At 31.3% G+C, this 144,179-nt stretch overlaps 5 protein-coding genes, 3 non-coding genes and 1 pseudogene across 19 annotated transcripts; 5 read left to right on the top strand and 4 right to left on the bottom strand.

Moving 5' to 3' along the window:
- The first annotated feature begins 6,444 nt into the window (after nucleotides 1–6,444).
- On the top strand, nucleotides 6,445–8,523 carry LOC114170151 (annotated as a pseudogene).
- A 2,232-nt stretch (nucleotides 8,524–10,755) lies between these two features.
- Nucleotides 10,756–11,768, top strand: LOC114170152 (probable E3 ubiquitin-protein ligase ZFP1). Its single transcript, XM_028055636.1, has 4 exons — nucleotides 10,756–10,800; nucleotides 11,061–11,141; nucleotides 11,316–11,480; nucleotides 11,634–11,768. Exons 1-4 carry the CDS (start codon nucleotides 10,756–10,758, stop codon nucleotides 11,766–11,768), a joined length of 426 nt encoding a protein of 141 aa, XP_027911437.1.
- Nucleotides 11,769–29,009: 17,241 nt separating this feature from the next.
- LOC114170556 (beta-glucosidase BoGH3B-like) lies at nucleotides 29,010–31,638 on the top strand. Its single transcript, XM_028056059.1, has 9 exons — nucleotides 29,010–29,241; nucleotides 29,312–29,516; nucleotides 29,625–29,715; nucleotides 29,828–29,973; nucleotides 30,061–30,304; nucleotides 30,393–30,497; nucleotides 30,585–30,767; nucleotides 30,860–31,064; nucleotides 31,151–31,638. The coding sequence occupies exons 1-9, from the start codon at nucleotides 29,022–29,024 to the stop codon at nucleotides 31,636–31,638; spliced, it is 1,887 nt and encodes a 628-aa protein (XP_027911860.1). The 5' UTR covers nucleotides 29,010–29,021.
- Nucleotides 31,639–53,684: 22,046 nt separating this feature from the next.
- Nucleotides 53,685–63,109, bottom strand: LOC114168542 (NADH dehydrogenase (ubiquinone) complex I, assembly factor 6-like). 6 transcript variants are annotated; one of them, XR_003600693.1, is made up of 4 exons: nucleotides 55,615–56,204; nucleotides 54,546–55,491; nucleotides 54,226–54,278; nucleotides 53,685–54,086 (listed from the first exon to the last, which is right to left on the bottom strand). XR_003600693.1 is itself a non-coding variant. In XM_028053410.1 (3 exons), exon 3 carries the CDS (start codon nucleotides 55,470–55,472, stop codon nucleotides 54,561–54,563), a length of 912 nt encoding a protein of 303 aa, XP_027909211.1. In that variant the 5' UTR covers nucleotides 55,473–55,491; nucleotides 62,072–62,377; nucleotides 62,857–63,109; the 3' UTR covers nucleotides 54,319–54,560. The 6 variants fall into 6 exon arrangements, 5 of the variants coding, with proteins under 5 accessions (XP_027909211.1, XP_027909210.1, XP_027909209.1 ...); XM_028053410.1 differs by lacking the exons at nucleotides 53,685–54,086; nucleotides 54,226–54,278; nucleotides 55,615–56,204 and adding exons at nucleotides 62,072–62,377; nucleotides 62,857–63,109 and having other exon boundaries at nucleotides 54,319–55,491; XM_028053409.1 differs by lacking the exons at nucleotides 53,685–54,086; nucleotides 54,226–54,278; nucleotides 55,615–56,204 and adding an exon at nucleotides 62,857–63,109 and having other exon boundaries at nucleotides 54,319–55,491.
- A 9,028-nt stretch (nucleotides 63,110–72,137) lies between these two features.
- TRNAS-AGA lies at nucleotides 72,138–72,219 on the bottom strand. Its single transcript has one exon. It is a non-coding gene; the product is annotated as a tRNA-Ser (tRNA).
- A 4,048-nt stretch (nucleotides 72,220–76,267) lies between these two features.
- TRNAS-AGA lies at nucleotides 76,268–76,349 on the bottom strand. The gene has a single exon. It is a non-coding gene; the product is annotated as a tRNA-Ser (tRNA).
- A 4,148-nt stretch (nucleotides 76,350–80,497) lies between these two features.
- On the bottom strand, nucleotides 80,498–80,579 carry TRNAS-AGA. Its single transcript has one exon. It is a non-coding gene; the product is annotated as a tRNA-Ser (tRNA).
- Nucleotides 80,580–118,507: 37,928 nt separating this feature from the next.
- LOC114169990 lies at nucleotides 118,508–125,329 on the top strand. 7 transcript variants are annotated; one of them, XM_028055426.1, is made up of 5 exons: nucleotides 118,512–118,608; nucleotides 120,803–121,063; nucleotides 121,928–122,029; nucleotides 123,335–123,437; nucleotides 124,351–125,329. In XM_028055426.1, exon 5 carries the CDS (start codon nucleotides 124,353–124,355, stop codon nucleotides 125,070–125,072), a length of 720 nt encoding a protein of 239 aa, XP_027911227.1. In that variant the 5' UTR covers nucleotides 118,512–118,608; nucleotides 120,803–121,063; nucleotides 121,928–122,029; nucleotides 123,335–123,437; nucleotides 124,351–124,352; the 3' UTR covers nucleotides 125,073–125,329. The 7 variants fall into 7 exon arrangements, with proteins under 7 accessions (XP_027911224.1, XP_027911228.1, XP_027911223.1 ...); XM_028055422.1 differs by lacking the exon at nucleotides 121,928–122,029 and having other exon boundaries at nucleotides 118,509–118,608; nucleotides 120,818–121,063; XM_028055421.1 differs by lacking the exon at nucleotides 121,928–122,029.
- Nucleotides 125,330–138,683: 13,354 nt separating this feature from the next.
- Nucleotides 138,684–142,854, top strand: LOC114169097 (uncharacterized exonuclease domain-containing protein At3g15140). The gene is made up of 6 exons (XM_028054120.1): nucleotides 138,684–138,966; nucleotides 140,167–140,369; nucleotides 140,723–140,803; nucleotides 141,188–141,304; nucleotides 141,442–141,565; nucleotides 142,205–142,854. Exons 1-6 carry the CDS (start codon nucleotides 138,742–138,744, stop codon nucleotides 142,403–142,405), a joined length of 951 nt encoding a protein of 316 aa, XP_027909921.1. The 5' UTR covers nucleotides 138,684–138,741; the 3' UTR covers nucleotides 142,406–142,854.
- The last annotated feature ends 1,325 nt before the right edge of the window (nucleotides 142,855–144,179 follow it).

Here is a 144,179-nt window from a genome sequence, read left to right on the forward strand (position 1 = left end):
CGACAATTTGATTCCTATATTATATTTTATTTGGATCAATTCCTTCTTCTTATATCTTATTATAATTAAGAGACTAGGGTTTCGATAATATCTATATAAACACAAAGTTGCTCCCATACAATACGCCAAAAAAGTCTCTACACTTTCTCTCTTTCTTTTTTTTTTTTTCACAATTGGTCGGCTCTCTTCTTTGGTGATATTGCTATCATCCCACACCGCACACAAGGGGCAAGTCCCAGTCGTTTCCATCCCAATCACTAAGGACCATCGTGCTGCCTTCGTTGCGACTTCATCGGCTACTCCATTCTTGCTTCCAGGTATGTCCAATTGTTGTTTGGTACCGGTTTGGGGATTCAATAATTTGTTGATGATTGATGTTTTATCCACCCGTGAAATCGTGCACGTTTCTTTTACGAAGGTAATGTTGTATTTACATTGATTTGAAAAAGATAAAATTTTAGGCGTTTTGTTTCTATTTGGAGTATCTTATTCCGTGCTCAATCCCAGGGGTTGAATTTTTCTCTTTCTTTGGTTGCGCCTATGTGGATTCACTTAGATGCAATCGAATTTTACAACTAACTACATTAAGTGGTATATGTATGGGGCCGTTTGTTTTCACAAATAAAATTAACTTTTTTATTGACAACTCACATGTGGGCGTTTTCTAACCAAATCTATAAAAATGTACATGCTGGTGCTCATGCCAATAACTAAAGCTATCAAAATGGATTGGAATCTGCGAGTCAACCTGACTTACCATGGATTCGGGTCGGGTTGGGTTAAAATTTTTTTACAAATTTTAATATGGATTGATTTTTGACCAGCTCATCTAGAACCCGACTCATTCGTAGTGAGCCGAGTTGACTCACCAACCCACAAATAAAAGGGTGACACAATTATTTTTATTAGGTTGGGTTTTACATTTGGGTCATGTTAGGTTTTTTTTAGCCAACACATAAATAATTTGTATTTTTTTATTTTTGTTTATATTTAGATTGTATTAAAGTTTATTTAGATTTTAATTAGAATGATAATTTAGTTTTGACTGAAAAAAAAAATTGAAATTTTTTAATTAAGTGAACCCGTGAGTCAACTTGTTTAACCCGCCAACCCGTGGTGACCGGACCGGTTTCAAATTGTTTTGGCTTGCTAAAATGTGAGCCGGGTTGTGTTGGCTCACTAAATCATCAACTGATGGTGGATTAAGTCGGATCGTGACGGGTTATCCATTTTAACATCTCTACCAAGAACCATTATCTTTTTACCTTTTGCTCTTTTTGTTTTCCCTTTTTTTTTTCAAATTGAACCATATATTTTACCTTTACTCCTTTTTTTGAAATATGTGTTCTTGATACTACTATGTTTTTTTTTCTAATCTTTGTTTTTTTTCTAATTTGTCATACAACTATCATTGTTCTATATTCTCTCGTTACTTTTTTTATTTAAAAAAAATAAAAATAATAATAAAAGTTGAAAGTTTTTCTTTTAAATTGTTAAATATCATGTGAAGTCCTATGTTTGATAATTTAATTTTTTTATCATGTTGCTACCTATTTTAAAATAATAAAATTCAGCTCATGGCCATCAACAAGTCCGTCCAACATGGAAAATGACACTTTTGGCTGCCTTTTTTTTTTCATTTAAAATTGTCATGGAACGTTGTCAAGCTTTTATTGTTACTAGTTAGCTTTTTATTTTATATAAAATAAATGTTTCTCTTGCATAGTTAAAATTTCCTATAAATAATTTGAATATTAAACTATATATAGGATTTAAATTATGATCAAATATTATTTTTAAATATTAACATTTTTCAAAAAAAAATATTGATATTTAAAGATATCAAGTTAAGAATACTAGCTTAAACAAACAATTATTTAAGAATACGCTTTTTTAAACTATATATTGAGAATGTTAACTACACAAGTAAATATTTTAATTTTAAATATGATTACAAAATTCCTTTTAGTTGCTACTCAATTAGGTAATTTGAATTATACGTCTATAACAATGATTTTCTCCTTTATGTAAATATCTTATCATTTTTTCAGTTTTATCTTTAATTATTATTTTAAAAATTAATTATTTTATAAATAATTTATCTTTATAACCGTTATCTTAAAATTTTTTTTTATTTTTAATAATTATTTTAAAAATATTTTTTTCTATATATTTTATTTTCCAATTTTTTTTATTATTTTAAAAATTGATTATTTTATAAATAATTTATTTTTAATTCTTATTCTAAAAACTTTTTTAACCGTTATTTTATTTACCAATTATTTTAAAAATTAACTATATATTCTAAAAGTAAATATTATTAATCTTAAAAATTATGTGTTTTCTATAGTCTAAATAAAATAAATCACGTTTCATAAAGAAATTAGTTATTACCCAAAAAAATGGATATTTTCTTTACATCCTCCGCTAGTTCTCTTTCTATCCACTCCTTTTCCAAACATTAGCCTTCTATTCTTAAACTCATATTTTACTTATAAAACAATATATATTTGTATATCCCATAAAATGCTAAAAGATGTTTTCAACAATCTTGAAATGAAACTCTTTTTGAATTTGATTGAAATCTTGCACATAAATGTTATACATATGTCAAGTTTGGTTGAAGTTAAACATAGTAGAGAGCCAATCATACCATGATAGATAATTTTATCTACTTTCTTACCTTTATCGTCTTTGTCTAAGAAGATGTATGCATTGGAATCTTGATTGGATTTGAGTCTCCTATATTAAACTTCTTGAGCATCTCTTTAATATATTTTTGATTATGTATAATGTCACTCTTCTCTTGTTTGATATGCGGTCATAAGAAGAACCTCATTTCAAACTGTCACTCTTCTCTTGTTTGATATGCGGTCATAAGAAGAACCTCATTTCAAACTCCGGTATATTAACTCAAAAAAGTCCTTGAAAAGACTTTCTTTATAAAAATATAAATATAAAATAAGTTTCATTTAATTTGATTAAACTTAAAAAATATAAAAATAATATCTGTAATTTAAAATAAATTTTTTATTGTACAATAATTAGTCCATGATAATAATAATATATGCTAATAAATCTTTTGTATGATGCAATCAAATTGTTTTTGAACATATATGTCATGAATATAAATATAAAAATGGTCTCGAGTGCCATTTATTTTAGCAATAGAATTTTTCAAGAAAATGCAAGCATTGTAATGGTACGGTTTACACCACGTAGGAGTAGGTTTAATCACTATCGGACCCAAAAAGATTTTTTGCCATCCCATTGTGACTTAAGTTGTTGTTGGATTTAACGTTTACCACTAGATTAAAAACTATAGTTATTAGTTATGGTGCAATTCACTAGAAATCCTTCTCTTGGATTGTGCATAACTCGACCCACTTACATCCACCAAAAGACAATTGTGCAATCCACAACAATCTCCTTCTTAATAATTGTCCACAAGAATCAAACTCGTGACCTTGACTATGATACCAATTATTGGATCAAGCGCTTAGCACTAGACCAAAAGCTATAGCTATTAGTCATGGCACTTTTCACTTAAGAGCGTAATATCCCAATCCACTTGGCCTTTGCCACAAAAACAATTGATGTTACCTATAATAGTTGCTTCAAGCCTATCTAGAGGAACTCCTTAAAGAAGACAACAAGGATAATCATTATTTCCATGTGTTAAAACTTTGTTGCAATTTCTGTGTCTTAAAGCTTTTGAAGAAAATTGTTTGTATTCATTTTAACAAACTAATAGAGTTTAAACCTTGTATACATTGAAAGATGCTACTCTTTGTAGTGAGTGTGAAATTGTGATTTGTTGGTCACAAAGACATTGTATTGTCTTAAGTTAAGAATGGTTTGTTATTTTAAAAGTATTCATGTTAAGTCAAAAGTGACTTGTTGAAAGAATACTTGGGTTAAGTTAGGAACAACTCGTTAAAGACTATTGAGATAGGGTCAACCAAAAATAGTTGAGTTGAAAGAATACTTGTACAAGATTAATAAGGAGTGAATGTGTGTATGACAAAAAATACTTCTTCGTACTTCATAGTAATAATATGCGTAATGAAACTTGACTCATTGGTTAAGAAATAAACCTAGTTTGCACTATCAAACAAACTAGTATAAAATTTAAAGTATATAATTGGTCAATGATGAAAGAAGTGACCGATTTAGTAACTAACTCATACTGGTCACCATTTCATTGGTCACTAATACACGGTGAATAATTAGTAACCGAAATTAGTGGTCAGTTTAGTCACCAAAATTAGTGACCAATTTAGTGTTCGAATAAGTTATCGATTTAGTGGTCGCATGAGTTACCAATTTAGTTATCGAAATCAATAACCAATTTAGTGATTAAAATTAGTAACTGATGTAGTGAAATTTGTTGACCAAAATCCACAACCAATTAAGTCACCAACTTCCCCACAACTTAATGACAACTTTTGAAACACTAATAATATTCTTTAATTTTAATTGCTTTTGGAAAAATAATATACTTAATAAAAGTATATATTCATTAATACAATTTAAAATTTATAAAAATTTATATAACACTTACAAAGGAATCAACTAAAATCAGTTACGGATCTTGACCAAGAGTTTTGGAGGGGCCAGAATAATATAATTTTTTGATCATTTGATTGGGCCATTAGTATACTTTAAAAAATGACTCTTCTATAAAACAATTGAATCGTTAGATTGGATTATTAGTATAATGCTTTAAATACTTTAAAAGATGTGAAGAAGTATAATTTAACTTATTTTCATCTTCACGTGTAGCTTCCCTTTTACTATTTCTACAAAATAAATCCATTATTCTATTCTTCATCGATATGCTTTTTTTTAAAATATATTAAAAAATAATTTATCATAATCTAATAAAATATTGAGAGACATAAGTATTAGAAGAAAAATATATTATAATCAAGTCACAATTAAAAATCGGTTATAAAAAACATATAATATATTATTTTTTTCTTTTATAATCATAAAAAATAAGTAGAGATGTCAAGATGGGTTTCAACTCGTGAGCCAATCTGGCTCACCACGGGTTCGAATTGGGTTGGGTTGAGAAAAATTCAATTTTTTAAAAGTAGGTTGAACTCAACTTGACTCACTTAACCCACTAACATTTTTTTACAATGTTTTTTTAATTTTTTGTTAATAATTATTTACTTTTTCTAATTATATAGGTTCACAATTTCATATTTTTAAATGTTAGAATGTTGCTCAATAATATTTGAATAGTTTGAATGTTTTATTGAATCACATGAAAGAAAATGTGTAATATTAGCCATGTTTTCTTGGACTGTATGGACACTTTCTTGGAAACAATTCATCATATATTGGTGGTGAACATGATGAAAATATTGGTTCTTGATTTTATTGTGATTGTCATCTCATGAATTTTTTAAAAAATTATTTAAATATTTGAATACTTAAAAATAAATACATAAATAATTTTTTTATGTGAGTTGGTGAGCCAACTCACTTAACCCACCAACCCGTGGAGGATTGAGCCGAATGCAAAATTTCTGACTCGCCATAGAGTGAGCCGGGTTGGGTTCACTCATTTTCAACCCGGCTCGTGGTGAGTCAACCCGTGTGAGCCGGGTTGGCTCACTTTAGCATGTCTAAAAATAAGTATACCAAAGGCTCATGAGATAAAAAACTAATTTTAATAACTATTAAACTAATATTTCATCATCAAGTAAGACAAGAGAGGGTTACAATTTTTTTCTTCAAAAAATAAAGGAATCAGATGAGAAATGAGAACAAACATAATGAGTATGTATTTAACTTCATTTTTCTTCAAAAAAAAATATGATAGTAAGAGATAAGTACAATTTTATCAAAAATTAAAAAGACAATGACAGAAAAAAATAAAAATATTTTAAATATTTAGGGCATAGCCCTCTATGCTCGTACGATGCTCCTCCGCCTCTGACTAAAATGTTTTATTGATCGACCAACATAATATATTCGATAATTATACCAAATTACCGAAGTATTCAAATGTCTAAAAAAAATATACTATTAAAATTTGTTAAATAATAAAACAGTCTACATGTATTATCGTTATCCTAATCAACCTAATATATTTTGTTTCTATCACTTAAATCTTTTTACATCAGTTGGGAGATGGCATGCCAGAATATCCAGTGTCTGCAATAAATAAAAAATTAAATAATTATTCATCCTAAATATAAGTCGATGAAAGTCAACAAAAAGTGTCCTTTAACTTCCTTTACTCATTGATATAATAATTATTTAATTTAATGGGTTATAATAGCAGAAGTTCATGAATCCATAAAACATATATACTGAACAATTGAATGTTATTTTTTGTCATTACTAGTATGCATATAGGTACATGTAAACCATTATTTTTGCACCATTTTAAAGAAATGAATTTGTTTACTAATTCAATATATGATAATGACTACCGTATTTAATCACTAATTTGAGTCAATCTTTATCATTTTTTTCTAATGATGACATAGATATCTTTCATCTCTATTTTGTATTTTTATGATTTGTTAGGATTTGATTGAAATGTAACGATTAAATAAATTAATAATCCAAATTAAATGAATATCAAAAGTAATAATTAATGGTACCAAAATCATATACGAACGAAAAATTTAGAATTATATTTTAAAAATTGAATTATCTTTACTGATAAAGATTTTCCTGCGGCTCTTCCTTGTCATTATAAAAGTAATTTACTTTTCCAATAAATTTAAAAATAATAATTAATGTCAGTTATACACACTGTAAAATAGTTGCACTGAATAGTGTATGATATAAAGACGAGTGAAATGAATATTCAGAATTAAATTTTACAAATTAAATTATCTTCAACGGTCGGAATTTCCCAAAATTTCCGTAATCTTATCCTTAAATACTTATATTACCGTCTTTACAAGATCCAGTTAAAGATAATCCGACTAATTAATATTTAGAATTAGATTTTTAAAATTCAATTATCTTTATCCGTAAACATCTCTCTTAACCTTTTTATTAAACACTTATATCCATTCTAAATTATATTTACAAATAATAATTAATGGCATCAAGATTATATCAACTGGATATTTAATATTTGAAATTAGATTTTCAATCTTCAATTATCTTTAACGCACAATAAATATTTCCTCTTTCCTTCATTTAATTATGATCTTTATAAATAGTCCATGTGACATTAGATTTACAAACAACACATAAAGGGAATCAATGAAAACAACACGGTGATAAGTAGACATTGATTGCTTAGCATTCACATGCCGGCCTATTATAACGCAATCGCCAAGGGTGTTTCGACTATCATGGTCTCTTATTCAAGCTGGAATGGAGAAAAGATGCATGCCAATCGTAATCTAATCACCGACTTTCTAAAGAATTCATTACGCTTTAGGGTAATACTCAACTTCTGAGGGCTTCATTTAATTCAAAATAACAAATTGACATAGTAAACGAGTCTTGAATTTTGTCTGTTTTTTGTAGGGTTTTGTCATATCAGATTGGAAGGGAATTGATAAGATCACTATCCCTACACATGCTAACTACACATATTCCATTTACGCAGCAATCACTGCTGGAGTTTACATGGTAAACTAGGAGTTTAATGCACAAACTTGAATGATTTTTCCATTTACCTTTCAACATCTTCTAATACTTTCTCTGGTAATGTTGTAGGTAATGGTTCCCCTCAACTACACAGAATTCATAGATGGCCTAACCTTATTGGTGTAAAGTAATGCCATACCAATGAGCCGAATTGATGATGCAGTAAGGAGAATTTTAAGAGTAAAGTTTGTTATGGGCCTTTTTGAGAACCCATTGGCTGATCATAACCTAGTTCACCATATTGGGAAGAAGGTTTGTTTGTAGTGAAACATGTGTATATTTTTTATCTACAACTAACTTTTTTGCGTGTTGATTAAATCGTTTTAACAATGTACCTTGACAGAAACATAGAGATTTGGCTCGCGAAGCTGTGAGGAAATCTTTGGTTCTATTGAAGAATGGTGAAAATCCTAACCAACCACTTCTTCCTCTTCCTAAAAGAGCTTCAAAGACATTGGTTGCTGGAAGCCATGCTGATAATCTAGGATATCAGTGTGGTGGATGGACCATCGAATGGCAAGGAGTTACAGGAAACAATGTCACCAAAGGTATATTATATATTCCTTCACAACATCTTTCCCTTTTGTATAGTTCGGTAAAAGCACAATATTGACAAGGCATATGTGATTTACAGGTACAACAATTCTCAGTGCTATCAAAAACACATATGTTGACAAAATTGAAGCTCTCGTTGCAGCTTGGCTTCCTGGTACTGAGGGAGAAGGTGTGACAGACGTTTTGTTTGGTGATTATAGTTTCATGGACAAGCTTCCAAGGACATGGTTCAAAAATGTTGATCAGTTGCCGATGAATATTGGAGATAGTTATTATGACCCTCTTTTCCCCTTTGGATTTGGCCTTAAAACAAAACCCCACAAAACCAATTAGGAATTCAAAATTATGTGTCCTGTCATTTTAGTCCATTTACCACTTTATACATAAAGTTCCTTGTTTCGTTTTTTTATTATATAATTTAACATATATAATATATTGATATTGTCCTATTTATCTTGAAAGTTGGCAAATTATATGGCTGGATGTTTACATAACTTATTTTAGCTATAGTTGTTAAATACTTTGATTAACTAAATGTGATATTACCTTTTAGCTATAGTAGTTAATAAAAGTATCAAAGAAAACTCTCATGGAACAACAAAATAAAAAATAAAACAAAAGAAAGGACATCATTCTAATAAATCAACAAAAGAAGATTACGTCACGTTAGGAAAGATGGTTATTTAATATAAGGAAGATAATTATTTAATTACATTATTAAATATGAATAGTTTTAATAAACCGATAACATCATCATAAACTTTCATTGGTTATTGTCAATAATAATAACTAATTATAATATTGTTATAATAAATTTATCTTTATAAGTATTTATAGGTAGGGTATTACAGTATTATTTTTTAAATTTTAGCTTTCACTTATCAATTATATTAGACGCTGATAGTTTCTATAGATCGACAATATCATAATACACTTTCATTGATTATTGTATATAATATATATTATCTATCGTTATAGAATGTTATTTTCATAAAGAAGGTATTACAGATTTATTATTACTTTTCTATTATTGTAATTGTAATTGTAACATCCATTTAAATAGAATAAATTTATTAAAATAAAACATCACATAAATATAATATAAAATCAAACATAGGACCGAGGGTATAAAGGATCTATTGATACAGTCATATATAAGTATATTAAAAAGAAGGTTAAGACACACCATAATGTCATAAACAGAATATAGAAGTACAATTATTTTATAATGGGATGTTCATAGAGCGAGGAATTTAAACTAAACTAAGAGTTCTTCGAAAGGGGTTCACCCGTGAGCCACAACCCAGACCACAGGGACCACCCTACACAACAGCATCTTCATCATCCTGAGAACTACCTTAGTTTACCACATCTGCTCACACCAATAAATTAGTGGTCATTGCAAGAAGGAAAAGTCAAACAGAGAAACATACACCAAACAGAAAGGGTAAACTAGAGTAAAAAATATTTTTGATCATGTTATTGACCAAATAAAAGTTAAATTAGGTCACAATCATATAAAGCAGTAGGCATCCAATTCATGTGATATTTTTAGACGAGAACAAATACTAAAAGACTATTTAAACCTACATATTTTTTTATTTTTTTATTATATTGAATTTTATGTTTTATTATTTGTTAACATTAAATGTTGTATTTTGTAAAAGAAATAAAGAGACACAATTTAATTATCATCAATTTTTAAAATATACTATTTATAAGTTTAAAATTTTCAAAATTTTTAAAAATTCAAAAAATGGATGTATTATTTTGAAAAAAATAAAAAATATTTGGGGGAGCTAAAATTCGTCTCTGACTAAAATGTTTTATTGATTGATCAACATAATATATTCGATAATTATACAAAATTACCTAAGTATTCAAATGTCTAAAAAAAAAATATACTATTAAAATTTGTTAAATAATAAAACAGTCTACATGTATTATCGATATCCTAATCAACCTAATATATTTTGTCATTACTAGTATGCATGTAGGTACATGTAAACCATTATTTTTGCACCATTTTAAAGAAATGAATTTGTTTATTAATTCAATATCTGATAATGACTACCGTATTTAGTCACTAATTTGAGTCAATCTTTATCATTTTTTCTAACGATGACATAGATATCTTTCATCTCTATTTTGTATTTTTATGATTTGTTAGGATTTGATTGAAATGTAACGATTAAATAAAGTAATAATCCAAATAAGGTAAACATCTCTCTTAACCTTTTTATTAAACAACTTATATTACCATATTTATTAATCCATTCTAAATTATATTTACAAATAATAATTAATGGCATCAAGATTATATCAACTGGATATTTAATATTTGAAATTAGATTTTCAATCTTCAATTATCTTTAACGTACAATAAATATTTCCTCTTTCCTTCATTTAATCATGATCTTTATAAATAGTCCATGTGACATTAAATTTACAAACAAAATAATTCTTACAAACAACACAATCCCGGCATTCAACATTGTTTGTCATTCTTTATAATCTTCTTGATCGCATCTTCTGTTTGGTTTTGAAGATCTCCAAGGATTTAGTATGAATACACCAGTAGTGAGAAGAGGCTCAAGGAGATCTATGATGGTGCGTCACTCTAACCATCTCATTCAACGAAACTATTTGCATCTCAAAAGATATCATAGAAGAGATGGAAGGAGAAGGCACCACATCAACTTTCGTTCTCAAGTAACAACAAATCAATCAAGACGATCTTCAATGTCCATACAAAATAATCTTCATCCTCCGGCCTTGCGTGTAATATATCAATCATTTTTACTTTTGGTGATTTCTAGTGCTTAAAACCCTACTTTCTTTCTCACCTATTATTCTCTTTTCTTATGCAGGAATTTCCTCCATTGTGTGGCCCTCACAGTGATATGATTGTGGACACCGAAGACATGTCATATGAGACATTCTCTTCTCCTGTGCAAGAATTTCCTTCATCGGTTGATCCTCACAGTGGTATGCGCTTGGACATTGACGACATGTCATATGAGGCAAGTATTGCATGTATAATTTGATGTATTTTCCAAAGAATACTATAAAACCTTAATGATTGAAAAACTTTAAATTGTTAACGTTTCAAAATTGGACAACAGGAGCTTCTTGAGTTAGGTGAATGGATTGGAAATGACAACTTGGAAAGGGGTTTGCCCAAAGAAAGTATTGCAAGACAGTTGCAAACAAAAACTTATCTATTACCTAATGACTTGGAGGGGTCAACTTCTGAGGAACGACAAATTGATATTTGCATAATATGTCAGGTATCAAATATAGCAACATGTATATTTTATAAAATATTAGTTTATTTGTCTTTTTTATATACTAGATTAGGGTTATTTATTTAAGTTTGATGTATTAGAAATATGATTTACTCTTTCTCCTATTAATTGAAATGTTTATGCATAATTTTACAGGATGAATATAAAAATAAAGAGGAGATAGGAATTCTTCAATGTGGACATGAATACCACACAGACTGTATAAGGAGATGGTTAGATGAGAAAAATGTTTGTCCCATCTGCAAATCGAAAGCATTGTCTATTACATAGAAGCCGAAACTAAAATCACACAATTCATTATTTGAATGAATTCATATTTCTTTTGAATGAAGCCGTAGATATTGATAACGTACATTGTTGTAATAGTTAAAAACTAAACCGTAGTTATATTCCCCAATTGGGCAACAGAAGATGTATATCGTGTTATTTGTTTAAATGTTAATTACATTCTTGATATTTTCTTTTCTTATTTTTTTCGTTGATTTCTATTATAAGTAAATGGTAAAACGGATTGTTTATATTGTTGACAATTTTTTATTGTCTTAATTAATTAATGTGATAACGTTTTATTAATAAAATTATAATCAAATCAGTTTATATGAAACAAGTGGACATTATTTATCATTTTTATCAAGAAGTTTCTTTCTTTAATTCTTGATCTAATTTTTTAAAAATGATTGGAATTAGAATTCTACAGTATTTTTTGAAATTGCAAATTTTAACGTTTGACTTGCACGTTATTTTTAGAGATGAATATGAGACGACATTTTCATTTTTCTTTTTTCATTCAGAATCTCGTGGGAAGTTGTTGAAGCTTTTATTGTTACTTAGTTAGCTTTTATAGTAAATATTTATTTTGTAAAGTTAAATATACTGTATATTGGATTTAAATTATGAATTATTATCATTTTTCAAACAGTATTAAACTAACTGTACATCCATTACATTCAGAATAAAAATTTAGCTATATTTTATAATGTGATACCCCGTTTTTCCACTACTCTTTTATCAGTTAAGAACACCAGCCACTCCTTCCATTTTTATTTTCCTCACTTCCTTTTATCCTTCTCCACTGCCCAAATTCTCTCCTAACCAATCTACTCTGTGCTACCATCTCACAGTCTCAGTTTTTCCATGCTCAGATTCTGGAGAAGTGTTCACTGTCAATCCCCCTGCTGCCTCCACTCACAGCTTCTCTTCTCTTAGGTAAGTCTCCCTTGTGACTCAATGTTCAAATCCGAAATTCAACTCGAATTTCCTGCTTCCATTCAGATTCTAACCATGTGTTCGTCCTCTCCTTGTGACTGGATCATGAATTCTTCTCTTAGGTTCAGCTGAGGAATTCTGCCCCTCTCCTAGGTTGCCTCCACTCAAACTTTAAACTCAAGAATAGGTAAGGGAAGCTAATCCTGTAACTCATTTTGATGTAGATTGTATTCGTGAGTGTTTTAGTTGCATGATTGTTTGTGTAATTGATGATTGAAATTGTTGGTGTGTGAAATTGAGTGGTAGATGTCTTTGAGCGAGCTTGCATGTGCAGAACAGGGAGGATTTCTGGTAGTTTCGCCTAGGCGAGCTAATCTCGCCTGAGCGAAAATACCAGAAGCTCACCCCTGTCAATTGTGCGAAATCTCGCCTAGGCGAGCTGGGGTCGCCTGAGCGAGATGACATCTCGTCCAGGCGAGCCAGTCTAGCCTGAGCGAGAGTTCGCCCAGGATTTGTAATTTGCCACTGTATGATGTCTCGCCCAGGCGAGATCAACTCGCCTAAGCGAGATTGACTCTCTAGCCTAGGCGAGACCATCTAGCCTAAGCGAGATTTCCTGCAGAATATGGGTTTCCCACTGTTTTGATTTCTTGATGCTTGATTGGTTGCCTTAAGATAATGTTGGTTGATAATGCATGGGACCCTTATGCATGTTAGACTGTATGAATGAATTGAGCATGAACTTGATGTGAATGGAAGTATGTTAGAGTTAGGATTTCAAGGGAAAATCCTAAGGAAGGTGGTTTAGTAAATGTAAGGGCATGAGGACTCAGATTGGTGATATCCTGACGCTTCCAGTAACCATTAAGACTCAAGTAGAGCATGATGGATTACGTCGGGGGAAGTAGCAGGAGGTCCTGGTCTATGAAACCGATCCATCATAGAGGTGATGGGATTTACCTTGAGAGTGGTTGGGTGAAGACCCCTTGTGCCTAAAACTCTGCAGAGTTTAGGAGCCATCTCAGGTGCAAGTCACCAAGAGCTCCAATGCCACTTACATAATCCGGATATCGAGTCTAGAATGATGTGTGGTGTTATGGTCAGAATTAATTGGATGATTTAGTGGATTGTGGAATGGAAGTCTGTTTTCTGTCTTAGTATAAAATTGTATGATTTGCTCTTTGCTCAAGCTAGCTTACCCTTCTAGTTCTTTTGTGTTCTGTGTGTCTTCTACCCTTGCAATGATCGTCCTATACTGAATGGCGTGAGCAGGTAAAAGTGCAGGCGAAGATATACTCTTCCCAGACAGGCATTGATTTTGGGTTTCCAGGATGTTTTCCAGTAGTGCTAGTCACGTGTTCCTCCAGTAGATGCTTAGGGTGTTTTGTAAACTTGTGTTTAGTATAAACTGTATGTATGGTTATTTTGAGGATGACTGTATCATATTTCATACTGGCCTATGTTATTATCTGCTTCTGAACTATTAAAATTTGAATGTTTTGTTACATAGTTTAAAACTATGAAAACGGGATGTTACATATAACATTCTATTACAAGATAATAAAAAGAACTCAAATACTAATTCAAGATGTTTTTGAATTGGAACAAGAAATAGACTTAGAGTCCATTATATAGTTACTAACATCCATTCCATAAATTATCTTAAACGATATAAGACTTTTTAAGATGTCTTATTTCTATGAGTCCAACAGTTTGATGAAATAAATTAGTTATTAAAAAATAAATAAATATTTTTTATTATCATAAAAAACTTTAAATTATTGAAAATTATAATTTTTATGTATGATGTATTCAGCGGAAAGAATACATTACAAATTTTGCAAATTTAAAAGAACTTTTCAAATTTTAAGATCTGAATGTGTAGTGATATAAGTAATGAAAACTTTTTTTTTATTGGTTGGGATAAATTACGTCTAATCCATTTTTTTATTTTTATGATTATATCGAAAGATATAATCATTATTTATTATTACACATTATTCTGAAAAACTAAATAAATTTTGAACTTAATCTTTTACAAGTATTAGAATATATATATATATATAGACAAGAAAAACTAAAGATTTTTCAATCTTCAAATTAATCTATATTTAATTACTTTCTTATAGTACCAGTAACATTTGATTAGAATGATATTATACGGTAACATTTGAAAAAATACGTTGCACTTAGGTTTAATTATATTTTGAATCCTTGAAAACTCTCAATTTAGTCTTTAAAAAATTTGTGTGATTTATTGAATCTTTAAAATTTTAAAAAATTTTAATTAAGTCTCTATCATTAAGGGTGAAGGTTAAATCTCTTAGGTGTTATCTGACAATGTCACTTTCTATAAATGTCATCTCATAATATTTTATTGTAAAATAGTCTGATGATGAGATCTTTCCAAATATTTACAGTATTTAATAAAAATTATTTATAAATTTAATTAAAATTATAATATTAAAAAATTAAAAAAGTACAAAATTACAAAAAAATATCAAAACATGTAATTGTACAATTATGAATACAAAACTATAATTTAAAAATTAAAAAATATAAAATTTCAAAAATTAACAAATTAACAAATTACAAAATTATAAAATTATAAAAATATATAATTTTATAATTACAAAATTATAAAATATACAAATATATTGGTAGGAGTACCGACTCAATTGCCTCTAGTTAAATTTCATAAGAAAGAATAGTGCATGCTTACAATAAATGTATGTCAAGCTTGAACTGCATAGGTTAATTATTCAATTTTGGAATATGTGCAAATAAGTTATACAAAACATATTAATAGATTAGTCATTTAACTAATGGATGATTGAAGTGCACTGCACTACGGTCACTACATTCAAAATTCAGTCACGATATCTCACACTTAATTGTAGAGATTCATGTTGAAAGTTGTACGATTTTAAGAACTTAATAGACCCAAAAAATTCATTAAAAAATTAATTAAAAATTTTCAAATTTGTCAAAGACTCAAAACATAATTAAATCTTACTATTAAGGTTATTTATAGTAACGTTTGTAAGAAAATATTAGTATAGAGTAAAAATAATAACAGTTTTAATAAATATCACCAACCAAAATAAAGAAATGTTACTAAACCTACTAAATCCTACGAAGAAGAGCTATTAATGGTACAAAAATCATATCAACAGAGAATTTGGAATTATATTTTAAAATTAAATTATCTTTACCAGTAATTTATATTACAATAAATTAAAACTGATAATTAATGACATCAAATAAACTGAATATTTTGAATTAAGTTTCAAAATTAAATTATCTTTAATCATAAATTTTTTTCTCATTACTTAAATTTTTGTTAGGAGTAATTCAGGCAGTAATATATTTCCAAATAATAATTCATGGTATCGAGACAAGCGAATTAAATATTTAGAATTAAATTTTCAAAATTAAATTATCATTAACCGTACAAATTTTCTAAAATTATTCATAACTTTATCATTCAATACTTACATTACCATTTTTATAAGGAATTCATTGTAAAGTATTAGACTATCATCCTCGTCTTTAAGGTACACAACTCTATCCTGGACATAGAGTACTCGTCCTCAAATCTAACACAGTACCCGTCTTCACCTTGGACACTTAGTGCCCATCCTCGTCCTAGATATGATATACTTGTCCTCATCCTAACGCGTGGTGCATTCGTTCTCTCCTAAGGCATTGAGATCCCAAGAGAATGGCTAGCGGTCATCCACCCAATGCACGACCTTGGCCAAATGCCTGTCAGCCAATAAGGTGACATATCCAAACTAGTTTGTTAACGTATTCATAAAACCTACTATAAAAAGACACATTTTGTGAAGTATATTTTTAAGTTACTATTCTAAAACTAGAGTCTAATATCTCAAACTCACTTAAGCTTTAAAATATCTTTTGTAGGTACTTTTTTTTTTTCTTGTGCCTAAGTGTCTTGAACGAGGTACCCTTGAAGAAAAGATTTAAAGACCCACGAGATCACTTTAGAGGCTTCGAAGGATATATATTTGTCTATGTAAGAACAACTATATTTATAAATAACAAATAATCACATGAAAATCAGATAAACTGAATATTTGATATTTCGAATTAGATTTTTAAAATTAAATTATCTTTAAACGTAAGCATTTCCCTCAACCTCTTTATTAAACACTATATTACCATATTTACTAATCCATTTTAAAGTATATTTACAAATAATAATTAATGGCATTTAGATAAACTGAATATTTAATATTTTGAATTGGATTTTCTATAGTAAATTATCTTTGGCATATAATAAAGATATAATCTTTCCTTATGAAATTATCATCTTTATAAATAGTCAATATTGCATTAGATTTAAAAATAACACAATCGGCTTAATGTTTTAAGTTCAAGATAAATTTAAAAATTTTCAATGAAATTCCTATTAAATTTTTGTAGTTTATATTTAGTCCTGAAATTTTTAAAACTTTTGAATGGAGTATCTACACATAGATTTTACTATAATTGTATGACATGATAGTTACCTTACCTTGTAATTATGCTTAAATGTTTCTACATAATACTTTATTACAAGAAAATTAGACTCTGTTCTTTTGAGAGGAAAGATGAGAGGGAGAAGAAGAGGAAAAGGAAGAGATCGAAAGAATTAGAGGGTGAAGTTAGTATTGTTTCTTTGAAGAGAATCAGAAGTGATTTTATAGTAGATTAGAGAGTGAAGTTTGTGAAAGTTTGTGACTGAATTAATTTGTGACATATTAAAAAAAACTTTTAATAAAAAAAAGTTAGATTACCAAAATATTCTTATTGTTATATTAATATAAAATTATAAATAAATGATTTAAAATTATTTTTATAAATTTTATTGAATGATTGAAAGTATAAATAAATATTTTTAAGAAAATGAATAATACAATATATTTTGTATGAAATTATAACATTAGATAATGAAAAAATGAAAAAATTATGAAATTATATCTTTTATTTAATATTTAATAATTTTATTATTATATAATAATATAATTTGATATACTTTCTATCTTTTAATTTTATATTTTTTAATTTGCTTTAAGAATATTTTTTGTTAAATGTAGTAAATTCTTAAGATAGATCCCATTATTAAAGTCTCTTGTAATTTAATATTATGTTACAATAATTTAGTGTAAGGTAACGGTAACATTGTATACTAACACAGGTGTATTGCGTCAACACAGGCGCTATTGCGTCTATATATATGTATTTTTTTAAATATGAGTATATTATATTAGTAGGTGATAATTTTGTAATGTTATTAAGTAAATATATAAACTAAAATTATATTTATTAAAAATAAAGTAAAATATATCAGAACAGATATTGCGTCAACACAGGCGCTATTGCGTCTATATATATGTATTTTTTAAATATGAGTATATTATATTAGTAGGTGATAATTTTGTAATGTTATTAAGTAAATATATAAACGAAAATTATATTTATTAAAAATAAAGTAAAATATATCAGAACAAATGAAATAATAACCATTAATAAATAAAGAATAAGAGAATAAGCATAAATAGCCGAAGTTATAAAAAACTTGTGAAAGTAACGGTCAATTTTTAAAAATTTAATAAATTATTATATTTAAAGGGTAAAATTGATATTTTGAAACGTGGACACAAAAAGATAAATCCCTTTTATATATTGTTATAGATTTACAAATAATAATTAATGACATTTAGATAAACCGAATACTTAATTAGATTTTTAATAGTAAATCGTCTTTGGCATATAATAAAGATTTCCTCTTTTCTTATGAAATTATCATCTTTTATAAATGGTCCTAGTTACATTAGATTTACAAATAAGACAATCGATTTAATTATGTTTTAAGTTTACTATAAATTTGAGAATTTTTAGTTCAATTCTTATTAAATCTTTGTAGTTTAGATTCAGTCATCATAGTTTTAAAATTTTTCAATTATTGCTCAACTGATAAAGTTTACAGTTAATTATATGACTTGACACTTACCTTATTCTATCGTTATATTTAAATATCGCCACATCCTTATAAGACTTTAACAGCGATGATATCCTTCAATAATTTGCTGTATTTATTGAAAATTATTCTTAAAGCAAATTAGAATTATAAAATTAAAAGTAAAATAATATATATAACATAAAAATAGATAATTAAATTATTCAACATTTTATTAATTATCTAATTTTACAACTTGTATTTTTATATTCTATAATTTTGTAATTTTATAAAGTCATAATATTCGTAATCTCAAATATAAAATACAAAGTTATAAAATTAGATAATTTCCTAATAATAAAATTATTAAATATAAAATAAAAAATAAAAAATTTGATTTTATAACTTTAATTTTATAATTTTATAATTATCTAATTTTACAATTCATATTTTTATATTCTATAATTTAGTAATTTTGTAATATCATAATATTATAATTTCAAAATTTTAAATTTTATTATTTTTATAATTTTATAATTATTTAATTTTACAATTTTATATTTTAATATTTTACAACGGCTTAATTACAAATATAAAAATATAAACGGTAAAATTAGATAATTAAAAATTTATGAAATTATATTTTATTTTATATTTAATAATTTAATAATTATATAATTATATGATTTCATATTTTATAATTTTAATTTACTTTAAGAATATTTTTTGTTAAATATAGTAAATCCTTAATGGAAATCATCATCATTCAAGTCTATTGTTGTAATTAAGTACTATGTGACGACATTTTATCCACGTTATAAAGTTAGGTAAGATCTAACTACAGGCAGTTAATTGAAGAATTTTAAAATCTGTAGAATTGACTGGCCGACTTAAGGATAGAACAAGGAAAATACTCACTTTAAGGAAAATTTATGAAATTATATTTTATTTTATATTTAATAATTTAATAATTTAATAATTATATGATTTCATATTTTATAATTTTAATTTACTTTAAGAATATTTTTTGTTAAATATAGTAAATCCTTAATGGAAATCATCATCATTCAAGTCTATTGTAATTAAGTATTATGTGACGATATTTTATCCACGTTATAGAGTTAAGTAAGATCTAACTACAGGCAGTCAATTGAAGAATTTTAAAATCTGTAGAATTGATTGGGCCGACTTAAGGATAGAACAAGGAAAATACTCACTTTAGGCCTGCAGCAAAATAAGGCCTCATTTTTTTTTGCTACTAATATTTCTATATTAAATTAATTATAAAATTATGTTTAAGAAAAAAAGGCCTCAAAAACAATTTTTTAGTTCTAATATACCTCTATTAAATTAATTTTTTAGTTCTAATATACCTCTATTAAATTAATTATAAAATTATGTTTAAAAAGGCCTCAAATTAATTTTTTTTTATTTGTGTTGTTGTTATTTTTATTTTTGTTTTAGATTTGTATTAAAATTAGAAATGCATTTCTTCTGCCCCTATTTGTTTTTCCGTACTTTTCGATTTACGAGTTTCAAGAGGTTTTTTTTCATATATCTTGCCAACTTACTATTAAAGAACAATATTCTTTTTTTGAATTATTTTTATTAATGATTAATCTTAAAATAAAATCTGCATGTTTTTGAAAAAGTTGAGGTTTGAGAAGGAGAAATAGGTTTGAGACTTCAAGATACTACAAGTCTACTATCAAGTTTACTTCCTTGACAACCAAAATCATGTTTTATTGTTTTAATTCATTCATTTTATATACTTATCTTTAGTAATATTTTATATATTATAATTTTTTATTTCATATAAAATTATATAGATATATCAACTAGAAACTTGAGAAAAAAGAAAGAATTGAGGCATTAATTGCATAAAAAAGAAGCTATGAATAAATTATAAAAATACATTTTACAAGATAATATAAAAACAAAGATGAGATTGAAATTCTTCAAGACACGAATACCAAGCATATTGTATAAGGAGATGGTTACATGAGAAACTTTTTTGTCCCATCAAAACCATCAACTATTGGATAAAAGCGAAAACTAAAATCAAAAAATTCATTATTTGAATGAATTCATATTGCTTGTGTATGAAGCAATACATTGCATTTTCATAAACATTGTTGTAATAGTTAAAAACTCAACCGTAGTTACATTACCTAATTGGGCAATGTAACACCCCATTTAATTAAGTACGTGAAATTAAAGGAATGTCACGAGAAAGATACATGAAAGCACGGTCTAGGAGTTTTAAACTCACTCCATACAACCCATGGCACACCACGATGCCCAAAAGAAACTAGAGGAAAAGTTAACCAGATTGCATAAATCCAAGGACGAACAGATACATGGGTCGCAACCCTAATTAAACTCATACAGAAATATAAACTAGTCCACGCGGACTATGCAGCGGAATCTCCATTTCCTTGCTGACCTTTGGAACCTCGCCCATCTGCTCCCATCAATCAAATTGATGATCATCGCAAGAAATAAGAATCACATACAAGACAATCATACAATAAACCGGGTAAGCTAGTGCCAACAACATATATCATACAGTCAAAATATAGTTATCACCATTCAATATCCATACATCATCCAAGCATGTTATGACTCTTAATCAATACACTACGACTCGACTCGACTCATCCGGATACGTATAACTGGGTCGGATTCAACAGATGCCCGCACTTGTGGTGGATACCTCTGCTCACCCCCGAGCTATGTGTTACAAGTGTTACGATGGATCAATTTTCCCTCACCACAAGGTTAGCCCTTAGTGAATTCCAGGCCTTCTGCTACTCTCACCACATGAGTCAGTTCGCTCTAGGTGAGACTAACTGACCCCTTAGAGTGTCAGGACGCAACCTTACCTTGAATCCTTACCTAGTTATACCGATGAGACACTACCATGAACACCTACTACCAGGGGTCATGGGATTACGTCCCGACCATGAAGTGCAACCCCGGAGGTCTCACCTAGAGACCCCAAGGAATTTACACGCTGACACAGACCAACAATCATAAATCAGCAAGAAAATAATCACATACACCATGCATTGAAGATTCATACCAACATCCATAAACAACCCCCATATATCACATGTCAATCAGTACCAGCTCGTATTACCAACCTTGAGGAACATCTCCTCTCATGTCAATGTCATGCCATAAAATTACCAACCACCAAGGTTCATCGTTGTTCATACTCGATTTGTGATCACATACGTATCTAACCCCTCATGTAATGTTCACGTAAGATCATGCCACTCTCACCCGCCATCCTATATGAGCCCTCCATCATCATATATATATATATATATATATATATATATATATATATATATATATACACACATTCAACCCATCATACCATCATGCAATAATCTTATTAATTACATGCCAACCATTCAAAACAGAAAGGAACACCAAATTAGACAACACCCTCGCTCAAGCAGAGAAGTCTCGCTTAGGCGAGAGCTCGAAATCTTGGAACAGTGGCCTCTGCACTATCTCGCTTAGGCGAGACCCCCCTTGCCTGGGCAAGATGCTCACTTAAAACAATGGAGCTGGTCGCCTGGGCGACCCCTCGCACGAGAATTACTGGGCGAGCCTCAGCTCACCTCGCCTGGGTGAGATTATCAGTCCTCGCCCACTGCTCATGCGCGTAACAGACCAGAAACACAGTCAAACAGTTCAATAGCACATCCCACACACTCAAGACAGTGTACAGATCATCAAATCACACATACATTTCAAAAGAAAAACATGAACATCAATTATTTCGCAAAACCCTAACTTCCCGTACTTGGAAAGGGGTTACGCGAGGCTTTGACTCTGGGCCGCGGAGCACTGCAGCTCGAGAGATGGACTGAACAATGGAGCAGAACAGTAGCATAATAGCATTATTACGGGACCTTAAGTGAAGGAATACAGAAAAGAGCTCTCACATGGAACAGGCATGGGATTGGGGATCACTTACATGGAGCAGAAGACCAGAAACTGAGCTTGAGCGGACTTGTTCGAGATGAGGAGGCGAACCCTAGCAGAGCTCTTTTGGCAGCGGAGGGAGACAACTACGTTTCTGTGAAGGAGTGAAAGTGAGTGGGTTAGGACAAATTAGGGTTGGGTTTTATCACTTGGGCCACCCTAGGCCCATGTACAAGGGTAGCCCCTTTACTTTAGGGCAGAACGTATTAAGCCAATTTTAATGGGCCTTACAGGCAATAGAACATTTATCGTGTTATATTATTTAAATGTTATTTGCATTCTTGATATTTTCTTTTGTTATTTTTTCGTTGAATTTCTATTCTAAGTACAAGATAAAAAGGATTGTTTATATTGTTGACAATTTTTTTTATAGTCTTAGTTTAATGCGATAACAATTATGATCAAATCGGTTTATATGAAACAAATGGACATTATTAACATTTTCATGAAGAAATTTCTTCCTTAATTCTTGATGTACATTTCTTAAACAGTTGGAATTAGAATTATACAGTATTTTTTAAAATGAAAATTTTTAGCTTTCAATTTGGATTGTATATAAAGATGATTCTCTCTTTTGTGTCCACATTTCACAATTTCAATTTTACCCTTTACAATATAATTATTTGTTAACTTATTAAAACTTAACAATTATTTTTACATGTTTTATGTAAAATTGTGTATCTTCTATCTTTTTTTTTCTATTCATCAACCATTATTTTTTTTTTCTTTTCTCCGTTCTTTCACTCTATTTTTAATAAATAAATTTATTTTGTACATTAACAAAATAACATTAGAATATCATCACTTACTAATATAATATTATGTATATTTAAAAAATTGTGTACATACAGACACGATAATGCTTGTGTTTACGATAGTCCATAACTATATATAAAGAGGGTTACCTTTTTTTGTGTCCTCAATTGTTTTCCTACTTTACCCTTTACAACAAATTATTTTTTTCATTTTTTAAAAAATAACACTTATTTTTACATGTTTTCTACAAAATTGTCTTAATAGTTATTTTCTTCTTCTTCTTTTTTTTTTTCTCGGTTCATCAGTACTTATTTTCTCTACTCTTCTCCATTCATTCCACTTTGTTCTTAATAAATATAAATTTATATTCTATATTAACTTAATGACGTTAGTTTATATAAAGAAGGTTCTCTCTTTTGTGTCCACACACTACAAGAAAATCCAAAACTAGAAACCAATTTTAGAAACAATAAATAGTTAGTCACTATAGTGACCAATTTAGATACCAATTTATAAAATTTAAAAGTATTAGTTACTAAAATAGTCACTATTATAAATAAAAAATTTAAACCATAAAATAAAACTCCTATTTTGCCCCTCTTCGGCACTATGCCTCACCAACTCCACCTGCAACATCATTTGCTTCCGTGTAACGAATTACACGATCATCGCCAAACACAAGCAAATAGGGTGAGCTAAAAGAATAAATTGTTAATAACATAATAAAGTAAACACACTCTCATCAAAGAACCTTAATTCTCTGATTCTAGAAAACATGGCCACCACCATGTTCATACACATTCTACATCTTCAGATGATGACCTTAAGATATCCTTTGTGCCCATAAGCCATAAGTCATGGTTCCACCATCTATAAGCCACAACTCATAGATATAAGTGCGAGATTATCCTGTTTTGAACCACCATCCATAACGTCAGGTTGAGTTCCCAATCTGAACCACAATTCGTACTCTTGACACATGATTAGCAACATCATTGGCCACAACCCGTGATTGCCCAATCAAGTGGAAACCATACGTATGAGCCACAACTCGCACACTCACACCGGTTACCAATATCACTAGGCCACAACCCGGGATCACCACGTGTTTACCCTCCATTTCGAGCCACAACTCAAGGAATGCTTCAACAAGTCTCCACCCTAAAGCCATCATCTAAAGCATTTAAAATTAACTCGACCCCTTCTGAAGGCCTCCACCCTCATGCATTAGAAAATCACAGTCACCACCATGCGCATCGTGATTTTACACACTCTAATGATATCCTTAAGATGACTCTTGTTGTGACAAGCTACAACTCATGGTCCTTCCATCTATCGGCCACCACGTATAGATCACACGCGGGAATTATCTAGTTACAAACTACAATCTACAACATCGAGTGGAGCTCCCCAATACGGACCACAATCTGTATTTATCACGAGACTATCAGCCTCATCGGCCATGACCGTGAAAAGCAATCAAGTGAACCATATGTACTAGCCACAACTAGCACCCTCACACTGAAATATCAATACCCTCAAGGCTCCAACCTAGAATGGTCACGTGTTTAACACCTCATTACAAGCTACAACTTATAAATGGACCCCCAACAAGTCATCCTCTCAAGGTCTTCATCCAAAGAGGTGTAAAATTCTCCAACACAACCCACTCTGCACACATAATCGCTTGGCACAACACCAGCGTCGCCAGGTGAAACATCATTTCAGACCGCCTGGTGGAACACTTGATGCCACCAGGCACCAGCCCACTAGATTTTAGTCAAAACCCAATTTTACTAAAACCCCCTGGCGGGACCCATTACGTCACCAAGCGCCAACACTCGAGTTTTGCCCTAGAGTTCCCTTCGTGGCCTATCGCTTGGCAGGTCAATTTTCACCGTCAGGCGCCATACTAGTAGTGTGAAAACTACAGGTTTTTCTCCACCAAGTTAGGTTGTAATGAACCGAATTCCCAAACCACACAATTCAAAATATCACCACACATACACTTATACTTGTATTGATACAATTGCTCAATTACACAAGTCATACAACAACATAAGACACAATCAATTATATATACTTATTCATACTTGAACAATGCAACCAATGTAATTTCATTGAGGTTTACTTATACTCTTAGTAAACTTAAAACATAAAAAAAAATAGGGAAATGCTCAATAAATCATGTTAGTCATCCTCTGTATAGATCCCCTTACACCACCCCTCAACCCACAATCATCTTAACTTCACAATATATACTTATTCCTCATGCCCCTGCAAACCCATTACATGTAAAGGATGATCATCATGTTCCTCATACATACAAATTCATTGAACCCAATTTATATTGCCATCCCATAATTAAACCCAACAAACCACCTAGGGAACCCCTACCCGCTACCAACACACTGTAACCCAGAGGGCACCTCTGTATCAATTTAGAGACTAATTATAATATTTTGAAACTATTTTAGTTGTCAATAATTTTTAGTTTTTAAATTGATACTTAAATTGGTCACTATATAGTGACTAATTATTTTTGTTACTAAAATTTATCATTATTCATAGATTTTCTTGTACCATACTACGACTTTGTAAATTAGATACTTATAATAAATATATCGGATACGGATATGTGACTCAAGTTAAAGTATCCATGCATCATAAATAAAAATTATTTATAATAAAATTATAAAATTATTTACATATAATTTTATGAATATAAGAATAATAATGATAATCATTTTATTATTTTTCAATATCGTAAAAAAAAGTTGACTATTATATGTTTTCACTATTATATATTTTAACTATTATATGATAATGATTTTGAAACAATAACTTCTATATGGTTGAAATAGAAGCACATACACAAATAATTTTATGTTATATATTGTTATCATTGTGTAATCTCTTTTATATAAGAAAAAAAAGTGAATTTATCTTGTGTATATATACACATGTTTTATCCTTATCTATATTATTCTCTTGGTTTGTTAGGATTTGATTTATATATATATAGACATGTTTTATCTTTATCTATATTATTCTCTTGGTTTGTTAGGATTTGATTCATATGTAATAATAATCAAATAAAATAATAACACTAATTATATCAAAGGTAATGTTTTCGTTAAATATTCTCTTTATCAGTAAAGAATAAAAATAAATAAAAAATTACTTAAAGGCCGCTATAACTCATATCACAACTTATATACATTTATATATTTATATTTAAAAAATTATTATATATTTTATTTAATTTTTATAATAATTTACATGTATAACAATTTTGAAGTATTGGTTTCTAAACATACATCGAAATGTTTTCTAATTTAATTTAATATATATATATATATATATATATATATATATATAAATATTTTAACAAATTTATTATTATTATATTATGTTTTTAATTTAAACAATCTGCTTTATTAAGTTCCAACGATGTTTATCTCATCTACATAAACAACAATTATGAAAAATTCATTTTCTAATACTTTCATATAAATACAAGGACAAATATGATTATTTATATACCATTCTTTTAATAAGTACTTCACAACACAGTTATATCATGTATGTCCTTATTGCTTTAATCAAATAAAGAGACTTGTTCAATTTTATTGAATAATTATCTTTAGAATTTGTCTTCTTTAGTTAATTAAATTCTTCAGGAATTTTCCTATAAATATAATTCTCAAGAGAATAAAAAATAAATAAGATGCAACATCATCCATTAAATGTAAATGCAGATCTTCTAGTGCAACTGGGATAATCAAATATCAAAATGTTATTGCATCCAATACTAGTGAACATGTCTCTTCACATATAGTATCACTATAAAAAAAATCCTTGATTAATGACCAATTTTAGTGACAAAAAATAATTAGTCATTATAGTGACCAATTTAGATACCAATTTATAAACTAAAATTTATTAGTAACTAAAATAGTTTCAAAAAATTATAATTGGTCTCTAAATTGGCAATTAAAACAATTTCTATGATGAATTGGTCTCTAAATTGGTCACTATCATTAGCTACCTAGATCTCGCCTACCAAAAGAATTGGTCTCTAAATTAGTCTGTAATTATGAAATTAGTTTCTAAATTGATCTCTAAACATAATTTTTATCATAAAATTTTTCATTATTTGATAGTTTTTTTGTAATGTATATGATTATTTAATAAAAGAAACTCATATATATATATATATATATATATATATATATATATATATAAATTAACCGCGTACATTTTATTTAAGATTTATAAGAATTTACATATATTATGGATAATAATTACGAAGGTGAGATATTTAAAAATAAATTGAAATATTCTATACTTTAATATTTTTGAGAAAGTATATTCAAAAATCTCAAATAACATTGAAACATTAATATATAGAAAAATTGAAGGTACACATGATTATTGATATTACGTCGACCTTTTTTTATTAGCAGAATTTCGTAATTATCAACGACATAAGTAAATTCAACTTTTGTTACGGCAGAAATAAAATTAATATTACCTAAATAAAAATTATTATATAGTAAAAATAATTATATATATATATATATTTATATTTAAACAATTATTATATATTTTATTTAATTTTTATAATAATTTACATGTATAACAATTTTGAAGTTGTGGTTTCTAAATATACATTGAAATACTTTCTAATTTAATTTATATATATAATATCAGACTTCGTTTAATTTTTTTAACAAATTTATTATTATTATTATTATATTACGTTTTTAATTTAAAAAATCTGCTTTATTAATTTCTTATGGATTTTTTGTTTTTTTATAATAAGAAATTAAATATTTTATTATATTCAGCTTGTTTTAAAAGGGAAAAAAATCATTATTGTAATTATTATAATATAATTTTAATACAATTATACTTATATTTTTATATTAGTAAAATTATAGTTTTATATATTATTATATAAACCGAATTTTAGTGAAAAATATATACTTTCATTATACAAATATGGTTAATTTTAAAAAGAAAAAGTAGTTATTTCGTATATATATGGTTTTAAAGAAGTAATTAGAATTCCTAAAATTTTTATTTTTTTCAATATCATAATCTTCTATGAAATTATATAAAGATGTGTTTGGGTTTAGGTATTATAGAGTTATCTATTCTATAATATGGTAAAATTACTCTAATTTAATAAAAGATAAAATTGTCCGGTTGGAAAACTACCTTCAACTAAAAAAAAGTTTTATCCACTTCATAAAGTTATAGGTGAAAACAATTAACGAATGAAAACTGAAATTTAAGAAAAAAAAATACTACTATCTTATTTATAGATAAAAAATACAGTAATGTCTTATTTATAAAGCAAAAGTAAGATGTTATATCTTATTATATCTCTATCTTGTTTTGTTTTCTAATAATAGATGAAGAAGTTGCATATCAGTAACAATATTATCTTAGTTTTTCTCTATATATTCATACAATTTTGCACACTAAGGACTACCTTTCTCCCTCTTTCTCTTCTCTGTTACATAGGTGATCGAGCGAGTAATTTCTTTCTATTTCTCTTTTCACAGTCTGTTGAGAAGAAGAAAATGGTGAAAGTGAGTATCTTTGTGGTGTGGCTTATGCTCTTGCATTGTTGGATAGCCACGAGTGAGGCAAAGTACTTGAAATATAAAGACCCAAAACAGCCTCTGAATGTTCGAATCAAGGATCTCATGGACAGAATGACTTTAGAGGAGAAAATTGGTCAGATGACACAAATTGAACGTAAAGTTGCTTCTGCAGAAATCATGAAGAACTATTATATTGGTAAGCTCAATTTTTTCAATTAAAATAAATTCATTTAGTTGTTTTGTTATATGGTTTGTGCTTTTGGTAGGGAGTGTGCTGAGTGGGGGTGGTAGTGTTCCAAAGCCACAAGCTTCTGCAGAGGATTGGATGAACATGGTGAATGATTTACAAAAGGGTTCTTTATCAACTAGATTGGGGATTCCTATGATATACGGGATCGATGCTGTTCATGGCAATAATAATGTATATAATGCAACAATTTTTCCTCACAATGTTGGCCTAGGTGCTACCAGGTATATTCTTCTTTTTTTAATTGCTTTGTATGTTTTTAGCTTATCAAATAAAATTATTTTTAAAATTATATTTGTGTATCATGATGAAATTTATCTCTCATCAAACAGAGATCCTAAACTCGTGAGGAGAATTGGAGCAGCAACTGCTCTAGAAATTAGAGCTACTGGAGTTCAATATGCCTTTGCACCTTGCATAGCGGTAACTAATACCTTTTTATTGAATAATTCTATTATCAACATCTAATGATAATTATGTCATATCTATTTTCCCTTATATATAGATTTATCTTATAATATGATATGTGGTATAGGTTTGTAGAGATCCAAGGTGGGGAAGATGTTATGAAAGTTATAGCGAAGACCATAGAGTAGTTCAAGCTATGACTGAGATCATTCCAGGTCTGCAAGGTGAAATCCCAGCAAACTCGCCAAAGGGTGTTCCATTTGTTGCTGGAAAGTAAGAACTTCATTATTCCCTTTGTTTCTATCTTTTGTTACTTGCAAGAATTTATCATATAAAATATTAATCCATTTGTTTGCATAGGCGAAAAGTTATAGCATCCGCAAAACACTATGTTGGGGATGGAGGAACCATAAAGGGAATCAATGAAAACAACACGGTGATAAGTAGACATGGATTGCTTAGCATTCACATGCCAGCCTATTATAACGCAATCGCCAAGGGTGTTTCGACTATCATGGTCTCTTATTCAAGCTGGAATGGAGAAAAGATGCATGCCAATCGTAATCTAATCACCGACTTTCTAAAGAATTCATTACGCTTTAGGGTAATATTCAACTTCTGAGGGCTTCATTTAATTCAAAATAGCAAATTGACATAGTAAACGAGTCCTGAATTTTGTCTGCTTTTCGTAGGGTTTTGTCATATCAGACTGGAAGGGAATTGATAAGATCACTACCCCTACGCATGCAAACTACACATATTCCATTTACGCAGCAATCACTGCTGGAGTTGACATGGTAAACTAGGAGTTTAATGCACAAACTTGAATGATTTTTCCATTTACCTTTCAACATCTTCTAATACTTGCTTTGGTAATGTTGTAGGTAATGGTTCCCCTCAACTACACAGAATTCATAGATGGCCTAACCTTATTGGTGGAAAGTAATGCCATACCAATGAGCCGAATTGATGATGCAGTAAGGAGAATTTTGAGAGTAAAGTTTGTTATGGGCCTTTTTGAGAACCCATTGGCTGATCATAGCCTAGTTCACCATCTTGGGAAGAAGGTTTGTTTGTAGTTAAACATGTGTATATTTTTCATCTACCAACTAATTTTTTTGTGTGTTGATTAAATCGTTTTAACAATGTACCTTGACAGAAACATAGAGATTTAGCTCGCGAAGCTGTGAGGAAATCTTTGGTTCTATTGAAGAATGGTGAAAATCCTAACCAACCACTTCTCCCTCTTCCTAAAAGAGCTTCAAAGATATTGGTTGCGGGAAGCCATGCTGATAATCTAGGATATCAGTGTGGTGGATGGACCATCGAATGGCAAGGAGTTACAGGAAACAATGTCACCAAAGGTATATTATATATTCCTTCACAACATCTTTCCCTTTTGTATAGTTCGGTAAAAGCACAATATTAACAAGGCATATGTGATTTACAGGTACAACAATTCTCAGTGCTATCAAAAACACAGTTCATAAAGATACTGAGGTAGTGTACAAGGAGAATCCTGATTTGGACTATGTCAAGTCTAATAATTTTTCATATGCCATTGTGGTAGTTGGAGAGAAACCATATGCTGAAACAAATGGTGATAGTTTGAATTTGACAATCTCTACACCTGGGCCAGAAACCATAAATAATGTGTGTGGAGGAGTCAAATGTGTTACTGTGATAATCTCTGGTCGTCCTGTGGTTATACAACCATATGTTGACAAAATTGAAGCTCTCGTTGCAGCTTGGCTTCCTGGTACTGAGGGAGAAGGTGTGATAGACGTTTTGTTTGGTGATTATGGTTTCATGGGCAAGCTTCCAAGGACATGGTTCAAAAATGTTGATCAGTTGCCGATGAATATTGGAGATAGTCATTATGACCCTCTTTTCCCTTTTGGATTTGGCCTTAAAACCAAACCCCACAAAGCCAATTAGGAATTCAAAATTATGTGTCCTGTAATTTTAGTCCATTTACCACTTTATACATAAAGTTCCTTGTTTCGTTTTTTATTTATATAGTTTAACATGTATAATATATTGATGTTGTCCTATTTATCTTGAAATTTGGCAAATTATGTGGCTGGATGTTTGCATATCTTATTTTAACTATAGTTGTTAAATACTTTGGTTAACTAAATATGATATTACTTTTGCTTTATTTCTTTGGTAGAATTTAATAACTACATAACTTAATATTGGAACCTTTTAATATTAGTCGGTTTTAATGTATGTGATAGTTTCCGTTTTTGAACACTAAATTTTGATTAAATAAATAGAAAATATTTAGTGATGTGATCATGATTGATATAGTAATTAATAAAACTATCAAAGAAAACTCTCATGAAACAACAAATTAAAACATAAAACAAAAGAAAGGACATCATTCTAATAAATCAACAAAAGAATATTACATCACGTTAGGAAAAAGATCCTTATTTAATATAAGAAAGATAATTATTTAATTACATTTATAAATATGCATAGTTTTAATAAACCGATAACATCATCATAAACTTTCATTGGTTATTGTCAATAATAATAACTAATTATAATATTATTATAATGAATTTATCTTTATAAGTATTTATAAGTAGGGTACTACAGTATTCTTTTTCAAATTTTAGTTTTCACTTATCAATTACATTAGACGTCGATAGTTTTTATAGATTGACAACATCATAATACACTCTTATTGATTATTGTATATAATATATATTATCTATTATATTGTTATAGAATGTTAGAGGATTTTCTCTTTTATGTCCACATTTCATAATATCAATTATATCCTTTATAATATAATTAGTTATTAAAATTTTTAAAATTAACGGTTATTTTTACCTATTTTCTATAAAACTTTTTATTTTTTCTTTTCATCAACAATTAATTTCTCTATTAATTTCACTTTATTTTTAATAAATATAAATTTATTTTATCTATTAACTTAATAACATTATACTGTTATCACTTATTAACATACATTCATGTTTAAAAAATTCATGCATACAGACGCGATAACGCTTGTGTGTATGCTAGTTTTTATAAAAATTGTATTACATTATTATTATTATTATTATTATTATTATTATTATTATTATTATTATTATTATTATTATTATTACTGTAATTGTAATATTATTATTATCAATTGTAATATTATTCTTATTATTACTGTAATTGTAATTTTGTAGTTTCGTAACTTTATAATTTTATAATTTTATAATTTTATAATTTTATAATTTTATAATTTTATAATTTTATAATTTTATAATTTTATAATTTTATAATTTTATAATTTTATAATTTTATAATTTTATAATTTTATAATTTATAATTTTATAATTTTATAATTTTATAATTTTATAATTTTATAATTTTATAATTTTATAATTTTATAATTTTATAATTTTATAATTTTATAATTTTATAATTTATAATTTTATAATTTTATAATTTTATAATTTTATAATTTTATAATTTTATAATTTTATAATTTTATAATTTTATAATTTATAATTTTATAATTTTATAATTTTATAATTTTATAATTTTATAATTTTATAATTTTATAATTTTATAATTTTATAATTTTATAATTTTATAATTTTATAATTTTATAATTTTATAATTTTATAATTTTATAATTTTATAATTTTATAATTTTATAATTTTATAATTTTATAATTTTATAATTTTATAATTTTATAATTTTATAATTTTATAATTTTGTAATTTTATAGTTTTGTAATTTTATAGTTTTATAATTTTATAATTTTATAATTTTATAATTTTATAATTTTATAATTTTATAATTTTATAATTTTATATTTTGGTATAACTTAATTATAAAAACAAAAATATTAACTTTAAAATTAGATAATTAAAAAATAAAAAATAATGAATTATAATTTTTTATTTTAAATTTAATGATTTAATACTTTTATTTTATATAATTATATAATTTTATATATTTTGATCTTTTAATTTTATATTTTTTAAAATTTTTAAATTTAATTTGCTTTAAGAGTAATTTTTGTTGAATGTGGTCGATTCTCAGATCCTTATTATTAAAATATCTTTTAATTAAGTATTTTGTGACAATATTTTAATGTAAGGTAAGTATCACATTAATTATACATTTAAATTTAACTATAGGAGTCGATTGAAAAATTGTAAAATTTGTAAGACTCAATAGACAACAAAAATTTTACAGGGACTCAATTGAAAATTGCAAAATTTTTGAACTTAAAGCTTAATTAAGTCGTCACCAAAAAAATTTATGTCAACGTTGTTCGTCTTTCTCTAATATTTTCTTGATCACATATTCTATTTGGTTTTGAAGATATCTTATATGAACACACTACGAGGTCATATTTCAATCACTTGCTCTTTGCATTTGTTTTGTTATTCATTTTATCTCTATATCTTAGTTTTTCTTAAATTGAAAAAAAAAAGTTACTAAAAATGGTAGAAATAAAACTGACAAATAATTTTTTATTAGGGTGAAAAGGCCCTAAAGCTGTTAGGGTTCCCCTTTCAGCCTCACTTTGCAAGTTGAACCTAAACACTGCCGCCTTTCCATTTCAGAGCTCTGCTAGGGTTAGCCGTCAACCCCTCCAAGTGAACTCCAACCAGACCTCCACTTCACGTAAGTCGATTCTAACCTGTACTTCAGTTCCTTCTTCGTGGTTACAACTAGACTCAGTCAGGGAGCCCGTTTTAATCTGGTTCCATTGTTTTGCCAGCTCGCTAATCCCCTCTAGGAGCTGTTACGTCCACTGTTGGTACCCAGGGATCCAGTTGCTAGCTTGTTTTTCAGGTAAGGGAAGCTAGAACCCTCCTGTTTGTTTGGTGCGAGTCTGTTATTCTATGTTGTTTGTGATTGTTTGAGTTGGTCTGTTGTTATGAATCTTTGGCATGGTGGGATTGTTGTTCGGAGTATGTTTTCGAGTCTGCTGCAGGTGAGAACAATGGCGAGCACTGATAAACTCGCCCAAGCGAGCTAGTCTCGCCTAGGCGAGATTAACAGGGGCTCGCCTAAGTCTTTTCCACGAATGGTTGCCCAGGCGACCCAATGTATTTTTTTGAGCGAGCGACGTCTCGCTTAAGCGAGGAGCGTCTCGCCTGAGCGAGAACGCGCGCAAAGTCCCTGTGCAGAAAGTCGAGCTCTCGCCTAGGCGAGGGTCCTCCTCGCCTGGGCGAGATCTTGCTGCCTGAGCGAGAAACTGGGCGAGAAGGTGGTTGGCCTTGAAGTTTTTCGTGCTTTAAAATGTTGATTATGTGCTTGGATGGTTATTACCTTTAAGAATATGAACTGAATGATTTTTATGAATGGGATGGTATGAGAGTTATGATTTATGCGTTTTAGCATGATGTGAGTATGATATATGTATGAGATGGTTCATGAAATTGAGATGATGAGTTTGACATGAGTTCGGCATGAGACATAAAAGAGGTTGGTATTGATATGGCATGGTAATGATATGAGACAGAGTTCCATACTCTGGGTTCGAAAATAATGAGTTGGCATGGTTTGGTTGGGAGTACGAAAGAGGTGAATTATGAGAAATTGTATGAGATGTATATATACATATAATGTGTGTATGCATGCCGAATCTGTTTGATTGACTGTGAATGTTTGGTCCGTGTCAGTACGTAAGTCCTTGGGATCTCTAGGTGGGATTCCCGGGGTCGTGCTTCAGTGGTCGGGACGTAATCCCATGGCCCCTGTTAGTGGGTGTCCATGGTGGTGCCCCATTTGTATAACTAGGTAAGGATTCAAGGTAAGGTTGCATCTTAACACTCTAAGGAGTCAGTTAGTCTCACCTAGAGCGGACTGACTCCTGTGGTGAGAGTAGTAGGAGGCCCGAAATTCATTAAGGGCTAACCTTGTGGTGAGGGAAAATTGATTCATTATAACACTTGTAACACATAGCTCGGGGGTGAGCAGAGGTATCCACCACAAGTGCAAGCATCCGCTGAATCCGACCAGGTTATATGTATCCGAATGAGTCGAGTCGAGTTGTAGTGTATTGCTTGGGGAATCGTGACATGCTTGTGTGTTGTATGTATGATGAACTGTGAATATGAATCTGATTTAATTGATGAGATGATTTTTGGCTCTAGCTTACCCTTTGCTCGTTTGATTGTTTTGTGTGTGGTTCTTCTCTTTTGCGATGATCATCAAATTATTGATGTGAGCAGAAGCGAGAGGTTCTCGCGGTCAACAGGGGAACAATGACTCCGCTTCATAGCCCATCTGGGCTGAAGCTGATGTTTTATTTCTTTTGTTAGGCTTCTTTTAGGGTCACGACCCATGTATTCTGTTTGACTTGTTATCTCTTCGATTCCTTTTAACTTTTATATCTGGTTTATCCTGTGGCACCGTGGTGTGCCTTACGTTGTAAGGAGTGGGTTTAAACTCCAGGACTGCGCTATAATATTATTCCAGTGTGATGCTTCTTTAATTACGTTATTAATTAAATGGGGTGCTACAAATGGTAGTATTATTATTATAGTTAGACACACATTTTAATTTTATTTACTACGAGATCATATTTCAAATAGTTATCCTTCTTAATTATTTTTGTTGCTGATGTATATATCTTTATATACAATTATAGATTATAAGTATGTCAACATTAGCCTTGGTATTTGCATTGACATTAATATTTATAGCATAAACATTATTATTATTATCATTTAGTATCATTATTATTTTTATTATTATTGTTATTACTATTCATAGTGATGTTATTACTATAAGTATTTTTTTTAATTATAAAAAACGTTATTATACTAAATACTTTTGCTAAATAGATTTTTAATCTTTTAAAAATATTATAATTTATAATTTATATTAATAATATTATTATTATTTTTAATGGTTAAATAAATATAATAACAATTATATTATTATTCTAAATATATTTGAAATAAATAAAAAAAACGTACATACATGCACGAGTCATATACTATTATAATTATTTTATAAAATCAATTAACTACACTATATTTTGATATTAATTTTATTTATTATATTTAAAACTGAATTTACAACTTAATTTCATTAATAATAACATTTACAACGATATAACCTAATTTTCATGATATTTATTATTTTATTTTTATATTATTGTTATTATTATTATCAATTATAACTCTAATTATTATTATTATTATTATTATTATTATTATTATTATTATTATTATTATTATTATTATTATTATTATTATTATTATTATTATTATTATTATTATTATTATTATTATTATCAGCTCTAATTATAATTCTTATTATTAACTATAATTGTTGTTATTAACTATAATTATTATGATGAGTATTACTACCAAATGTAAGTATTATTATTATCATTATTAACTACAATTATTTCTATTATTATATTATTATTATTATAATTATTATTATTACTACTACTATTATTAATTCGAACTATAATTATTATAATAGTTATTATTATTGTTGTTATTATTATTATTATTATTATTGTTGTTGTTGTTGTTGTTGTTGTTGTTGTTGTTGTTGTTGTTGTTATTGTTGTTGTTGTTTTTATTATTATGGTTACATACACATTTTACTATCTATGAATCATGTTTCAATTACTTGATCTTTTTATCTGTTTTGTTGTTTATTTATCTTTACATTTGACTAATTATTTTAAGGGTTAAATATGTTTTTAGTCCCTTAACTTCTAATGAATTTTGGAATTAGTCCATTTCGAAACTTTGGACCAATTTAGTCTTTTATCTTTCGAAATACGTGAATTTAGTCCTTTTAATCAAATTTTGCTAAGTTTATTTGACATTTCAAGCGCGTTTCATAATAGTATTTCACTAAACATTAAAGAAAATATGTGTTAAATAGTATAAACAACTCAAATACAATCCTAAAATGTGTACGAAACATCAAATAAACCTAAAAGAATTTGATTAAAAGGACTAAACCCACGTATTTCAAAAGATGAAAGACTAAATTGGTCCAAAGTTTCAAAATGGACTAATTCCAAAATTCACTGAAAGTTAAGGAACCAAAAACGTATTTAACCCTTATTTCAATTCAAAAAATAGTTACTAAAATTAGTAAAATAATAAAACTGAAAAATATTTTTTTATTTTAAATAATTATTTAAGTTTAAAATATAACAATTAAGAGGATAAAATTAAAAAAGCAAAAAAGGACACCAAAGATGTTTATCTCTTTATATATGTAGTTGTATTATTATTATTATTTTTTTATCACTACGCGATATTATTTAAGTGTTATTATTATTATTATATATTATTATTACTGTTATTATTATTATTATTATTATTATTATTATTATAGTTAAACACATATTTTACATTTATTTACTACGGGATTATATTTCAATTACTTGCACTTTTTATTTGTTTTGTTGTTCATTTTATTTTTTTATATCTGTGTAATTATTTGAATTAAAAAAATAGTTACTAAAATTATTAAAATGATAAAATGGAAAAATAATTTTTATTACTTATTTTAATTTAACAAATAATAATTAAGAAATTAAATTGTATAAACAAAAGAGGACACAACAAATGTATATCTCTTTATATATATATATATATATATATATATATATATATATATATATATATAGTTATTGTATTATTATTATTGGTATCATTATTATTTTTATTATTATTATTACTATTCATAATGGTGTTATTATTATAAGTGTGCTCTTTTTTTAATTATAGAAAACCTTGTTATACTAAATACTTTTTTCTAAATAGAGTTTTAATCTTTTAAAATTTTTATAATTTGTAATTTATATTAATATTATTATTAGTATTTTTAATGGTTAAATAAATATAATAACAATTATATTATTATTCTAAAAAAATTAAAAAAAAAACAAATATGCCCGTACGGATCATAGGCCATTATAATCATTTCATAAAATCAATTAACTGTATTATATTGTGATATCAATTCTATTTATTATATTTAAAATTGAAATTATTATTGCATCATTTAGAGTTACTATTTTATTACTTTAATAACAACATTTACAACAATATAACGTAATTTTCATAATATTTCATTACATAATACTTTCACTATTTTATCATTTTAATATACAAAATAAAACAAATACGCCCCGTGCGTACGCACGGTCAGTATACTAGTTTCATTTAACATTTTTTCCTCAATAGATAATAGAACTAATTTGTTTAATCTTTCTTGAGACATTGTTGATCTTAAATAGGTCTTTATTATCTTTAGCTTTAATAAACTCCTTTCGGTTGAAAAAACTGACACTAAATTGTTAACATTATTCTATAAGTTATATATGCATTTGGAAAATAATTTATTCTTTTTATATGATTAAGAATGTCAATTGGTTTATCATTTTTTAAACCTATAATTTCCCTTAAGATATTTTATTCTGAAATTAAATAAAATCCATCAATATCTAACGAATTATCATGTTTTAAAGATTTGTTAAGGTTTAAGCATTTTTCTTTCAAAAATGAAATATCTACACACTGTACGTAATACACAAGACATTTGCTCTTTTTTGTTCGTAGTTCCTTTTTGTTATCCAATTAAAGTCTCAATTCTTCTTTTCTTTTGAAATAGCCTGATTCAAAATTTCTAGTTGACATATCTATATATTTTTATATGAAATAAAAATATATATATAAAACAATACTAAAGATAAATATATAAAACAAATGAATTAAAATAATAAAGCTTGGTTCTGGTTGTCAAGAAAATAAACTCAATAGTAGACTTGTAGTATCTTGAAGTCTCAAGTCTCTTTTTCGTTCTTAAGTCTCAACTTCTTCACAAACTTGCAAAGTTGTTTAGTTTGAGATTAATCAGTAATAAAAATAATTAAAAAATGTTACTCTTCTAAACTCGATAGTAAATCTTTTTTCCTTAAACTTGAATTATCTTTGTACATAAAAGTTAACTTTGAATTATGCTCCAATTAATCTATTATTCACCAAAAGACTAAACCATAATCTAATTAATAATGTTGTAAAAAAAATACAGTTTATCCTCAAGATATATGCAAAAAAAAAAAACACTCTCAAAACCCATAAATCTAAAAGTACAAAAAAAAAACCTTGACAAAAGAAACATATTTCTAATTCTAATACAAAACCAAACAGAATAAAAATAACACCACAAAAAGAAAAAAATACTAACCAGAAATGAGATGAAAAAATTGGTACAAACGGGCAACATAAGATTCAAGAGATTTAAGGAATATAATCTGCCAAAATCTTAGAAAAAGGACGATCAGAACAAAATAAAGTAAAGAGAGGTAAGAGAAGTCATAAAAAAAATAAAAAATGAAAATATGATCCAGATTGATTATAATAGAATAAAGATAGCTAAGCATTCTCTTTCTCGTAAACAAAATTATAATTTACTAAAAAAATATTTTAACTCATTAATTATCATTTTTACCACCATTAAAAATTAACATACATTAATAATAATTTAATTAAATTTTATGCAAACATAAACTTATAATTAATTTAATAGAGCTATATTAGTAATAAAATATATTTTTGAGGCCTTTTTTATCTTAAACATAATTTTATAATTAGTTTAGTAAATGTATATTAATTAGTACTAAAAAAAATTTGAAGCCTTTTTTTTCTTAAACATAATTTTTATAATTAATTTAATAGAGAAATAGTAATAATAAATTTTTTTTTGAAATCTTCTTATCTTTAAGGCTTAAAACGAATGCTTTTCTCGTTTTATCCTTGAGTCGGGCTGGTGAAAGAAATTAACATGACACAACAGAATGGAGCTCAACATCAACTTAATACAAGGCTCCCATCCCCTTGTTATAAGCTTTGGCTCTCGAATATCTAGTCACTAACCATTTCATTTGGGAAAGCTATTTTGATTTCCGAAGATATCATAATAGAGGTGGAAGGAGAATGCGCTAGAATATATGTCCTCATCGACTATTTTATAATTGTTCACGATCACACTATTAATTAGAGATCAATTTAGATATTTATTTTTTTAATAGTCAAAACTTTTGTATTTAATTTTAAAAATTAATTTATTGACAAATTTATAAATCAATTATAATTTTTCATTTATAAAAAAATTATTTTAAATATTTATAATTTATAATTTATAAATTTATATATAAATTGATCATTATATTGGATAATTATTTTTTATCTCTAATTAAGCATTTTTCTTATAATATTGTTTAACGCACCCTTGTCGAGCTAAATAGGAGACAAATTAAAAACTCTAACCTAATCAGTCAAGTTTTGACGTCCACATAGTAACTCACTTCATCACCCCTGCTCCTCTAACCTAATCAGTCAAGTTTTGACGTCCACATAGTAACTCACTTCATCACCCCTGCTCCCTAAAAGTATAACAACATAATGATGATGATGATGTTTTCTTAAAATTTATTTACTTTTAATATTTTATTATTATAATATTTACTATTATTAATTTTATCACATTCAAAATAATCCATGCTTTAGATTAAGTGATCGGGGCTTGTTCTAATTAGGGATGACAAAATTACATGTGTTTGCAGATATTCGTAGATAAAATCTGCGAAGGATAATTAGTACTCGCAGGTATTTAATATCTGCGGGTAGTGGGTAACAAATATTTTACTACCAGCTTATAAACAGATCGGGTGCGGATATCATACTATCCATACCCGCGAGTACTCGTTACTCGCAAAAAATTAAAATTAAAATTTAATTTATATTTTATTAAGTTAAATTTAATTAAAATTAAAATTAACAGTATATTTTGTTATGTCAATTTTAATTTTAATTTTAATTTTAATTAAAATTTAATTTAATTTAATTTAAATTTTATTTTTATAATTTTATATTAAAAAATTTATAAAATATATATTTTTTAAATATTTTCGGGTATCGGATATACACGGGTACCCACAGGTTTTAAAAATATCTGCGAGTATTTTTGAAGCATATACCCAGCAAATAAACGAGTAGATTGTTTTTTGACAGGTCAGATTGCGGATAAGCACTATCCGTAGAGGTGTCGATTTGGCCCAGCCCATAGGGTTTGGCCCTGGCCCATGTGGGCTAGGGCCAAAAAAGCCCACAGGGCCAAAAACCCTACAAAAGCCCTGTGGGCCAGGACCTACCCACGGGCTTTCATCTTCCACACGAAAAATATATTATTTTTTAAAATATATTACTATCTGTGGGACAGGCCCAACGAACCGGACAAGCACGACAACCCGAATAGGTCTAACGACTCGAACCTGCCCGACGACCTCGACAAGAACGACGACTCGAACGGGCCTGATGATCCAAACAGGCCCAACAACCCGAATGGGCTCGACGATCCAGACGGGCCCGAATACAGGACAAACCCGACAACACGGAAGGGCCCGACGACCCGGACAGGCTCGATGACCTGGACGGGCCCAATGACTCGGACAGGACCGACGAACCTGACAGGCCCTATGACCCAAACAAGCCCGACGACCCGAACGGGCTCGACGATCCGTATGGACCCGACGACCCGGACGGGTCCTACAACCCAGATGGGTCTAAAGACCCAGATGGGACCGACGACACAAACATGCCCGACAATCCAGACGGGCCCGACGAGCCAGATGGGCCCAACAAGTTGGATGGGCCTAACGACCAAGGCAGGCCATACAACCTAGACGAGCCCGACAACCCGGACAGGCCCGACAACCAGGACAGGCCCAACAACCCGGACGAGATAAACGATATGAACAGGCCCGACGACACGGATGGGCCCGACGATCCGAACGGGCCCAATGATCCAGACAGGCCCAACGACCCCAATAGGCTCGACAACCTGTATGGACCCGACGACCCAAACGGGCCCTACGACGCAAACGGGCCCGACGTCCCGAACGGGCCCGAAGACACGTACGGGTCCATAGACCCAAACAGACCCGACAACCAGGACGGGCCCGACGACCCGGATGAGCCTGACGACCCGGACGAGTCCGACACCCAGACGGGCCCAATGATCCGAACGGGCCGGACGAGCGGGACAGACCCGACGACCCGAATGCGCCCAATGACCCAGACATGCCTAATTATCCAGACATGCCCAACGACCCGAACGGGTCGTCAGGCCCATCTGAGTTGTCGAGCGAGTTCGGGTCGTTAGGCCCGTTCAGGTCGTCGGGCTCGTTCGGGTTGTTGGGCCCGTTCGGGACATCGGGCCCGTTCGGGTCGTCTGGCACGTTTGGGTTGTCGGGCCCGTCTGGGTCGTCGGGCCTGTTCGGGTCGTCGGGCCCATTCGGGTCGTTTTGCACGTTTGGGTCGTCGAGCCCGTCTGTGTCGTCGGGCCCGTCTGGGTTGTCGGGCCTGTTCGGGTCGTCGGGCCCGTTCTGGTCGTCCGGCCCGTCTGGGTCGTCGGGCCTGTTCGGGTCGTCGGGCCCGTTCGGGTAATCTGGCACCTCTGGGTCATCGGGCCCGTCTATTTCGTCGAGCCCGTTCGGGTCGTCGGGCCCGTTTGGATCGTGGGGTCCATACGAGTTGTCGGGCCCGTTCAGGTCGTTGGGCCTGTCTGGATCATTGGGCTTGTTTGAATCGTTGGGCCCGTTCGGGTCGTCGGCCCGTTCAGATCGCTGGGCTTGTCTGGGTCGTTGGGTCCATCTGGCTCGTCTGACCCGTCCGGGTTTTCGGGACCGTTTGGGTCATCGGGCCCGTCCGTGTTGTCTAGCATGTCTGGGTTGTCAGGCCCGTCCTGGTCGTCGGGCCCATCTTGGTCGTCTGGCCCGTCCGGGTTTTCGGGCCCGTCCGTGTTGTCTGCCATGTCCGGGTTATCTGGCCCGTCCTAGTCGTCGAGCTCATCTTGGTCGTCGGGTCTGTCCTTGTCATCGGGACCGTCCTGGTCATTGGGCTCGTCCGGGTCGTCGAGCTCGTCCGGGTCATTGGGCCCGTTCGGGTTGCTCAACTTAATCTTTGACTCTGGCTTAATGTAGTATTATTTGGGGGGCTAACCCACTTTAGCCCTAGCCCTAACCCACTAGAGAGAGGGCTTTGGGGGCTGGGGCTTTTTTTTGGCCCCCTCATTTGGGGCTCCCTAAAAGAGGGCTTTATGAAGAGTGAGTCAGGGCTAACCCATGGATTAGGGGCCAAATTGACACCTCTAACTATCCGTACCCGACCCGATCCTATACCCCGTCCCTAGTTCTAAGTGATCGTTCTCTTATTTGACTGCATCCAAACTCACGTAAAGAGAGATGCAACGGCATCGGCCCTTGTGCTTTAAAGCAACACTTTTTCTTAAACGATTATTGTCTCGCTTCAAGTCATGTGTTTTTGTTGTTGATTTGAGCATCATCCATTATTTCTCTTAATCAACGCATTTTGTGACCAACCTTCATATTGCGATAAATTCCAGTTCTTAAACTTTTTGTGACAAAATAAATAAATAAATAAGCCATATGGAAATATATTTAGTGTCACATAGGATGAAAAAGTTATATTTACGGTCACAAAAAATTTACACAAATGCATTATAGATTCTAAATAAAAACAACCAATGTAAAACATATAAAAGAATTTAAAAGTTCATCTACCTATACATACCAAACTAAAAAAATACAATTAATTAGTATGAATTTTCTTTCGCACACGTATTCGAAACCGGTTATTGAAGTCTCGTTGATTCAAACCAGCGAATACACGGGGTGTGATATATAGTGTAAGGGTGTTCGTATTTTTTAATTTTAAATAAAAAATATATAATTTATTTTTAAAATAGATTTTAAATATAAAATTTAAAAAATAAAATATTTAAATGTAAAATTTAGAAAATAAAATATGTATATAATTTTTTTTTGAACATAACGGTTAAAGATAAAAAATAATTTTAAGATAATAATTAATTTTAAAAATAATAATTAAGAGTAAAATGAAAATATTGAAACATGAATATAAAAGAGAATATTTTTTTTCTTTGTATGTATATTGTTATAGATAGAAAGTAAAACAAAAAGAAAATTACATTTCCAAAAAAAATGAAAAAAAAATTCTACGTCTTGAACCGAACCGAACTAATTAACTGAGTTTCTTCTTCACAAGTCCTTCGACGATTAGGCACCACAAAGAAGCCTATTGCAGTGTAGGCTATGGCATAACACCTACCCCACAGAATTAAAATCAGAAGAGCAGTGATGAAAAACATACTCAAAGCAATGTTTGAACCACTGCACCATCTTCTACCATCTTCATCTTTTCGCTTCACAATCCTTGTTCCATTAGCCATTGCCAAGGATCGGGTAAGGCAGGGTTCACAGGATGTGGTTGAAGTCACAGTGCCCGTTGAAATAATGCTTAAAGTGGTTGAAGTTGAAGATGATATTGAATTTGTGGTAAAGCCAAGTGAACCAAAAGAATAGGGAGAACAGTTTGATGAGTTCTTTGAACTTTCTCTTGAGAAACCACCCTTGTTTGTTTTCTTTTTGCTGCCCATCTTCTTGCCCTGGAAACAAGATTATTTGTGCTATAAATGTGTTTATAAAGCAACAAATATCAACACTTTACTCAGCATTATAATATTAGCAGAAACATAACCACAAATTCAATACGAGAATATGTGCAAAAATTGCTTTATGGATTATAATCCTAGTTAAATTTTCATACCTATTACCGATTCTACTCTATGGAGTTGTTTTTGTACAACATTTGACATTTATAGGCATGCTAAAGGTGATTATATTTGTTGTAACATTTATATGCATGCTAGAGGTGATTATATGTTGTATAATATTTATATACATGCTAAAGATGACTATACTGTATTGTGCTATACTTATATGGAATATATGATGATGATGAAGGTTTTAGATTATTTTTGTGGTTTTCACACAAATCTTGATGTACAAATTTGTGGATAAATGTTTCCAATGCTATCAGAGAATAGTCACACTTATGATTAACTTCAAAAACCTTTATATATTGCATCCGAAATTACATTTACATATCGGCTTTTAGAAACTAATGGATTATCTACGAAGAAAATAACAACAACAAAAATATTGTGTATAAAGTTAGTATAAGGTGTCGTGCACCAAAATTTTTGTTTCATTGTTTTCTTTTTTCACTACAAAGATCAAGGAAAACAACATTAAATCCAATCCAATTATGTAATTTGTGAAAGAAAAAGTTTTTTCCGTTAAAAAATGTTCTTCTAACACTTCCTTTGAATTATATTCACTTGAAAACTAGATTTTATAATAAATATGAATATTACATAAATATAAAAAATAAATATAAATAAAAGATTATAATAAAATGATTGTAACACAGGAAAGGAATGAAGAAAAAGACAAAGACTAACCAATGACGTATGATTCAAAGCCGACATAAGAGCACGACGAAAAGAGCGGTTACTATTATTGTTACTATCATCATTCTTATCTCTATCCGTCTTTTTCCGGTGACTCGCGTTTCCCTCGCCACCCTTCGCCGTCTTAAAAGCCGACGTGAGTACGGTCGGAAGCATGTGCTTCTCCGGCACGGCAATATAAGTGAGAAGCGGGTCCGGTGTTTTGCGTTCCCGCGAAACGACGCCGTTGGGGTTGAAACAACGGAGGAATCGAAACATGCGAACCTTGGGCTTCCTCTTTTGGGGCTCCATGTTCGAAGACAAGCCTTCGAGGAGAACTCTGAGACGATGTTGGCGATTAGAGAAACGGTGTCGTGTTGACGGTTAGAGAAACGGTGTCGTGTTGACGGTTAGAATTCGACGGTTGAAGGAGAAAAATAGAAAGATTGCTTGTGTCTGGATTCGGGTTGTGGTGGCCATTAAAAATTATGAACCCGATACGATACAACGTAAGGAATGAATGTGAAATGTTGTGTTGCTTGGTTTCTATGTATTACTGTGCATTCGTGTGTTGTGGTTGCGTTTATGAATCCTTCCAAAGAGTTTTCAAAATGAAAACGGGTGAGGAGGATCAGAGTTAGTATAAAGGAGGAAGATTCAGATGTCACATGTGGCATGTTAGAATCATGCGTTGTTTTCCAAATTTAATTTTACCAAAATTAGGGCAAAGAAAATCTAGATAATTAGAAATGCCCTAAAAAGAGGGATTTTGGATTTTATCCTTCTTATTGCTTTTTATTGGTAAGACATTTTGGCATCACGTAAATTGTTCTGTCTGATACTTTTAGAACCAACACTTTTTATTTCTATATTGTTTGGTAATTGGTAATAATTTGTTGGATTTTTATTATCTATAACAATATATAAAAAAAATTCTCTCTTTTGTCCATATTTTAAAATTCCAATTTTATCTTTTAAAATATAATTATTTATTAAATTTTAAAAATTAACCGTTATTTTTATAATTTTTTTATAAAATTGTCTATTTATGTTTTTTCTCTTTTTTCCTATTTATCAACCGTTATTCTTTCATTTTTTTCTGATATATTTTACTTTATTTTTAATAAATATAGTTTTATTTTATATATTAACTTAATAACATACAATATCATCATCTACTAACATAATATCACGCTAATATAATATCATGCATGTTTAAAAAATGTGTACACACAGATGTAATAATACTTGTGTTTACGCTAGTTTTAGTAATAGTTTTATGAATTATCTAATATTTTGGTGTCTGTTTTAATGTCTTTAATATTAATAATATTAGAAGAACTGTAATGTATTCTAAAATGCCAAAATTAATGTATTTGTATGTGTTTTAAATATATAAAGGAACAGTACAAGAAGTTCATTAGATAATCTAAATTCTAAATTTTTACACTTATTTTACTTTTATCATTCTGTTATTTATTTTTATAAATATAAAATTTCATTTCTATAACCATGCTATCATTAAGAGGTTAAGAGGGGATTGTGAGTTATTAATTAAGCATTTAAGGATAAAACATTTGGACCATCATATATTTAGAACCAGCAATTTTTTATTTCTATACTGTTTGGTAATAATTTTTTTAATTCTCCACTATTTTGGTAATAACTTTTTTCAATTCTCTACTATTTTGTTAATAGTTTTTTGAATTCTCTACTATTTGGTAATAATTCTCTACTATTTCACTTAAGTCCTTAAAATTTTATAATTTTAAATTTTTATGATTTTATAAGACATCAATAATAAGTATCGTTTAATTTTATCACTATCAATAATATATATTTGTACGACTTAAATTTAAAGTAAATTTTTTTCAACTAAATTTGTATCCTAAATTTTACTCTTAGACTTTGTACCTCAAATCTGATTAATGTGTTAAAGTTGAATTGCAATTCACGTAATAGTTTTAACTATTGAAATATATTTTTATACTTTTATATTTTTATCGAATTATATGTGATTCGTCAACATTATTGTACCGATCAATAAACAAACACGATTGAAATTTACAAAATATAAAATTATAAAATATATTTCGATAGTTTTAACTATGAAGTGGATTGAAATTCGACTCTAACAAGATTTAGGAGTACAAAATTTAAAGTACGAAGTTATGATATAAAATTATGATATATTTTTAATTTTGGATTAAAAAATCATAATTTAACAACTGCATTAGTTACTTAACCACCATGTGTAACGTCCCATTTTAATAGATAAATTCATTTAAATAAAACATTACATAAATTAAATATCAAAAGGACACGAGGCTTAAAGTATAAGGATCTTATGATCATCCAAACATACCAGAAAGAAAACTAAGGCACACTACGATGCATATAATAAAACAAAAAGTAAAAGTCTGACAATTGACCAAACACCTTTGTAATAGTGCCTACAGGCGGTACATGAAGGAATGAGATCCAACCACAAGTCGGGCTACACAGTGGAATTTCCATCACCCTGATGAACACTAGGGGCTTCCACATCTGCTCACATCAATAAATTAATGATCATCACAAAAGAAGAAAACCACACACAGAACACACAAGCAAGTAGAAAGGGTAAGCTAGAGTGAAAAAATGTTTTATCATACAATTGCATACAATTTAAAAGTCCAAGATACATAAATAAACCAAAAATATAATGACCGATAAGCAAAACACTAAGACTTAAAGACACGATTATCCGGATACATATAATCAGTCGGATTCACTGGATGCTTGCACTTGTGGTGGTCTTTACTTTTTTACAGAGCCATTGTCAATGGGTTTCACCCTACTTTTCTACAGAGCCATTGTCAATGGGTTTGACCCTACCACTCACAAGGTTAGCCTTCAAACATCTAAGGTCATTATCCTGCCAAAAACTTAGACACACCATCCACCTCTGACTCACAACATCAAATAAGGTGCACACAAGTTGACATGCTCCCAACCCCCTAGAACATGCCATCAAACTAACATCCCTAACTACATTCCTTACTGTTTGCACATAGCATTGTCAGAAGACAACTATATCATCCTTCTTTGAACAAATAGGAGTCTAGGATGGCATAATTGAAAAAAAGAGTAAGAAACAACACCAAATTAAGCCCTATTATATATATATATATATATATATATATATATATATATATATATATATATATATATATATAATTTTTTCAATTTCAAGCTTTTTAACAGGATCACCAATGGATTTTAAGCAAGCAGAATCGAAAATTACAGTGAGATGCACGATACCTATTTTGACATTGTGAAGTTCGGTTCTGAGTATACAAGCCCTTGTCTTTGTGAGTGTTGAATCAATTAAAGATCCCATTCCATAACTGGAACGAGTGAGAATAGCCAATAACACATCAAGATCGACACAGTGACGATCAGAATCAGGTGAACAGAAGTTGATCTTGAAATTCCCAGGCTGCGGGGTTCTCTAACTAACCCTAGATTGCCATCTTCACAGCAAACAAATAGCTCCAGGAATCGATAAGCCCACGGACCTTTACGATGCGCCGCCCTTATCTCCACACCAAGAAGAGGGAGCTCTCTCTTCTTGCACTCCAAATATGAAATGACTAAATTATTTTCATGTATTTTTAAATTTCATTTTAACAAATTTATCAGTTCTTACAACACTAGAATGGATAGTTTTGCAATCACGGACATAAAGAAAAAATAAATGTATATCAAAATAGAAATTAAATTTAAAATTAATAACTTTATCCAGAAACTACCACATGATTAACCTTATGTTTATAGATATAGAATTTTATTTCTTACTAACCATATTATCATTAAGAGTGGATTGTTAAGCTATTTGTAAAACATTAAGATTATTTCTTAAAAATATTTAACCTAGTTAAAAACTATTAGGTTTATCCAATTACTATTAACAAACGAGTTTAAATTAATCACAATAAAGTAACAAATGATTATTTAACCTAGGCAAAACTATTATTAGGATTATCAAATTAATTCAACAAATAGGAGAGTGTGATTACACGAGGACAATGACAAATACAATATTACACATTTTCTAAAGATTTATCTCACCTCAAAATCTTAGTCTTAATCCTTTATTATTATTATTATTATTATTATTATTATTATTATTATTATTATTATTATTTATACATTTATCATATTCTTTAAGGGAATTCGAATTTAAATTTAATTATTTATTATTTGTAAATTATAAATAAAACATACAAATTTAAGTTTAATAAATTCAAAATTAGAGAAATTTAAACAAAAAAGATCTGTATGAATTTGAAATTTAAATCTCTTGAATGGCAAATATTATTACCATGTAGGGATGGCAACGGGGCGGGGCGGGCACGGGTTTCGCTATCCCATACCCATCCCCGTAAAAAAAATTCATCCCCATCCCCATACCCAAACCCAACGGGTATTAAACTTTTGACCCATCCCCATCCCCACCGGGTAACGGGTATAATCTCGTACCCATACCCATACCCATTTTCTTACTACTTCAATATTAATTTTAATTAATTTTTATAAAATAATAAAATTGTTATGATAAAGGAAACATAATATTATCAAATATTCAATATTAGAATGATTTGTTTCTTCCATATCAAATACTTTAAAATAAATTATAATTGTTTACATTTTATATAATAATACCAAATAAAATTTCATGAGAACTAAAACAATTATTAAATTTGCAAATATTAATGAAACATAATTGATAAAATTTAAAAATATTTTTAAAAAAATATAAAAGAAAAACAAATATTCAAATTAAAATATATTTTAAATGTTTGTTTACTTCAATCTTTTAAATTCTAATAAATCTTTTTTTATACACTAATAAAAGTTATAATACATCATTTGATCAAAATGATACAAAGAACATAATTGATATTTTAAATGTTTGTTTACTTCAATCTTTTAAATTCTAATAAATATCTTTTTATACACTAATAAAAGTTATAATACATCATTTGATCAAAATGATACAAAGAACAAATAATAATCATAATAAAAGTTTAAAATAAATTATAATTATTTACATTTTAGATTATAATACCAAATAAAGTTTCATGAGAACCAACACATTTATTAAATTTACAAACATTAATGAAACCTAGTTGATAATATTTAAAAATATTTTTTAAAAAGTATAAGCGAAAAACAAATATTCAAATTAAAATATATTTTAAATTTTTGTTTACTTCAATCTTTTAAATTCTAATGAATATCTTTTTTATATACTAATAAAAGTTATAATACATCATTTGATCAAAATGATACAAAGAACAAATAATAATCATAATAAAAGTTTAAAATAAATTATAATTATTTACATTTTAGATTATAATACCAAATAAAATTTCATGAGAACCAACACATTTATTAAATTTGCAAACATTAATGAAACCTAGTTGATGAAATTTAAAAATACTTTTAAAAAAATATAAAAGGAAACAAATATTCAAATTAAAATATATTTTAAATGTTTGTTTACTTCAATATTTTAAATTCTAATGAATCTCTTTTTTATACACTAATAAAAGTTATAATACATACTTAATCAAAATGATACAAAGAACAAATAATAATCATAATAATAAAATTTTAACATAGATCTTGTATCTTTTGAACTTCAATTATGTTGGATGGTGATAAAAAAATATTAATGACAATTACATTAAATTTTTATATTGTAGTAAATAAAATTTATTTATATAATTATAGTGAAAAAATTACAGTATGATTGATAATGAGTTAAAAAATAAAAAATAATTAAATAAAATATATCGAAATAGTATTATACATAATGAAAATAAACAAGAAATAAAAATATTAAAAAGTTAACAAATGTTTACAAACAATTTAAGAGACTATTGAAAGAAATCGCACAAAAGAAAATAAATGTATAATTAAGGGTATGATAAGTTAAAAAATATCTTATAGATCCAAGAAAACTTTTCAAATATCAACATATATACTCAATAGTTGAGAAATAACAAAAAATGTTTTAGTGAAATAAAAAAGTTATTCAAATGAAACAAAAACTAATAATAAGAATAATAAGTAAATGATTTTTTTTATATTACCTAGTAAACGAAATGTTTGTGCTATTAAATACTTAATTGAGAGTATTAAACATTTTCATGTGAAAGAAAAATATACATTAAATAAAAATATTAAAAAATAATAGAAATATTCAAATGTGAGATATAAATTTTTTTAATTAACATACATATTTTGAACATAATTACATAAAGATTATGATAAGATGAAAAATATAATTGAAATGCAAATGAGTTTCATGACAACCCAAATAATTAGAATAAATAAAAAATAATATATATATATATATATATATATGTGGTTATTTAATTAATTAGTAATATTTTAATAATTTAAACGGGGACGGGTAATATGGCGGGGATATGTACATCCCCATACCCATCCCCATACCCAATTGAAAAAGTCGGGGATTCCCCATACCCATACCCATACCCAGTCAATGCGGGGATTCCCCGTCAAAACGGGGACGAGTTCGGGCAATACCCACGGGGACGGGTTTATTTGCCATCTCTATTACCATGTTACCACGTATACGTAACATATTCTTTGTTGGATAAAATATTAACCTATAAAATTAAATAAAATATACAAATGTAAGTTGAATAAGTTCAAAATTAAAGGAATTTAAACAAAAGAAATTATCTGTCTGAATTTGAAATTTAAATATCTTAAATGGTAAATATCTAAATATCTTATTACGATATGTATGTACATATTCTCGTTCGATAAACCTACAAAAAATAACAAACACTTTCAAGATGCGTAAAAATAACAAACACTTTCAAAATGCGTAAAAACAACAAACACTTCCAAAATGTGTAAGAGTATTCGTATTACAAACTTTATCTACTCGATTTTTATCAGAATATTGTGATTTAATTTTTCATGCAGCAAGTGGGGAAAACAATTCTTAACTGTTGGTACAAGAAAGAAAGAACTTGATTTAGTAATGTAGGGTACAATAGAACTTAGTGTCATTATCTTAATAAAAAATGGCTCAGTGTTAGTTAACGAATTGGTATACTGTAAAAATACAACTTCAAAAATTTAAAGACTTGAGAATGCAACAAAAAAATAGGGAGATTCCATAATTTTTTAAACAAAGATACCGCTATATTGAAGAGACCATCAGTTCAATTGAAAACATAATTTAACTACATTAAATATATAAAGGGATTCCTAATAATGTAATATCAACGAGAAGATATCATTTTTAAGCCAAGTATATAATTGCTACAGTTATTCATTTTCATACGTCGCGATCGTTCCTATTGTCCTCAAAAGGTGTCTGGAACTACACCCATGAATACAACAGGTCCAGAAAATATTAATTTTTATATTTTAAAAATTACATTTAAGGAAATATTCTCTACTATCTCAATTTAGTTGTTGCTTCAAAAACTTCCCATTCTCGTTTTCCAGTCAAATTTAAAGTTCAAATTAATAAATGTTTAATTTTCTCAATACTAAGAATGCTGACCGTACATCAACAATCATAACAACACGCCAATAATCTTTAAGCATAGGAGGTTTTCTTTTTGGCATTTTTAGAATATCATAGTTTTGGAGTACTCACATCCACCAAACATAGATACACTTTTTTAAGAATCTCCTCCCATATCTTTCTTTCTACTTTTGGATAAATAGTTCGAACACAAAAAAAATCAATTTTTCTTTTTCTTTCTCTACTAAAACAGTGGTCTTTTTCTCTCTCTAAAAATTCCAACTAGTATCACTAGTTATCCATTATCCCATTCTTAAGTAAACATAACATAACAACATCAAAGAAGAGTAATTAACAAACTACTGATATGAAATAAGCTGATGCATGTATTTTGTCGGAACGAGACTTTGCTTGAATCTATTTTTTAGGTTCCATGGATAGAAACTGACGAATCTTCCTCAATACAATCTACATTTTTTCAGAAACGATGAGTTAGTTACCTTTGATTAGAATTGTAAATTATTATTACTATGTCCAGAACACATTAAAGATCATTATAAAGCAGTACGATTGATAAATAAATAACCTTGTTATCAAAACATATTACCAGGAGTTCAATCTTCTTGCATGTTTAAATAGATTTGAGTTAGTCCCTAATTCCTGTTCAAAGAACAAACTGTGTTATACAAAACAAAACTGATTTTGAAGTATTTGTATCCCAAACCACTTTAAAGAAAATATACTAACAAGAAAAAGCATCTTAATTTGTGCAACTCAAATTACATTTCTAAAACTAACTGTAAAACAAAACGTATTAACCTTTCCGTAAGGAAGGGACGAGTACACAATTTTATTCTGTGCAGAATGAAAAGGCATAAACATAAACTCATCAAGAAACAGAGGAAAAAAATCTGCCTGTGTACTCACTAAAGCTTGGTCAGGTTAGTATTTCCTTCTCCATGAAGTCCACTTGAGTTTGAGATGGTACCACAAAGGTGGTATTCCCAGCACCCCTCCTGTGAGTCTTGGATCAAACACATCAAATTGGACCTTTCTTAAGGAATCCAAAAGAACCTGAGAAGGCACTGCTGGAAGGAGCACTGGAAGAGCCTCAGCAGGCACACTTGCAGCTAACTTCCGAGCCTTTTCTAAGTGTGCATTGGCCACTGATGCCATATCATAAACGGCATCACAAAGACCCTCACGAGAATCCACCCACCTCTCTTCCCCATTTTCTTGCTTAACTATTAGCCCATGCTTGGATGCTATTGCAGTTGGGATGTACGAAAAATGTCGGTTGCGAGATGCATGGTAGGGCAGTGATTTGAGGAGCAAGAGAATGCCACTGGCCTTGCCGATATGTGAGGCTGCATGATCAGCTGCAGTAGACTTTATACCACCTGCTTGAAGTGTCAGGTACAGCATGGTTGAGACAGTGTCCTCGGCGTATTTCTCCAACTCTCCAATAGTTTCTGGCATGTCAGTAACCTCTCTTCTTGCATCATTGATCCGAGCCTCAACGGATCGTTTCAACCATATCTTGCTGAGTCTGGTCTCAGCTATCACAGATGACAGCGCCTGTGCTGTTGGGTGTTCAATCAATTTATTGGCAAACATTTTGTCTATGGCTTCCTGCCACCAGACAAGACGCATAAGGCCAATCCTGGGATCTGAAGCAATATCCATAGCTCTAGCTGTTTCAACATTCAAGGCACGGAATGCAAATGCAGCTTTCCGCATGGCCGGAGGCAGCTCCAGGAGGCAAAGATAGTGATGATAATCATAACTTCGCACTTGCTGTACGCAATGGGAGAAAGCTGCCCTTAAGTTACCTGACGCTGAAGCACCGTTCATTAAATCTTCACTTGGGGGCCTACAGATGAAAGTTAGATCTATCACAATGACTATACATGGTAAAGTAAAAGTTGCAATGAAGAAATCATAGGGGCCTAGAAAAATATTATGTTAGTATGTATAAACAGATGTGTAACAATACATATGTTAAAAGTTAGTTGAGGATAGGTCTTTGACTCTTTGTCCCTTGAAATTATAACTAATACTTTAATCCTGCAGATACGTGAAGAGTGAATAGCTAGTTCTGATCTCTGAAAACCGACACCCTCCCCGCGTTCTCCCCCTATAACGAAATTGAGGACTGCAAGGCTGCCGCTCTCCCCCAAGTAACACAGTTCGTTCTTATTCTTAATTTTATTTAAATCTGAGGTTTATATATTGCTTGAATTGATATGAATCTTATAATTTCAAGCATGAGCACTAAAAAAGTGATTAAGAAAAGCTCAAGGCCTCTAACAGGAGGAATGTTACATGTGATTGACTATAAAGCTCTAACGGAATTTGCAGTGAGCTTTCAATGAACACAAATGAGATGGGGAACAAAGCAAACAAGGATACCACAATGCAGTTAACGACTGAACCATAGTCGGACTCGGACTCGAAAAACAACAAACGAGAGAAATTCAAATCCCTGAAAACAAAGAGTAACAGATACACCAAACAGTTTTCCTCATCACCAATTACAACATCCATACATCATCAAACAGTTCTCTGGTGTTTATCCATCAATATTCATACAATACCTAGAAATCAGCAACAAAAGGGGGCTGAGAAGAGAGGAGGAGGAGATCAGAGTGGCGCAGTGGAAGTATGGTGTGCGATAACCATGGCGCGACGGTAGTCTGGAGTCACATGGCTAGCCGATTGGGGGTATCGCCCGAGATTTGGAAGGAGAAGAAAATCCGCAGTGGCTCCCGTTTTGGTGTGCGTAAGCAGCAATTTAAGAAGCAACTCCAGTCACGTCAGTGTGGCTCTGACAGAGTGGATGGTGGCGTGTGCCTGGGTTGGTGTTGCTCCAATTACCCTCATGTGATGAAGATGGGGAAGGGGAAGCCCCTCGTGTGAGTGATGAAGGAAGAAAAGAGACTGTGTGGGCCTGGACCAGCTTTGATTTCCTACACCTCCCATTACTAATGCTTTGCACCTCTATATTGGTTTGGCATTTTATTTTTATTTCAGACACCTATGTTTTTCATATACACACCTCAATTAGTTTTACTCTTACTTAGAATTTTATACTTTGTGAAAATAATAAATGATAGCAATAAAATAATAAAAGAAGTAAGACAAAAATAAAAGAGTTTTGCACCACGTTATCATTTCTTCTTCTTCCGCCTACATGCACACAACCATATTTCTGATCTCTGATCACTCAAATCCAACTCAAATACTCATGCTTTTCAGAAATTGATCTCCTATCCCCCACCAACGCGCACCTCTCGTTCTTTTTCTCTGAACTCAACCAGTGTCGTGCAATGTTGTAAAATAATTGATGATTCTGCTTCTTCCACTACTTCCTTTTTATCATTCTTTTATGGCAACCATAATTTCTTTCTCACACGGTTCCACATCTTAGAAATTGTGGACTATTTTTATATATATGCACCATAAAAACATTTTTATTTAAGTTTCACTTTTAAGATTCAATTTATTGTCTTCACATGGCAATGATTCATTAAGTTGAATTCAATTTTATCACCATTCCAACTGCAGACGAAAATGGCTCGTGTGCAAATGCAATTTCCATGTAGCCCTTTCAATTTAGTTTCATATGTTTATTAAAGATGTGTCGCAACCGGGACCGCGACTGGACGACGAACCAAAAAAGAAAACGAGTTTGAAAAGAGATTTGGAGTCGCCACCATAGTTATTCTGGAAAATTATGGAAAACCATAAAGAATAAGACAAGTCTGCGAAAAACCAGATTTTGGATACGGGAGTCGGTTTCGCGTAGGGAAGGTGTTAACACCCTACAGCGCCTGCCCAAGGGCGGTACCTTTAATTAAAAACGCAAAGTTGATGTGATTTTCAAAATATTAATATTTCCCGAAAATAATAAGGCAAAAATGCTAAAAAGAAACAAAAATATTTTTTTATTTTCTTGGGCCCGACAAGGATTGACCTTGGTCCCGACAAGGATTGACCTTGGTCCTACGTATTCTCATTAAAAATGAGAAATCAGGGTTACGTAGTTCTTTAAAAAGACTATTTGTTTGAAAATATTGATATTTTTGTATTTTTAAAATTTTATATTTTTTTTTGTTTTTTTTGGATTACTTGAAAATGTGTGTCACACGACGCGAGCGGTCGGACAGACACTAAAAGGGAAAGAACACTATTTTTGGTATTTTTAGAAAATGAGTGTCACGCGGTGCAAGCGACCGGAAAGACACAATAAAGAAAAAGAAAATTATTTTTGGTTTTTTTTTTTAGATTTTTTTTTTTGTAATTTTTAATAATTTTTAAATATTTGGTTTTCTAGGAATAAAAAAATGATAAATAAATAACGAAAATAAATAAATAATAATAATAAAAATAAATAAACAAATAAACAAATAAATAAATAAATAAAAAGAAATAATTTAATTAAGAAGGGTGAAAGTGGAAAACAAAATATGAGGGTATATGAGTGATTAAAGGGGGTGCACAAAACAAACACAATAAGAGGTCCAAAAACAAACAAGGGATATGGGTGTATGCATGGATTAATAAATGGAGGTGCAACAGGTGAAACAAAACAAACAACAACAAAAATAAAATAAAATAAAATAAAATAAAATAAAATAAAATAAAACACAAATGGGTGGTAGAGTTAGTGGACATGGGGTGCAGCAGGTAGCAAACCAGTCCAAAAAAAGAGGTGTGATGCTAGCAGATAATAGGGATGCGCAGAGAAAAGTATACAGCAGCAAAACATAAACTAAAGGCGGTGCAGAGATTAAAAAAAAAGGGTGCGTGGAGAAAACAGATCCAACAATACACAAGAGCGGGAGGGTGAGAATATTAAAAAAGTGAGTGTAAGAAAGGAGGTGGGCTGATCGGCCCAACGTGAAATGTGTATGGTGAAGCTAAACCTAAACCCTAACTGTTCCAAAACAAAGGCCGCGCCCCTCTCTATCTCTCTCGACCCTCGCACGACTCATGACCACGCCTGCCTACCAACACACCGCCCTCACCTCTGCTCCACCACGCCGCCCCGCGACTGGTTGCCGGCGACGCTAATCGACGCCGGGGGGTCGTCCTCCCTCTCGGTGGCTCAACCACCTTGCTTTCATTCACGCACCGGAACGCAACTCCGAGAGATCAACGCCGACGCAACGCCTGCAACCTCCACCGTGAACGCCGCCACCGTCGCGACCGACGCGCGTCGCCTACGGCGCCCACTCCCCCTTCTGCGCGAGGATTTCTTCCCGGTCGAAGCTCCGCGCGTTCATCCGCTGCCAGCCCGTCGCGATCGCTTCGCGTCGCACCACCTCGCCGCCACCGTCGAGGGAAACGTCGGCGCCGCTGGTGCGAACAGGGGGTGCGTCCTCTCCTCTAATCTGCGAGGTCGAGGACTAGAGCCGCTGTCGTTAAAGCCGCCGGCGATCTTCTCTCTTCTCTGTTTCGATTGGAAGTCTGTGATTGGGGAAGACTGAAACGTGGGTCTTTAGTGCTATTACAGATTCCGGTCCGGTGTGATGTTGAGTCGCAGAGATGGGGTTGTAACAAAGGTAATGGGTGGTTTATATTGATGGTGAAGAATGGGTGTGGTTCTGATTTTTGCGCAGGTGGGAGACAAAGATGATGGCGAGTGAGTAAGCGGGTGAAGACGCGTTCTACAAAGTATAACCGTTTGTGATATAACCGTTTGTGAAGTGTGTTTGGGTTCTGGTTTGGACCTCCTGTAGGTGTGTGCGAGATTCAAATAACACACTTATGGTGGACATGGTGACGGGAGATTGGAAGAAGGAAGCAACGAATTTCAAGCATAATGAACAATTTAACATATAAACAATATACACAACACCAGTACATGCCATAGACAATATACCAACCCAACATCAGTTCATACCAACCTCAGTTTACGCTAAGTGTTCAAGATGATGTTGCTTTGCTGTCGCTGATCCCCTGCTCTCTCCCTCTTTTTTTCCTTTTGTTGCTCTGAATATGTATTGATGAGTATTGATTGTTGTTGTTGAATCTTTATTGATGATGTTGATGTATATGTAGTATTGTTAATGTTCACTAGCTTACCCTGTAATGTTGGGGATATGATTTCCACATGCGATGATCGTATATTATACAGGGGTAGAGGAAAAATGCAAGTGGCATTGGGATCAATAATGAGATGGATAGCTTACTAATAGTAAGAACACATGTATATATTTATATACTTTAGTATTCCACAGTTCCTCATCGATATAAAATTTAATATTTTTTTAAATTTAACTCATCTTTTGGAGGATTATGTACATATATAAATTTACACTTATGTACTTCTCATTAATATGAAATTTTATATTTTTTTAAATTTAACCCATCTTTTGCAGGATTGTGAATACATGATATATAGATTTACACTTATGTACTGCTGATTACTAATTACGTAATTATTTAAATTAGTAGTATTATATGCTAATTTGGGTCATTACACGTAACCTCTTTCCCCACCTCCAGTTCTTCCACCTCTAACGCCAATCTTTTTCCTAAACCTCTAACGCCAATCTTTTTCCTAAATACAAATTCCGGATTATGCATTTTTTATTTTGTATTCTGGAATATAATCTTTGTATTCCGAAATATACAATCCAAAATACAACTTTTGTCTTCCGGAATAACCACTATGGTGCGTTAACATAGTGCACAAATCATAACTTGGCTAGGGGTCTAACTGTATTTTGTTCTATATTGTCTTCAACAAAAATTTTTCGAAACAGAACTGTATTAAATACACTTAATTTTTCTTATAGTATACTTCACTTCCCAAAACAATCTAGTAGCTGATGAATATGAGACCAGTTGACACAAAATAAATCTTGCAGGTGAAATCCAGTTAGTTGGTACAAAATAAATAACTACAAATGCACCCAAATGAACAAGTATATGTTGGTATGTGAGTCACTGACGAAGCAATAAATATGAAATGAGTAAACAACCTTCGGGTGATTTACATGAACATATAGCATAAAAAAGAAGAAAGTCAAGATAGTCAGCAGTATATAAAAATATTCCAACTATGTGCATCTAACACTACTCTTCCACTGCCCTTTAGTATCCTATATTAAGATATCTCATGTCAATTAGGAATAGAGTGAAAAAACACTCCTTATAAGACTTGGATAATGCTCCCACATTTTTTGGGCTTAAGCCCAATTCATTTCTAATATGATTTTAGAGTCTATCCAGCCTTAAATGTTGGGCCAATGGAAGATATATAGTCTTGGCATGACGGGAATATTTTAAGATGTCCTACAATGGCTAGAAATAAAACCAAAATACATTTTATAAAACTATGACAATCCTACCCGATACCTAGCACCGAACCATATTTTAACTATAAAGATTGGTTTACTAATGATGGAGTTGCTCCAAGGTGAGACTCTTTCAATTGGAGGAATGATGAAGATGGATGTGGAAGCTTGATGGAAGTGGAAGAGGATGAGTGTTCTTGAGAGAGGTTAGGCCAACTTTCAAGGAAGAGGATAGGAAATCCAAATTTTAAGAGACCAAGATAGGTCATCTGTCTCTATATTCATAATGTGTTGTGGCTTGATGGTTTTTCATCACGTTTCCTGGACCATCTAACATCCACAAAGCCTCTAGTAGACGAAACACATCTTGTATTGTCAGTGGTGGGTAGTCTCAATAGTACAAGAAGTGCTTTAGTGCCTACTAAGACTAGAGCATATGTTGAAGCTACCTAGTGACATTATAGCTAAGAAGAGGAAAACACCATTCAGTCCAAGACTTCCCACCCTGTCTTGATGGTATCCAATGACAGTAATCAAAGCAGACATGCTACCGCTATGCATTGCTACACTTACTCCTTGAACTGCCATCATTGTCTTAGAATCTGGCCTCTGTTCACTCTCACCACCACCTTTCTCTCCCAAGTGTGACCCATCTCCAAATCCTTCTCTGTACCACAGAATATGAAACCTACCACATAGGAAGGTTCATAGGTCGAAGCTGATATCCCCAAACCCCTATGAAATCCCTAGAACCATCACTTTTTATAATTTTTGTAGAGGCACCATTCCCACTGACATATTGGGGTGATGAATTTGACTTAGACACAATATCCACCTCTGACTCACAACATCAAATAGGGTGCACACAAGTTGACATGCTCCCAACCCCCTAGAACATGCCATCAAACTAACATCCCTAACTACATTCCTTACTGTTTGCACATAGCATTGTCAGAAGACAACTATATCATCCTTCTTTGAACAAATAGGAGTCTAGGATGCCACAATTGAAAAAAAGAGTAAGAAACAACAGCAAATTAAGCCCTATTCTATATATATAATTTTTTTCAATTTCAAGCCTTTTAACAGGATCACCAATGGATTTTAAGTAAGCAGAATTGAAAATTACATTGAGATGCACGATACCTATTTTGACATTGTGAAGTTCGGTTCTGAGTATACAAGCCCTTGTCTTTGTGAGTGTTGAATCAATTAAAGATCTCATTCCATAACTGGAACGAGTGAGAATAGCCAATAACACATCAAGATCGACACAATGACGATCAGAATCAGGTGAACAGAAGTTGATCTTGAAATTCCCAGGCTGCGGGGTTCTCTAACTAACCCTAGATTGCGATCTTCACAGCAAACAAATAGCTGCAGGAATCAATAAGTCCACGGACCTTTACGATGCGCCGCCCTTATGTCCACACCAAGAAGAGGGAGCTCTCTCTTCTTGCACTCCAAATATGAAATGACTAAATTATTTTCATGTATTTTTAAATTTCATTTTAACAAATTTATCTGTTCTTACAACACTAGAATGGATAGTTTTGCAATCACGGACATAAAGAAAAAAAGAAATGTATATCAAAATAGAAATTAAATTTAAAATTAATAGAAAACATAATATATATATATATATATATATATATATATATATATATATATATATATATAGGATAAGAATGTGAATCAAATTGACGAAACAACCTGAAGATCGAAGAAAGCCTATGCGGGAAAAAATCTTAAGACCAGCAAAGGGCACCTATTAACAATACCCGATTCACCAAATCTTACTCCGATAAGAAAATAAAACCTAAACCCCAAAATATTGGACACAATATGGAAAGCAATAAAATCAAATTAAGCGAATGAACCAAAACAACAGAAAACCCTAAAATTCGTAGGTTGGAGAATAAGATACTAACCTTTATTCACTATTCACGAACTTCACCTCTGATGTAGAGAAGGAGACGCACGATGGTGTTGACAGGGAGGCACAAAACTCAGTGGAAGTGGTGCGCTGGTTTGATAGGTAGATGGAGAAGGGGGTTGTGCCCTGAGAGGGAGACGAAGTGGGGCGGTGCAGTGGTGATTCAAGGGAGACACGGCGATGTGAACAAAATTCATAGGGTAGAGGGGAATGGAAAAGAAACGCACGAAATGTGAAAATTTGTGGAGGGAAAATAGATTTTTCACAATGTTGTCTTTAAGAAAGAGGCAACGGTTATACTCTTTAGCCCACATTATCGCCCATATTATCGCCCATGTGAATGTTTATGATTTTTTAAATATGCGTGATATTATATTAGTAAGTAATAATATTATAATATTATTAAATTAATATATATATATATATATTAAAATTATATTTATTAAAAATAAAGTGAAATATATCAGAACAGATAAAAAAATAATTATTAATAAATAAAGAAGAAGAGAAGAAGCAGAGACATCTGATTTTATAAAAAATTTGTAAAAGTAACGGTCAATTTTTAAAAATTTAATAAATTATTATATTTAAAGGGTAAAATCGGTATTTTGAAAAGTGGACACAAAAAGAGAAATCCCTATATTGTTATAAATTATATTTATTAAAATAAAGTGAAATATATTAGAACAGATAAAAGAATAACCATTGATAAATAAAGAAGAAGAAAAGAAACAGAGACGTCTGATTTTATAAGAAGTTTGTAAAAGTAAAAGTCAATTTTTAAAAATTTAATAAATTATTATATTTAAAGGGTAAAATCGGTATTTTTAAAAGTGGACACAAAAAGGGGAATCCCCTTTATATATTGTTATATATGTTTTATATATATATATATATATATATATATATATATATATATATATATATATATATATATATATATTACAAAACCATTTAAAACTAAATTTCAAAAAGTTGTTGTATTTTTTACACAACATTTTTTCTTCCGATAAAATCGCATTATTTGAAAATAAGTATATGATATCAAAACATGCATCACTATTTACAGGAGCAATACCAATCTATCAAAACATGTATTATTTATTTAAAGTACGAAAAATAATGAACTTGTAAATATAGATATATAACTAATTTAGTTGGATATCACATAGGCTACAATTGTTCGCTCAAACTCATCGATGCACGGAATTATAACTAGATAAGAATATTAAAAATTATTTTGTGATATCACAAGTACAAATTATTTTGTATTATGACATATAAAAGATAAATCATGGATGCATTAACAAAAAAAACTTTTAATATTCGATATTATTTATCTTTGACATTTGTCTAAACACTAACGTCGTATTGGATGACGTCAAAATAATGCCAGAAAGCAAAGCAGACATCAAATGACGTTGGGGTTAGGAGAGTCCGACGTTATCCAACGTTGGGACTAAAGCCAACAGACGTCAATTTTCGCGCTAGATGGTGCCAAAAAAAGCATTATTTGACGTCTGATAGTGTCTTGCCAGACGTTGAATGACGTCAGGGTTTACTTTGCCCGACATCTTTTGAAGTCTGTCAACGTACTACCAAACATCAACATCAAACAATGTTGTATTTACAACATTCCCACACTCGAAAAATTAGAAAAATCCCAAAACAATTCCATAATATTTGTAGCACATTTTTGGACTTACAGTTATATCTAATAACACTTAAGTATTCTAAACTAATACAAATAACACCAAACTAAAAGTTTCATCATGACATTTTTGTCCAACAAAGTTTTTGAAAAAAGTTCTAATTTTGGTGGTATCAACTTCATCTTTCCAATAGATATGCTGCCCATTCTTGTCTTAGTGTCTGAATAATGTCATCTAGTAAAGGTGATGAATTCTTGAACCGCTGAAAAAGTAATACAATTTCGTTATGTATGAATATCATTCTTTAAAGTTTGAAATGATTTATAATATGCAATATATATATATATATATATATATTACTACCTCTATACAACCATCTTTAATTGCAGCTCGAATGATTGTTCTTATCCAAGACATGACATAATTGCCACATTCCCATGAATCTTCTTGCTTGTTACACTAAACATTAGAAATAAAATAATCACATATCAAAGTCATAAGGTGACATGCGAAAATTAATAACTTTAAAATGAATGAGTTCCAACATTTTGATATAATACTTTAAGTTGTTGGCCTCTAGGCTTACCCAAAATTCTAATGAAATTTTGGAAACATAAAACATATGTTAGTTTTAATATAACTAAGTAGATACATAGGTTAGTTTTAATATAATAGAGTAGATGATATGGAAAAAAGTAATACTTACTCTTGTAACATGTTTTTTAAAGTAAGTGGAATCTTCTTATGACATGAACAAAACAATACAATCGTGCATTGTCTTGGAATGATGACCAATAGTTGCCAAAGGAACCTATCATCAATCACAAGTACTTAGCCGAAATAATTAATAATACTTCATAAAATATTACAAGCAAAACCACCTACCCATCAATGTATGGTGCAAAGTAGATCTCTTTATTTGACTCATTCATCCATGTTTGCAAATAAAGTTTGATGTGGTCATGTGATTTTCCCGAAGGTTGAATGGTTTGAGGTTCAACAAATCCATAGATGGAAGATCGACCTTGGTTCACAATGACTTTGTCCATGTACCAACAAGAAGACAATTAGGTATAAATTAAAAGGTACCAATTCCAAGTTTTAAATATGAAATACAATAAAAAGTCTTACATGCATCATAGTTGTATGATTGAAATATTCAACATCTTGTCTCCTGTAATGATCTCTAGTGCATAATTCAGGTTAATGTACAATGGGACATGGAAATGAAGGCCAAATACTCTTAACTCCCGCTCTAGCTCTACTGGTCCTCTTTTCAACTTGTGTAATTTCAAAAGTAGCTTTCCTAGAGGATCATCTTCTGCTTTTGCCATTTCATCATCTTCACATATAACACGTGGACGTTGGATCGACTGTTTTTCAGGATGGGTGGACTGAAATAAAGATTTAGAAAGGTTTGGCGTCAAAAGCTTTATAAATTTTAAGATTGAACTACTAAGAATATGATGTCATAATACCTTTGGTGGACTAAAGTATGGCATGATCAATGCTTTAGGCTAAGCTATAAATGTGCCTAAAGCCTCCCCAAAAAATTGGATTTCTGAAGTTGGTACAGGAACTTAAGCATGGGGATCTCGAACTTCATCAATCATCATGACATGCGCGTATTAGGGAAATAGAGGAACACCATGGATAGTCTCCCCGCCTTGAAGTTGTCGTCCTATGGCCACTATGCGTGGGGGGTCTTCATCAACCAATAACTCATATTGACTTGTGTAGTCAGTATGATCTACACTAGAGCATGAGCCTTTTGTGCTCACACACTGTCCTGTTGGAGCTTGAGTGAGTAATTCCATGTTCTACTGCTACATGGACCGAAGCTTTTCTTCAAGTGTTCTTTGTATTTGTTGTTATTGTTGAAGTTGTTCCATGAAACATTGCTCCATAATTCCTATGTGTTGGTTGAATCTTTCCTCCATTTGTTACTCTATCTTCCTCAAGGCCTCTTGACTCAAGAATTCGATACACACACACATACACATATATATGATATCTTTCAATCACATTTAATTATGTTAACATTAAACAAATTGTACCAAATTGAACATTGTGAGATAATTGGTCTATGTAAATATTTGCCAGAATATCATAACCATCAAACATTGACTGACGAGAAAATCTAACAAAAGCTTCTATTAATAGTGATTCCTAGTGCCAATACAAAAGAATTCTATGAGAATGCATAAACATATTCGTAATTCAATTATGTGCCCACATACAAAATAATCAATGCAAAAAGGTTTAAGTATTATTCCATAACGTTGCAACCAAGAATTTAATAACCTTTTTACTAGCAATAGATACATACTTTAATAGGGATGGTTAAAATGCTCTTTTCGAGTAAGAGCAAACTCCACAAGAAAGAAGGAATTTCAAATTTTTAATTCTCGTCCCATTTCCATTCACCATTTCGATACAAATAACACACTAAAGTTGTTGTCGTGGTACACGAATCACATGACACGTATAAAACTGAATTCAAAACAGAATGTAAAATAAAGGAAAACAAATTAGAGTTGATATCCTCTAAGCCATGTTGGTTTCTTTTTTCATATTTTGGCCTATCCATTTGGGTTTCCTTCTGATGATTGGGTTCACTCTCTTTACTTGTGTCCTAGCCTAATTTTGGATTTGTATCATACTTCTCTTTTATAATCTCTAAATTGTCTTTGCTTTCAGGGTCTTCTTCCTGATTTGTTTCCTAATCAAGTGTTTCAACTATATAAAAATAAGCAATGTACCACAAATTTAATAGATCATTATTGACATATATTAGAGTAAACCTGGATTTCCAAAAGTACCGATAGAAAAGTCATTGGTAATGTAGTAGGGGATACAAGTTGATTGAGCTTTGCCTCTAAACCAATTCCAAAACATGTATCAATGAATAAAATTAGGGTTCATAGTTGAATTTGAAGAGAAAATCAAGTTATGAAAAGGGGAAAAATACTTCCAAAAAGAAAATTGCATGAGAATAAAATGATTTACAAGAATTCTTCGGTAGAGAGAAAATAGCTTCCAAGAAAGAGAAGATAGCATAAGATAAGTGGCGGAAAAAAAAAAGAATCAACTCTATGAACAATTACAATGGAAGCGCGCGAATGAGTTTACCAATTACTAAAATATAACTATCAACAAAAATTATGTTAGCACACCCTGTTGGTTTTAATTCGACTACAAATATTTAATAATTTTTTAATTTTTTAAATATAACGACATTTTAGTAAAACTGCTGGTAGATAAATGACATTAAAATTTACTTTTCATGTAGTGAGTAACTTTCAATTTAAGTTTATGACTATTAATCCTTAAACATTTAATTTCATTAAAAGCCTTCAACATGAACCATTCACCTCGAATTTCTTGGTCTTCATCTTATTCGCAATGTGTGTTTGAACTTAAATGAGCTTTTTCTTTACCAAATATTAAAGATAAAATGAAGTCATTCACTTACACTATGTATTAAATTATAGAACAAAGTATGGCTTCATCATCAAGAAACCTAGGAGGTATTATATAATACAAGAAATTAGGATAGGCAAATTCAACAATGACAATAAATGTGTTTTATTTTTTTTGAATAAAAAGATATTAGGGTAATTTAAAACTACTTATACCATTTTCATTCAAATTCATATATACATCTCCAATTTTGATATTCCAGTAAGCAAATGCTTTGATATCTCTTGCACTTTCATATGTTTTGAGATTATATGTTTTTTGAAAGCCTTAGAACTGTGTTAGGGAAAAGCCCAAAATCCATGATTTTGATTAAATGGTAAGAATAAGAAAGCATAAAATATGGTCATATTTTTGTTTATAAGATGCAATTTTTGTTCAAACAACAGATCATGAAAGGTACAAGTGTTTCGTTTGTCAAACGATATAGCATTAGATAGTCTTACTTTTAGGTATAATAAGCATTGACATGCTCAAATGATATGCAGCAAACATGGTACTTCACAAATATTTATATGATTATTCTATGATGTAGGGAATATTCGTTCCTTGTGTTTGGCCAAGATGAGTCACTTTGAAGCTTATGTCACATTGATGACTTGGCCTAATGTGGGTCTTTTCAAACTTGTCCTATCATAGGCCTAACGCATTTCAAGTCAACTTGGGCCTTATCGACATGGTTCAACTTCGTCTTGGCCTAATTCAGCTTGATGTGGGTCTGCCTCAACTTTGTCTAACATAGGCTCATATTGATCATACCTTAAGTGGACTTAGGATGACTTTACCCGACTTAAGTCCAAGCATGACGTGGACTTGTTAGAAGGTGTCTCTAGTTTTTTGAAAGGAAAAATAATTGTGCAAGTATTAAAACTTGTATATAGCCTGACATTTAGCCCATTATGTACAAAATTACTAAATAAATAATATATTATTGATATCCAAACAAATTATTCAATATTGATAATTCTTAGGTATAAAAGGCCTATAAATACAACATATTTTCACAGGGAGTAGTCACTCAACTCTCATTCTCAATTCTCTCATTCAATATTACTCATACATTATACAAATAGTTTAAACTCTTATTAACTTGTGCCTCAAAGAGTCTTTTGCAGGTAGATGTTTCTTTTGTTTCTCTTTAGAGTTTGAAGTTGATCTTCACGTATGAAAACAACTCTACTCTTAAAAGCTCGCAATCCACTTATAGATGTCTTGGTGAAATTCAATTAGAACATTTGGCACTCACTATAGGGTTAAGTAAAGCTCTTTCTATGGTACTAAATTGAAGCCAAACACACAAATCAACATCCTTGGTACCAAGTATGAATTCTCATATTATCAATACCATTAACAACCATATGGGGATGATCCTAAAAAAATGAGAAAAATCTCCAACATGTGGTAGAAGGAATGCAAGAAATATAGTAAAAAAGTTATAGAGATTTGGAAACTTGTATAGAACAAATAAAGGCACAACACCACTAGGAAATTGAGGCTCTAAACTAAAAGCTTGATAACCTCCACAAAAAATATCCATCTTATGGTTGAGGATTAGATGGCACTCCCCACAGTCTGTACGAGTTGTTGAGTCTCAAACAACTCAAATTACACCACCAAAGTGGACAAAACACACAAGTTGAAGTAATGAGACCTTTGCCAAACAGAAACAACGAATAGTACTGCTTACTCCATAAGGGAAACTCCCCCAACAAAAAGATGAGAGCAGATTAGTACAAGTTATGTACCATCCTCAGTACGAAAAGATCCCAAGTCTCGTCAGAAAAATCCAGTATCTGATGAGAATCATCAAGGATCAATCAATATATGTCCACCAATTGAGAAAATTGTGATACTCAGGAAGATCGTGACTTCGAAGTACTTCAAACAACTATTAACACCGACCATTAGAAAAATTGGTAGGGGCCTACCAGAGTGGCAGGACCTTCCATAACTACTAGAGTGGTAGGAACTTCCATACCTTTCATATTTGAGAAATTTCAATGCAACAACCGAATGATGCCTTGAAAGCTTATTTAGATGATTTTCATCCCTTCACTCTAGATATAGTAGAGGTCCTTGTTACTAAATGAATCATTATTACTATTAGCAAATATGATGGAGCCACATCCAATAATCTTGTGAAATATGAAGCTTTAATTGTTGCAATGGTTTGATGTCAAAGAGTTTGATGTCAAACAATTGAAGTGCCAAAGAGATTCATAACTTATCACCAGCCAAATTTGAAATAAAAGAGCCATAGTTGCAATGGTATTATCACATGGCTATGAACCTTATCAAATAATTTGATGCATTTGACATCCTTCATGTATCACGAGAATGCAATGTCCAAGTTAATGTCCTCTCCAAGCTCGCCAGTACGAAAAACCCTGGTAGCATTAGGCCCTATATCAAGAAACCTAAATTACATAAAGTTGGGATCATAAAAGTGTTCTACATAAGCATGACTATAATTGGATGACACCTATTATTGATTACTTAACCCAATGATGTTTTGCTAGATGATTTAATTGAGACATGGAAGATACAAATACAAGCCTCTTATTAAGCTTTTCCACAATGAGTTTTTCCAATGAGGTTTTTCTTCCCCATTTCTTAAATGTTTGAATGAGGTTCAAGCTCAACATGTCCTAGCCAAACTACTCCAAGAAATGTGTGGAATGAACTCAAGTGCTTGGTGTATGGCTACCAAAATCATCAGTGCAGGATATTATTGGCCTACATTAAATATATGGATGCCCAAAAGTTCATTGAGAAGTGTTAAGAATGTCAGAAATTTTACCTTTTGCACATTCTTCCATTAGAAGAATTACATACAATTCTCAAACCATGAAAATTCACTACCTAAGGTTGAACATATTAAAATCATTTCCACTAGCTAAGGGTCAAGCAAAATTTTTAATGGCAGTCATTGATTATTTTTCTAAATGGATAGAGGCAAAGCCATTGACAATTATCACTACTCACAAGTACAATTTTTGTTTTTGAAAAATATCATATGTTAACATGTTATGCGACAATTTGTTGTTACTAATAATGGTCAACAATTTATCGATAAGGTGTTTAAGCAATTTTTGCTACAACTCGATATAAGCACTGACTTTCCTCAATAGAGCACCATCAAACCAATTGACAAATAGAAGCAGCTAATAAGGTTATATTAAACGAGCTCAAGAAGAAGCTCGATTTAGCTAAAGGACTTTGGGTTGAAGAAATTACCAATATTTTGTGGAGATGCCATTGTACTCCTCAATCATCAACCAAAGAGAAGTCATTATGCTTAACTTATGAACCCAATAACATGACTCTAGTAGAACTCGACAAGACCTCTTGGAGGAGGCAATATTTTATATACGAACCATAATGATGATAATATCCATATTAATCTTGGTCTATACATGAGATATGAAAAAATAAGTACATTTTTTCCTTAATCCCGATTGTTTCCTAAGTTGGGTTTTGTCAGGCAAGGTTTTAACAAGACACATTGTTATTTCAATAAAATTCCTCTTTTATCATAAATTTCATCGCATAAAATCGGATTGAAATATCCAAAAGCATATAAAAGTGATACATAAACTCGGATTGAAATATATCCGAAAGCGTATAAAAGTTCTATATCAACTTAGATTGAAATATATCCAAAAGCGTCTAAGAGCACTATATTAACTTAGATAGAAATATATTAAAAATAACACAACCGTTTTGAAATGCAATATCAACTCAGATTGAAATATATCTGAGTAGAACATAAAAGCGTTTTAAAGTGCTCAAATTGAGATATATCTGTGAATAAGATAAAAACACAAAAAAAAATTATACTAATTCAGAATGAAAAATACACATAAGCTCGGGTTGAAAAATTAATTCGACAATTACTTTTTATAAAAAACATAATAACACATAAACTCCAATCTTAATTTTTTTCATTAGTAAATTCTTAAACATCAATAACCCCATTGTCAATTACAACTTTGTCTAAAATAAGTCACTTGATGTACCACCTTTTAAAATCCTTCTACATATGCTTGAAGGCTTAGTGACACAAATGAGGTGTTTTTGGACACAAATCTCAGTATCTTGTAACTTCTTTTTCATCTCTTCGACTTGTGCTTAAAAAATTTTACGTAAACAGCAGGATTCGAACCTGCGCGGGCGAAGCCCACATAATTTCTAGTCATGCCCGATAACCACTCCGGCACGTCCACTTGATGACGTTGTCTTACGTATGTACTAAAAGTTCTGAATGTTTAAAACCAATACAAGTTTGCTTTTTACGAAAGTGTCTTTAAACTATTATTTAGACATTAAGAAATAGACACACAAAAAGATAAGAGAATAACCTATAATATAATAAATAATAATGTAATAAAAGTGAGATAAATTATAATTATATTTCTCATACATAAAATAACAAATTAAATGACTTTTCATTAAAATTATCTATAAGCTATTTTCTTAATTGAATCTTAATTTATGTTTTTTTAATAAATTAAAAATATTATAAAAATTTAAATTTAAAAAATTATACAAAAATTTACACTTTAATTATATATACTTTTATCGGTTTATTAATAAAAGGAGTTATTCCTAGTAAAACTCTTTCAATTAGAGGAATCATGAAGATGGATGTGGAAGCTTAATGGAAGTGAAAGAGGATGAGTATGTTTGACTAAGGTTTGGCCAATTATAGAAAAAAGAGACTAGGAATTCAGGGTTTCGAAAGGTTAGACTAAGAAATTCAAAAACAAGTTTGAGATGAAATTTCTTCATCAAATAAATATTCATTCCAAGTTGAAAATACAAATAATGGAAAGTCTTATTAATAAGAGTGGTGGCCGAATTTGGAGAGCCAAAAAGGAATGGAAATTCAAATTGAATTTTTCCATGGGATCCTTAAAATGGTGGTGGAATAAGTAGATGAAGTGTCATTTGTCCACTCATGCTTTTCACTTTTGAACATGTGTTCAATGTGAGAAGCATGTGCCTACTCCAATCCATGGTTGGCTTAGGATTCGTCATGGGCTTGAATGATTCAAATTGAAACCTAAGACAAACTTCTCTGACCCTAGTATGTCATATTCCACTGCAATGCCTAAATACCCTATCCTATTTGACCTAAATACAAGTCCAAATATCTTGACTACTTGACCCATTAACAAGCTTTTTTATACATATTCTATACATTTTAATGCACACTAGAGTTGATATCTTCAAAGGTAGTGTTGGGTCCATTTAGGTAAGTAGAGGTCAAATCTTCATGCATGCTCCTAGTATGGGCTTTAGATCTTCTTTATCTCCATTCTTTAAGTGTTATGGCTCGATGTTTTTTCATAAATTAAAATATACTCTCACATTTTCTAGATCATCTATTATCCACAAACTATCTCGTAGAAGACACACATATTGTATTAACTATGGTGGATGGTCTTAGTAGTACATATACTACTATAATGGCTATTAAGACTAGAGCTTTTGTTGAAACTACCTTGTGATGTATAAATAACAAGAGGTAAACATATTAACGTGTGTTCTTCTTTTGTCTAAGGTGCACTCCATGGAAGTTAGTTACGATTGTTATGTTGTACATATGGGAACATATATCAACATTTGTAAGTAATTGAGATTTATGAGTTCAATTGATGCATTCTCAAAGCGAGATGTGAGATGAATGAGAGTTTACTAAGAGAGAAAATTTAATTCATAATCGCAATGTAATAATTAATTTGGTATCGACGTAGATTGAATATCATTCATGCTTCAATTGAGCCATATTACATCATATGTTTATCTTCTTGCTTTACATTTACCTTCTATTGATCATTTGTGACTTTTATATCGTATGAACTTTGTTTATATGTAGTAGATGGTCTTGTACAGAATTTATTTAGTAACTTTTACGAGTTACCCACAACAACTATTTACAATAATTCAATTTTACTAAAATAAAGGAATGTCTAGACTGATAGAGAAAGCATAGAAAAAGACCTCGTGTTAATCTCCAAATTAGCACTTAATTGTCTATGTTGCCCTAATAAATAAGTTTAAATGTTATGACCTTATGTACCACTAATGTAATAGCCAAATACATTAAGCATTTCTTCGTTACAAGTCAAGATGGAGATTAAATTGTTCAACATTAAACCATGACAATGCCAAGAAGTTATGCATACAAATTGAATTGACTACAAAGTAAAATTTAATATCGACCACTTTGATATTTCTATAAAGCCAATATTAACTAAAGCAAACAAACCACTATTTCAATATATAGTTTCTTTAAAATTTGAAACCATTAATATGAAAAAGTGGGGAAGTTTGCAAATTTAGTTAGAAACCTATTACAAAATATATTTGAAAGTACCTTAGAATTTAATTTTTCTTCTGATAGAAAAAATATCATAAAATAATTGCATAAGCTCTCAACTCTTCAATAAGAGAACACAAATTAACCATTTTATCATATGGGCACATTTAGACAAAACTTAAAATGCACCCTATTACCACCATAGTTTATTCATTAGAATATCCTGAACTATTGCCATTTACCAATCTTCATTCAAAATAGAAATGATAAACATAAGATCCCTTTTTGTGGTACACCATTTTAAGAAAACATGTTTCACTTAGAAAATAAAAATTCAAAAGCCTTTGACGATTAAAAAAAGTTCAAGCTATATTTTGGTCTTTTGTGTGGAATATAATTGAAAGAAACAATTAAATAAATGACATCAGAAAACTATAGTGTATTTGTTTCGACCGCAAATACGACGTCATCATTAGGAACAATGACCACGTTCCCGAGGTATTGTATGCTTTGGAGCATAAAGCTCCATCACGGTTTTATCCTTAAAATGCACCTTAGAGGGTGGAGGGAGGAAGGAATTTTTAAATTGCGCTTGAGCTCGAATCCTAAGCAATGTGAGACTTATTGGATATACCGGAACGATATTCAACTTACATCGTTAAACTTTTACTGATGTACATACTAGATACAAAGAAGAGGCAACTCATTTGCCTATAACCCAACCCTAAAGTTGGGTTCACATATAAGAAAAAAATTACATTTCAACACTCCCCATCAATTTGATGCATATTGATCATATGGGCCAAGCTTGAAACTTATAAATTGAATCATAGGTCCTCTTAGTGATTTAATTAGGTTGTATGTGAGTTGTTCATTAAAGTTGATAAACTCAGTTATAAGATCCTTGGATAAAAACTTTTCTTTAACAAAATTACAATCAATCTTTATATGTTTTGTTCTTTCATGAAACACCAGATTGGAGGTGATGACTACCTCTTAGCAACCATTTCCCAGCAAGTGTACTAGTATGTAGTAGTATCAACAAGTGTTGTATCCACAAGGATTTAGCAAGTATATTGGTAGTTTGATTTTTGGGTTTTATGTTTGTGATAGAGAGTGCAAGTGAAAATATATAGTAGTTATTAGATATATTGTTTGGAGTAGGGGCTATGAATTGATTTCATCTCATCTTCTTCTACTACCCCACTACCATCTTGTTTACATATTATGTGAATCATTCAATGTCCTGGGAGTACTCTTTCTATCTAGATCTAGGTTCATCCCTAATATACTAGAACCTAAGGACTCCAAACCTAGTGTGATTCCTCAACTCCTGATAGAATAAGTCCTTGCTTTAATGTGCAAGACTCTCTCCTCCAGCATCCACTCTGGTATGCCATGGAGCATCCAAAATTCCACTTTTATCATAAATTTCATAGTATAAAATTGGATTGAAATATCCAAAAGCGTATAAAAGTGATATATAAACTCGAATTGAAATATATCCAAAAATGCCTAAAAGCGCTACATCAACTTGGACTGAAATATATTTGAAAGTGTCTAAAAGTGTCATATCAACTCAAATTGAAATATATATGAAAGCATCTAAAAGTGCTATATAATCTCACATTGAAATATATTTGAAAGCATCTAAAAGTGCTATTATAAGTCAGATTGAAATATATCAGAAAGCGTCTAAAAGTTCCATATAAATTCAAATCAAAATATATGCAAAAGGGTCTAAAAGTGCTATATCAACTTCAATTGTAATTAGTTGAAAACATCTAAAAGCACCATCAACTTTAAACGAAATATATCCAAAAGCGTCTAAAAGCACTATATTAACTTGGATTGAAAGCTTGACCTCTAGATTCTTGGTCTGACTATGCTTATACCTTCTTGCACTCTACGGTCTGGATAATGATTGAAAATCTTTATATCCAAAAGAACGTGAACGGCAGGATTCGAACCTGCGCGGGCAAAGCCCACATGATTTCTAGTCATGCCCGATAACCACTCTGGCACGTCCACTTGATGATGTTGTCTTACGTATGTACTAAAAGTTCTGAATGTTTAAAACCAATACAAGTTTGCTTTTTACGAAAGTGTCTTTAAACTATTATTTAGACATTAAGAAATAGACACACAAAAAGATAAGAGAATAACATATAATATAATAAATAATAATATAATAAAAGTGAGATAAATTATAATTATATTTCTTATACATAAAATAAAAAATTAAATGACTTTTCATTAAAATTATCCATAAGCTATTTTTTTAATTGAATTTTAATTTATGTTTTTTATAAATTAAAAATATTATAAAAATTTAAATTTAAAAAATATACAAAAATTTACACTTTAATTATATATACTCTTATCAGTTTATTAATGGAAGAGTTGTTCCTAGTATAACTCTTTCAATTAGAGGAATCATGAAGATGGATGTGGAAAATTAATGGAAGTGAAAGAGGATGAGTATGTTTGAGTGAGGTTTGACCAATTATAGAAAAAAGGGACTAAGAACTCGAGGTTTTGGAAGATTAGACTAAGAAATTCAAAAAAAAGTTTGAGATGAAATTTCTTCATCAAATAAATATTCATTCAAAGTTGAAAATACAAAGAATGGAAAGTCTTATTAATAAGAGTGGTGGCCGAATTTGGAGAGCCAAAAAGGAATGGAAATTCGAATTGAATTTTTCCATGGGATCCTTAAAATTGTGGTGGAATAAGTAGATCAAGTGTCATTTATCCACTCAGGCTTTTCACTTTTGAACATGTGTTCAATGTGAGAAGCATGTGCCTACTCCAATCCATGGTTGGCTTAGGATTCGTCATGGGCTTGAATGATTCAAATTGAAACCTAAGACAAACTTCTCTGACCCTAGTATGTCATATTCCACTCCAATGCCTAAATACCTTAGCCTATTTGACCTAAATACAAGTCCAAATATCTTGACTACTTAACCCATTTACAAGCTTTTTTATACATATTCTACACATTTTAATGCACACTAGAGTTGACAACTTCAAAGGTAGTGTTGGGTCCATTTAGGTAATTGGAGGTAAAATCTTCATGCATCCTCCTAGTATGGGCTTTAGATCTTCTTTATCTCCATTCTTTAAGTGTTATGGCTCGATGTTTTTTCATAAATTAAAATATACTCTCACATTTTCTAGATCATCTATTATCCACAAACTATCTCGTAGAAGACACACATATTGTGTTAACTATGGTGGATGGTCTTAGTAGTACATATACTACTATAATGGCTATTAAGACTAGAGCTTTTGTTGAAACTACCTTATGATGTATAAATAACAAGAGGTAAACATATTAACGTGTGTTCTTCTTTTGTTTAGGTGCACTCCATGGAAGTTAGTTACGGTTGTTATGTTGTACATATGAGAATATATATCAACATTTGTAAGTAATTGAGATTTATGAGTTCAATTGATGCATTCTCAAAGTGAGATGTGAGATGAGTGAGAGTTTACTAAGAGAGAAAATTTAATTCATAATCGCAATGTAATAATTAATTTTGTATCGACGTAGATTGAATATCATTCATGCTTCAATTGAGCCATATTACATCATATGTTTATCTTCTTGCTTTACATTTACCTTCTATTGATCATTTGCGACTTTTATATCGTATGAACTTTGTGTTTATGTAGTAGATGGTCTTGTACAGAATTTATTTAGTAACTTTACGAGTTACCCACAACAATTATTCACAATAATTCAATTTCACTAAAATAAAGGAATGTCTAGACTGACAGAGAAAGCATAGAAAAAGACCTCGTGTTAATCTCCAAATTAGCACTTAATTGTCTATGTTGCCCTAATAAATAAGTTTAAATGTTATGACCTTATGTACCACTAATGTAATAGCCAAATACATTAAGTATTTCTTCGTCACAAGTCAAGATGGAGATTAAATTGTTCAACATTAAACCATGACAATGCCAAGAAGTTATGCATACAAATTGAATTGACTACAAAGTAAAATTTAATATCGACCACTTTGATATTTCTATAGAGCCAATATTAACTAAAGCAAACAAAACACTATTTCAATATATAGTTTCTTTAAAATTTGAAACCATTAATATGAAAAAGTGGGGAAGTTTGCAAATTTAGTTAGAAACCTATTACAAAATATATTTGAAAGTACCTTAGAATTTAATTTTTCATCTGATAGAAAAAATATCATAAAATAATTGCTCAAGCTCTCTAACTCTTCAATAAGAGAACACAAAATAACCATTTTAGCATATGGGCACATTTAGACAAAACTTAAAATGCACCCTATTACCACCATAGTTTATTCATCAGAATATCCTGAACTATTGCCATTTACCAATCTTCATTCAAAATAGAAATGATAAACATAAGATCCTTTTTTGTGGTACACCATTTTAAGAAAACATGTTTCACTTAGAAAATAAAAATTCAAAAGCCTTTGACAATGAAAAAAAAGTTCAAGCTATATTTTGGTCTTTTGTGTGGAATATAATTGAAAGAAACAATTAAATAAATGACATCAGAAAACTATAGTGTATTTGTTTCGACTGAAAATACGACGTCATCATTAGGAACAATGACCACGTTCCCGAGGTATTGTCTGCTTTGGAGCATGAAGCTCCATCATGGTTTTATCCTTAAAATGCGCCTTAGAGGGTGGAGGGAGGAAGGAATATTTAAATTGCGCTTGAGCTCGAATCCTAAGCAATGTGAGACTTATTGGATATACCGGAACGATATTCAACTTACATCGTTAAACTTTTACTGAAGTACATACTAGATACAAAGAAGAGGCAACTCATTTGCCTATAACCCAACCCTAAAGTTGGGTTCACATATAAGAAAAAAATTACATTTCAACACTCCCCATCAATTTGATGCATATTGATCATATGGGCCAAGCTTGAAACTTATAAATTGAATCATAGGTCCTCTTAGTGATTTAATTAGGTTGTATGTGAGTTGTTCATTAAAGTTGATAAACTTAGTTATAAGATCCTTGGATAAAAACTTTTCTTTAACAAAATGACAATCAATCTTTATATGTTTTGTTCTTTCGTGAAACACCAGATTGGAGGTGATGACTACCTCTCAGCAACCATTTCCCAACAAGTGTACTAGTATGTAGTAGTATCAACAAGTGTTGTATCCACAAGGATTTAGCAAGTATATTGGTAGTTTGATTTTTGGGTTTTATGTTTGTGATAGAGAGTTGCAAGTGAAAATATATAGTAGTTATTAGATATATTGAGTGGAGTAGGGGCTATGAATTGATTTCATCTCATCTTCTTCTACTACCCCACTACCATCTTGTTTAGTTATTATGCGAATCATTCAATGTCTTGGGAGTACTCTTTCTATCTAGATCTAGGTTCATTCCTAGAACCTAAGGACTCCAAACCTAGTGTGATTCCTCAACTCCTGATAGAATAAGTCATTGCTTTAATGTGCAAGACTCTCTCCTCCAGCATCCACTCTGGTATGCCATGGAGCATCCAAAATTCCACTTTTATCATAAATTTCATAGCATAAAATCGGATTGAAAGATCCAAAAGCGTATAAAAGTGATATAGAAACTCGGATTTAAATATATCCAAAAATGCCTAAAAGCGCTACATCAACTTTGACTAAAATATGTTTGAAAGTGTCTAAAAGTGTTATATCAACTCAAATTGAAATATATCTGAAAGCATCTAAAAGTGCATATAATCTCATATTGAAATATATTTGAAAGCATCTAAAAGTGTTATTATAAGTCAGATTGAAATATATCAGAAAGCGTATAAAAGTTCCATATAAATTCAAATCAAAATATATGCGAAAGGGTCTAAAAGTGCTATATCAACTTCAATTGTAATTAGCTGAAAACATCTAAAAGCACCATCAACTTTAAACGAAATATATCCAAAAGCGTCTAAAAACGCTGTATAAACTCGAATTGAAATGTATCCGAAAGCGTATAAAAGTTCTATATCAACTTAGATAGAAATATATCGAAAAGTGTCTAAAAGCACTATATTAACTTGGATTGAAATATATTAAAAATAACACAAGTGTTTTGAAGTGCAATATCAACTCTGATTGAAATATATTCGAGTAGAACATAAAAGCATTTAAAAGTGCTCAAATTGAGATATATCCAAAAGAACGTGAACGGCAGGATTCGAACCTGTGCGGGCAAAGCCCACATGATTTCTAGTCATGCCCGATAACCACTCCGGCACGTCCACTTGATGATGTTGTCTTACGTATGTACTAAAAGTTCTGAATGTTTAAAACCAATACAAGTTTGCTTTTTACGAAAGTGTCTTTAAACTATTATTTAGACATTAAGAAATAGACACACAAAAAGATAAGAGAATAACATATAATATAATAAATAATAATATAATAAAAGTGAGATAAATTATAATTATATTTCTTATACATAAAATAACAAATTAAATGACTTTTCATTAAAATTATCCATAAGCTATTTTCTTAATTGAATCTTAATTTATGTTTTTTTAATAAATTAAAAATATTATAAAAATTTAAATTTAAAAAATTATACAAAAATTTACACTTTAATTATATATACTTTTATCGGTTTATTAATAGAAGGAGTTATTCCTAGTAAAATTCTTTCAATTAGAGGAATCATGAAGATGGATGTGGAAGCTTAATGGAAGTGAAAGAGGATGAGTATGTTTGACTAAGGTTTGGCCAATTATAGAAAAAAGAGACTAGGAATTCAGGGTTTCGGAAGGTTAGACTAAGAAATTCAAAAATAATGATGTAGATTTTTCTTAGGATATACGTTTTAGGCACTTTTTTTCATCAAATTATATTCAAAGGCCTTATTTTTTGCATCAAATAAAGCTCAAAAAATAAATTTTAAATAAAAAGCCTCATTTTTTTAAGATTTGTTTTAGATTTCTTAAACTATTGAACTTCCCCATCTTACCGAAACAATAATCGAAACTTCACATTTAATAACACCAATCTATCCAGTCGTGTTTAGTACCAAATTAGTGGGAAGACTAGACATATCGCTCTTGATTGCGGGCATAAGTACAACAACAAAAATTTAGCTTTTATAGTTGTTGAGTCTTAACTCTTTCCATCTCATATATATGATCAAAGCCAATAGAAGAATATTGATACGAATTTGAGAGATTTATTGGTAGTAAAGGCTTCTATTAAAATCAATGATATAGATTTTTCTTAAGATATATATTCTAGGCACTTTTTTCATCAAATTATATTTAAAGGCCTTAATTTTTACATCAAATAAAGCTCAAAAAATAAATTTTAAATAAATAATCTCATCTTTTAAATTTGTTTTAGATTTCTTAAATTATTGAACCGTCCCGGAGAGGCTCCTGCCAAAACAATAATCAAAACTTCACATTTAATAACATCAATCTATCTTTAGTGCCAAATTTGTGGGAAACTTAAACATATCGGTCTTGTTTGCAGACATAAGTATAACCACAAAAATTTAGCTTTTATAGTTATTGAGTCTTAACTCTTTCCATCTCATATGACAACGATTCATGCATACTTGGAACTCCATTCACGCTCAATGACCCTTTGTGGTACCCAGACAATGGGGCCACACATCATATTACAAACGACATTACCAACTTCAACAAGAAACAAACCTTAAATGGCAATGAAGTTGTGAAACTTGGTCATGAACAACCTGATTTAATCTTTCAAGCACACAATCACCAGTTATTCTTAATAAACTTTTACATGTGTATGTTATTACAAAAAATCTTATAAATGTCTCACGTTTTGGTAATGACAATAATGTTTTCTTTGAGTTTTACTCTAAAAGAAAAATTATTATGTTATTTGGATGAAAACTAAGTATGTAGGGCATCTTAAGGTATATAAATATTGTTATTTAAATAAAGTTTATGTGGTGAATTTTGGTATTATATGTAGGCTACAAAGGTTAAATATCATAAAATAATATTGTATAAGTGTAGCGAAACATGTCAAATGTAGTTTATAATAATACAATATGTAGTTTATATTATTTTATTAAGATTACAACATATATGCGATGGCTGTTTATTATGTATAGTAGATTAGATTAAGTCAGTTGTAGCTTATAGTCTCTTTTATTTTATGTAATCGTAGTGAAAATGTTAGTATAAATTTTTAGGGAAATTTAGGAGGCATATTTTCTTGGAATATTAATTTTGTAAAAGTTAACATATTTTGGTTTATGATTTGCAGTTTTAGTTTTATATATTTATAAACTACAAGAAATTTTATTAATAATTAGTTTTAATAACAAAAAATAATTAGTCATTATAGTGACCAATTTATATACTAATTTATAAATTAAAAATATTGGTAATAAATTAGTTTCTAAATTTTGTCACTATAGTAGATTGGTTTCTAAATTAGTTACTAACATTAACTATCAATCTAAAAAAAAAAATAGTCTCTAAATTTACTTCATTAGTGATCAATTTAAATACAAATTTAACTACTAATATTTTTTGTAACTAATGTTAGTGATTAATTTAGAAACCAATTGACTATCTTGAGCAATTTATAAATATTTTAGTTTCCAATAATTTTTAATTTATAAATTAGTATTTAAATTTGTATAATTACTTTTTTTCTCTAAAGTTAGTCACTAATAAAATATTTTCTTATATTAATATATCTGAAAATGTTTATAAGGTATCGATGGTTTGGATATTTTTTTTTTTAAATAATAACATTAACTCAGATGTTATGTACAAACTAAAAATATGAATGTGGTGCTTCTTTTACCCGCATAATAAATTATTTTCAAATTATTATTATTATTATTATTATTATTATTATTATTATTATTTATTTTAATATTATGGTTATTATTAGTATTACTATTATATTTATTATTATTCGTATTTAAAATCTTAAATTTCAAAAATTTATAAAAATATGATAACAAAATTTGAATTTGAAATTTAAAATAAAAAAAATTGTAAAACAATGAAGCTTTTTTAGCGGATCTAAAAGGTCTCTGAACAACATTCTTATATTTCTAACCTATAAGAAGGGTTCATATTTAAAATGGCAACAAGTTGAAAGGTGAACAATTCAAAAAAATTAATGAAAATATGTTAAAAATGAGAAATAATAATAAAGAATTACTTACATCAATATGTTAATGAATATTATAAAATTAATGAAAAATAATAAAAATTGAGGAAGTACAAATAATAAATGTTTGAAACATGATACTCTCTCATTAATTCACACAAAAATTTCAAAAATAAAAAATCCTCTCGCTTACCTAAAAAATGAAATCAACCTCACTTCGTGACAATCTACAATTTATCGACACGTAGCACAATAGCAAACATTTTCTACATCACACAAGTATATCGGTTTTATTTTTATTATTATTATTATTATTATTATTATTTATTATTATTATAATTGTTATTAGTATTAATAATATTCATATTTAAAACTAAAAATCTAAAAAAAAAATCCTAAAAGTATAGCGACAAAATTTGAATTTTCAAAATTCAAAAAAACATATTATAAGAAAATGAAGCTCTTTTAATGGATCCTGCCTCTAAACAACTTGCTTATATTTCTAACCTAAAAGAAGGGCTTGTATTTAAAATGCGAACAAAACCTGAAATATGAAAATTTTCAAAAACACATTTTCTCACATAATTAAAAAAAAAATCAATCTCACTATGTGAGAGTCTACCGTTTCGACATGTGGCACCAAAGCAAACGCTTTATACATTACACAATACATAACTTAAGTGCACCTAGGATGACTTGACCTGACCTAGGCTTGGGCATACTCAGTCCAACTTGGACTTGGCTCAACCTGGATGGACAATTCTCGAGTCAACCAAAAAGCCTCATCGACTTAGGCTAACCTAGACTTAGCCTATCTTAACCTGATGTGAATTGGCCTTAATTTGGCCTAACCGAACTTGGACCCAAGATGACTTAACTTGACTTGGGTTTGGCTCATGATCAACTTAACATGATTTTCGTCTAGTCTAACAAGATGTAGGCTCGACTTGACCAAGACTGATTTAGGTATAGCTTAGACCAACTTTGCCTAGGTTCAACTTGACTTGACTTAGGACTTACCCAACTTGAAGTTAAGCCCAACCCAATCTAGTTTGATATAGGTTTAGCTTGACCCAACGTAACCCGGGTTTGGCCTAGCCTAGGTTGACCTTGGCGTGGCCTAGTATGATTTGTCTTGGGTTCAACCCAACCCAATCTTGCATGGCTTGGGTCCAATTGGACCCAACCTTGCCTTACCTTGTCTGACTTAATCTAATATTTCATAACTTAAGCTAACCTAGACTCACCTTGGTTTTGGATTTTCAAAATTTAAATAATTATCCAATCTATATTAAATTCAAATTCCATTAAATAAATTTGACTTTGGTGTGGCCTGGTCAGATTTGTCTTAGGTTCAACCCAATCCGATCTTGCATGACTGAAGGCAACCATGCATAAATTAGGCCCGATTGAATCCAACCTTGTCATACTTGGCCTGACTTGACCTAACATTTGACAACTTGGGGTAACTCATACTCACCTTGACTTTAGATTTTAAAAATTCAAAAAATTATCCAATCTATTTCCAAATCAAATTTAATTAAATGAATTTGGTTTTGACATGACTAGGTTTAATTTGTCTTAGGTTTGACTGAACCTAATCTTGTATGGCTCGGGCTCAATTGGGCTGACCATTGATGAACTAGACTCAATTAGACCCAATCTTGTTTTACTTAACATAACCGGACATAACATTTCATAAAATAACTCAAATTCAATTTAATTTTGGTTCAAACTCCTAAAAAATATTTAATCTATATCTGATTCATGTTTAATTAAATTAATTTAACTTAAAATTTGAAAATTTAGTTTGAATTTGAGATAAATCCATCATAATAAATTTAAAGTAACATGAATTTAGATAATCATGGATAAAAAAAAAAATTCTCACCCCGAAGAACAGGACATAATGTGTATTTATATTGTATTATTTTGAGTTATTTATTCATTAGAAACTCTAGTCTAATCTTCTTTAAAAAAAAATCAGATACGCAGACAATACAACTTTTGACCAAAAAATAAAAAAGAGTAAAGAATTAATTAAAACGTAAGATATTAAACAGAATTAATTAATCATGTGTACAAGCATAAAACAAAAACCCTGAACGACAGGATTCGAATCTGCGCGGACAGAACCCACATGATTTCTAGTCATGCCCGATAACCACTCCGGCACGTCCGCTTGATGATGTTACGAGAAAAACAATATTATATGTAATATTAATTACAATATTGTTACTATCAAAGTTTCTAATCTATTCTTTAGGTTTTAGTTAGTAAGAAATAGACAGTATAAAATCATTTTTTGATCTTGCTTACGTTTATCCTTTACTAATCATTTGCGTCTTTTATCTATTATATATTAACTTCGTGTTTATGTAGCAGAGAGTCTTGTAGTAAATTTATTCAATATTTTTTTTTTCATGTTATCCATATCAATAGCATACAATATAATTCAATTTCACTAAAATAAAAGACTTTCTAGGTTGACAAAGAGAAACCTCCAAATTACCAGATAAGCCTAGATGTTATATCATGATAAACCACTAATCTAACAACCTTGTATAATAAGTAAGTCCTAGTTACAACTCCACAAGAAGCTTAAAATTTTCAACTTTAGAGATATAATTGACTGGGAAGTAAAATTTACTATGCACCAGTGTGATACTTGCACAAAGGCAACATTAGCTAAAACCAATAAAACTCCATTTCAATCTATATGAAACCATTAGTATAAAAGAGTGGGAGGAGTGTGCAACTCTAGTTAAAAACCTACAAGAAAATATATTTGAAAATACCTCAGTTGAAAGAGCTAATTTTTGTCATTTCACCCTAGTTGAAATCTATGAACATGCAAAATCTTGATTGTATCTTAGATTATCAACTATAAGGTTCCATAATAGAACTCTCGGATTATTTCTCACTCTCAACTCAACATGGTATAATGGGGTATCATCCTTTGTGACCATACTCACCACTATTTCACTGCCAAGCTCTCTAAAATTCAAAGTTCTACTTTATTTTCATTATTATCCATTCAAAAGTTCAAATTAGTCATGTCTCTTGCCATGACGTCTTTTCAACTTTGAATCCAAAGTAGAGCATTAGTCTTCTAAGTGTGACACGCTATAACATTCGAGAGTTAGTTTATGCAGCCTATTATACCGAATTTTGATCATTGGGCAATGTTCATGGTGAATTTCTTCGTCCAATGGAGTACTTGGGTCTAGTGGAAAATGGGATTCCAGAATCAACAGAAGGAATACCTCTTACCGAAGTACAGAGGAAGCATATTGATGATAAGAAATTAAAAGATTTGAAGGCAAAGCAAAAAAATTACTTATTTCAGGCAAGGATAGAACAAAGGATATATGAGATTCTTTAAAGCATAAGTGTCAATGCACTTGACAAGCCAAGCATGCCCAATTGCAACCTCTCATGAAAGAGTTTGAAGTTCTCCACATGAAGGAGGGGAATCTGTAAATGATTATTTTTTATGGGCACTTAATATAGCCAAAAAGATGAAGGATAATGGTGAAAAGAAAGGAGTTGTTGCAGTAGTTGAGAAAATTATGAGATCCATGGCTCTGAAGTTTGACTATGATGTAAGCTCCATTGAGGAGTCTAATGATACCAACGCGTGGACCATTGATGAATTGCAAAGTAGCATGTACATGAACTACACATGACTTCTCATGTTGAAGAAGAGCACCCTTGTTGAGATAAATCTGCAGAATGAGGACAAGGTCATAGAGGATTTGGACGACAAGGAAGAGGACGAGACTGGGGACACGATAGACAAGGATTTGACAAATTCACTATGAAGTGCCATAGTTGTCATCAACTCGGACATTTCAGATAGGAATGTTCAAGCAAATAAAAAAGCTATGTAGTTTCTTGACTCTGGATGTAACAATCACATGTGCGGGAAGAAGGAATAATTTATTGGTGCAGGTCGCTCTAGAAGAGAGGTTGAATAGAACCGGTGGACAATTTACAATCTTTTCTCAAGAAATACTATAACAAATATAAATAATGTAAAAAGTAAGATGAGAAAAAAATGTACACAAAAGATTTATACTAGTAAACCTCCATCTAAGGTAACATCTAGTTTCTTAAGCCAATTACTTAAGAAACTCATTAACAACTTTTATCTTGAAGCTCCCAAATTGTGGGGATCAATAACCCTAGATTGCAGTCTCATTAATTATAACTCTTCTTAGAGTTAGGTTTTGGTGAAAAATGAGGTTTGTAGGACGAGAATGACTTGGAGCATGAGTGTTCTTGAAAAAAGGGGAATAATTAATTAGATGAATTTGGAAAGAAGTAAAGGTTATTATAATTTATATCAGTTTAGCCAGACAAGTTGGTTATGAATTAGAGACTAGGATGAATCTTTCATAAAAGAATTAATGTGTCAAACTCTCAAGAGTTTACTCAACAAAAGTTAACAATGTTACAACCACTCGTTGAAGGTTTAGTTTTTTTAATTGTGTTGAATTTAGGTCATCAAGGAACCATTTATACTTGGTATTAAACAATCTTAAGATGTTTCGGCTACAATTTTTGGATGTGTAGAACTTCAATTTCCATATTTCGGTGGAACTAATTATAGGGAATGGTAGACCAAAGTAGAATAGTTTTTTTTTTTTTTAATTAGAGATACTCCTATTAGTCCAATGACACAGTTGCTTCTTCTTTTCAATGGAGGGTAAAGTCTTTGCTTGACAAAAACATTATATTCAAAGTGTGGATATTAAGACAAAGAAGTGGATACAAATTCTACAAGATGCGGTAATTGTTTTGATACCCGTGCCTTTGGTGATTTAGTGGTAATGGTTTGCCCAACTTGACCCGACATGGAACCAACCTAATGTGGCCCAACCTTTTTCAATTCAACATGAGGTCAGCTCAACTTCGCCTAACCTAGCTTAACCTAATTTGAATATGTATTGACTTGACTTGATGTGGACTAGATTCGACTTGGCCTAACTTGGGCCCTATTTGATTTAATCTCACTTGGCCTGACATGGGTTCAACTCAACCCAATGTAATGTATACTCGACCTGTCTTGGACTAACATGGACCCAACTTGACTTGGTCTACCTACCTTAGCCCAACCCATTTCACCCTACTTGGGCCCAACATAATTAGTCCTGATATGGGTTGGACCCAATTCAACTTGTCCTAGGTTTGACATTACATAAGCTTAACCAAGTTGACTCGATCAACCCAATATGGAATCACTTCAACTCAACTTGATATAAGCCTGACCCAATGTGGCCTCAACCATCTCAACCTAACAAGAGCTCAACTCGAATTGGATCAACTTGGCATATCTTGACATAGGTATGACCTTCATGGTCCAATAAAAGTGTAACTTGACATGACCTGACTCGTCTTATCTCATTCCCACATAAACTTGACTGACATGGCCCCCTTTTAATTTGACTTCACTTAAGTCCTGCTCAATATTACCCTACATGGATCTCACCTAGCTCACTCAAATGTGGGCATGACATGACTCGGCTCAACTTGGACATGGGTTGATTCATCTCAACATGTACTTGAGCTAACTCAACTTAACATGGACCTAGGTGCACACGACCCTACATTGACCTAGGTTGAATCAACTCAACCTAGGTTGCATCAATTCCAGCATAACTTAGGCTCATGCTATTTTGACTTGACTCAAGCCTTGTTGACTTGGCCCAACTTAGTTTTGACCTAATTCGACCTTATGTGGGCCCACCTCGACTTTGCTTAATATAAACCTAGTCAATTTGCTCGACTTAAACTCGAGTTGACTTAGCCTGATGTGGACCCAAGCTGACTCGGCATGACCTTGGCTTAACCTAACTTAACTGAATGTGGATCTGTGTTGACTTGGATTTATTTGGGTTTGCCTAGCTTGGTCTAATGTGGATATGGGTAGAGTAAACCTGAACTAGGTCTAGGTCTATTGGGCCTGATGTGGTCCAACTCGACCAACTTAACCTGATTTAAAAAAGAAAAGGAATAGTAAGACAAACATTTTGAATAAAAGTACAAAAATAGAAGCGTGAACGACAGGATTCGAAACTGCGCGGGCAAAGCCCACATGATGACATCATCTTGTGTATGTACTAGAAATTCAGTATGTTTAAATCCAATATAAGTTTGGTTTTTACTAAAACCAGTATTTGTTGAGTGCAATTTTAATAATTATAATATATTTATTATATTAATTTGATAATTTAATAAAATATTTTATTTTATAAAATTAAGTAATAATATTTTGATTGATCTATATAATAAAAGTACAATTAATTAATATATATATATATATATATATTTATATAAATAAAATATATTGTACATAATTATTTTAAATAATGTATTAATATTGAGTTAATTAAAATTAAGAATTTAAATGAAATATTAGTTAAACAATGTAGAAAAATGTGAAAATAATTCACTCTATGATCCATAAATTGTTCACTAGATTATGTAAAAATACAAAAATTATACGATGCAAAACATTGTAAAGAGTAAATTGATATAAAACTACAAATGATAGACTATACAGAAAAAAAAAAAGTGAAGAATAAACTATGTAAATAATACAAAGATTAGACTATAGAAAAACTATAAATAATAAATTATATAAACTATAAATGATAAACCATACAAAAATATAAATAGTGAATTTGAAAAGTACAAATGTTAGATGTCCGAAGTTGTCATGTTTTAGTACAAATTCATATTTCAAATTCTTACTACAATGTTTGAATTGAAATGATAAATTGTACATAGTATAAATAGTTATAAATACAATTACATTTAATAAATTAGAAAAAAGTAAGTTTTCTTAATATTTAATTTATTTTTAGTTTATTAATAATGTCATTATTTTATTATTTGTTACAATTTTATATCATATTTTAGTTTTATTATTATTCTTTTATTAGTATTATTATGTTATTATATTTTTATTATATTATTACATATCACAATATATTATTATATATTGGTAAGAACCATCAAATATTTTGAATTCTTCCCAATTTTATTCTCATCCTAAATGGGAACTCTTCTAAAAGGTTAGCGTTATATCACAAAGACATTAAAATAATCCATTAAAAATATTTCACTTTCTTATAGTTTTATTTAGTTTTTATTTTGAATTTTAAATTGTAACTTTGTTATCATATTTTGATAGCTTTTGCGATTTTGAAATTCAAATTCAAATTTTATTAACATTTATTTCGAATTTTAAATTTGTAAAATTAACCTTAATTTTTAAAAAAATTAAAACTGAATAATTAAATAGTTTTATATCTTTAAAAATTTTAAAAATTTATAATATTAACTTTTTAATAATAAACTTATGCTTATGTTATTGAAATTAATTTTTAAACTATTATTTAAATTTGACATAAGAGTATTGCAAATTTAAATGAAATAATTTTTTTCATATTTTATTATTTAATTTATTTGTAGTTTATTTATGATGTCATTATTTTATTATTTTATGTATTATTTTATTTTATATTTTAATTTTATTAATCTTATTTTTGTATTATTATGTTATTATATTATTATTATGTTTTATAATAAATTATTATATTTATAAGAACAGTCAAATCTTTTGAAAGTTTGCAAAATTTGTTCCTATTTTAAATGCGAACTCTTATGAAGGATTGAAAATATGTGAAAGCTATTTAGAGGTATAAAAAATATATATTAAAAGTTCTTCATTTTACAATTTTTTTTATTTTAAATTTCAAGTGCAAACTTTGTTATTACATTTTTATATTGTTTTGCGATTTTTAATTTCAAATCCAAATTTCGTTATACAAATTTTAATTTCAAATTTTCTATCTTGTTAACGATATGAATTTTAATTTTAATTTTTTTTTTATTAAAACTGAAATCATTACTTATTTTTATATTTTAAAAAGTTTAACTAATTTATAATTTACACTTTTTAATATTCTACTTATGTTTATGTTATTAAAATTAATTTTTAAATTATTATTTAAATTTGACATGAGTGTATTGTAATTTTATATAATGTATTATTTTTAATATTTTATTATTTATTTGATTTTTAGTGTATTAACAATGTTATTTTCAACTCTTTATTTATTGTTTTATATCATATTCTAAATTTATTATTATTATTATATTAGTATTATTATTGTACCGCACCTAGGCGGTCTAACAAAAACCATCTACAGTTTTCATCCTTTGCCGCTATGTTTTCACCTGCAAAGACTGGGGGACTGGTGTACCGCACCTAGGCGGCCTAAAAAAAAACCATCCACACTTTTCATCCTTTACTGCATGTCTTCACCGACAAAGGTTGGGGGACTAGTGTACCGCACCTAGGCAGTCTCATACAACTACACGGTAAAACCCGCCTACATAAATTCTCTCAAAACATGCGAACAGATATCAGATGAATCAATCAAGCAGGCATAAGCGGCCTAAGCCGCTTACATCAGAAGATAGAACGAGAACCTGTCAACTATTCTAGACTTAAGGTATTACAAGTAAGACCCCTAGGACCAACAATGATCGAACTAAAGGGCATGGCCCAGGCCCAGGCCCACCTACAACCCCAAACGATTATTGAGAGTTGTGCGGATTTATATGTAAGGTGTTACTTCGTGACCCACGGTGGGCGCTAATTGTTCCTGCGAAGAACAAATAAGAGATGTCAGACACAAATATCACATTACCTCAATCTGCAATCCCTCTAGTAGGCTTCCTCCCGGCTCACATATGCTATCTGTTGGTACTTTGGCTTACAAAAGAATAAAGCCATAACAAGTAAACAAATTTGGTTACAATGCAATACACTTTTCTAAATTCAATTATCCGAATACATGGATTGATGTTGAATCCACTAAAGATTATGCACTTGTGGTGACCTCTACTACTTTACAAAGTCATTGCCAATAGATACACCCTACCGGATATAAAAATGGTTATAAACTATTATTTAGAAATGAAGGTAGTCTAAAAAAGTAAGAGCAAAATATATAGTATAATAAAATAATATAAAAGTAAGATAAATTGTTTTTGTATTCCCTACATAGTATACCTAAAATAACAAATTAAATAATCGGAGGATATAAACTAACTTGTGTTTAACAGATTTTTCATTAATATTATATGTAAGCCTTTTAAAATTGAATTTAAATTTATATCTTTTACAAGTTAAAAAATTATGAAAATTTTATTTTAAATAATATATAAAATCATATTTTAATTATATAACTACTCTTTATATTATATTAAAATTATAATATATATATATATATATATATATATATAACAATGTTTTTAATATTTTAATTTATAATATTTGAATTTCATTGTCACAATAACTATAATTATAAATACATATAATGTAATATATTAAACAATATATTATATTATATATATATATATATATATATATATATATATATATATATATATATCAACAATTTTCTTGTTTAATATATTAATTTTAATATAATTACATTTTACTTATATAGTTATTTCTTGTAAAATTATACTTAAATTATATAAGTTTTATAAAACTAATAATTATGATCAAAATATTTAAAAAAGAATTGTGAGCATAAGTATTTAATTTTAATATTTTAATTTTTCACATAACCATAACTTAAAATTATATATAGAAAAAAGTTATCCTATTTTCTTAAACTAACTGAATTCTTAATTAAAAAATACTTTAACCTTAGCTAATGTAATAAGTGAGATGTTGACGCAAACTTATGAAATAATTATTCTATATCCTACATCTATTAAATAAGTATTAAGTTATTTCATTTTCTTAATTACAGTGTAACTTTTCTTGTATCAACATTTGTAACTTATAATATATTAATAATTTTTTCAACCATTTAGTTTATTGCTATCAATCAAAATAGTAGATTAATATAAATATTAATTTAAAATAATATAAGAGTAAAATCGTATTATTATATTAAAGAAATGACTTCAATTTAAAAATATTAAAAACTTCAATGTTACATTAAGTCAAATAGAAAAAAATAAGGTTTTTTTTATTTTATTTTAAAATAAAAAATTACAAAATAAGGTTGGTTGACTTTTTATTTACATAAAAAGGTGAAGTCGTGTAGATGAGGACGATTTTCAAAGTAAAATTGTTAGGAGTATGGTCGATTTAAGAAGGAAAAGTCGTCACACATCCTAACGATTTTTTCGTAATGTATATTGAATTGAAATCATTACGTACGTTGACGACTTTAGTGTTATTGTTTTTTTATTAATTGATTTTATTTTAATCAGTGACGGAATTTAGACAAAAAATTTAGGGGTGCCAAATTATATTTGTTATATATAATTTTTTTAGTTAGAAAAAAGTTTTTCATTTTTCTCTTCATTTCTTTTGCTTAAAACAAGCACACATAATAGTAGAATTCAAAAAAATATGACTATTATTCGCTATTATATCATGTTATTATATCATGATACCAAACCATGAGTATCATTTTAGAAAAAGATAAAATTTATATTAACAAATCACAATTATCACAATGCAAAACATAACAAAATTCATACCACTTTAATTAAATAAGCAACACGGTATAAATTCAAAACTTTAAAAAAAAATTACCATAGGTAGCGGAAAACGCAAAATCCCTAAATTTCATAATTAAGGGTTATAATAATTTGGGGAAAAGTATAATTAGGGTTCATACCAATTTCATAAAAGAATCCTTAAAATCATAATTAGGTTTATACTAATTTGGGATAAACTTAATTTGGAGAAACATCCTAAAAAGAATCATAAATCTAACATACATAAATCATAATAGGATACTAACCTTGATCTATGAGAGATCATGCGAGAATGTGTAAGGCCCTTTTTTCTTTCTACCTTATAAGTTTAGGGCTTGGCCTCTTAATGGGCTAAAGTTAGGCCACTTAGGGACTTTCAGTACCCTAACTGTCCTTTCGTTTCCCATTCTACTCTCACTTTGCAAACAACACTTCTCAAACACTCTCTTCTCTCTCCTTACAAGGCTCTGCTAGGGGTTTGGTTTCCTTTCTGTGTCAAGCTAGCAGACTCCATTCCAAATCCATGTAAGTTAGTTTTCGACTCACACCTTCCCTTCCCTAGCATGTCTTCGTGGTTCCAACTAGGGTTCCTCTGGGTAACCTTGTTTTGTGCTGGTATTACTATTTTCAGCTTGCTAAACTGTTCAAGGAGTTGAGTGATTTTCTATTCGTGTGAAAAACCTCTCACAGTAGCTTTGATAAGGTAAGGGAAGCTAGGGTTTACATTTTTATGATATTCTACTTATTTTTCTGGTATGTTTTGATGGCTTTGGTGCTTGAATCAGATTGTTGGGTGTATGAAACTGTATGGTGTGTATATGCTTGGCTGAAACAGGTGTGGCAGGTGCGAACATGTGAGAAACCTGCTAATCTTGCCCAAACGGGTGACCCTCGCCTAAGTGAGAGTAGTAGGGACTTACCCCTGGTTCCAATGCGAGTTGTGGCCTAGGCGACTAACTGTGTTTTTGAGCGAGAAGTGGTCTCGCTTAGGCAAGACGCTTTCGCCTGAGTGAAAACTCGTTGGAACCCTGCAACACACATTGTTGAGCTTTCGCCTAGGCGAGAACGGCTCGCTTGAGCAAAAGTACCCCTTTTGCCTGAGCAAGAACCTTTAGCTTGGGCGAAGGCTCAGGCAAAAGGCATTGAGATCCCGTTCAACCCAAGTGCCTTCTTGGATCGGCATGATACCGTTAAAAATTTGGACTAAGGCCTACGACGAGAGTAATAGATTCAGCCACATGACAACAAACTTGGTTGAATGTATGAACTCTATTATAAAAGGAGCTTGTTCATTACCAATTTGTGCTCTAATTAGGGCGACATTTGAAAGGACTGCAACATGGTTTGTTGAGCGAGGTGTTAAGGCAAAATTGATGTTACGAGTAGGCCACCAATATTCCGAAGACATAAATTCTATTATTAGAAAAAATCAACAACAAGCAGGAATGTGTCAAGTGCGTCGATACTCAAGACAAAATAATGAATATCAGGTTGAGGACATGTTTTCTCCACATGATCACTGCTAACCAATGTCTTTAACAATTAAATTAAATGACTGGTGGTATGATTGTGGTTATTTCCAAGCTCTTCAACTACCTTGTCATCACATAATAGTTGTCTACTTTTTCTCCCATATAGACCTGACCACATACATTCATCTAGTTTATAACCTTTACACCATTAACAAAGCATATGAACTCCAGTTTCATTCGGTTAAGAATATAGATTATTGGTCCACATACACCGGACCTAATTTCATTCCAGACCCTAACATATGTCGTAGGACACCGAAAAGACCTCCAACTACTCGTATCCACATCACAAGGGCAATTGTCCCTATCGTAGTTTTTGCTATGTCTAGTTTTTCAATGTCTTATATTATGAAATTCCTATCTTCCTTGTAATTTTCCATTATCTAATATAATGATCTTACTATTTCTAGTTTAATGAAAAGTATCCCAAATTATTAAGGGTTAAATATGTTTTTGGTCCCTTAACTTTCAGTGAATTTTGGAATTAGTCCATTTTGAAACTTTGGACCAATTTAGTCCTTCATCTCTCAGAATATGTGGATTTAGTCCTTTTAATCAAATTTTGTTAGGTTTATTTGATGTTTCGTATGCATTTTAGGATTGTATTTGAGTTGTTTATACTGTTTGACACATTTTTGCTTTAATGTTAAGTCAAATACTATTGTGAAACGCGCTTGAAATGTCAAATAAACTTAACAAAATTTGATTAAAAGGACTAAATCCACGTATTTCAAAAGATGAAGGACTAAATTGGTTCAAAGTTTCAAAATGGACTAATTCCAAAATTCACTGAAAGTTAAGGGACAAAAAACATATTTAACCCAATTATTAATTATTACCAACTTTTTCTACAATTTACAAGTTTCTACCAATTATTTATGTTAATTTATTGTACAAATCAACTAATATAAAAACATGAAAACAATATTTTATCTGTGCAAGCTATTAAAAAAATCAATTAATAAAAAAAATAGCACTAAAGTCATTCAACATACCTTATGGTTTCAGTTCAATATGCATTATGAAGAAACTATTAGGTTGCATGACTACTTTTCCTTCTTAAAAATTACACAGAAATCAGCCACACTCTTAATGACTTCACTATTGAAGTCGTCCTCCATCCAAACGAATTCACTATTGAAGTTGTCCTCCATCCACACGACTTCACCCTTTTCTATAAATAAAATGTCAACAAACCCTATTTTGTAAATTATGCCTTAAACTAACCTCTTTTTTTTAAAAACAAAAAAAAATAACAAGCTTTGATCATTATTAGGCACCAGGCACCACTAAGCAACACGAACAACATTGAGAATCTCTACTTCATATGTTCAAATAAAAGGAGAAAACCATATAAAAATCACGTAGTTGCTCAAAGTCTATTACTTAAATATCTATTTGCATGTATCATGCACTCTATATTTATCTAGGTTCAATGTATAAGTTTGCAACTATTCATAATTCTTTCTTTTGTATTTGTTTATCATCGCAGAAATATAACTTCTCTGTTTCTTTTTTCTCTCTTTGTATTTCCTTTCTCTTTTTATGGTAATCATAACTTTCTTGGATGATGATTATTTTCTCATCTAGGAACAACAAGTTGTTGCAACTATTCGTGGATTCAATTTAGTGCATGCCACAATCATTACTAGATGCATTCTTGACCTTTGCATTTTTCTAAGACATTTTTACCAATACCATCAAAATGCAGCGACTAACATTTAAGTTTACCCAACAACCTCTATGTTTTTCTTTCTTTCACTAACTCACATCTCATCTATGTACACAACATGATTTACACACTTTGTCAAACTCAGTTTAACATTTGGCAATGTATACTTGGACATGCTTCATCTTCTTTTGTTAAACGTGTATTGCAGTCTTGTAATATCTCTTGTAAAATAAATAATCTCTTCTTTGAATCTGTGTTTTAGCCAAAGCTCATCAATTTCGTTTTAAAAACTCTACATTTGTTTATACTACTCTTCTGCAACTAATGCTCATATATATTTGTGGATAATCTCCCATGCATTCTTCATGTGGTGCACGTTATTATATGTCTCTTTTTTATGGTTTTACGCGCTACACATGGCTATACCTAATCTCTAATAAATCTCAAGCTTTAACTGTACTAAAAACATTAAAAATCCTTTTCTGAAAATCAAACCAGTTGCAACCTTAAGTGTATACAAATTGACATTGCAAAGGAGTTTTTTATGTTTTTCAACGACTTTAGACACATTATTTTCAATGAACACCTTTTTTCTTATAAAATGTAGAGATTACTAATTCTATATCTCATATGTTACCCATGATAGCTTACAACCCTATTTTATCTATTGTTACACCAAATGTTGATCAACATAGTCCACACATAGACATGCATGATATTACCTCTTCTACTACCTCTCCTAGTACTAATTCTGTTCCTAGTACTGTTCTAGCTTCTATTTCAGAGTCTTCTACAAAATTACCAAAATCATCTCCAACTACCAACACTCAATCCAAACCTGAAACTCTTTCGTGTTTCAACTCACCTTAATTTGTTTGAACCAATTTCTGTTAAAAATGTTGTCTCAACCTCACTAGTTTAAAGCTATGAAAAATGAGTATGATGCCTTAGTCTCCAAAAACACTTGGCACTACAAGAAAATTCGTAAATAGCAACCAATTTTAGAGACAAAAAAATAAATTGTCACTATATTAACTAATTTATATACTAAATTATAAACTAAAAATTATTGGTCTCTAAAATAGTCACTATTATGAATAAAAAGTTATAACTAGTGACCAATTAGACTATAAATTGGTTACTAACATTAGCTACCAAGGTTTTTGCTACTAAAGGAATTAGTGTATAAATTGGTCACTAATTAACATTAACTACCAAAGTTTTGGCTACCAAGGGTGTTGGATTGGAGATACACAAAAATGGGGATTACTTACTTTTAAATGGTCTATCTTATGTGGTGCTAAAGTGAATGGTGGTTTGCAGGTTACTAATATTTAGTTGGAGAACAAAGCCTATCTACTACATTGATAGCCTCCTCCTCAAGATAGGTTGGGCCAAAGCTTGAAATGGTGACTATGGTGAATGGTGGATTCGCAGAAGCTTGGTGTTGAGAGAAAATGGCTCTCGATTTTTGGTGATTTATTGGTGGGATGAAGGTTTTTTTTGGAGATCTAAGAGAGGTTAGGCCAACTCTAGATAAATGGGTGCTAGAGGGATCTCTTGAGATGCTCTAGCAAGTGACTAAGAGAAGAAGTATAGCTCAAAGATAATTTTGGCAACATAACATTAGCATTCTTAGAGTGAGAAATACATGGGGGAGACACCTCTATATATAGAGTAAGGTGTCTCCAAAATGGTCTAAAACTCTAGAATGCTAACATGCATTAAAACCCTAAAAATGCTATCTTGGAGAAGGAGAGTTTGACATGTGGCAATCCTCACTCTCACAAAACAAACCACTCATATGTTGTCATGTGGAAAGCTACTTTATGAAAAGCCTCTCCAATAGGACAATGGCACATGGCCACTACCTATGTGAGAGAACTCTTCACTAAGAGTTTGTCATGTGGCATATGTGGGATGCCTTTCCTAAGCTAGCTTGATTAACATAATTAAACATCAAAGAGTTATTTAAGTAGCCGCATATAATGCTTTCTACTTAAGCAAAATTATTTTTAAAACCCTACACTACTGACCCTTAATACAAGGCCTAAATATTCCTAATCTACTAAAGATACTCCATTGCGGCGTAAAAAAAAATAGCTTTGCTTCACCTTGCAAAGATGACTCTATCTCTTCATGAAAGTGCTTAGCCATGCTAGGGGGTATGCCATCATACATTTAGCTTGGGAGTTTGCTTATGAAAAAATGACTTTGCTTGAACTCGTGCATATTCGATTTCTTAAGTCTAAGTATAAAAAATATATGTCATTTAAACCATCATTATTTTTTGCATGGTATTGAGGATACATATTATGTTGTTCTTGAAAATACTTTTTGGACATTAGGTAAGGGTAATTGTTGGTGTTATGACATTTTCATATCTAAATTAGCTAGAATTCCTTATTTTGATAGAGTACGATTATACTCTATTGTTAGTTCGGCCTGGACAAGTACTCATTGGAACTTTCCTTCTTTTATTGTTAGTTTATGTGATTTTTCTTATTTAATTTTTAATGAGGATGAGGATGTACCTAATTGGATTATGCATGATACTTGTGTGCTTTCTCAAAATGTTACAAAATAAGTTTTACTCTTCTAATATATGTGGATTGGGGAAACTTGATTTAGTTGGAGGAGGTGTCAACAACTAAAATTTTGGTTCTTTGGAAGTTGTTGTATGATCATTTACCTATTGATTTGGAGGTTAAAAAAAGGAGTGATTTTATGCTTTCATTGTTATATTGCTATAAGATGTGGGTATGCTTGAAGGAAGATTTTCAGGATTTGCAATTTTCTTTTTTGGATTTGGTTATTGAATTTATGAATATCATTATTATTGTTATTGTAATGTTTTACCAAAAAGAAAAAAATATCATCGTATTAAGGCCCAATAATAAAAAAATAACAATAAGAAGGGAGAAGAAAACATAATCCCTTGTGGCCCAATCCACAACTTTGTGTTGTCCTATCTATGCACCACATCAAGGAAATCACTAGATACAATCATGTGACTACATTTAATGATGTCTTTTCCTAACACCACCTGCAATTGCATGTCTTTGAACTTTTCCACTAGCTCACACTCATTGATCATCATAAAATATGTATGCATTGTCTTTCTACTTAACGCATCAACCACCACATTTTCCTTCCCCAAGTGGTATAATAGTTTGAAGTCATAATCTTTAAGAAACTCCATCCACCATCTCTACCTTATATTTAACACTTTCTAATCAAACAAAAATTTGAAACTCTTGTGGTCACTAAACACTTGAAATTGTGCACCATACAGATAGTGTTGCCAAATCTTCATAGCAAAGACCATCGCTGCTAACTCTAAATCATAAGTAGGGTAATTCTTCTCATGAATCTTTAATTGCCTTAAAGCATAAGCCACAATCTTCCGTTCCTGCATTAGCACACATCCTAATCCTTGGTGAGAAGCATCACAGTAAACCTCAAAGGATTTACTCGTATTTGGGATTATCAACATCGAAGCACTTATCAACTTCTGCTTCAACTCTTAAAAACTCTTTTCACATCAGTCTATCCAACCAAACAACTGATCTTTGCGGGTTAGTTGTGTTATTGGTGCCACTATCTTAGAGAATCATTAAATGAATCTTCTATAATAGTCAACCAAGCCAACAAAGCTTCTTAGCTCTATTACAGAATTAGAACGTTCCCACTGTAATATTGCCTCCACCTTATAAGGATCGACAACAATACCTTGAGTTGATATCACATGTCCCAAGAATTGCACTTCCTTCATCCAAAACTCACACTTAGACAATTTAGCATATTAATTTTTCTCTCTTAAAATGCTCAAGACTATCTTCAGATGATCAACATGTTCCTCATGAGTTGTGGAATAAATAAGGATGTCATCGATGAAGACCACCACAAACTTATCTAGAATGGGCTTGAGGATTCTCTTCATATAGTCCATGAATAAGGCAGGAGCATTAGTCACACCAAATGGCATTACTAAATACTAGTGCCCATATCTAGACCTAAAGGTTGTCTTCTGTACATCATTAGCCTTAACCATAATCTAATGATACCCCGATCTTAGATCTATCTTGGAGAAAACAACAACATTATCCAATTGATCCAACAAATCATCTATCCTTGGAAAGGGATACTTGTTTTTGATGGTTAACTTGTTCTGTTGCTGGTAGTCCACACACAGCTTGGAACTACCGTCCTTCTTCTTTACTAGCAACACTAGCGTTCCCCAAGGAGATACACTTGGTCTGACAAACTTTTTTCCAACAAATCTTCAATTTGTTTCTTCAACTCTATTAACTCTACTAGAGCTGTACGTTAAAGAGTTATCGATACTAGTCCCGCTCCTAGCACTAGATCAATAGAAACCTCCACTTCCCTCCTAGGAGATAACCTTGGTACATCCTTCGGAAAAACACCAGTGAACTCTCTCACAACAAGTATCACAACATTTACATCTCCTTCCTCAACAGATAATTGAGTTAGAATAAAAAAACTAGTCCCGCTCTTAGCACCAAATCAATAGAAAACTCCACTTCCCTCCTAGGAGACAACCTTGGTAAATCCATGGGAAAAACATCATCAAACTCTCTCACAACAAGTATCATAACATTTACATCTCCTTCCTCAATAGATAATTGAGTTAGAAATAATAAAACATTGATATCCTTCCTTGGCTTCTTTAACAACTTGTTGTGAAGACAACAACCGCTGATCCTTTGAGCTAGGAAACAACAACTTCTTTTCATTGCAATCAATAAGAATGTGGTGGATAGATAGTCAATCCATTCCTAAGATTACATCCAAACCCTGTAGAGGCAAACACATAAGGTTTACCTGAACTTACGCCCTTCAACAACGATAGAGCATCTAGAACACAAGGTAGATATCTTAACCAAACCAGATGCGAGAGAAGATATAACTACATCATACTTCAACTCCCAAACCGTCAAACCCAACTCTTGAATCTTAGATTCTGACACAAAGGAGTGTGTCACTCCAGAATCATACAAAACACATAAGCTCCTACCAACAATCTTACAAAAGCAAACTATAAGATTACCTAAGCAGTTGCCTCTGCACCCGTCACAGCATAAACTCCATCTGTTGCCTGGGGTCTTTCAACTCCCTTCCTTTGCCGAATTTGAGACTGAACTGTAGGTCCTGACACTACATTCCTATCGGAAGGACAGTCTTTGATAAAGTGCCCCTCCTTGCCACAACCATGGCACGTTCTCCCTCTTGCAAGATGAAGGCAAGCATCCTTCAAGTGTGGTCCTCCATACTGGAAACACTGCGGCATGAAATATTGAGACTGTAGTGGCTGGGGGTGAGAACCTTCTAAACCCCTAGGGCTGAGGCCTACAATATGGCTTCCTCCTTTCTTCTTGTTTGACTTTGGACCTAGATGGTCCTCCCACCCTTTTCTAAGATAAATGCTGAGCTTCTACTTTTGCTTTCAGCTTCTCCATCACTCTGGCCTTCTCCACTAATGTAGAGAATTCCTTAGTACAGAGAGGAGTTATCATAAGCTTGAGATCTCCCCTCAATCCATTCTCAAACTTTCTACACTACCATTTTTCATCCATTCTCAAGATGTGAAACCTGCCCAAATGTTTAAACTTCTCCACATACTCAGGTAGTCACATGTTTCCTTGTACCAACTGTAATAAATCAACTTCTTTTGCATATCTCACATTGTTAGGGAAATACTCAGCATAAAAATTCTTTTTGAATAAATCCCAAGTGATGTCTTCCCTACTATCTTCTAGCATTATCTTCATATTAGACCACTAATGTATTGCTTCCCTAGCAAGTATTTGAGTATGCTAATTTGTTCTCTGCCGGACACCTCTTGGCATTAAAGATTATCTCCATGTCTCTCATCCATTTATTTGCCACATTAGGACTAGTCTTGCCATTGAACTTGGATTGGTGATGCTGGAGAAAATCTTTTAAACTCCACTCTTGTACTCGAGGATGTGGGGCTTATGAAGAAGTAGTTGAGAAACGGGATTCTCCCAATTGTTGTAAGGCCTCCAAATGCCTCTATTGTGTGGCTTCTACTAATAGCCTTGCAGATTTCATCAAATTCGAAATCTGCCCAAAATTAAGAACATATTCATGAGCAAAGTGCATGGTAACCTTAGATTGGGATCTTTTGATGATGCAATTGAAAATGTAATGATGCAGTATGATTGTAATTGGTCTCAATTGCATTTAGAAACTAGAATCACTCGATTTGGTGCCCTACACACTTTCATAAACCCTATTTCCCAAATTTGAGCTAAAACACGATTTTGCTTGATTCGACCAACTCGTGCAATGAAAATGGAATTAAAAGTGCAGAAAGCTTTGTTATGATGCTATGAATGAAACCCCCAAACCAATTTGCACCAACAATCATTGAAATTGCGCAATTATAAGATTACGCAGAACCACGAATGGTTGAGATGCAGAAATTTGATTTTGATGATTCATGGAAGGAAATGTGAAATTGATTAATCAAATCGCACGGGGAACATCCAAGGATGATGAACGAAGCTAAGGAAAAAAATCAAAATGCTCAAATCACGCAAAACTCGAATGGAACAGTGCATCTATGTTGAATGTGAACGGGAAAATTGCAGAGAAACGTGAATTGATGAAATGGTGATCGAATTGGGTGTGTGATGGTTCGAATAGCTTGGGAATCATCCCACAAGTGTGCATGATATTACAGAAGTTAAAATAATTGAGAAATGACTGAGAATTTCTATGGAATAGTAACTAAGGTGTGTGTGAACGTGAAAATGGTGTAGAAATGGGGTTTTGGTGATTTGATGATGGAAACTTAAAATTAAGCTTGCAAACAGTTAAAGAGACTTAAAAGTGATGTGTGTGAAGTGGTGGAATGAAAAGAAACTCGAAATTGTAGCAAGAGTGCAATGAAGTGGAGAAATATGAGTGAAATGAGCTTGGCTACTACCATTGGTCTTGAATCAACCCATTCATCTTGTTTACTCTGAAGCAATGATGTATAGAGGTGTTTTAGACATACTAATTCATAGGTCTAGTTCCAGAACCTAGATTTGGTAAGGTATGGTGGAGTTCAAGCTCAAAAAGTGGTAGCCAAGATGGTGGTTGTAAGACCTGGGAAAAATTAGACTAAAGGGAAACATATGGAAAAAAAATAATGGCTTGATTAATATTGTTGATTTATTTAATTTAATTAGGTTATTAAATTATGAAATATGAAATAATTATTGTTTAAGTGATTTAAGTTATTGTTGTATTTATAATAATTATTTAAGTGATGTAAGTTATTGTTTTATTTATTTAAATTTTAATATTATATTTAATGTTGGGGATATGTGTATATAACCAAGTGGCGAATATTATGATAGGAGAAAGCATGTGGCTTGGTGGTTGATGTGGGTGTTGTTGTGCAAAGGTACAAAGGTTCAATTCTAGGTAGCTTTAAAATGATTAAATTGTGTTTCTTTTTCTTTCTCTTCTTTCTGGTGGAGCCCATGAAAAATTCTTTAGTTTTCTCTCTCCTTTGTTTCCATATGTAAACTACATGCTGCATGGTTCTATTTTCATTCCTTTTTTTTTTCTCCTTTTATTTCTCTTTCTGTTACATTGCAACAATATTCACTCTAGCTTCTGTTTTTTTATTTGCTTAGCTGCTACTTATTCTAAAGGAAACAAAAATGGCTTTTGGTTTTATTTCTAAGATTTTAACGAAAAAGATTAAGATGAATTAGTTATAGATTAAAAGGTAATGTTTAGGGGAGGAGATATAACAGTTTTAGGGTTTCTAAAATGTGAGAAAAAAGAGGAGAGGAGTATACGAGAGAGGAACCATGGAAGAGACTACGGAAGAAAGGAAACGTAGGTTGGAGGTTGCTAACAAGGTAGGGGAAGTTAACTTTGTTTTCTGCTTTGTTTGAAGCTTTACCTTGTTCTTGTTGTCTTTGTTTTGATTGCTTGATGAATGAAACTTGAAAAGCATGCATGTGTAGTGTAGGGGATGCCAACCCTTTGTATGATTATTCTTTAGCTTGTTTCTGTTTTTGCTTCTTATTTTGATCGTTTGGATAGCCATTACTGCCATGCGTTATGGGTGTTGTTATCGTTCAAATATTGCATGAAGCTTTGTGTGTTGGGTGATTTTGATGTGTACATGGTGCCATTCTTTTTCTTTGCAATTTTCTTCTCTTCTTTCAAGTATGCGGTGCAGCCACATATGGTGGCTTAGTTAAGGGTATTGGTACTTGAATAATATGGGTTGTTTAAAGTTTAAAAGCATATGGTGTGGCGCTACCCATTTTCCTACACTGCACATTTTTTGTAAAATGAAGATTCCTACTTCGTTAACCGTTAGATCGAGATGAAATTTTAATAGTTAATCCTTAACACATAGTTCTTGACTTTGACCGGTTGGATCTTGAATCAGAGCTCTGTAGTGAGAGCATTTTTTATCGCAAGGTCCTTGTAGTTTGGTGGTTGACAACATTGACCTTTGTTGCTTGTTTTGTGCATTGTTTTCTCTATATTTATTCAATTAAGTTGGTTATTGTTGCATTTGATTCTTGATTCAATCATCTTTAATTTGAATATAAATACATAATTTTTGGAATTTTATACAACCTGCAGTTTGATTTCTAAAATCCCAAAACGTTTGCATAATGTGTTGTTAAGTTGGATTGGATAAGAATTATAAGAATTAGTTATTTTCCAAGAGAGAGAGAGATGTATGACAGGATGTTGAGACATGAAGGTGTGCAAGGATGTGATTCACAATGGGAGAGTGACGTGAAGAAATGGGTTATGTGATTGGTGGTTTTCTTGGTTTTCATGGGTTGCATGGTTATGTAGTTAAGTGGTGGTTTGAGGATAATTACTTGAGTGTGATTTTATACTGTGTTTGAATAAATGTCACTCGTTAGGTTCATTGTATGAATGTATTATTTGATAAGTTGATGTGTTTATGTTATGGTTTATTTCCCATGCATGATGTGATGGTGTATATTTTGTTGGCAATATGTAATTCTCATAGGTTGTATGTTGGGAGTGTTTTCCCTTGCCTGAAAGCTCTTGGTGGAATTAAATGTTGTACCTAGGAACCCAGTGAAGACTCTTTCGCCTATGTGAAGCAATGGAAAGGGGTCCTCTTCACTTGTGTGAAGCAATGGTAGAGGATTGGTTCAAGTGTTGCATCCTCTCGCCTGTGTGAAGCAGTGAGGAGGGGAAAGATATTTCACCTTATTTCGGCTCGTTGCGAGTATAATGCTCGGTGTGCAATGCATCTAGGTTTTTACTCATAATTTCTTGAGGAATAAGGGAGATAGTTTGGCTGCGATAGTGGGACACATCGAACCATCTGTTCTAGGAAACAAGATGTTGTTGTGAGGTGAGAGGCCACGGAAAACCAAAGTTTGATTATGATCACTATGTGTGAAGATTTTATATGAATGTGATGCTATTTTTGGTTTGGTATGATTGTTTGGATGTTGGGGTGGTGTGTTTCAAACCAAAGATTGATTATGATCATAATGCTAAAGTGTTATTTGAATGAGATGTTGAGTATTGTTTGTCATGTTTTATTTACGAAATTCTTTTATATATGATTGTTTATGGTTAGCTCACCCCTATTTGTTTGTGTGTTTGTTGTATGTGTGTTGATCGTATAACGTGTGTGTTATACGGGAGCAGATGATATTGCTGATAATCTTGGCATGGAGTAGATTGACGAGAGGCTGGGGTGGACTCGGGAGTTTTTATAATATATTTAGTTGTGTTTTAAATCAGATACTAGAAATTATGTAATTTTCTTTGGGTCGCAAATGTTATTGGAAGTTTTTGACAAAGTGACGGTGTGAACTGTGTAATTTAAATTAAATTAAAAGTTTTTATTAGTACATTTTCAATGTTAATTCTTTTTCCACTAAATGCAAAAATTTTCTAACGTTCCATGACGTCCCAAAAATTGGGGTGTTACAGTGGTTTAGTAGAAAATGATGATGAACATTATGAAATCATCGGCCAAATGAAAAATACTGAAATTGTCATTCATTGAAGCTCAAATCCATATTACAATACAAAAAATGAGTACAAGGAGTTGCCCTAACCTTCCTTTCACCAAGGCTTGAGCTATCCAAGCTTCCAAAAGCAAAAATGGAGTTAAAATGAGTGGTTTTAGGGGGGATTTTGGGTCTTTTGCATTAGGTGTTGCGTTGCTGTCAAAAACTAGTCTCCATGGTCCAGGGAATGTGCAGAAACTGTTCTGGAATGTTCCTAGGTCGTGTCCCTATGCCACATCACCAAAACTATCCTAAAACCTACCCTAAACTAAGCCACCTCTCACCAAATGAGTCCAAACTTCAAAGTGCATCCCCCTCTCGGATTTTTGGCAATCCCAAGGCCCAAACCAATCACATTTAATGTCCCAAAGTGCTCCAAATGATTGGCTCTTGATTTGGGATCCAAATGGCAAAACTCAACTCTAAGGTCAAACTTTTCACTTTTGCACACTTCATGCTTTGCCACCATTTTGACCTTGCTGCTATGTGAACTTCTAGGCCTTCAAATCTTCAATTAAACCTTTACTAATGATAGAGGACCTGAAAATTGATCAAAAGCTCAAGTGGAAGGACTAGCTCTACCTAGACATTATTTGAACAACTAAGCTAAAATGACCTAAAACATGAAAACTAAGACTTTTGCTCAATTGACCCTAAACCTCAAATTTTTGTGTTTGACAACTTCTAACAAGTGTAATTAGTCATTTATAATGATTCCACAAGGACAAATCACACAATTTGGAACAATTTAAGAAAGTCAACTATGTTATGGTTTAAAGGTTAAATGACCAAAATTTGACTCTTAACACTAGGTTTGACTAACCTAAGACACTAGGACTCAAAATTGATGCAACCACAATCAAATGATGTTTAAAAACACTCTACAAACACTAATTCTATGAAAATGCGAAAATGATAAAAAGTGAAGAATCTAACCTAATATGCTCAAATTAGCTATTCTAGAATGGAAAAATGAAAACTTTGACTACTGAAAACTAACAAAATTCAAGACACGTCAGTGGGCTACACTTCTATTTGCCAACTGAATCACCACACCCATAGGTTACAGGGGTCCAAGAGAAAGAGATTTAAAAAGGGACAGGAGCATTACATTAATTGAAGCACCAAGATTAAGCATTGCATTTTCAAATTTATTGTTACCTATGATGCAAGGTACACAAAATGCACCTTGGTCCTTGAACTTCTCAGGAATCTGAGGAACAAATTTACCTATCAGCGCTGACACATTATTTCCCATGTTGATCTTCTGATTACCTTTAGCCTCCTCTTCTAAGTGCACAACTTCTTCAAGAATTTCTCATATATGGGAATCTGTTTAATTGCATCCAATAGAGGTATGTTCACCTCCACCTTCCTGAATATTTTTAAGATCTCCCTGTCAACCTCTTCCATCTTCTTGCTTGAAATGGCTTTTGATGGTAAAGGAAGAGGAATGAGAGGTGCAACAGTAGAAGTGGAAGGCATTGGAGGCACACTAGATGAGGAAGGACCAGTTGCACGAGCATCATGTAACATCCCTAAGGAATATTACTAATTTTTAATTAAATAAAAATAGGAATGAAAATAAAACCTCATTTAATATGATACCATTTCCCAAAACACGGGAAATTAAAAACTTTAATATAACATAATTCATATATTCGCAAATACATTGTTCTAAAATCCACCAAAGTTCAACATAATAAATTTTTACATCAAAAGTCTAATTATGAAAACTCTTTCAAAAGCCCAGGTAGCCCCTGCACTCCACCTCTAAGCATCTCCTGGCTCACCTGTCAAATCATCTGCTCCCGGATAACAAGTTATCCGATCATCGCCACACACACACAAAAAGGGTGAGCTATGCACAATATATAAAAATATACATGAAATAAATATGTCACCCATCCCAAAAATAACATGACTAAATATTTCATTGTTGTCAAATTACCCATCCATGATCTTATAGTCCTTCATAAGTCATATACATGAACTAGGTATTGGGACTTCACTATGCTCCCACGAAACTAACCCATTCATGGTCCAACTCTATGAGCCTATCCTGCTCATAGTCCTGCCCTACATACTCCTTGTTTGTAGTAAAACATCCAAGCCTTCTTAACTTGGACCCTGGCACGCACGCAATCACCATACTATGGACTCCTCGCCCAATAACAGTCGATGGGAACATAACAGTTCTTTGCCCATCGTGACTCGACGCATGTAATCACCATACTAAGGACTCCTCGCCACTTAGCAGCCAACGAGAACTACACAGTTCCATGCCCATCATACGTCCAACCATCAAGCACATCCCAGACCCCTATTGGACTTAGTCCTCCAAGCCCAACACCACAAACACATGCAAATAATTTCCTTAGCCTAAGAAACATCAAGCAACCAAACCAAACAGTGCACAAGAACGTGACTCCGCGCCACTCTCGCTTAAGCCATGCTTGTTTGCCCAAGCTAGAGCCCCGGTCTCGCTTAGGCTAGCCCTCCTCGCTTGAGCGAGCGTGTAACAGTGGTTGTACCTCTTTATCTCGCTTAGGCAAGCTCTTTCCTCCTGAGCGAGACCTCAAGTCGCTCAACACACCAAAGATCCTTGCTTGGTCGAGGATTCAACAAAGAAACACACCAAGTCTCATCGCGACCTCGCTTAGGCGAGCCATTCTCGCCTAAGCGAGCATACTTGTCGCTCAAAACCTCAATACCTCTCGCCTGGCCGAGATGTCGCGCTCAAAACATCTAGGTTTCCTCACGACCTCGCTTAGGCGAGTGTCTCTCGTCTGAGTGAGAGACTAAGTCGCTCAACCTCAACCTTGATCGCCTGAGCGAATTGCTCGAGGCTAAACCCTAAATCAACTCCTACAACTCTCGCCTAGGCGAGAAGGAGTTGCTTGGGCGAAACTTGCAGAGTTTCGCCACTACTCAATCACAAAAAGACCCAAAACCATACCAAAAACGCAATTCAATCATTACCAAGCACTCTTATTTCATCACGCCATCACAGTAACATGTTTTCCACAGGTTTGCATCACCAAAACTAAAGGTTTGGCCAAAGAAAACAACAACAACACCAAAACCCTCATTCTAGACACCCAAATATACAAGCTTTCACAGCAACATCAATTCGCATCAAATTCTCAATCACAGTGCCTATATTATGAACTTCATACCATACAGAATCAATTTGAGCATGAACCCAACACTGAATTACAACCAAAATTTGAGCATGAACCCAACACTGAATTACAACCAAAATTCGTATACAATTAAAGACAGCTCCCCTAACCTGAATGCTTGATTGAAATTTGGAAGAAAAGAGGGGTTTCTTGGTTCACCAATGATTTGCCTCAACCTCTCTCCTAATTCAGCCCTTGCACCCCCAAAGACTCACCTCTCACTCTCAATTTCGTGCTCCTCTTTATAGGTAAGCTAACCAAACTGCAAAAACTCTATTCTCACTAGGTTGCCCTTCTGCTAGGTTTTCTTTGCCTCTTCACATTCAAACCACAACTAACATTTAGCAAAAATAAGGCCTACTTTATGTCCATCAAGGTTTGAACTCGTGACCCTCCACTCATACTGCTAAAGAACAACCACTATGCCAATTGACATTTGGTGATACACTCCAATCAATATAAGCTTACATTACCAATTCCATGCTCATACATATATTAAAATTAATAATAAAACAACAACACGTAATTGGCATACATAGGACTCAAACCCAAGTCCTCTCACACAATTAAGTACTCTCAACCATTTGAGTTAGTACTTTTCCACGTCACATCAAACAATAATTAATGTCATAAAGGCTCTTTCTACCCGCATTTATTAATTAATTACTTATTTAATTAATTAATTTTCACGGCGCTTTCTTTGAGGTGTGGCTAGGTCAACTTCCGTTTCAGGTGTAGGGTGAGGAGTGGGAATTTCAATCTGCTTCCCAGATCTCGCATTCTAGGATTCTCAATTGTCTGTGATGAAAACTTGTCTGAAATTTGTGCATGTGCTCTATTTAGGAGTATCAAGAGAATCAAGAAAAGTTATAGAATATGTAGGATGTAGAGATGGATTCCTATGATGCTTAACTCCTATATGGAAGGTCCTATCAATTTCAGGATCCAATGTTTGTAAAATACCAGGATTCCCCCTAGTCATGCGTCAAATAATCCAATATAGCAAAAGTCAACAAAAAGTCAACAATGGGTAAAAATGACATAAAGGACCTTAGATTGACTTGAAACTGTTTGACAAAAATCCTAAAATCATGAACATGTATCTCAAAACATTTGAAGCCCAAATTCAAATCCTAACTACACGAACCAAATGCACAAAGTTTGATTGAAAATAGGAAAAAAAAACCAAGAAAAAATATGTTAATAGGAAAACGACTTTATTTGGAGATTCTAAAATGGCCTTCCAGCTTGCGTGTAGGCATTGCAAAGAAAATTAAATTTTATGCCAAATTCATATAAAATTTGCCTTGTTTCGATAATTAAAGAAAAAGTTATGGCCGTTTGAAGTTTTGTTGAAAAACTACACAATTTTCCTACTACAAACACTAATACAATAACTCTAACAGCAACACACTCAATGAAACAAAAACACTCCAATGGAATCACTAAACAGAACAATAACAACAGAAAACAATGCACATTAAACTTCAACCACACTTAACCCATATATCACGAAACAACACACCCACAGAACATAACACTCGACAAAACAACACTGAAAATAACTTTGAACAAAAACGTTGGTCCTCGGCAAGGGCGTCAAATTTGATCGAGGTCGTACCCAACCAAATTAAACAACAAATAATAGTACTTAGGAGTTAACTCAAAGTCGTCTCCCAATGACTATTGTTTTCAACCAAAGGTTTCCAGATACAATTCAACACAGAAAGGGGGGGATTGGCATATTCAAGTACTGACAAAATGCTAACAACAAATTAACTGAAATGAAACAATGATTAAAACATATTGACTCCTTGATTCAAATTTAATTATACTTATCATAGGTCACCAATTAACATCTTTTCACACTCTCAATCCACTAAAAAATAATCGACTAAGCGAAGATTCAAAAACGTAAATACCTAAAACAGAACATCAAACCCTAAGTTGGGTCATATTGAAATGTAAATTCAAGAGCAAACAAGAATTTTAAAGCTTTAATAGAAAAAAATGGTTGCTGCAACAAAAAAAAATGAAAACCCCATACATATGTGTTGTTCCAAGTTACTACAAATCAGAAAATGAAATGCCCAAGCTACCAAATATGCAAAAAGTGCGAACCCAACAATGGGTGGTGTCAATAATGCATAAAAACGTTAATAATGAGTACTAAAATGTGAAAAATGAAGAAGGCACATCCATGGGTCACCAACCAAAGCTAAGAAACATGAAAATGGAGTATATGGAAGAAGATGGTGGTTGCCACCTCCAAAGGAGACCTAAATTTCGAGGTAATATCACCGCAGATCCACATATTTACAAAAATGTCATTATGGGGTGCGGAATTACAAAAATGCCATTATGAGATGCGAAATTACAAAAATGCCACTATGGGATGAAAATGTTGTCCCAATGACGTGGACTGGGTAATTGACATGGCATAGACGTGGCAATGATGTGGAAATGACATGACAACTCTCTCTCACCTTATGATTAACCATGCTCCAAAGTTTCTTCACAAAATACCTAAAAATAATTAGAAACGAAAATTTGACTAATTAATGCCAAATTAATCCAAATTCACAATAATGGCCAAAAGAAGCCCAATTGATGAAAATGTACTAAAAATAGACAACTAAGCACCAAACATCTATCAAGATTAACACAAAGGGCAATGGAATAAAGGGAAAATAATGACTCATCAGTTACTTCCAATTAATCCCTTCGAGAGCTCCAACGAAGTTCACCTTCGGTAGAACTACGTAGAGTACCCTTCACCACCTTTCACCGAATCACCACACACAAACATGTAAGAAGATAATAAAAGAAAAATGTAAGCTCTCCTTACCTCTTACTCTTCGTTTCTTCCTTCTTCCCATAAAATTCAACATTTAAAACTTTCTCCCTTCTTCCTTGACTTGTCACTATTTCTATTAAAATTATACCCTTAAACCTTATTCTCACTTATCTAACATTAATATCTAATTATATCTAACAACATCTCAAGATATCTTTTAATTTGTAACAATATAATAATATCCAAGAATGTCAACTAATATCTAACAATATGTAATAATATTTTTTCTAATTAAATAAGTATTCACCAAATCTTATTTCTTATAATATCTTCTAAAATAAAATAAATCCTTTAAATTATAACTATTTTTTTTATCTTTATATATTTAAAATTACTTTCTTAGCCAAGAAAGGGGGTCGAATTGGCTGAGTACTCAAAACCCTAAGTTAATTGTTATAGGACCACACATTTTAGTTGAGTGAAAAACAAAAACAACAGGTTGATTTGATCAAATAGTAAACACTCAGACATACCAAAGAAATTCAACTGATTAAAATATAAAATCAATAAACTAATATTCTTGAAAATTCTCCAGAGAAACACAAATCACGAAAATCACTCAAACAACATGCATTACCATACAAGATTGGTTTCAATTGATATATCAAACTTAATTGCACCACTAGATTACATCAAACCTCACGTAAACCTTGCAAAGATTTGACTAAATGAGTTTTCTTGAATTTTAAATCAAGAACAAGATAAGGGATACAGAATCACACAATGGTTTTTGTATTGGTTCACTCAAATTTGAGCTACATTCAATTTATCAAGACAACCTAAGCATGATAATGCACTAACCAAAATTATTATACAATCCCACAAATATTACACTTTTGAATTAAACAAAAACACCAAAATTCTTGAATCCCATAAGAATCTCAAAACCACCATAACAAGATCCCACTTGCAGATTTGAAATCAAACAAGGAAACACCCAAAATCAAAGGAACAACCAAACCTTGGTGGTGGCTCTCCCTAGCCTACTAAAATGTGTCTTTCTATGCTTCATAACCAAGCAAAACTTATTCCAAGATTCAAAGATCTTCAATCATGAGTTGCACACTGTGTAATTCGGAGAGAGAGAATTTTCTAAATTGGTTTCACCATTTTCGCGGTCAAAAATCATAGATTTTCTGCCCATTCTCTGAAAAATCAGCATATATAGTCTGCACATAAGTGAATTCAACATGTTAATTTGTCTATACAATTTGTTGATATCACTTGAGTTAAGTGAAATCAATCAATTGCATATGAATGCAACAGATTGAATACATTCATATCATAAATATATGTAACAAGTCTTTTAACATGTTAAAACCCTTTTTAACAGATTGAAAGGACAAACAAAAGACAAAGGACATCTATACTATGTCATAAAGTCTATGAATTGAGTCCAATCTTCAAGCTTTGTGATTTTCATGTCAATTTCTGATTCAATACACCTTAAGCTTGATCAACAACGAATCACTTCTATTCTTCATTAAGTTTTCATCAATTTCACATGATCACATGCACTAACTTCATCAAATCCATGCACTAAGATCACTTGTGCTAACAATCTCCCTTTGATTTGAGGAAGCCAACATCCATCCACACAATATTCTTCAAATTAATTTGATGAAGCAAAATCAATTGTGAAAACTTTAAATAACTTTTGCACACACAAAATACATAAACAACCACAAGCATACAAGCAATCCTCATATACATATGCTCCCCTTATCACTATTGTGCTTTCATTTCAGATTCAGTGTTAATTTTGATTCCATTATCTCTTAGTTTTAAAAATTATTAAGTAAATTAGGTATCTCACGTTTTAATTCTCACAATTCCCATTTTTTCACTTTAATTCTCACATTTCTCCTCCTTTAGATACATCAAATAGAGTTAAGCAATTAGGTATTGGAAAATGTTCCTGAAGAGACAATATTAGATCATCACGGGACTCGAACCTTATCTTACCACAATCTTTGAGCTTCTCGAATGGATGCCACTCGGTTTTATTCGTCATGTCTTTGTCATTTGACACTTGATGAATCATTGGGAGGTTACCTACAAAAAGGACTTCGACAATCAAGTCAGCCAAAGCTCTCAAAGTCAAATATCAGATTATGCACTAATGAAATGCGTACATTTAATTGTTGGGGTCCACTCTTATTTATAAAAGACTAATCTTTATAAATGATAGAATATTATTTTAACATGAATATATAAGTTGTAATTAAGCTTAATTATTAATTTGGTCTCACATAGGAGAGGACAAAATTGAATCATTTTAAAAAATTGGGGGACTAAATTGAATCAAATTTTCAAATAGAGGGACTAAATTGAAAACAACCAATGTTAGCTTGACACGTGGCACAATCGTGACCTACCACGTGACAGTATTTTTTTTAAAATAAAAAATTCTTAAATTGACATGTGTCACAATCATAAAGTGACACGTGACAATTTATTTTTTTTAAATTTCAAAAAGATTAAAAAAAATCAAAATTCCACAAATTGATACATGGCATGTACGAAGACGATATTAACATCAACTTAACGACATGGATCAAATTGAACCTTTTTAAAGAATTAGATGACCAAATTGAACCAAAAAATAATAAGGGAACCAAAATGAACCAAACCAACAAATTAGGGGACCAAAATGAACCAAACCAACAAATTAGGGGACCAAAACATTAATTAAGCCTAAGTTTATATATATGTGTGAATGATTTTTTTTTTTTGTATATCTTTTAGTTTATTCTTTTGAAATTTTAAGATGTAATACATTTTTATTATAAAATTACTTTGTTTTGTATATTAAAATTAAAATGCATTTATAAGAAATCTCACAATAAACACTAATTTATAGCTACTAGATAAGGTTAAGGCACCATTATAATTAAATTAGATTTCCAAAGAATTATATGATAAAATGATATGATTTAAATAATTTCAAACTTTGAAAACAATAACAATAACATATATTTTATATTTCTATAAATCTCAATACCTTTCATTAAAAATAATTATTGATCCAATTTAATTTTCTATTAAACAATTAAACTTACGTACTCATTTTAAAATTATAAGAAATTATTAGAATACTTAATTGCTAAAAATTAATCTAAACAAAATAAACGACTAAAAATACAATTCTTCCTTTTTGACATTATATTTTTTCCCCTTATAATGTTATGCTAGCTATAATTTTACGGAAGTTGTCTTTTATCGGCAAAACACCAATTTGGTGTAATTTTGGTTTTTGAAAATTATTGAGATAGGATTTATTTAAAAGAAAAAAATTATTAAAATAGGTAAATCCTATCACGGAAACACGACTTTATTGTAAAAAAAGTTATACCAAGATAACGCAATTTTTGTTCAAAAATTTTTAAAGTTAAAGTCATGTTAAATTAACACAATTAAGAGTATAACATTTTAAATCGAAATTGTGTCAATTTATTATAACTTCTACTAAAATGTATTAATTTGACATAATTTCATTTTAAAATATACTTAAATAAAATTGTTTCAAGTTGATGTGATATTCATCAAAATAAAATCATATAAAATTATCACGATTTCAACTTTAAAAATAATTCGAATTAAATCGTGTTGATGCATGACTTATTTACTTTCATAATTTTTTTAAAATTTTGTTTTACTTTGATAATTTAAAAAGAAAATATTGCGGTATTTTTGTGCTTTTGTCGTCTTTTACCATTAGCTAAAGTTATGATAAATATACATATTTACTTAGTAGAGTCAGACCCGCTAGTTGCAACTGCTCCCTTTCTTAGTTGCAAAGCTATGATGTACCGATATTTCAATTTAGGTCATATATTTGTGTCTGACACGTATTTGTATCCGACATGTATCCGTGTTCAACACGTATCGTGTCCGATATTTTAAGATACTTTATCGATATTTATTAATGAAGTATCTAATTTATAAAGTCATAGTACATCACAAGAGAATATTTGAATAGTGACCAATTTTAATGACAAAAAATAATTAGTCACTATACAGTGACCAAATTGATAACTAAAATAGTTCTAAAAAATTAAATTACAATTAGTCTCTAAATTGATAATTAAAATAGTTTCAATTATGAATTGATTTCTAAATTGATCACTAACATTAGCTATCAGGTTTTAGTTACTAAAATAATTGGTTTCTAATAAGGAAATTTAGATTCACAATAACAATCATATAATTATTATATTTTTTAAGAATTATTGTACACTCTTCAATATTCATAAATCACATATGATCACGTATTATATCCTATTATTTTAAAAATGATTAAATATGTTTTTTGTCCCTTAACTTTTATTGAATTTTGGAATTAGTCCATTTCGAAACTTCAGACTAATTTAGTCCTTCATTTTTTTGAAATACGTAGATTTAGTCCTTTTAATCAAATTTTGTTAAGTTTATTTGATATTTCAAGCATATTTCATAATCGTATTTGACTTAACATTAAAGTAAAAATGTGTCAAACAGTATAAACAAGTCAAATACAATCTTGTAATGCATACGAAATATCAAATAAATCTAACCAAATCTGGTTAAAAAGACTAAATTCACGTATTTCGAAAGATGAATGACTAAATTAGTCCAAAATTTCAAAATAGACTAATTCCAAAATTTATTTGATGTTAAGGGACCAAAACATATTTAACCCTTTTAAAAATGAACATATCAAATATATGTTATATCCAATACATGTATTATATGCTGCGAAGCCATTGGTTTATGCCTTTAGTTTATTCGGGTGAGACCGGTTTGTCTTCCTTCCTCTCTCTGTATGTGTTTCTATGTTGTCAATTTATTGAATTAGATGTCCAAAGAATTATATCATAAGTGATATCCTTTAAATAATTTCAGACTTTGAAAACAATAACAATAACATTATATTTTATATTTCTTTAACCCCCAATATCTTAAAAATAATTATCGATCCAATTTACATATTTTTTAACATTAAACATACGTGACTCATTTTAAAATTATAAGAAATAATTAGATTACTTAATAGATAAAAATTAATCTAAACAAAATAAACGTCTAAAAATACAATTCTTCCTTTTTGACAGAATATAATTTTCCCTTATAACGCTAGCTATAAAACCACAGTCGCTTTTACCTCAGCTAAAGTTAAAAAGAATACACATATTTACGTAGTAGACTCAGACCCGCTGTTTGTAGCTGCTTCCTTTCTTAGTTGCGACGCCATTGGCTTTTGCGGGTGAAACTGGTTTCTCTTCCTTCCTCTCTCTCCCTCTCTCTCTCTCTGTCTATGTTTTCAATCTATGTTTTGTATCTCTGTGTTTGAAAATTTTGACTTTGAGTTTTAATTTTTATGTCTAATTTGTTGTTTCTTCGTTGTTGCCGGTGAGAAAGTAAACAGTGAATTCAAGTTCATAGCCATTGGTTATTTCTTTTTTCTTCTCATTAGAGAAAAAAAAAATGTTAGAATTGAATTTACATTTTGTTTAACTTCCCCAACCCTTTTTTTTATGGCGGTGGTTGTGTTCTTGTTTGCTTATTTCAAATGTTCAATTTTTCTTTTTATTTTCTTGCTTGATGATTTTTGGTTGTAAAATTCGGTATCGCGTGGAAATTATTAGAATAATTGCGATGCTTGAGTGGTTTCAAATTTGGAGTGGAGAGATGTTTAAGTGTTGTTGTAGCAACTATGTATGGGATTTTTTTTTCTTATAAGCAGCAACTATGTATTGGATAGTGTGAAGGATAAGGGAAAAAAAAATGGAGAAGGATGAGCGTAGGCCTTAGAGGGGCTCAGTCCCTTTTGAATTTTTGAATGGTGGGGAAATCTTCTTCTATTTTCCATCTGCTTGATTTGCCAAATTTAGTCATATAAGTACATACACAAGGCACTAAGTGACAACAACACTTCAACAAATTGTGTGTAGCTTACCCTTCGGCAGAGTTGCGTAGCGTCTTTGCATTAATATGGATGGCCTGAGATTTAATTTTGGTAGTGAAGTTCTGATATCTCTATCTGGTGATTGTTGCATCCAACCATTTCAAAAGTCCTTGCTCTGAATGGATTTGCTGAAGGGTTGATTTTTTAGGTCACTAGTGTAATTTGTTCTATGTAATGGATGCTAGGTGATTTCTAGCTTTGATAGATTTCGGATCATGAGTAGGAATCACCTTACTCTACCCTTTTGAGATCTGGGTTTGAATAAGAGTATAATTGCGGTTGTTCAATTCATTTTTTAATCCCGTTTCATATTGTACTCTTTCGACAGAATATAGAAATTCTGGTTTGACAATGTGTTTTCTGCATTAATTTTATTGCTGCTATATGCATAGTAGCCAATAGTGCTCTTTAGTGGAGTGGAGCTGCCGCAGACTGCATTAGGATTCAGTAGTGGCCACCAAAATTGGTGCTTGCAATCATAGTTGAACCTCCGTAATATAGCCTTCAAAAACCAACTTTTACCTCCCGCCGTACATGATTGTTTTGGATTTTTTTGGCTAAAATATCCCACGAGAAGTTACCTCTGTTTTTACTTCTTTTAACATTTTATAAAACTAGTTTATATGTGTTCTGCTCACTCGTCCTCTTTTAAACCTCCTAGTTCACATTTTGTTATTTTTATCTAATTTGTTATTCTTTTCATTTATTTCACCATCATCTTTCAATTTTTGACTTGATTGCTGTATTCTTTTTGCTCCTAGATAGATGATGACTGTGAGCGTAAATTCTGAGTTAATATAATTATACATTTCTTTAATTTCAGTGATTTGTTCAGTATTTATGTGTAGTATATACTATTTAGTTTGTATTATATTCTTCCTGTCCCTCCCTTATATATAGAAGGAATAAATGGAGATTTTTGGTCATAATTATAAGAAACATAGACCCACCTAATGTACTGATTGCATTTTTTTTTTTGTGTCTTTAGTTTATTGAGACATCCCCTCATTTCCTATGAAAGTCGGTGCATCAATCGGTTTATTAACTATACAAGTTATAATCATTGGTTAACACAATATAAGTTACACTCATCATTATTGAAAATATTATATCTTGAATTATAAGTCCCTTAAATATAATCATCACTTAGATCATTTAATTTTGTTAGATGTAATGGGCTTATGCCCATCTCTTTGTATTTTCTTTTTTATAAATGCAGAACTCTTTATGCTCTACATATATTATGGGATTCAGCCTATATCTTTCTCTTTTATTCTAACATGGTATTTTGAGTTAGGTTTAATCCTTGCCTCTCCCATGAATCCATTGTTCACCAATGCTAATTTTTTCCTGGAAATTGTTCCTTTTAATTTCCGACACTGCTCTTAGGTTTGTTTCAACCGCTACTGTCTTGTTGTTGCCTATACTTTTTTTTCCAGCCATTGTTTTTCACCATCACTGTGTTGTCACCACCTCATCTAGTCTGGTGACACAACAATAGCTTCCTTGTGGCTAGGTGAACCTGGAATGATGATTTTCATCGCGCCGCCTCCTTTTGGTCTGATGAGACCACGGTTGTGATCATCTAGGCCAGGTAACCACCACGTTGCAAAATTTAGGCAATTGGAGCTTTGACGCACTTGCACGTGCCACCTCAACCCTCATTGCCACCGGTAGTTCTTGCTGCATGTGGTGGCATGTCCAACCTCCTCTCTAGTGATGACCACCAACATCGGTCTCGTCTCTCCATCTTTCTAGATTTGTAAGTTTCATCTTGATTGTAGTTTATTGGATTTTTTTTTTCATTCTTTTTTTTAGGGTTGTTTCTCTCTCCTAGTAATTATTTTCTCTCTATATATACAATTCTTTATGGCATCTTTTGCTGCTACTATGTCTGATCCGTCTATCTACCAATTATGTCAATGTGCATCTATCCATTAACAAATTAGATAAAACTAATTATGATACTTGAGCATCAAACATTAAACTTTGACTTAAAAGTTAGGGTAATGTTGATCATCCTACCTAGAATGTGACCAATATTTTTGAAAATGAGCTTTCTTGCTGGTTAAAAATTAATGCTCAATTATGCATTGTACATTCGTTCATCGTTCAAACAACTATTTTGTGCTTATGAGACATGTTCAGACATTTAGGAACAAGCTAGACTATTGTACACCAATGATACTCAACGTCTTTATGTTGTTTGACAAAATATCCTAAATATTGTTGCTCACAAAGGTCTTGATAGTGCAATGGATAAATATTTGGGTAAAGTACATACTCTTCTCTGTGACTTTAATGAGTTATTACCTCTTGCCTCCTGCCTTGCCTTCACTCCTTCTGAATAACTAGAGCAATGATCAAAGTTCTTCATGTTGTTGGTTTTACATTCCCTCAGTCTTTCTCAATAGCTAGAGCAATGATCAAAGTTCTTTGTGTTGTTGGTTTTACATTCCTTCACTCTTTCTCAATAACTAGAGCAATGATCAAAGTTCTTCATGTTGTTGGGGTCTCCAGTTGTGCCTACTTTTACTTTCACCTATTTCACCCTATTGAGCATGTTGGGTAAGTTTACCACTGAAATACCTTCTTCTTTGATGACTCTTTTGCATTATTATTTTAGCGTGATGATCGCAATCACTCTCACAAGCAAGGCAAAGGGCGTCTCAAGTGCGAACATTGTCACAGGCTCAATCACAGAGTTGACTGGTGTTATGCTTACATGGTCATTCTCCTTGATCTGTTTCTGTTTCCCAAGTTGCTCCTTCGCAATTGTTTGATTTGGTTCCCACTTCATCTGAAAATTTAGGATGGATACCATGCTATCTTCAATGAATTTCTCAAATGATATGAGAATCCCATTGCTTCTATTACATACATAGGTACATCATTTGCTGGTGTCACTCACTCCAACTCTCTTGGCCCTTGGGTTCTAGACTCAGGTGCCACAAATCATATTAGTAGTAATAAATCTTGTTTCTCTTCTCTGTCTACTTCAGGTTATTAGTCTTATGACCAATGGCTCTAGGGCCTCCTCACATGGTGTTAGTACTATTCATTGTCTTCATTCTCTATCTATTGATAATGTTCTTTATGTTCCTGAGTCTCCATTTAAATTTTTATCCCTTAGTCATCTCACCCATTCTCAAGATTGTATTATCTCCTTTACAATTTTGTTTATAAGACTAGAGTCTGGGACAGATGATTGACACTAGATCTGAGTTTATTGGTCTTTATCATCTAAGGACATTTGCACATGTTGGATTGGTACTAGATTCCCCCTCTCTCATTCATGCTCAGCTTGGTCATCATAGCCTCGCCAAAATGCAACTGTTTGTCTTGTGAGTCAAGTCAATGAGAAAAACAACTCTACATTTTTGTGGTTTGTCAATAGTGTTGTGTGTTGCATTTTGGGGTCAGCATTTACATTTTAGATTGAAACCCAGATTTCTTGACCTTGCAAAGATGAGAAAAAAAAGGTATATTTTGTCTTATTACATTCATTCTTGCATTTCTCCGTCATCCCTAGGATTTGTTCTTCCTCTATTCGTATTCCTACTTAGCTTCTTCTCCTGTTCTGAGTCTTAAATTGAGGTATCTAGCAACCATTCTTTGCCTCAGTAAGTTTTTGTTTTTCTTTGGTTGACCTTATTCCTCAGTTTCGTATTTTTCACTTCTATTTGCCCTAATGTTACATTTTTTGTTTTTCATTCTCCAATTGTCATTTTAATAGTTTCCTATGATTTTTATTATATTACTGATTATGAGCTGTTTTGGACCTATTAGTTATGACCACAGAATTTAGTATTGCACAATAGACAATATGATACTATTGATTCCGTATGTGGTTTGGAAGCTTGACAATGTGAATCGTGATGAGTATAGTTTTTGTATCTGAATTGTTCGGTGTATCACACAAATCACTAAAGTATGGCATGAATTGTGATATTTCAATGGAAATAAATGATTTATGCCGATGATCTTGCAGAGACCATGACAATGACAATTACAGCTTCCTTACTTGTTGCAGGTTTGTGTTGTGACATAGCATTGCATACTATTGACGTGGGAGAAGTTGTGTATCTAGTGAGTTGATTAGGGATAGAAGGTGGTGATTCGAGTTCAACATTCAGGTATGGGCCTTGCAAACTGCCTTCAAAATTTTCATGGTTTTTTTTTTTTAACTCACATCTAGAAGGTGTGTCACCTGAGGTTTGAAGTCCTCTGTTATTAGTATTTATTTTGTTTATTCTAAATAGTTAATTGGGTTGCAATGTTCATGAAGCGTCTGCAGCTTAGAGTTTTTCTGTTGAAGGATAGTTGATTGGAGGGCAAGTTTAAACAGTTATTGATCATGAATTTGAGTTTTTAAATGTCCTCCACACACACATACATATACCATGTTTACTATTGATCATGAATAAAGAACTCACGATATGGTTCAATCCACAATTCATAGAATAGGCTTTCCTGTTGATACTTCGTATCCTGATTCAACTACCTTGGTTATGACATGTAAACTTATGAATATGAATATTCAGTAAGTTTAGTTTAATGTTTATGAATTACAAGATTTTTATTACCTGCGTGATGCTTTTTTATCACATGTATATCTTTATTTATAGTTTTGTATCTTTTTGGAAGATCTTACGCAGTCATGGGACCTTTTTTTTGTTGTGTGTGAAAATCTATGAAAATCATCCGGCAATAGAAAACCAACATCTTGACACTTTGATGTTAGTTTGTAGCACCTCCATCGGGTTTACCAATTTTGGAAGTGATATGTGGTTGTTTGTTCCATGGATTTCCTTGCCAAAATGCATTGGTGAATCCAACAATGGATGTGGAACATGGAAATATTTTTTCATATCTTTCTAGTCACGACATGCTATTTCATGTCAATGACTATTCATAGCTTTGAAAGCATGATCTTGATTGCTATATTTATGAAAAAAGTTACTGTATTGTGTTTCATTGATTCAGTTTCATCCACACACGCCCTACCCTTTCTTCTTTTTACTTACATCTATTTCTATTAACTTGTAGCAATGGATGTCGACGAAGCAGAGAGTGAAGTTTCAGTTTCTTCTGCTATTGCCAATTCAATCGCTCCTCGGCAGAATCAATTTCTTTCTCCGGAAGATCTTGCTTGGGCTGATTCCTGCCTAGTTAAAGATTCTTCTGATATTTCAGAAACTGATTGGATCCCTTTGAAAAGTGCTTTATTAGAAATTATCAGCTCCCAGTCTGAATTTTCCAGAGAAGATATAGAAATTCCTCCCCACTCTCTTAGTTCTGAAAGTATTACTATGGAACTTAATCAGCAATCTTCAACTTCTGACGGGAGACGATTATCTGAGTCGTCTTCAACATATAATGTGAACCCATTAAGTGTGGTAGCAGAAACAAGCAGTGATGAAATTCCAGATGATGAAACGATTGCCAACTTGCCATCTCTCAATCCTTTTCTGCCAACTTATAATGAAAATCTGGAGGAGAAGAAAACCATTGATTTTGGATTTGATCTGGATTCTTCCTCTTACGAGACGGAGCAACTCGCTGACAATATCTTCAAAATTTGGGATTTAGATATTCCATCTGAAGAAGGTGAACTGGTTAAACAGTTGGATAAAGCCTTGTCAGAGAATTCCTTTCAAACAGTGTCATCATCTTCTGATGACCCAGTGAAATGGACGGACATGAAGGACAGCTCAATCGATGATCTTGTTGCTGAAATTGCTGACTTGTCATTAAACAGAAGTGCATAGTGTTCATTGAGTTTTACGTAGGTTTAAGATTGTTCAGTTATTTATGCTTACTGTGAAGTATTAGTATTTAGAAGTTCGAAGCCTCTTTTGCTGCAATGTTGATATTTCTTTTATTTGGAACAATGACCAAGCCCTGAGTTATCTTTGCAACATATGATTCTCATCTGTTGTATACAAAGCTGCCCGTTATCAAGACAATTGTGTAAAGGGATCGAGAAACAAAGGAAAACACAGGACATACATTATTTTAGTGCTTATTTTTTACGCCCTTGTTTCTCCAAGTGATGAAATCTGGACCGAATGATGGATAATGTAGTAGTCGAAAAGTGTGAAAATGCATTCAGGCTACTGCTCTGTAATTGTCGTAAGAATGCATTTAACTAAAGTACTTGTAAGAACAAATTGCTTTTGGGTGCATGTGTTTTCATGGAGTCTATAAAATGCCCCTTTACCCTGGGTTGTAATTTCATTTACTAGTGAAAGAAAAAAAGCTTTACAATAATTTTCACAATTGCTTAGACCATAACTGAAAGAAATACACTCTCGCATAATAGAATGCAATATTGAACAGTATATATTGGTTAATAATAAATTTAGATAATGTCTAATTCTTTGCAAATTGCAAATAGTTGTACTAAGCATAAGTTGTACTAAGAAATACAATTTTAGTTTGTATATTCGTTGCGTTTGTTGAATGTGATCCTTTTTTTGTGCGATCAAAATGTTTAAATTTTTGTCAATTTTGGTTGAGTTGATATTTTTTAATAACATTTAAATAGTTAACACATTTGTTTAAATTTTCATCAATTTTGGTTAAATTGATATTTTTTGTAACAACATTTAAATAGTTAACACATTTCAAGAGTGTATGCCCCATGTAATTTCGTGTTCTTTTACTTTTTTTATTTGTTTTTTAGTTTTTTTATTTTAATAATAATGTTCACGTTTCAAGTCAACATCGTACTACATGTGAATGTTAGTATCACGTGTCAGTTCATACTTGTGTCATTTTCTTTTGTTCAATCCACTCCCTATATTTGTCCTTCTCCAAATTGAGATCAAATTTATTTTTGGCTTAAATATACATTTGGTCCCTATTTTTGTTGTTTACATTCTATTTGGTCACCATTTTCGTTTTGTATTCAATTAAGTCCTCATTTTCGTCCAATTTTTGTCAATTTAGTCATTTTCTCTAACTGTGTTTAAATAGTTAACGTTTTTGAACAGTACATGTCACATGTTAGCTCCTGTTTTTTTTTTTAAATTTTTAAATTTTTAAATTTTTTTAGTTTCAAAAATTGTCCACGTGTCGAGTCACAATTGTGTCACGTGTCAATATATGATTGTATTATTTCTTTTTGTTCAATTTAGTCACAATATTCGTTATTTTTGTTAAATTCAGTTTCTATATTCGTTATTTTTGTTTAATTTAGTCTCAAATATTTGTTAAAATGGAAAAATTTAATTTTTAAAATTGACATTATTATTAGTTATTTTTGAAATTCAATTATAAATTATAATATTTAATTATAAATTGAATATAATTCTTAGATTCAATTGTTAAATAGAATATAATTATTTAAATATTATTAAAATATAATTATTAAAATTTTAAAAATCTATATTAACATTTGTAAAATTGACATTTAAATCTAATTTATATTGCATTTTAGATATTAAAATCTAAAATATTTTATATTTAAATGTTAATTTTACAAATATTAGTTTACTTTTCTAAAATATTTTTAATAGAAATTTTAAAAGTATTTTAGAATATAAATATTAGAAAAAAAAACATTTAATAATTATATTCTTATAATATTTTAAATAGCAATTAAATATAAGAATTTTATTCAATTTATAATTAAATTTAGTAATTTATAATTAAATTTAAAAAATTATAAATTCAAATGTCAATTTTAGAAAAAATATTAATATAATTTGTATAAAAGATATTAAATTTAGTGTAAATTTGAAAGGGACAAAATTGATTTATTTTAACAAAAAATGAGACTAAATTGAACAAAAATAACAAATATAGGGACTAAATTGAACAAAAAAAATAATACTACCACAAACTAACTCGTGGCACTAGCATTGACACGTGGCACAATGGTGACTTGACACGTGGCACAATGGTGACTTGATACGTGGATAATTTTTTTTGAAATTAAAAAAATTAAAAAGAAAATTAAAAAAAAAAAATAGGAGCTGACACATGGCATGTACTGTTCAAAAACGTTGACTATTTAAACACTGTTAGTGAAAAGGACCAAATTGAACAAAATTTGACAAAAATGAGGATCTAATTGAAGACAAAATGAAAATGGGGACCAAATTGAATAAAAACAACAAAAATAGGGACTGATGAGTTCAAATTTTTGCCCTCATTTAATATTTAAATTTGGGGATTTAATTGAATTTTCTGTGCTTAAAGATTGATTTAATTAGGATTTGTGATTATTGGATTTATTGAGTAAGTTTGGTAAAAGTGGCGTAAAAATTGATTTTAGTTGCATAAAATATTATTGGATATTCTAACGTTTGTTAATGCAGCTGGAATTTATTTTTGGTCAATTAATAGTGTGATTTTGAAATATTCAAAGTTACAAAATAAGTCCAAAATCAAGAAATTCTGAAAAAGAATAAATCAGGAGCTAAATGCACCCCCAGTTTTTATTTGCACACTCCTTGCTCAAGTGGACCACAAAAACCTGTTCTGCACCCCCAGTTTTCACTAAGTTGCACCCCTCCTACCACTTAAACTCCACTAAACCAGATCATGCCATGTGGCAATCCCCACCTCTTAAAATTAGCCAACCAGAACAAGCCACGTGTCATAATCCTCCACTCACCAAATTGACCACTCAGATTCTGCCACGTCATCATCTTCATCTCCCAAAAACCTAACCCTAATTTTCTTCTCTCCTTCCACCACCATGGCAGCTGCCGCCGCCGCCATCTCCACCGCACATTCATCTCCTTCCCGCCGGCCACCATTTCCGCAGTCACCGCAGCCATCGAAACTGCCACTGCGCGAACCAGTTCACACCTCCACACAGCCGCCGTCGCAGCAGCACCCACCGTGACCAGAACACCACCACCGCGAGTTCTTCATCCCGCAGTCAGCCACCACTGCAACAGCACCACCGCGTCGCGCCACCACGCCGGAAAACGGCAGCAGCCACCGTCAGCCGCGCAGCCAAGGAAGAGTGTGAGAGAGAAACCCTAGTTCTGGAGAGAGACGCGCCACGTGTCAGACTGCTATTGGACAGTCAAACTGGTCAACTGGTCAACTCTGGTCAACTGGTCAAAGTCAGCAGTCAAATTCTGGTCAATTGGTCAAAACTTAGAACTCTCTGGTTTTGGCAGATACCATCTCCACCACATCTCTCATTCTTTCTTTTATTTTCTTTCCTTCATATCATCATGTATTCCATCAAAGCCATGGAGGGCTAAGCTTTTAGGGTTGATTCCACTGTAATTTCTTAAATGGATTCTGAGGTTAGATGAATTTATATGTTTTGTTATTTTGATTATTGTTGTGGTTTTTGTTTAGCTATGTCCTTTGCTTCTTAATCGAATAGAAAATAATGATTTTAAATCTACATGCATGCTAATCATATGAGTTAAAAGGTTTTTAAATTAAATTGAGACTTTACTTTGATTTTGTTTAGGAACTTTCATTTGATTAAATAAGTTTTTGCCAATAATTGAGACTTTAATTTGATTAGAGGTAATTACTTTAACTAAAATTAGTCAAGACTTTACTTTGATTAATTAAGTTTTCTATTTGGTAAAGAAACAAAGGAATAGACATGATTAGGCATAGTAAAATTAATTGAGACTGTACTTTGATTGAATTTACTATGGACAATCTAATAATTCTCACTTTTAATTGAGACTGTACTTTGATTAAAAGTGAGGATGCCAACAAATGAATTGAGTCTTTACATTGATTTATTTGTAAATCAACAACAATAATTAATTTAACAATAATCTCTAGATAACCAATGAAGAATCTTATTTAGAAAAAGCAGTGGAATTGACCTATTTACTATTACTGTGTTTACAATCTTCCGTGTCATTTTCTTTGTATATCAAAACCTCCCTATTTTTATAGTTGCTAGTTTTAAATTGCATTTTTGAGAATCAAATATTTGAGATCAATTCCGTATTCGTTGTGAGACGACTCAGGGTTATCTTAACCCTAACTATTTTCTTCACTACAAACTGGCAATACTGAAGTTGCTAAAGTAGTGGTAATTTGATCGCCTAACGACAGCGATATCAGGGACCAATTGTATATTTAAGCCTTTATTTTTTATATGAATGTTATACTTGTATTTTTATTCTAATTGATATTTTTATTAAATATTTCTTGAATTCAATTATAAATTATTAGATTTAATTATAAATTGAATATAATATTTATATTAAATTATTAAATAGAATATATCATTAGAATATTATTATAATATAATTGTTAAATGTTTTAGATTAAAATGTCAATTTTAGAAATATTAGTGTAATTAGAATATAATTATTAGATTTATATTTGTTTTCTACTACATTTTGAAAAATAGGGTTGGTTTAAAAATAATTTTAAAAATATTTAATAAAAATATTACTGAAAATTAAATTTGAAAAGGAAAAAAAATTGCTCAATTTTAAAAAGAATTGGGATTGAATTAGATCAAAATAACAAATATAGGAAATAAATTGAAGAAAAGACGATGACACAATCACATATTAACACATGGCACTAACATTGACATATGGTACGATGGTGATTTGACACATGAACAATTTTTAAAATTAAAAAAATAAAAATAAACAAATTCAAAAAAACCACGAGCTGACATCACTACAAAAATAGCTATTACCGACGGGCAGAATTTGTCAAAACAGGGTATTATCCATCAATAAACGTGTTTTTCTGACAGATTAATGACGGACAACAATCCGTCGATAAATATGGCATAGGTAATACTTACCGACGGATATAGTCGTCGATAATCTAATTAAAAAAGAAAATTGCACTAATCGAATTATTTGAACTACTAAACCACTGTCTAGAAAAGTTTTCAATGCTAAAACAAACATAAAAATCAAGTCAAAATTTGAAATTAACAAGAAAATTAAAATTTGACTACTTAGAACCTAAAACTATCAAGTAAAACTAACACTATGCTACAATGACTAGATATTAATACCTAAGCTACCTAAACAACAAACTGTCTTTCTAAACAAATTCTAGATCATAAAAGAGTGCTAGCAAGTAGGCTAACTACTATAAAATCAAATGTTCCACCAATAATTTTTTTCTATTTTAGAAAACACCAATCATCTGAGCACATCCTTATATTTTTTTTCTTTCCAAACAAAATATGTATGGTAATAATAAACCAAGGAATTTATTAGTAAATTCATGAGTAAACAACATAAAATCACAACTTCACAGACAAACACAATCAAACTACAGAAAAAGAAAAAAATTAGACACAAAAATGGAGGTAAAAGTGTATGGTCCAGTGTCTAATTGAGAAGGAAACTGAATTTGAAGCAGTTCATGTTCATCTTTTCAAGGGAAGGAACCTGAGTAGCTTAAGTTGCAGGTTCAATTAGACATGTGTGTGATAATTGTGTAGCCTATATGGTGAACCAAACTAGAAGAGGGAATTTGGTTAGAGAAAGGAAGCATGTAAGTGCTTGGTGGGATGACATGAGCAATGGCAATGCTGATTGGGAAAACCATGGCTGCACTAGTTAATTTTAATTCTATTTTGGTCCAATTTTAAGGTGAATGTATCTAGAATGGTTAAAACTAAATTGCAGAATATGATGCAAAGCTTATCTTATTAAGTTAAATTTAAAGTATGGTAATTGGGGGTTATATATCTTTCATTATCCTCAGGGAATCATATCTAAATCCATCCTACAACATTAAAGTTCACAACATTAAAGTTCATACTAAAGTAAAAACAAGATGCATAAATTTGTAAAAGCCTTGCTAATGAAATCCATGAACTTGATCAGATGAGATTGAATGGGAAACATGTGCATGAAGATGGACAATTCCTAAGCTCACGTGTACCACACCTAACCAACTCGACCAAGTAGTAATAAAACGACACGTATATGCCAAAATAATCAAGTAGTCAGCCTAAGCCGAGTTGGCCTAAGCCTTACCAGACTAAATCGGTAACCTAAACATCCAGAGAAATAACCTGCACAAGGCAACACATAACCAATATAAACCGCCAAGGAAAGTAGTCGGCCTAGGCCGACTACTCCAATATACTTAGTAAAACTAAGGTCCCCCTAGTGTTCAGTGAGTCCTCTTAAGGGCCTGGGCTAGGGCCCAAGCCCACTTACAGCCCAAACTGAAGCTCAAGCCAGGCCCAGCCCATGGCATAACCAAACATGATTAATACTCTATAAATACACGTGGACCCCAGTAATTTAAGGTACGCATTCATTACTCCATTAATCACTGATTTGACCTTCTGAGAGCTTTGACTTACTTGAGCTTCGGAGTCCCTTCTGCAGGTAACCCCTCCTGGGTCCAAGCCGACATGTATCAACCAGGACGAAGCCAACTGAGGAGATAACGGACTACATGGGTAAGGTGACACTTGTGCCTAACTTATTTTGTTTGTTCTCTGCAGGAACAATTGGCGCCCACCGTGGGGCTCGAGACGAACACCTTTAGTACCCGTTTTTCTCCAAAGATGGTTTCCACCCGCAGCAGAGCTGGAGTGAACAAGCAAGCGGATGCTGGTCCCTCAGGACCTGCTGGCATTACCCTTGACCTAGCCGCCATCCTGAACGCCCATGCGAAGATGAAACAAGAACTAGCGGATCTGAAGAAACGCAGCGCCTCCATCTCATCAGCGCTGCGACAAGAAAACTCTCGCCTTAGGCAAAAGATCGAGGCTGATCCCACCCTGAAGGGAAAGGCTAAGGAGGCGTCTGAAGCTACAAGGTCCCCGACCTTCCAGCCCACAGAAGAGGAGAGCGAATACAACCCCACCCTTCACACCTTCACCACCACCTAACAAACACCCATTCCTTATACCCATCCCACTCAATTCCCATCCACTCACCCAGGGCATACTACAGCCCCAACCCCTGCTGCTACCCTCCCCACCACCCAGATCCCCTACAACATACCCACCACCATCCACACTACACATGTACCACCCTACAACCCACATTACCTTCCAACAACCCACATCCCCCCTCATAACCTTACCTCCACCTTCCCTGCTATGATCAACCATCCCATCCCACCTCATCTACTCCCTCCCCACCAGCCCATACGTCGTCACCCCTTCACCGACTTTATCGCCAACACCCCCCTTCCTGCCCAGTGGGAACCCTTCACGCTGGACCGCTACACCGACGAAATCGACCCCGATGAACACCTCAAAGTATACATCACCCATGTCGCCCTGTACACGTCCTAAGATGCAGTCTTCTGCAAAGCCTTCCCCACCACCCTCAAGGGCCCTACTCTGGAATGGTTCACCACCCTTCTGCCTTATTCTATCGACAGCTTCGACGTTCTTTCACACATGTTCTCCACCCATTTCGCTGGCAGCCGCCCATACTAAACTACCACAATCTCCCTCCTGGGCATTAGACAGGAACAAGGCGAATCACTTAGAGCGTTCATAGATCGGTTCAGTAAGGCAGCTCTTCGCACCCCACACCTCAACCAAGAGATGATCCTCTAGTGCATGACACTTACCCTACAACCCAACCCCTTCACCAACAACGTCTACCTCCACCCACCTACCTCTATGCAGACCCTCCATACCAAATTCTACAATGACTATGCAGCCACCACCGCCAACCCTACCCTGCAACCTCCCCGCCCCGATACCCGCCCACGCGAGCCCTGACAACCCCGCTTCACTAGATGTGCCCCTCTTACCGTAGCTCGCTCCCGCATCCTCGATGAGGCCCTACAGGCTGACCTCATCCCTCCACCACGCAAGACAACCACACCTTCTAATGTTGATATGACCAAATACTGCCGCTACCACCGCAACCATGACCACACCACAAAAGACTGCAAAGCACTCCAGGGTAAGATAGAAGAACTGGTTCGTGCTGGTCACTTTCGCCGCTTCATCCGTAGAGATGATCATTCCTCTCGATCCTGCCACCCCCTCGCTCTGACCACATATGCCCCCCACACGACTCCCGTCATGACAGACGCCCAGCCCAACTCGCTAACCAGGCACCTGAACCGGCCTGCACCGACATCACCCCCGTTGATCCTCCCCTACGTGGCACCATCAACTACCATCTCTGGGGGCTTCGCTAGTGGAGGATCCACCTCTTCTGCCAGAAAGAAACACCTCTGCCATATCCAATCAATCAATCATATCATCCATTCCCACCACAGACGTTGTATGCCTCCCATCATCTTCATAGATGACGACTTTCATGGCCTTGACCATCAACAAGATGACCCCATGGTCATCACTGTTGAAATCGAAAACTACGCCGTTAAGAAAGTCCTCGTCGACCAGGACAGCTCCGTTGATATCCTCTACTGGACCACCTACCAAAAACTCCAACTCCCGGACACCGCTATGGTCCCGTATGACGAACCAATCTATGGCTTTTCTGGCGAACAGGTATCCACTCACGGCTACATCGACCTCCACACTGTGTTTCGCGAAGGAACCCAAACCAAAACCATTCCAATTCGCTTCCTTATTGTCGACGCACCAACATCCTACAATGTCCTCTTGGGTCGTCCTTCCCTCAACACCCTTGGCGCTGTTGTCTCCACCCCCCACTTGGCCATGAAGTTCCCTTCTCCTTCCAGTGACATCCTCACCGTCCACTGCGACCAGCGCCTGGCACGCGAGTGCTACATGGCCAGCCTGCGCCCACAACTCCCAATTCAACAAACCAACCACATTGAGCGACCACCTGGCTCCGGCATCGCCCTATCAGGCGAAGATCTAGACCCCAGAGTAGGTCGGGATGTTCGTCTCGAACCAGTTGAGAAAACCTCCCCTCTAGAGCTTCCCAATGGCCACTCCATCAACCTAGGCACCGGTTTGAACTCTGACGAGCGTGCCATCATCACACCCATCCTCATCAGCACTTCAGGTTATAACATCAGTCCAACAATTTATCATATATAACTTTTACAAAGTCCAAATTTGCACTTGCTGAAATATATTTAGGATTTCGGAAAATGCTCAAGGGAAATATGGCAAAGAATTCAAGCAAGCTACATAATGGTCAAATGCTACATAATGGCAAAGAATGTGATGCGGTGAATTCAAGCAGGCAGATTACCAAATCACAAACATTAAAAGGAGGCACAATTTAGAGATTCGTACCTAAAATAATGAATCTGGGGAGAAAGAGGTGACGTTGCCAGTGACACCACCACTGATGTCGACGACGCTGCTAGAAAGTTGTGGCTAGCTGAAGAATTGGGGCTGGGTTTTCGTGGGGAGGGTCACGCCAGGCTGCGGAGCATCACGACAATGTCAAGGGAGGGTCGACAGCATCATGGCAAAGAGGCACCAACATAATTCTAGCAGGGTCAGAAGATTGGTGGTCAATTTTGGGCTTATGAATTTTTGGGAGAGAAAGAAAGTGGGACGCAATTGTGGGTGAAAGAATAAAGGGAATCTTAAATTTTATTTTATATCAGTCCGCGACTTTATCGATGGATAAATCCGTCGGCAACGTTCTCACTAATGGTTTTACGAACTATAGGAGACTTTGTTGCATGTTATTACTGATGGATATTTTATTTTCATCGGTAACATCAATAACAATATCCGTCAGTAAATTTGTCAATAAACTATCATTACAGGCATATTACTTTCTGTCAATAAATATCTATCGGTAAATCGTTGTTTTCTTGTAGTGCATGTGGTACATTGTTCACATGTTGTTAACTATTTAAATGTTGTTACCAAAAAAGACCAAATTAACCATAATTAACAAAAATTGGAACTTTATTGAACTCAAAAAAAAAAAAAAAAGAGAGCCACATCGAACATACACGACTAAAGTAGGGATCAAAGTAGTATTTAAACCTAAAAAGAATTATCTTTTTTATTCTCTTTGATCCTTAGTTTTTTGTTTCATTTGAAGAACATTTGTTTTGCTAAAATAATATTTACTATCTCTCATTAGTTCAAGTGGTTTGATATATGACAAGTTTTCTTAGATTTTCAAAGTATTTTACCTCTTATCATATCCTTAATTATAAATTATTTCATTTGTTAAATTTTTATCAAATTATTTTTAGGACAAATATTTGATCACTTTTCTTTCATTTTAACATTTTTATTTGTTTGCTTTTATGTAAAATATTATTTCAGAGATTTTGACATAATTACTTTTATTTTTTAATACATCGTAAGTGTAATTTTACTATCGTAATTATATAAAAATATTTTATTTACTATAATATAATAATGTAACGTCACGAACTTTGTTTATCAAATTTAGAGTTAAAAAGTAAAAAAAATCTTCGATTAAGATCAAACTATTATTAGTTTAACTTTTTAATAAATTTTGTTTAAGTGATATATTACTATCTCTATTAGTAAAAACAAATGATATATCATTAAAATTTAGGGAAAGTAAATAAAGTAATATTTGAAATAATTCTAAACTTGGTTGTGTGATTTTTTTTAATTTTTTTTAACTTTATTTATCAGCTTTATATTTTTTATGTAGGACGTGATTCAATTCTTTTTTTAGACAAAACTTGGATCGATTTAAAATGAGTGAGGCGACCCTCCCGTCCTTACTTAAAAATTCAATATATATTTTTGTTGTTATTGGATTGTAGTTATGTGTAATTATTTAATATTTTAAATTATAATTAACTTTTATTCAATTATTTGTAGTAGTGTAATTTGATATTTATATAATTTTCTTTAATATTTGATGTTAAAGAAAAGAAAAGATATCCTTTTTATATATTTGATAATATCATCACTTCTTTGCTGTTATTTTTATTATAAAAATTATTTAATTGATTACGAGACAGGAAGAAAAGCTAGAACATAAATACAATATACTTGTGGGATGAGACCAAAGTTATAAATCCATTGGATATGAAGTTGATGATGTTTCGAAATAAGAATGACATAATTTTTTGTGTACTTGTCCATATAGGTATAAGAATGATGATAAAAGTACAATTTTATTTTAAGAATTTTAAAAATAAGATGGAATAATAAAACGGGGTCTTCTCCCTGTACCTCTAAAGACTTCTACTGCACCTCAAAGATTAATTGTACAGTCCATTTTATCCCTCTGACTTACCTCTGACTTAAATAGATAAAAATAATTAAAATAATTACTGCGTTAGGTGAACTGAGAGTTGTATTTGGTTTTTATGTTGCACCCCTCAAGAAGTCAACTTCACGAATTAAATGGATTTCGACATCCGATTTTTCAGAAAACGGATTTGGATATCCGTTTTATCTTGTTACGGGTTTCGATATCCGTAATTTCATAATAAATCTTTTCAATTATTAAATTTTTAAGTTGTTTATATATTTTGTTATTCATTATATATTTATTTAATTTATATATTTTTTTTTCTAACTTTTAAAAATTAAATATTTTGTCAAGTCTTTAATTCTTAATTTTGAATTTGTTTTTAATATAAACCGGCTTCTAGTGGTAATGATAATCACGGATTTCATTTTATACAAATCGAAAATGGAAATCCAGTTTTTATTTTGCTTTACTTATTTTCTTAATTTTTTTTAAATTTTGAAATGCTTTGTAACAAATAACAAATAAAAACTCACTCATCAAATAAATAAAACTTTAGAAAAAGTGTAGAAAATAATTAATAAAAAAATTGCAAATGATAAAATTTATAAACAATTAAGAAATAAAATGAATAAAAAAAATAACAAATTAAAAATAAAATAATAAAAATAAATAAAAATTCAAGTTCAGAACTAAAAAAATAATAAATATTAATAAACTATATTAAAAAATAAAATTAAACAGCAACTTAATAATAATAATTAAATTGAAATTAAATCTTATATCCAAAATAAATAAAAAAACAAAACTAACGGAATTCGAATATCGATAAATATAAACTTTAAATAAAAAAATAGTTTATTACTAACCGGACTTCGATGATCGGTGTATAATTTTATTTAATGTAATTATATATAATGTGAATGATATAAAATTAAATAATTAATATATAAATATAAAAAAATTAAAATTAAATTTTATAAATAAAATCAAATAAATAAATAAAAATATTAAAAGCTAATAAATAATAAATAAGTAAAAATAACTGAAAAATAATTAAATAAAATTAATCTAGATATTATAAAGGTAAATATTTTAAACAAAAATTTATCATTATTAATTAAAAATTAACAAAGTAAAAATAACTACAAAAATTAAATTAATAAAATTTTATTTAATGTACTTATATAAAATATAAATAATTTAAAATTAAATAATTAACACATAAATTATAAAATAATTAAAATTAAATCTTATAAAAATATCAAATATAAAAATAAAAAAATTAAAATCACCAACCGTATTACATATGCCGATTTAAACAAAAAAAACTGATTTGGAATTTCGTTAAAGGCTTAACCGAGCTTCGAATATTGGTAGACAATTCCATAACCGGGTTTCGTAAGAAAACGGATTCCGAATTTCCTTAAAAGACTTAATCGGACTTCAAATGCCGGTTTACAATTCTAAATTCGTTTGACACTGTTCACCGGATTTCGAAAATTAATTAAAGATTTTACTAGATTTCGAAATATGAAATAACCCGTGATTTCATAGCAAAGAGAGAATTTTTTTTTTTTTAACTTTTACTACTGAATGGTCAAAGGATTTAAAAAGATACTATAAAAAGTTTAAAATTTTTGGGTGCAGTAGAACTATTTGAAGATGCAGGAAGAAGCTCCCTGATAAAACTCTATCTCACCCATTGTCATCCTTTTGCTCACAGGCCCATTCATTTTAACATTTTATCTTTAAACTGTCGTAATTACTTTTAATTATTTAAATAAATAAGAAAGAATAATGATTACTAATATCAATTTAATTATTTTTATAAATAAATGTGAAAACTAAACTTTTATTTCATTTCACACTATAAATGTTTGTTTAAAAAATTAAAAATAAGACAAATAAAAAATAACACGTATTTTCTATAGTGTAATAAATATTTTTTATAGAAAAATGTTTTTTTATATATTTTATTGTACTTGATATTTAGTATTTTTAATAATTTTATTGTAAAATTAATCCTAGAATATTTTTAATTACATTTATTTATTAGAAAATTATGTTTTGATAAAAAAAAATTAAAATTGACAAAATTTTTATAAATGAAATTAAAATAGATTATTTTTTCATTTTTTAACCATAATATAAGTAATAAAATAATATATTTTTATTTAAATCGGTAGTTTGTAAAAATTTATTAGAAAAAAAATTTGTTAAATTATCATTTTCTTTATTTATTTTATTATAAAAATAATTGTGTATTTCCACTGGGAAAGAGTATATACATTATAAAGTATTGATATAAAACATATTATATAAGAGAAAAATGCTTAGTTGGGAAGGAGAGCAATCCACATTGCACACCCAGTGAATAGTGATGGCGCTTCCGAGAGGATGTTTAGCAAAAATGTTGTCACACCGTAATCCAATGTTTTTTTCTCTCTCTCCTCTTACTCTGCAACCTGCAAACCTTGCACTTCATCCAGCACATTCTTTAGCACCCTCTGCTTCTCTCTCAAATTCCGAGACCCCTTCTTTTCACGAGCCCCACTTTCGCTGGAAACCCTTGTGCTTGTATCATTGCCAGGAAAAATGCACCAAGGTTATGACTTTTTTTTCACCCATCACCTTTTACATCATTTCGGTTTATGGGTAATTTTATTCTGTTTAAATTTTAAGCTCTGAAGTATTCTGGGAGACCCTGTTGTTTTGCATGGCATGTGCTTGATAAATTGTTTCTATGATAAATAATGAAGGACATGACACTGTGGCATAGTTTATGAACGCCTTATTGTCTACAGAGAGGATATATCTATTAAGAGAATTATTTGTGAATGAAACGGAGGGAAGAAGGGGTGTGAATATGAATTGGATTTGGACACCTTACATTGATTTTTAGAAAATTTATTTAATACTGACATCATGTTAGAGTAGCTATTTTTAGAGCTAGTTAATTGGTTTTTTTAAGTCACTTAATCAGTATTGGGTTCTCTTTTGTTGTATACATATTGTTTTTCAAATTTTATTTTTTAAATTAAACTAATTATTTTTATTTTATTTTTCAAACGACTTTTTTTTTTAAATTGTTGTTTTTTAATTTAGTCATTTTTTTAAATTAATCATTTTTTAAATTAAAATGATTATTTATAGTAAAAAATTATCTATAAAATAAATAAAAATTCTCCATAATAAAATTGTAAATATTATTTATATTTATTTTTATAACTATAATGATGATTATATTTCTTTTTTTAATATCGTTTGTCTTTCCACTAGTCTATAATAATTTTTGTTGTGGATGAAGGAGCGGGTAATGATTTCAGTTGTAGGACTATGTTTCTGTATCTCATTCTCTATAATGAAGATCCTCAAAACTCTTTCCTGTTTAGAGTTTCCTGCATCTTTTGTTCTTCGAACTGATTGGACTTCCTGGAATTTTTTGTTGCTTGAATTACTGTATCACATTACAAAAGTCAGATAACTTAGTATGCACATGCAAAAGTATTCCATGTCCATGCCTTTGTTCAATTAATCCTTTCCATGTATGATTTTGAGTAGGTCCAAATAATGTGCTCAGTAGAGAAACCTGGTGTCATTAAATTATTCTTTCTGTTTTGAAGTTTTGGTGTGAACCAAGCTTTGTCGGAAGATAGCTAGTTAAGTCATTTAATTGTAGGTTTTGAAGGTGATGTTGTTAATCAGCTTCATCTTTTTGTCATGTCATGTTAAATTAAATTTGGTGTAATTATGAGATGGCAGAGGAAAAAATGGTTTTATTGTTTTCTTTTCTTGAAATTTGCAGATGGATGATCCTATCCACCTTGAGACGTTTAATCATGATTGCTCCAGTGGGCTTACAGTTGACATTGCTGAGTTGAACAAAATACGTCCGCAGAATCTAGACTATTTCCTTGTGCTTGATTTAGAGGGTAGGGTTGAGATTCTTGAGTTTCCAGTTCTAATGATTAGTGCAAAAACATTGCAGCTTGAAGACACATTCCACAGGTTTTGATCTGCCACTTTATACCATATCTAACAGGTGCAGTGTTGTTCAGTGATTGCCTGAGATCTTCTGTTTTTCTTCTTGGTCTTTTCTATAGTTCTAAAATGAATATAATTTGCATTCTTAGACTATAATTAGGATGTTAGTTTTTTAATAGTTTATACCTTTAATGGAATTGTAGTCTCAAGGTTTGAACCCTTAAATGCAACAAGATGGCTTGTGAGTCTTAAACTCATATGATATTAATATTTTTGACTACATAGGTTAGTTTCTGTTGAATTTAAAAATATAATTTATATATGAGGATCATTATTCTTTGATCTTACAATTTACTTTTGTGTTGGTCCTTTAACAGGTTTGTGAGACCCTCAAAAATGAGTGAACGGAGAATAAACGAATACATTGCAAACAAATATGGGAAATTTGGAGTTCACAAGTATGCTGCTTAATCTGCCTTTACTAATCTAGCCTGATTCATACTTCTGATCCACATACAATCTCTGCTTTCATTTTTATTGTCACATACAATCTGAAAAACAAATATATCCTCCAATTCCCCTTCTACATGTATTTATTATTTAATAAATTGATGCTATAAGTAATGGTAGTTTTTAAGGTAGCTTTTAGTAACATTTGTAGAGATTTCTGATTTGAAATATCCTATAACTGATGAACAATGAGTTAGACTGGTGAAAAGATAGCTATTAGCCATTACAATGAAAATCATTTTATTGTATCAGTTTACTAAGGGATTATTACCTACTTCTGCAACCTAAAGTGTCACCACGAACTATAGCCATACTGATTATTATTTTTTCAGAGTTTGGCATGACACAGCAATTCCATTTACGGAAGTTATTCAACAATTTGGAGTTTGGTTAATGCGAAATCAGTTGTGGAGGGGTGCAGAACTTAATCGTGCAGCATTTGTAACATGGTAAGTATCATTACTTATGGTTTAACTTTTATAACTCTTTGTTTTATTTCTAATGATGCATTGGTTTCCTGCGCTGTATATCTGGAACTAGAATAACAGGATTTGTTCTTCTACATCAAAATCTTTTGGTTTTGCAGTGGAAATTGGGATTTGAAAACTAAGGTCCTTCAACAATGTGAAGTGTCAAAGATAAAGCTTCCTCCATATTTTATGGAGTGGGTTAATCTCAAAGATGTCTATTTGAACTTTTATAACAGGAGGGTAAGTTCTCTAAATGTTCATAATTGGCAGAAGACCATAATAGAATTTATTCATTTTTCCATCTAACATACAAAACTTATGGCAAATGCATCAAAGGAAATTTAATCTCATTTTTCATAAAATTTTTTGCTAGGGTGCAACTCTATATAGGTGTTAAATATGTTTTTAGTCCCTGAACTTTAACATGAGATTGGAATTTGTTCATGTCCAAAACTTTGATACATTTTAGTCTCCAAACTTTACAAATGAATAGATATAGTCTTTTTAATCCAATTACGTTATTTTTTTTTTACGTGTCAAACACGTTTTCCAGTTGACATTGAGACATGAATGTGTCCATCAGTATAAATAACTCAAATGCTAGCATGAAACACGTTTGACACGTCAAAAAAGTTGAACATAATTAGGTTAAAAGGATTATATCTATTCATTTTTAAAATCTGGAGATTAAAATGTATTATAGTTTCAAACAAAAAAGACAAATTTCAATTTTACACCAAAGTTCAGGACTAGAAACATATTTAACCCATTGAGTTAATATCATCTTAACTATGGTGGATTCAGGTTTTTTCTTTACCTTCATTTTGCATAATCCTAATGTATAACTTATTGTATGCTTTTGTTTATAACGGGTAACAGGCCACAGGAATGGTTACAATGATGAAGGAACTGCAAATACCATTGATGGGAAGTCATCATCTTGGCATTGATGACTCTATGAACATAGCAAGAGTACTGCAACGCATGCTTCTTGATGGTGCACTCATTCAGGTTACTGCAAGGAGGAATCCTAATTCTCTTCAAAAGGTCAGTTTTCTTTTCAAGAACCGTATTGTATAGTGTCTTTTTCAATGACCTGTGCAAGTTTGTTTAATACTTTTAATCATGTAATTGATTCAATGATCAGATTATGGATTATAGTTACATAACTCTAGTTCATTCTTACCGACTCTTTGAACCCAGTTAGATAAAACATGAACTGAAAAAAATTCTCGAAGCAAATATGTTTAGTAGAACTTAAATATTCATTTGGATAGATATCTGATACTTAAGTGGAATCCAGATTTTTTACTGCTCTTTTTGTGTTGATGTTGGTATTTTAAAAATCTTTTTTATATTTTTCAAAACATTGAAATCAGTGTTCTTGAAGACACGGTAAAACTCTGGCAGAGAATCGAAATTCTACTTAAGTGATTCCTATCAAGATATAGTTGATTTTATATATCTCTTTTATATTTTTGAAATGGATGGATTGAATTAATTTTCTTGTAATATAGCTTGTTTTATATGTCCTACATCTTACTATGAGTGGTTTTAGACCCTGAAAAACATCAATTTAAAATGAGCCACGTACTTCTTTATATGATATTGTAGTGTTAACTAATTTACCTATTTATCTTTTTTTTTTCTCTTTTGATCATCTAAGATTTTATTGAGATTTTCACAATTTTTTTTGTTGATTTACAAAAAGTACAAGATGTTATAAGATCTTATTTAAATTTTGTCTGAAATGGAAATCTCACGTCATAAGTCATTGTTTTTTGGGGTTTCTAATTTATTTTGTCTTTATTTTTTAATTATTAATTAAATAAATTTCAATTATTGAAAATTAAAACATCAAATTAAAAATATTAATAATTAGTGCTTCTAATTCATAAATGCAATCATGATGAAAAATGCAAACATTAATTTGTATTTTAACTAGAAAACACAAATAGTAACAATAAGCATACAACATTAAATTCATCTATATTATTATTAAATCGTTATTAAATATGTTCTTCCAAATCCATTAAAGTTAATGATGAAGACTTTTTTTATGCATATAACATATTGTTTGAATGTACACAACAAAGTCGAGAGCAGCATTATGAGATATGTCAATATCATCTACAATGATCATGTATGAAATATAATGCATGCCAACATGATGTTGAGCATGGCATCTAACATGACTTATGATGAAAAGTTCAAAGCTAGTGAGAGAGTGGAATTTCAATTTCAACATATTTTGGTGAATTTCAAATTCTGTTCCTTTTATTTATTTCAAATAGCTTCTAAAAAATTCTAAATTTTAATTATTTTCTCATTCAAACAACTCATTTTTTTCTCTGAAAATTTCTAAATTACTTCACCCAAGCACAATACAAAAACATTTATGAAATATCGATTCCTCGGATAGATAACAAATATTTTAGCCTTATGCCATTAATTATTATTTATAAATATTCTTTAAAATGGATTCCGTGTAAAGATGGTAATGTAAGTATTTAATGATATGGTTACGGCAAATTTTTACGGTTAAAGATAATTTAATTTTAAATATTCAATTCACTTGTCTTGATATCATGAATTATTATTTGCAACTATATTATAGCATGAATGACTGAAAACAATAACGATTTAAGTAATGAGAAAAATCTTCATGATTAAAAATAATTTAATCTTTGAAACCTAATTCTACCGAATATTCAGTTAGTTTATTTGATGACATTAATTATTATTTTTAAATATATTGTAATATAAATTACTTATAAAGAACGTAATGACAAGAGAAGTAGAGGGAAATCTTTACCATTAGAATTCAATTTTTAAAATATAATTCTAAATTCTC

Source organism: Vigna unguiculata, chromosome 11, assembly GCF_004118075.2.
Source record: "Vigna unguiculata cultivar IT97K-499-35 chromosome 11, ASM411807v1, whole genome shotgun sequence".
Taxonomy (NCBI): domain Eukaryota; kingdom Viridiplantae; phylum Streptophyta; class Magnoliopsida; order Fabales; family Fabaceae; genus Vigna; species Vigna unguiculata.

Coding starts and splice junctions, on each gene's coding strand:
- LOC114170556 (XM_028056059.1), top strand. CDS start 29,022: ATGGTGAAAGTGAGTATCTTTGTGGTGTGGCTTATGCTCTTGCATTGT. Junction 29,716..29,827: donor CCTTTGCACCTTGCATAGCG/GTAACTAATACC, acceptor TATGTGGTATAG/GTTTGTAGAGATCCAAGGTG. Junction 30,498..30,584: donor TCACTGCTGGAGTTGACATG/GTAAACTAGGAG, acceptor GTAATGTTGTAG/GTAATGGTTCCCCTCAACTA.
- LOC114169097 (XM_028054120.1), top strand. CDS start 138,742: ATGGCGCTTCCGAGAGGATGTTTAGCAAAAATGTTGTCACACCGTAAT. Junction 138,967..140,166: donor GCCAGGAAAAATGCACCAAG/GTTATGACTTTT, acceptor TGAAATTTGCAG/ATGGATGATCCTATCCACCT. Junction 140,804..141,187: donor GGGAAATTTGGAGTTCACAA/GTATGCTGCTTA, acceptor TTATTTTTTCAG/AGTTTGGCATGACACAGCAA.
- LOC114170152 (XM_028055636.1), top strand. CDS start 10,756: ATGAATACACCAGTAGTGAGAAGAGGCTCAAGGAGATCTATGATG. Junction 11,142..11,315: donor ATGAGACATTCTCTTCTCCT/GTGCAAGAATTT, acceptor ATTGGACAACAG/GAGCTTCTTGAGTTAGGTGA. Junction 11,481..11,633: donor ATATTTGCATAATATGTCAG/GTATCAAATATA, acceptor ATAATTTTACAG/GATGAATATAAAAATAAAGA.
- LOC114169990 (XM_028055423.1), top strand. CDS start 124,353: ATGGATGTCGACGAAGCAGAGAGTGAAGTTTCAGTTTCTTCTGCTATT.